This window comes from Neofelis nebulosa, chromosome 18 (assembly GCF_028018385.1).
Source record: "Neofelis nebulosa isolate mNeoNeb1 chromosome 18, mNeoNeb1.pri, whole genome shotgun sequence".
Classification (NCBI taxonomy): Eukaryota; Metazoa; Chordata; class Mammalia; order Carnivora; family Felidae; genus Neofelis; species Neofelis nebulosa.
The window spans coordinates 17,759,631-17,885,788 of record NC_080799.1 but is presented as its reverse complement, the minus strand read 5'-3'; the positions used below and the strand labels follow the sequence as shown (position 1 = coordinate 17,885,788).

At 48.7% G+C, this 126,158-nt stretch overlaps 5 protein-coding genes, 3 long non-coding RNA genes, 2 other non-coding genes and 1 pseudogene across 15 annotated transcripts; 4 read left to right on the top strand and 7 right to left on the bottom strand.

Moving 5' to 3' along the window:
- Positions 1-7,079: 7,079 nt before the first annotated feature.
- Positions 7,080-9,351, bottom strand: SEPHS2 (selenophosphate synthetase 2). The gene has a single exon (XM_058710458.1). It carries the CDS (start codon positions 9,175-9,177, stop codon positions 7,831-7,833), a length of 1,347 nt encoding a protein of 448 aa, XP_058566441.1. The 5' UTR covers positions 9,178-9,351; the 3' UTR covers positions 7,080-7,830.
- Positions 9,352-21,432: 12,081 nt separating this feature from the next.
- LOC131501544 (uncharacterized) lies at positions 21,433-28,193 on the bottom strand. Its single transcript, XR_009256826.1, has 3 exons — positions 27,885-28,193; positions 27,490-27,550; positions 21,433-21,892 (listed from the first exon to the last, which is right to left on the bottom strand). It is a non-coding gene; the product is annotated as an uncharacterized LOC131501544 (long non-coding RNA).
- Positions 26,969-70,429, top strand: ITGAL (integrin subunit alpha L). Of its 4 annotated transcripts, none has more exons than XM_058711856.1 (31): positions 26,969-27,159; positions 28,208-28,310; positions 29,006-29,100; positions 29,212-29,279; positions 30,682-30,799; positions 30,925-31,055; positions 32,176-32,321; positions 38,532-38,667; positions 38,822-38,972; positions 43,043-43,116; positions 43,197-43,329; positions 47,253-47,407; positions 47,729-47,866; positions 48,326-48,523; positions 48,670-48,800; positions 50,318-50,478; positions 50,584-50,735; positions 52,294-52,383; positions 55,644-55,697; positions 55,791-55,864; positions 56,204-56,345; positions 58,674-58,784; positions 59,106-59,185; positions 59,303-59,389; positions 60,927-61,002; positions 65,462-65,602; positions 65,822-65,878; positions 65,975-66,073; positions 66,488-66,583; positions 67,310-67,420; positions 69,055-70,429. In XM_058711856.1, exons 1-31 carry the CDS (start codon positions 27,105-27,107, stop codon positions 69,226-69,228), a joined length of 3,537 nt encoding a protein of 1,178 aa, XP_058567839.1. In that variant the 5' UTR covers positions 26,969-27,104; the 3' UTR covers positions 69,229-70,429. The 4 variants fall into 4 exon arrangements, with proteins under 4 accessions (XP_058567839.1, XP_058567838.1, XP_058567840.1 ...); XM_058711855.1 differs by having other exon boundaries at positions 55,641-55,697; XM_058711857.1 differs by lacking the exons at positions 26,969-27,159; positions 28,208-28,310; positions 29,006-29,100; positions 29,212-29,279 and adding an exon at positions 30,289-30,415 and having other exon boundaries at positions 55,641-55,697.
- On the top strand, positions 36,550-36,634 carry TRNAQ-UUG (transfer RNA glutamine (anticodon UUG)). The gene has a single exon. It is a non-coding gene; the product is annotated as a tRNA-Gln (tRNA).
- Positions 40,830-41,098, bottom strand: LOC131501543 (small ribosomal subunit protein eS27-like; annotated as a pseudogene).
- LOC131501545 (uncharacterized) lies at positions 61,009-64,570 on the top strand. Its single transcript, XR_009256827.1, has 2 exons — positions 61,009-62,902; positions 63,645-64,570. It is a non-coding gene; the product is annotated as an uncharacterized LOC131501545 (long non-coding RNA).
- A 5,491-nt stretch (positions 70,430-75,920) lies between the features above and the next one.
- ZNF768 (zinc finger protein 768) lies at positions 75,921-79,136 on the bottom strand. The gene is made up of 2 exons (XM_058710059.1): positions 78,262-79,136; positions 75,921-77,970 (listed from the first exon to the last, which is right to left on the bottom strand). The coding sequence occupies exons 1-2, from the start codon at positions 78,347-78,349 to the stop codon at positions 76,436-76,438; spliced, it is 1,623 nt and encodes a 540-aa protein (XP_058566042.1). The 5' UTR covers positions 78,350-79,136; the 3' UTR covers positions 75,921-76,435.
- A 3,541-nt stretch (positions 79,137-82,677) lies between these two features.
- Positions 82,678-87,494, bottom strand: LOC131500709 (zinc finger protein 764-like). Its single transcript, XM_058710061.1, has 3 exons — positions 86,832-87,494; positions 86,566-86,679; positions 82,678-85,830 (listed from the first exon to the last, which is right to left on the bottom strand). Exons 1-3 carry the CDS (start codon positions 87,025-87,027, stop codon positions 84,917-84,919), a joined length of 1,224 nt encoding a protein of 407 aa, XP_058566044.1. The 5' UTR covers positions 87,028-87,494; the 3' UTR covers positions 82,678-84,916.
- Positions 87,495-97,849: 10,355 nt separating this feature from the next.
- LOC131501722 (zinc finger protein 688-like) lies at positions 97,850-101,286 on the bottom strand. Of its 2 annotated transcripts, XM_058712147.1 has the most exons (3): positions 100,177-101,284; positions 99,751-99,864; positions 97,850-98,992 (listed from the first exon to the last, which is right to left on the bottom strand). In XM_058712147.1, exons 1-3 carry the CDS (start codon positions 100,370-100,372, stop codon positions 98,472-98,474), a joined length of 831 nt encoding a protein of 276 aa, XP_058568130.1. In that variant the 5' UTR covers positions 100,373-101,284; the 3' UTR covers positions 97,850-98,471. The 2 variants fall into 2 exon arrangements, with proteins under 2 accessions (XP_058568130.1, XP_058568131.1); XM_058712148.1 differs by lacking the exon at positions 99,751-99,864 and having other exon boundaries at positions 100,177-101,286.
- A 5,927-nt stretch (positions 101,287-107,213) lies between these two features.
- Positions 107,214-110,665, bottom strand: LOC131501723 (uncharacterized). 2 transcript variants are annotated; one of them, XR_009256866.1, is made up of 5 exons: positions 110,364-110,665; positions 110,096-110,209; positions 108,722-109,068; positions 107,489-107,663; positions 107,214-107,272 (listed from the first exon to the last, which is right to left on the bottom strand). It is a non-coding gene; the product is annotated as an uncharacterized LOC131501723 (long non-coding RNA). The 2 variants fall into 2 exon arrangements; XR_009256865.1 differs by having other exon boundaries at positions 110,103-110,209; positions 110,364-110,664.
- An 8,862-nt stretch (positions 110,666-119,527) lies between these two features.
- LOC131501744 (U6 spliceosomal RNA) lies at positions 119,528-119,634 on the top strand. Its single transcript, XR_009256875.1, has one exon. It is a non-coding gene; the product is annotated as a U6 spliceosomal RNA (small nuclear RNA).
- The last annotated feature ends 6,524 nt before the right edge of the window (positions 119,635-126,158 follow it).

Genomic DNA, 126,158 nt, shown 5'->3' with positions numbered 1-126,158 from the left:
TCATGTCCCATTGCCCTGGCCTGATCAGTTTATGGGTGAGCATGTGGCCTAGATCTTGACAATGAGAAGTTAGAGCAAGTCTGCTGGAGACTCCTGGGAAAGATTCTCAGTTCTTTTGTTTAAAAAAGCACAAGATGTTTCTGCCTTTAGATGTTAGTATGTGAAGGAATCTTTGTGTGGAGAGCTAGCCCACAAACGGGGATTGGCAGATAGGAAGATAGAAAGGACTGGATCCTTGATAAAATTGTGGGGACACTTATTTTTACAAGTTCCAGAAAAGTCCTAATTCAGGATGCTGGTTATATAAGAAAATAAATCATTTTATTAATTAAACCACTTTTAGTTGGGTTTTCTGTTACTTGTCATTAAGAAAGTGACTTTTAATCTGAATAAAAATCAAGGGGAATAGAGTTCTAGATAGAGGGAACACCAATGCTTAAAGCAGAAAAATCTTTGCATGTTCTAAAGACAAAAAGAATTCCAGTGTAGCAGGAATGTGGTGAGCAAGGAAGAGTGGTTGGATATGGTATTAGGGAAGTGACAAGAGGCTAGATCAGATCAGCCAACCATGAATTTTATCCTATATTTGATTTGGAATTTTAAGTATTATGGAAACCCTTTGGAGGGTTTTGGCAGGGGGGTTATATGATGTTGACTCTGGGCCAGGTTGATGGTGAGTCAAGATGGAGAGAAGTGGATGTATTGGGGAGCTATTTTTGGAGGTAGATCTATAGTCTTTGCTGATTTTGAATTAAGAAGCATGGGAGAAAGGGTAGAGTCAAGTGTGGCTTACAGGTTTTGAGTGTTGAGCAACATGGTGGATGGGCGGTGACTCATACTGGGATGAGGAAGGTAAGGAACACATGTGGCATCAGGAGTTTGGTTTAAAGCAAAGCAAGGTGAAGCTACATATCAATTTGACAGGTGGATTTATGAGCCTAAGTTTTAGAGGAGAGATCAGGGCTCAGACTCAGATTTGGTAGTCTCAGTTATTAGATAGCACTTAAAGTCATGGGCCTGAAGAGGAATAATTAATACAAGAGTCTAGATAGACAAGACTGAGATTTGGGGTACTTCTACATTTAGCAGTTGAGCAAAAGAGAAAAAGCAGGTGAGACAGGAGGAAAATCAAGAGAGTGTGGTGTTAGGGAGGCGAAGAGAGGAGAGTGTTCCAGAATGAGTAAATATCTGATTTAGATGCTATTAAGCCACTGGATAAGATGAGAGCACAGAAGTTGCTGATGGATGAGGCAACACAGAAGTTGGATATGGGAGCTGGGAGGAAAGAGGAAGTTCTGGGTAACTCCTGGGTTTCTGGCTTGAGTAAATAGATGGTTAGTTTTGCCGTTTGCTGGAATGAGGACACAGAAGACCCAGGAGTTGGGGTGGAAAGGAAGATAATGAAATCAGTTTGGAGCATGTTCGGGTCAAGATGGCTCTAGAACATCGGGATGATGTCCAGTAGGCAGGTGGCCATACAGGTCTGAAGTTCAGAACATTGAGCTGCCTATGGACCTGGGAACTGAAAGTACCTTCCCTAGCACCTACCCTGATGTTCGCTAAGCTTCTCTGCACAAGAACCCAAAGTCTTTTACTGGAATATAAAACATAGCTTTCTTAGGAGTCCTCTGCATCTCAGATTTTTGAAGAATCAGGGACCAGAACCTCTAGAGCTCACAGGTCAGATGGTCCTTGGTGATTGACAGGAAGGAGGAGGTACTTTTTGTGGGAGGCACAGTGTTGGAGGGGTGGGGAAGGCCCTCACGCAGGAGAGGGAACAGGCGTGAACATATCATTGGTCCCCTGATCTGGACCCCTCATCCAAACTCTTTCTGCACCCTCACCCCCATGTTAATTCACCTTTCTCCATTCTCCTCCGACACATCTTAGCAACCCAACCTCCCTGCTTTCATCAGGGCCTCAGTGTGTGTGGTCGTGGCTTTTGGTTCATGTTTGTGATTAGCCTTTCATGAGCCTATCTCTCCAGGGACTGGGTGCCCTAGTCTTCAAACCAAAGGTGTTTTCTCAGTGTAGGCCAATAAATGTTTGATGACAGGATGGGCAGGCTGGGACAAGCAAGCATTCACATGCACACGCCGCCCTTCTGCTACTCAAGAGTTTGGCCGCCTTCCCCACTACAGCCAAGCCGGTGCAACTGGTCCCAGTAAGGCTTTTGAGAAACCCTGGAGTGGAGGAGATGACAGTGACTGGAGAACAAAATAGCAGAGACCCATGGTGGTGTTGGGGTGGGGGAACCTAGACTACTGAGGTCCCAGAGACAATAGAGTATCATGGCAAACCAAGAGTCAGGTGATTGGGAAGATTGTTTCTCTTCTCTGAGCTTCGATTTCTCTACCTATGTAATGGGGCTCTGGCCTAGGGGGCCTCCAAGGACCCTTCACGTGTGTGCTGGGAGGACAGGGACAATGTGTTTTTCTGTCTGTACCGCAGTGCTGTTCTTATTGGAAGTAGAGCCATAGACCTTGTTGGTTTTGAACTGGGGGGTGGCAGAAATGGTGCTGCTATAAGTATTTGCTCTTATTAAAATTTTCAGCGGGGAGTCATGACAGAGGCTTTGAGAAATCTGTAGACTAGCCCATTTAGGCCAAGGAATCCCCACCACCTTCAGAAGTCCTTCCTGGAGCATCTGGCTGGTTCAGTTGGTAGAGCATGTGACTCCTGCTCTAAGGGTAATGAGTTCAATTGATTTTGGGGTGATGGATGTCCCTGTTCTAGATCTCCTTTTAGACTGAATCTCCTGGAGAACAGAAGCATTGTCAGGCTTTTATTTCTCCAGGACCTGGTACTTGAATAGATCTAATAAACACTAATTCACAGGAGTACGTCTTATGGGATCCCCTCCATGACTTCCTCACTGTAGGTGGATATGGCTATGCCTATTTTACAGGTGAAGAGACTGAGGCCCGGAGACTTATCTGAGATCACCCAGGAAGGGGAAGGCTGAAATTCACCAGCACCACCCCACCCCAGCGCTTCTTAGCAGGTGAAGGTAGTCTCCCTACCCCCCTGCAAGGGAGTAAAAGAGGCAGCTCCATATGCTTGGTATGTGCTGAGGTCACCTTGCCTTTTCTTCTGCCCTTCTGTCCTATCTTTTTATCTTCTTTCTTTTCTTCTAGCTTCAACTTCCTCTCCTTTTTTTTTTTTTTTTTTTTTTGCTTTGGTTTCCTTTCTCTTTTCTTCTATACCTCTTTTCTTTTCTTCCTTACCTCTGTACCTGTGATTCCGTTATGATTTCTCTCCAAGGCCCTGTCCCCCACCCCACCTGCTGCCCAGCTCCTCCCCAAGGAGAAGTTGGATGCCTATCTTGCTCTCCACCCCTAACCCTTTCTAGGTTAACTAAGAGAACTCAGGCCAGGGAAGCACCCAATCAGTTTCCTCCTTTTGTACCGCCCACTCCAACCTGTTGGAAGAGCTGTGTATGAGAACAAACAGAACTAAGGTCTGAATTCATCCTCCAAAACCTGGTCTTAAGAGCTTGGTGGTACCAGCCTCCACCACTAGGAGACACCAAGAACAAGGAAAGTGTGGACATAGAGGGTGCTAGGGTCCCCAGTGTGTACCCCTCACTCACTCACTTACTCATTCATTTATTCAATATATTCTGAGCACTGACTACGGACCAGACAGTGATCTAGGTACTGGGGATACAGAACATCCCCTGCCATCGTGGAGCTCACATACTGGCAAAAAGGGACACTTATAAAGTAAACGAACACATTCTCAAGACAATTACACATAATTACACATTAGGTTGGGAGCTATGAAGCCAATAAACAAAGTGATGAGTTGGAGAGTAGCCAGGTGTTGGTTGACGTCAGAGAAAGCTTTTCTGAGGTTTTATTTTATTTATTTTATGAGGTAAGCCTGAGAGGTGAGGTTCCAGACAGAGGGAACTGCAAATAAAAAGGATCCTGATTTGTTTGGACCTACACAGAAAGGCTAATGGGCTAGAGTTTAGTGAGAGAGGGAGGGAGAGTGCCATGAGATGAAGTTGGAGATACATAGCAGGGATTTTATGGAAGCGATGTAAGAGCTTTGGGCAAGAGAAAAACTGATTGAATTTTTTAAATTGATTAATTGTTGTAGTTAGTAGGCTCTTATTTCTCCAGGGCCTGGTACTTGAGTAATCTAATAAATACTAATTCATAGGAGCATGTCTTATGGGATCCCCTCCATGACTTCCTCGCTGTAGGTGGATATGGCTATGCCTATTTTACAGGTGAAGAGACTGAGGCCCAGAGACTTATCTGAGATCACCCAGGAAGGTGAAGGCTGAAATTCACCAGCACCCCCCCCCCCCCCCGCCCAGTGTTCTTAGCAAGGTAGTGAAGTGAAGGTAGACTTCCTTCATACTATATACGATTACATTTCATTTATCACACAAGGTTCCATTCTTCATTGGCGTTGATAACTGTCTCCTTCTTTTATTTTCATTTGCTAATTTTCTATATAATTAGCATTGATCCATTTTACATCTTCCATTAACCTTCCAATTTTCCACAAAATTAAATGTATCAATACTCTTATCAGGTCCATGTTCCTTTTTCTGGGAGCCTTCAGGCTCCTGTTCCCGTGTGCTGTGTCTGTTCCAGACTGGTTGGTCTCTAGGCCTGCTGTAGACCCATTACCTTGAGACCTGCCTTCACCTTCTCTGTGCTGGCTTGGGTTTTTCTCTTTCCTGGTTTGCCCCCATGTTTTCCTGGAGCACATCTTCCAGTGGTTTCTTGAGAGAGTCCCTGGGATGAAACCACTTTGACACCTTGCATGTCTAAAAATATCTTTATTCTACTTGTTTGAAAAATGTGGCTAGGTATAGAATTATACAGTGAAAATCATTTACCCTCAGAATTTTGAAGGCATTACTTCATTGTCTTTTAGCTTCCAATTCCCTGTTGAGAAGTCTGATACCATTCTTATCCCCAGAACTTTTTTTTTTAAGTTGAATGTATTCATTTTTGAGAGAGAAAGAGAGAGAGAGAGTGAGCAAGCAGGGGAGAGGGAGAGAGAATCCCAAGCACGCTCCACACTGCCAGTCTGATGTGGGGCTCAAACCCATGAACCGTGGGATCATGACCTGAGTCAAAAGAGTCAGACGCTCAACTGACTGAGCCACCCAGACACCCATCCCCAGACCTTTCTATGTGTTCTTCCCCTCCCCAGAAGAATGGGCTCTGGAGTCACACTGCCTAGCAGATGGCTTGTGCAACCTTGGACAAATTTCTTAATGTCTCTGCACCTCAGCTTCCTTGTTTGCAAAATGGGATTGTTCGCAGTTCAAATGAATTACTATATATAAAACAGTTCTCTTTACCACTGGCATTTTAAAGTTTAATACAATTAGTGTACGTCATTTTTCACTCACTATGCTGGAAAGTCAAAAGATGTGTGATAGTTACAACCTTTTAAATTTTAGAAAACTTTTTTGTATTATTTTATATAATTTTCTTCCATTTGCTTTATTACCTCTTTTTGGAATTCCTTCTAGATGTTGAACCTCCTGACTTACCTCTAATCTCCATCACATTTTTTTCTTCTATCGTACATCTTTTTGTTATTCTACTTTCTGATAAACTTACTCAATTTTAAGTTAATATTGTTTTTTAATGTTTGAGAGAGACAGAATGCGAGCGAGGGAGTGGCAGAGAGAGGAAGATACAGAATCCAAAGCAGGCTTGAGGCTCTAAGCTGTCAACACACAGCCAGATACAGGGCTCGAACCCATGAATGGCGAGATCACGACCTGAGCCGAAGTCAGATGCTCAACCGACTGAGCCACTAAACTTCCCCAACTTTATTGAGTCTTCTACTGATTTTTTTAATTTTAGCAATATTTTATATTCTAAGTGCTTTGTTCTCATATCTTTTTATGGACACTTTATATTCTTTTACCTTTTTTTTTTTTCTTCTGCTCCCTGTATTGTCTCTTTATTTTTTTTCTTTTTGCTTTGACGTCTTTCACGTTAGAGGCTTGCCTCAAATGTCTGGTGATCCTTAACTGCTTATATTTAAGAATGAGGCATTGAAAAGAATGTGCTTGGGTGAAACTTTCCATATGAGAGTCTTCCTGATATAGGGATTTTCACCGGGGGCTCCCTAAATACTTATAGGGTTTTTTTCTGGGCACATTCTTTTTCTCCAGAGGAGCAAAAAGTGGTATAAGCTTCCTGGACGGTGTTTTTAGTAGCTAGGGGAGGGGGCTGGGACAGTCTCATTTTTGTCTTTATTCTTGTTTTTGGTAAGGCCTCTGTTCTCTACTGCGGTGTCTCTGACTATGCAGTATTTTTAAAACTCATTCCTCAGAAAGTAAACCTCCCTTTACCTACAGAGGTGAGAGGCAGTCATCTGGCTATGTGACATGGGGGAAAGGTTTGAGAACTTCAAAGATCTCATTGTAATTATGCTGTATATAAACTTTCAAAAAGTATCTGTCTTCATCCCTCCCCTTAACCCCTTAGTACCCTCAGAGCCTAGCTCCTTGCTTCCTATTAGTATTCCCCAACTCTGAAAGCATTTACTTTGGCTTCCCCTATCCTGCTAAGTCAGTTGTTACCCTTCTCCCGCCTACTTCCAATGTTTAAAGAATTGTTGATACCTTTCTTTTGCGATTTCCTTTCCCACCCTCTAGTCCTTGGGCTTTCTGCCTTTTGAGTCCTTTGCTATCAACTGAGGGGGAGGGCGCAAAACTAAATCTAGGTGTTAAATGCTCTGGTCCAGGATCAGGGAAAACATTTTCACTCTCAACTTGCCAGATTCTAAATGTATCATTTGGCTCATTTTTTTTTTTCAACATTTTTTATTTATTTTTGGGACAGAGAGAGACAGAGCATGAACGGGGGAGGGGCAGAGAGAGAGGGAGACACAGAATCGGAAACAGGCTCCAGGCTCCGAGCCATCGGCCCAGAGCCTGACGCGTGGCTCGAACTCACGCACCGCGAGATCGTGACCTGGCTGAAGTCGGACGCTTAACCGACTGCGCCACCCAGGCGCCCCTCATTTGGCTCATTTTATAACACTGTAAAAGATTCAGAACTCCCAAGAATCCAAATAGTAGTCAGAAGAATTTTTCAACAAAGTCCCTTTTATTTATTTCACTAGAAATTACTTTATTGATTAAATCGCCAGAAATTTTCAGTGCAAGATTTAACATCTCAATGACCATCAAGGCTTGGGCTCTGGGGCTTGCTCTGCCTCCCCCAGTCCTTAAAGGGGTTTAGAGGGAGAGACGTCATTAACAGAGACCAAATCAGATGGTCGCAGGTCCTCCTTTCCCAGTCATTGGACAAGCTGCTCAATTCTTGCCCAGAGCAGGAAAGAGCCAGTGTTTCTGAAAACAAATCTAATAAAGAATTTGACATTGCAATGTAAGATCTCTCTTAACAATTTAGTTCTATCAACAGTATTGGTCCAAACTTATTTGCTTCTGATCTAAATCATTTTGCAATTTACCTTTTTTGGTATGTATGTAATTTCAATAATCTCACCCCCTGTGCAGACATGAATCAACCCAATGCTAAGAAAAATCCCTCAAACCAGAAGAGCCTCATCTTGTTCTTGGAAAGAAGTAACAGAGGTTTTTCTGCTTCTCTCCCATGTAAGAGATGAGCAAACCCCACCTTGAAGTCCAAAATGTTACTTCGGGCCTTGGAATGTGCAGCTTGTGATGAGCCGATTCAAATCACTGAGAAAGGGCAGCCGGAACTACTATGCAGGCAGCCTTCTTTGGAAATTTCTTCTTAAAATAAAGTTTTGAGAATCGTCCATGATTGTGTACAAAGACTCTAAGGTCCACACAACTTCTGCTATTCCGTCTCAGGAGCCAGGTTCAGAGGCAGCATTGGAATTGTCAGGAACGAGAGCAGTAGCAGTGGCCCCGCGAGGTAGGACCTCAATAACTCGAGGCTTGTCAATGATCCGAGCTGTCCGGTTTCCCTTTTCTACAATACCGACGATCCATGCTTGGTGACCCTCTCCATACTTGGAAGATTTGATTTCAGAACAAAAGCGAGCTGCCTGTTCTCTCGGCAGACAAATCAGTAATCCCCCAGAAGTTTCTGCTGAGGTTCCTTGAAGGAGCCCAAAGCGCCCACTGGCCTTGCTGATGGCAGCCATCTTGGCAATGATTGGCAGATTATGAATGACAAATGACACCTCATTTCTTTGTTGTTTTGCAAGGTTCTGAGAGTGTCCTAGGATGCCAAAGCCTGTGATATCTGTGGCTGCGTGTGCATTAAACGTGTGCATTAGTCCAGCAGCAGTTCTGTTTAGGGTAGCCATATTGAACATGGCTTCCTGATAAGCTAGCTCTACTTCTTCTCTGGAGACCACCATATTTATTTTATTCCATCTTTCAGGATTATCCAGCCATTGGTGGGCATTGACAGCAACTTGGGTTCCTAAGGGTTTGGTTAACACGAGCACATCCCCAACAACTGCACTGTCCGGCATGATGAATTCATTTGGCTGACATACCACAGTGGCAACCCCTCCGACGATAATCCAAGGGTTTACTACTGTCTGTCCACCAGTCACTGCAGTCCCTCCTTCCTCAGCAGCGTCGCGAAAGCCTTTGATCATGAGCGGTGTTATCTTTTCTCGTTCCTCCTCAGTCATACTCTGGCTGACGCTGAGTAACATCAACATGTTGTCACATTCAGTAATACCCATGGCGTAGAGGTCACTCAGCACGTTGGCACACGCTATGCGCCCCATCATGTAGGGATCTTCCACTAGGGGGTAAAAGAAGTCCGTGGTCTGCACCAGTGACAGGCCCCCGTGCCTCAGGGGTATGACGCAGGAGTCCATCCCAATGCCCAGGGCTGGAAAGGTTGGGTTGGGTTCCGCCCCGGCCGGGAGGCCGCCTTCCTGGGCCGCCTCTTCATGGCTTCCGACCAGGCCCAGACCCGACGGGGGCCGAACGTCTGGCCGCGTCAGTCCCGCCAGGAGTTTGAGCAGCGTCTCCTGGGGGACTTTGCAGCCTCAGCCCTTCATGCCGGAGAAGCCCGTCAGCCGCCAGCTCGGGCTGAGGCCCAGCGCCTGGGGCTCGAAGGGCCGGTAGCTCGAGAAGCCGCGGCCCAGAGACAAGCCGGCGGAGCCCGAGCCTTCCGCCGCCGCCACCGCCGCCTCTCCGCCGGCGCCCGTCGCCGCCGCTTCCGCCATCGTGCCTGCCCGGCAGGGAGGGGAAAAGAGGAGAGGAGCGCTCCCTTTTATTTTCTACTCCAGTTAATATGGATTAACAGATATTACCGCAGAGAGTCTCCTCCGCACGACTCACGCAGCCCGACTCACGCCACACCGCGCGCTCCTGGCCTTCCTGAGGGAGGAGCCGCCGGCCTCCCGTACTTATAGCCCCGATGATTGACAGCCGTGCCATCCAATGACGACTTCGCAACCGAGGGCGGGCTTCCTTTCATCTAAGAGATGAATTACAAATCAACCAGCAGTTTGCGAAACTGGTGTGGACTAGGTTACCCGTTTGCTATTTGGTTCGCTCCGCTAGTTGTAATTTAAACGATCTCTTGGGAGAGGCTGGTGCGACTTTGCTCCCTAGAGGCAGTTGACCAAGTGCTGCATTTTCGGAGATGAGGAATTTGGGGGTCACTTGGTAGATCTATTACAGGTCAGAAAGGTCCAAGGGTCACATGACAGCGCACGTGACCAATCCAGGTTAGGAAAATAGCCCAGGGAAAAATTCGGAACGAATAATGAAAAATTAGATATTAAGTTACTACCATTAGGCAAGCAAACTGTAGCATCAAAATAATGAAATGTTAAAATGAACTCCAAAAACCTGTAAGATTCAGGGGCGCCTGGCGGGCTCAGACGGAAGAGCATGCGACTTTTGCTCTCCCCGTCATGAGTTCAAGCCCCGCATTGGGAGTAAAGATTACATTAAAAAAATAAACAATAAAAATAAAATAAAAATCTTTTAAGGCTCTTAAGGGCAGACACCTGCTTGGGTTCTGGTGCTGTTTCCACCACTAACTGCCTGTGTGAGTCACTTTCCCTCTCTGGAATCAGTGATGTATCTATCTGGACAACAAAGTAGCTTACCTTCTTTTGTCCTCAGGTTTCTGTATGTCTTTAAGTTAGTATATATGAGAATCTGTGATGTAACCCTGAAGAGCAATTTGCCAATATCCATTAAGGTTATAAATGCATATAATACCTTTGGCCCAGCAGTTCCAATTCTAGGACTTTATTCTACAGATGTACTCATGAGCTGTGAGTGGGAAATGGTAGGGATGTTTTGTTTTCTGTGCTGTTTGTAATATCAACATACTGGAAACAATCTAAATGTTTATCAATTATGATTAAAATAAATTGTGGTACGTTTATATAATAGACTATCCATCCAAGCAACTGTAAAACAGAACGAGAGAACATTGATGTAATTCTATTGATAATGGTTACAGTTCTAATAGGCACAGTCCTAAGTACTTTATGTATATTAACTTAGTCCTCATAAAACTCTTTGAGTTACGATTCTTTCCACATTTTACAGAAAAGGAATATAATGCACAGAGAGATTAAATGCCCTATAAAAGGTCATAGCCAGTTTAGAATGGAGCTGGATATGAATCCAAGCAATCTGTTCCAAAGACTACCAGGCTATACTGCGGATGATGTTTGTGAAGAGAAACAAGCAAGCTTCAGAGCAGTATTTATACAATACTACTATTTGTTGTAAAAGGGGGAAATTTATGCAATAGCATATTTCTGGGAGTATAATCGCCAGAAACTGGTAAATTGATTGCCTCTGGGGAGAGAATGAGGTGGTTGGGGATGGGAGATTCTTCGACAAAAAACTGGAAACAACCCATGCATCTGTTAACAGGGAATGCATAAACAAATTGTGGTATAATCACACGTGGAATATTATTTATCTGTGAAAATGAATGATAGGTATAGGGATCATCAATATGGATAATCTCAAAAACAAAATGTTGGGAATAAAAAGCAAGTTGCAGAAGTGTATGTAAACTAAGATGCCATTCATATAATAAAATTCAACACCAGGCAATGCAATAATATATTGATAAGATATCCAAAATGGTAAACACTTTTTTAAAAGGTAAGAGAGTGGATGATTAACAAAATTTAGCATAGGGATTACTCCTGGGGTAGGGTGCATAAGGGCCCCCTGGGCTCCGTTTCCTTCTGTTTCTTGGGCTGGGTTATAGTTACATAATGTTCTTGAAACTGCACACATCTATTTTCCCACACTCTTTGTAAGTTATATTTCAACATTAAAAAAAGAGAAAGTGTGCTATATTTCAGAATTAAAAATACAAGAAGAAAAACAAAATAGTCAAAAAGCAATAGATGTGGAAGCAACAGACATCTGGATTTTGTCTCACCTTTGGACTTGTCAATGAGCTGTCTAGCCTTGAAGAACTGATATAAACTGTCTATGCCTTAGTTTCCACTTTTGTAAAATGAAGGTTATAATCTCTGCTTAGGATCTGGCATAAGGATCATATGAAAATCTCAACTATGAAGATTTCTTTGCAAAGTATTCAGTACATTGTACATGTGAAGGATCTTCCTATCACTAAGGGAAAAATGAAAACATCCCAGTACATCTGTAGTCACCTCATCTGGGTTAAAAAGTGACTAGATCAGGTGCCCCTGGTTATACGCTCTCTTTGTTCTTTGGACTTTTTCCTCTAGGCATTTAGAACAATTTGTAATTCTTTATTCATTTGATAATCATGTGATTATGCCATGACTATCCGCCCCACTAGGCTGTAAGCTCCACAGGCAGGGGCTGCCCTGTTTCGTCCACCCTGACTTCCGTAGCACCTTACATGGCAATGACATTTGATGAATGAATATATCATCTTATGAAATACAGTTTGCTGGGCTCATGTGATGACCGGTGCTGAGCATCTTGTACTCATTCATCTCTTTTATTTTTTTAAAAAAGTTTATTTATTTATTTTGAGAGGGAGATAGAGAGAACAGGGGAGGGACAGAGGGGTGGGGGGAGATAGACAATCCCAAGCAGGCTCTGCGCTGCCAGTGTGACAGTGCAGAGCCCGACTCGGGGCTCGAACTCATGAACCAAGAGATCATGACCTGAGCAGAAAACAAGAGTTGGATGCTTAACCAACTGAGCCACCCAGGCGCCCCCTTCTCCTCTTTTAATCCTCATAGCAGCCCCAGGAAATCAGCAGTATTATCCACTTTAGGGATGAGGAAACTGAGGTCCCCGATAAGTCAGGAGTGGTGCACAGGGTCACCAGCTGGAATCAACCTAGGGAGAATGCAAATTTAGGTCTGTTTTGACCTGAAGGCTGGTGTTCTATCCCTCATCCTGGGGCTCCCCCTTGAGAATACTAACAATCCCCAACATGCCTCCAGAAAAAGCAGGACTCTGAAGGGAAGGTTTCATTCCTATAGTTCCCTGTTGCTTCTGTTTGGACAAAATGTTCGCTCAGGTCAAAAAAGTCATGAATTTGCCTTGGTCGGTGACCAACCCACTAGGCTTAGAACAAGTTCATGTGCCTTTGTGCAGGTGATCCACATGAGTCACAAGGGTGATCCTTATGATTGTATCATGAGCATTTGAAAGCATCCTTTTTATCTTTTTCTTGTTTCTCACTGAAAGATCCATTGAATCACATTTACCACTTGGGTGAAAGCATATGGGTCAAAGATTGCAAGAGTAAAAACCTAGAAGTGGGGTTGGAAAAGCAGGCAAAGGAGAAGAGGTGGTTTTTGTTTATTTGTATGTTTTTTAAATTTTTTTAATGTTTATTTTTGAGAGAGAGAGAGAGAGCAGGAAGGGACAGAGAGAGAGGGAGACACAGAATTGGAAGCAGGCTCCAGGCTCTGAGCTGTCAGGACAAAGCCAGACATGGGGCTCAAACTCACAGACCGCGAAATCATGACCTGAGCTGTTGTCACAGACCTCGCGATCATGACCTGAGCTGTTGTCACAGACCTCGCGATCATGACCTGAGCTGTTGTCACAGACCTCGCGATCATGACCTGAGCTGTTGTCACAGACCTCGAGGTCATGACCTGAGCTGTTGTCACAGACCTCGAGGTCATGACCTGAGCTGTTGTCGGCCGCCCAACTGACTGAGCCACCCAGGCGCCCCATGTTTGTGTTTTAAGTAGGCTTCAAAACCTACCATGGGGTTTGAACTCGTGACTCTGAGATCAAGACCAAAGCTGGGGCACCTGGGTGGCTCAGTGGGTTGAGTGTCCAACTTCAGCTCAGATGATGGTTTCTCCGTTGGTGACTTCAGGCCTCACATCGGGCTCTGTGCTGACAGCTCAGAGCCTGGAGCCTGCTTCGGATTCTTTGTGTGTGTGTGTCTCTCTCTGCCCTTCCCCTGCTCATTCTCTCTCTCCCTCTCTCTCTCTCATTCTCAAAAATAAGTAAACATGAAGAAGAAGAAGAAGAAGAAGAAGAAGAAGAAGAAGACCTGAATACCAGCCCCTCATTTGCTTTTCACATACAACAAAAGCACTGAGGCTGGCGCTAGTTTTTCACATTATGATAATTTAGAGTTATAACACTACACTTAAAGGTTTAGGACACTTTATTTTTTAATTTAAAAAAAATTTTAAGATTTTATTTTATTTTAAAGTTTATTTATTTTTGAGACAGAGAGAGACAGAGCATGAATGGGGGAGGGTCAGAAAGAGAGGGAGACACAGAATCTGAAACAGGCTCCAGGCTCTGAGCTGTCAGCACAGAGCCCGATGAGGGGCTCGAACCCACGAACCGCGAGATCATGACCTGAGCCGAAGTCGGACGCCCAACCGACTGAGCCACCCAGGCGTCCCTAAGATTTGATTTTAAGTAATCTCCAACACCCAACATGGGGCTCACACCCATAACCCCAAGATCAAGAGTTGCAGTTCCACCGACAGAGCCAGCCAGGGGCCCCAGGTTCAGCACATTTTAAAGAAGTCTTTTTAATTGTGGTAAATATACACTCAGTATATTTCTAGTATACTGAGAATATTTCAGTAAGTTTAGCACCCTTTTAAAAAAAGTTTTTTTAGGGTTTCTTTTTGAGAGAGACAGAGCACGAGCAGGGGGGAAGCAGAGAGAAAAAGGCACACAGAATCGGAAGCAGGCTCCAGGCTCCCAGCTGTCAGCACAGAGCCTGACACGGGGCTCGAACTCACGAACTGCAAGATCATGACCTGAGCAAAGTCGGAAGGTTAACCGACTGAGCCACCCAGGTGCCCTTAATACGTTTGTTGTTTTTTTTTTTTAAGATTTTATTTTGGGGCACCTGGGTGGCTCAGTCGGTTAAGCATCCGACCTTGGCTCAGGTCATGAACTCGCGGTTCATGAGTTCAAGCCCCACATCGGGCTCTGTGCCGACAGCTTGGAGCCTGAAGCCTACTTCAGATTCTGTCTCTCTCTCTCTGCCCCTGCTCATGCTCTGTCTTCTCTCTCTCTCTCTCTCTCTCTCAAAAATAAATAAACATTAAAAATAAATAAAGATTTTATTTTTAAGTAATCTCTACACCCAATGTGGGGCTTGAGCTCACAACCCCCAGGTCAAGAGTTGCATGCTCTACTGACTGAGCCAGTAAACTCATTACAAAATTATTCTGTTGTCCCTGGAGGAAAATCACAAAATGCAGCTTAGTGAAAATGAAGAAAGTTAAAAGAACTTGAAATCCCTCTTCCCAGAGAGAAGTACTAGTCATAGCTTCACAGAGTGAATTTTAGACAATTTGCTCTACGTGTAAGGAGGGCCATCACCTCACACTGAACTCCAGGCGGCGCCCTGTCACTTCCTCCAGGCCACATGGACCAGTGTGCTGTGTGCTCTGTGTACTTGCATATATTTTTAATTTTTTAAAACAAAAAAGGGATCATTCCGAGTGTTTCTAGTAAGAAATAACATAATGGATGGAAATAATCCAGCATGTGATAGGCGCTCAGCACTCCTGCTGGGTTCCTTCATCAATATTTGTCGAAAACTTTTGTGCACTGGATACTAAAGCTATGGCAATGAATGCCAGACAAAAATCCCTGTCCTCGTGGAACTGACATACTAATGGGAAGAGATAGTGATAGGTAAGATCAATCATTTGTTAATTAGGGATAGATGTTGAGGAGGGAGGAATGAAGTCTAGAGAGAGGGAGGATAGGAAGTCTGATATGTGTTTTACATAACTGTCGCCAGGGAAGGCCTCGCTGAAAAGGTGACTTTGAAGTAAAAGCCTGAATAAAGAGAAGAATAGTGTGCAGATATCTGGAAAAGAGTGTTTCAGGGAGGGAATGGCCCAAGTGCAAAGGCTCTGCGGCAGGAATGTACCTGGGGTGTTCTAGGAGCAAAAGACAGCCACGATGACTGGTACGTAGTGAGTGGAAAGACCCATAAGAAATGAGGTCAGACAGATGCGTCACAGTGTTGGTGAAGACGACACAGGACTTAGGGCATCACAGGACTGATGTAATCTGACTTGGCTATAGCTTTGAATCTGCATTCAAACCCCACAGGTCCAAAACATTCCCCATTGGTCTGAGCCCCCCCACTCTGGCCCCAACATCCAGGTCAGCATCCCCATTGCTGGTCCCTGAACCTGAGCCTGACCCAGGCAAGACACAGCCTCTCCCGGGTTTGCCCCCTGGGCTTCCAGCAATAGGCTCTAGAAACAAGACCTATGTCCATAGCCCCTCACACTCTTAACCACCTAACAGCAGCCTGTGTGGCGGGAAGTTTCATCTTTGTATCTGAGGTAAATGTGAGAAGCCCTAATGAGTCATCGCTTGCCAGAAGAATGAGAAAGAGAGACACAGCACAGAAAGAGAGACTCAGAGTGATGGCAGAACTCAGAATGGAGGGTCAGGAGACAGAGATAAAGAGTGAGAAGGTGGCTTAGGAGGTGCTGAGGGAGGGAGTCACAGGATAACTTGGGGGAACAGCATTCCGGCAAACACTCGTGGCAAAGGGCCCGAAACGAGCAAGCTCCATGTGTTGGAGGCACAGTAAGGCGGCCATTGTGGCTGGTGACAAGTGGGTGAGGGAGGGAGCAGGAGGAAGTGATGCCAGAGAGGCAAGGAAGGGCCAGATGTGCGGGATTAATGGGCTTTGGGCTTTGGCACGGCCTTTGGATTTGGCTCTGGGTAAGATGGGGGCCATGGGACAGTTTAGACCAGAGGAGTGACGTGGTCACTCTGGCTGAAGTGAGGGTAGACAGGGTTGGGAAAGTGGATGCAGAGAGACAGTGCGAAGACTCTGGCAAAAACCCAGGGGAGAGACGATGGTGACTTGGTTACACTGGAGATGGTGACAGGTGGTCGCAGTCTGGATATTTTTTGAAGGTGGAGCCAACAGACTTCCTGATGGATTCGATACAAGATCTGATGGGCCATGTGAAAGAATCTTGGACTTTTTGTCCTCAGAGAAAAAGGAAGTCACAGGATTGGTTTTAAGCAGGGACATGACATGGCTGCATTTGTGATTTTGACAGATCACTCTGTGGGGAGTGAAAGAACACACTGGAGGGGAAGGATGCAGCATAGGACCACTACTGTCTTCAAGACTTCAGGAAGTTCCTCCCCTGTGATCCCATGACCCCAGAACTTCCTTGTTCTAACAGTTACCATCTAGATTTTCTCTGACTTCTGCGAGCTCCTTACAGCTTGGACCACACCTCACTGGGTTCCATCTGCTCAGGGCCCAGCATGAGCTCTGACACAGAGAAGCCCTTAGAGAGAGCATTTGTTGAATGAATAAATGCAAAGAATGTGAATGAGGTAAGAGATCAGCACCCTGCTATTTGGGGCTCACTAAAGCATTTTTAAAATCCCTTATTATTGTTGATTTCTGGTTAAAACAGTTATCTGTGCCTTTTATTAAGAAGCCAAACATGACATAATAATAAAAAGATCTCTAAAACCTCATCCTCTATACTCTAGAAATAACTCAGGACATCTCTAGAATCTAGAAATAACTATGTAGAGTTCATTAAATATCCTCCCCCCAATTTTCTAAAAAGTTTATTTACTTAAGTAATCTCTACACCCAACGCGGGCCTTGAACTCCCAACCTGGAGATTCAGAGTCACATGCTCTTCTGACTGAGCCAGGCAGGCACCCTCCTCCCCCCAATTTTTTAAATGTCTACACCAAACAATGAAGTGTTTAAGAGGTAGAGATGTGGGAGAGAGACAGGATGAGAAAGGCAGACCTCCTTCCTAGCAGGCAAGTAAGGTGTAACACACACTATTTTGTAATTTGCTTTTCTTCTACTTAGATCATCATGACAATCTTTCTATGCTAGTACTTGTAAATCTACCATATTTTGTTAAAGACTGAATACTATTGCATAAAATGGATTTATGTAATTTGTATAACCAACTTCCTATTATTGTTAGATATTCCCCCACGCCCCCCCTTTTTTTTTTAATTAAAGGATTTCCTTGAAGATCCTTGTTGCGTTTATTTCTTGGGGCACCAGAATTTTAGGAGGATAGTTGAAACAGGTGTTCGTCCTGGGGCAGTCGGAGGACTTGAGACTTTGCCTCATGGGGACTATTAGGTATAACTGAGGGTGTTCAGCCTGGAAGAGAGACATGTAAGCCTTGTCTGTATTTCTGAAGGGGCTTCCAGATGGGATAGAGAACAGATTTGTCCCCAGACATTTCTGCGGGACAGAACCAGGTCTAAGTTATGGATGTCACAAAGAGGCAAACTTGCGTGTCGTAATACAAGAAAGCATTTTCTGGGGCACCTGTGTGGCTCAGTCGGTTAAGTGTCCAGCTCTTCATCTCAGCTCAGGGCGTGATCTCACAGTTGGTGGGATCGAGCCCCACGTGGAGCCCCATGTCTGGCTCTGTGCTGTCAGAGCCTGCTTGAGATTCCCTCTCTCCCTCTCTCTCTCTCTGCCCCTCCCCTGTGTGCTCTCTCTCTCTCAATAAATAAATAAACTTAAAAAAAAAAAAAGAATTTTCCTACAAGCAGAGCTGCTGGAGACGTAGCGGATCTCCTTGGGACACAGTCATGAGCATCCTGTCTCTGTAGGTGTGTAAGGAGAATTTGATTGAAGATTTAATAGGAGGTATTATATAAGGGACTTTTGTGCAGCAGGCCAAAGTTGAATTAGGTGACATTCAAGAGTTCTTTCAGATCTGAAACTTTATTACTACACTTCTAATCGAAGGTGTCATGAAGGATGACACAAAGAGGTTGGCAGTTTCAAATTCTCCTTCCTAAGAGTGTGGGAATTCAGAGTATGTGTGAAGTGGAGCTGCGGTTGGCCCTGGAGGACAGCCTTCTCCAAACTTCGTTGAAGAAGTGGGGAAAGGTGGCTTACAGAGAGAAGGATAGGGAGCATGTGATGCCCTCTTCCAGCTGCCTGCAAGACCTGATCGTATTTGGGTTCTTCTAAGGGTTTTGTGATATCCTTGAGACAAATATATTTGTTTGCATTCAGTAAGCCCACATGGGTGCCCGTGACTTGCCACAGTATGACATCTGGCCCGGACCCTCTAAATTAATGGGGACTCATCCATAGCCCCTGAACGAGCTTCAGGAACATTCAGCTGGAGGAATGGCGGAAAGGGTTAAAAAGGTGGTGAGACAAGGGAGGAAGCCTTCCTAATCATTTAGATAATCAAGAGAGCTTCTGCTTCCCCCAAACCCTCCACCTTGTTGTACAGAGCAAACACATCATAAAATGACAAGTCCTCCAGGTTCTGTTTGACTTGTTTTGTAGATGGACTCAAGAGACCTGGTCAGAAGACAGGAAATGTTTTCCTGTTTCCCACTGGGGTAGAGAGATGGCAGGGAGTTTGCTTTCCTTGATGTAACAAAGAAGACAGCTTGAGGTTACCAAGATCCCCATTGTAGGCCAAATGTGGGTTTTGGTCATTTTGGAAGTTCAAGAACAAGTGAGCCGTGTCTGGAATAGGAATGTGGTTCCTATTCAAGAGGGAGCGTAGGAGTGCCCTGAGTGGGAAGGCTCAGACCAGAATGAACTTGACCCAGGAATGAACGTTTAGCCATTAGATGGGAGTAGTGATCCTTCCTGTACATAGTAGCTATTATGCAAGTATAAGTCTGGCTCAGACCCTTGAACATAAATCCCGTGTTTGAGTGAGACAGAGAGAGAGAGAGAGAGAGACATAAGTAAAACTTGAAAGAGCTGCCTTACTAGCCTGCACACCCTGGACCCCAAACAGCTGGAGCTTGGTGTCACTCAAAGCAGGGAGAGAAGTTCTTCCCGACTCTACCCCAGTCTTGGTATTTCAAGGGCTTGGGCTAATCGCCAAGAAATGTTCTAGCTCCAGTTTTGGTTATAGAACGACAGCCAAAATGTGAAGCCTTGAGCAGCTCACATACCAGGGAGTAGAGCACAGGTGAAATACCTCTAAAGACTTTCTGAAATAGCAGAGACTCTGCAGGAAGCTGGAGACCTTGTACTAGCAAGTGGGGGTAATACGGCAACAACATGGAGGTGGTAACATTAATATGATCTTGTTTGGACTCATAGACTGGTGAGTCCTGCAGAAGCCTGGGATCTGGGTATGGAGGAAGCAACAAAGGCCCAGAGAGGTGAAGAGGGTCATTGGCACAACACAGCAAGACAGTACTGCTCGGAGCTGGTTCCCAGGTTTCTGGCCCTGAATGATGGGCTCTTTCGGCTACAATCAACCATATGCTGAGGGCCTGGAAACAGAGGCCCTGGAGTGAGGTCACCCAGTGACATCAGGGCACGTGAATACTCAAGAGTGCCATCTGTAGGAAATCCCTACCTGTGGTATGTTCAGCTCAGCCCTCCCTCAGAAAATCCAGGTAGAGTTTCTAGAACTTTAGAATGCTCTGGTGTGCCTAGCCATGAGATCATAAGGGTCTTGCAATAGGGTGGGGGCCTCTGAGCCCCTCTGGGCCTCCATATCCTCCCCTCCCCTGAGGCCCCCTTCCGGGGGTAGGGGAGTTTCTCCCTCTCCTGGCAGGTGGGAAGAAGGGGAAGGAGCCCTGTGGTGACCCAGATATTTCTGTCAGAACCATCCTGACCAAAGGGGCCCATGTCACTGTACCCAGGAGGAAGTGGTGGGTGGGGAGCCTGGGCTGGGAGGTAGCAGCTGGGCAAGCACACCATTTGCACCAGCAAATCTTCTGTGTGAATCAGAAAAGAGAACTTTGCCCTGATTCGTCCTGGGTTTGTAGGCAGTCAGGCCTGGTGGATTGGGGGGTAAGGGGGAGAGAGAGGCACCAGCCTGCTTTTCCAGCTGCCCTCTACATCAGCCAGGCATGCCCCGAGGCTCCCTGCTGCCACACCCTTGCTTATTCAACATGTTATTCATTTAAGCACAGGAGAAAGGGTTCAGTGTGGCCCTACTGTGACTGGAACGAGAGAGGGCATCGGGAATGGAGGTAGCCTTTCAGTTGTCACCGTTCCCTGTTTGTAGACCTCATGAATTCTCTCTCATGACATCTATTTCTCTGCATTTCTGCCCTGTTCTCCCCTCACTTATGACTGTCCCCTCTGTGTCCTCCAAGTTTCTGTTCTGGAGGGACCCAACTTCTTTCTAACCTGCCACCAGTGTATCATTTAATTTTATATATTAAATTTTTTTAATGTTTATTTATTTTTGAGAGAGACAGAGACAGAATGTGAGTGGGTTGGGCACAGAGAGAGAGGGAGGCACAGAATCCAAAGCAGGCTCCAGGCTCTGAGCTGTCAGCCCAGAGCCTGACGCGGGGCTCAAACTCACAGACTCTGAGATCATGACCTGATCCGAAGTCAGACGCCCAACCGACTGAGCCACCCAGGCGCCCCTATATTAAATAAATTCCTGACTCTGGGAATTCAGGCCTCTTCTTTCAACTCCTTCAACCTCTTCTTTTCGGACAACACAGCTTTTTGGTCCTAAGAGTCTAGACCCTAGAAAGCTTAATTATCCTTAGGGACAAGGGAAGCCCCAAGCATTCACTCCTCGGTGAATATTTGCTGACTAAATATTTACCTGCTATGCTCCAGGCACTGTTTCAGGTACTGGGGATACAGTAGTGAATGGCAACAAGAAACAGTATTTCTGCCCTGGTGGAGTTCATATTCTAACAGGTGGACAGTAAACCAGATGGATAAGTAAATTAAATACTATAAGCTGAAGCCCTATAACTGCTAAGGAGAAAAGTTCAGAGGAGATGATCCAGGAATGAGCCATGAGGCTTTCTTGGGAAACCCAAGCAAGAGAAGAGCAGGTGCAAAGGCCCTGGGGCAAAGGTGTGTTAGACTGAACGAAGAGCCAGGACAGCAGTGTAGTTGAAAAGGAGTGAGCAAGATGGGGACTAAATATCAGAAAGATAGTGAGATGTATCTGACAACTTAAGTCCCTCTAGGCCACAATGAGAACTTTGGCTAGTATTTTGAGTGAAATGGAGAACCACCGAAGGGTTTTGAGCAAGAAAGCAGCATGATCTGACATATATTTTTATTTTATTTTTTTAATGTTTATTTATTTATCTTGAGAGAGAGAAAGAAAGAGCAGGGGAGGGGCAGAGAGAGGAGAGAATCCCAAGCAGGCTCCTTGCTGTCAGCACAGAGCCCCACATGGGGCTCCATCCCATGAACCATGAGATCATGGCCTGAGATGAAACCAGGAGTCAGACGCTTAACCGACGGAGCCATCCAGGCTCAGCCCCATGGCTTGTATGTTTAAAGGATCCTCCTGGCTGCTGTATGGAGAACAGACTATAGCAGGGGCAAGACTGGAAGTAGGGGACCAGTTAGGGGACTGCCACAAAATCCTGGCCCTAGGTGATGGTGGCTTGGGCCAGGGAATAAGCAGTGATGAAGATGAGAAATGGCTGCACACAAAATCTTGTTTACTCTCATGCGCGGAGCAAGAGAAGATTCTCTCTCATCGTTTACAGATGGACCTATAGAAAAATAAGACATATTTGAAATCATTTTACCTTACAATGGACACAGAAGAGCTGAGGCATCCAGGCCGCTGGCTTCATCTTAGATGCACAGATCCTGGGTACCCCAGAACTTCCCAGCGTAGGGTCTCATTTGTCACTCCTCTGTGACATGATATGCTTGAGTCCATTTTCATGGAACAGTTGGTAAGTGGAGCAACTAAGCCATCCTGAAGAAAGCTGGCATCTTTTGGGTTCAGTCTATCTGAGGCTACCTTGCCGTTGGTTAGCTGTCTCCCTGCCAGCACGATCAGTTTCCTTCTTTTCTTTTCTCTTCTCTTCTCTTCTCTTCTCTTCTCTTTTCTCTTTTTCTTTCTCCTTCTTTCTTCTCCTCTTCCTCTTCCTCCTTTTTTTTTTAATTTTTTTTAATGTTTATTTATTATTGAGAGACAGAGAGACACAGAGAGTGAGTAGGCGAGGGGCAGAGAGAGGGGAAGACACAGAATCCGAAACAGGCTCCAGGCTCTGAGCTGTCAGCACAGAGCCCAACGTGGGGCTCGAACCCACAAACTGTGAGATCATGACCTGAGCCAAAGTCAGTCACCTAACCATCTGAGCCACCCAGGCACCCCTCCTCCTTCTTCCTTAGAGAGAGAAGGTGCAAGTGGGTGAGGAGCAGATTGAGAGAGAGAGAGACAGAGACAGAGAGAAGTGGGGCTCACCCTAAGCAGGGCTCATATTCACGGAAGCAGGCCTTGAGCTCATCTGATGCGTGCTTGATGCGGGGCTCAAGCTCCCGAACCCTGAGATCGTGACCTAGCCAAAGTCAGATGCTTAACCGACTGAGCCACCCAGGCGTCCCTCTTTCTTATTCTTTTTTAAGATTTTATTTTTAAGTAATCTCTACAGCCAACATGGGGCTTACGCTCACAACCCTGAGATCAAGAGTCACATGCTCCCCTGACTGAGCCAGCCAGGCGCCCCTGGCCTGTCAGTTTCATACTGCTCATTTGATGCAGCCAAGATAACATCAAGCAGAAGGCACCTACTGCAGCTGCTTTCCTCAGAAGTGGGTGACAGTAAGGCCAATGCTTTGAGTTTCATAAAGTCCTCTCTAGATGCTTCATCTGTTTGAACACCGATGAGTCATTTGCTAAATTGGAGCACAGAGTCTAGAGAGGCAACAAGGCCCTTGCAAGCCATGCCAACAAGCTTGGAGATGATCGTGTGTATGCAAAAGGAGAATCATCAGAGGTTTTAAAGCCTAAGAGAGACAAGCTCAGGTTTCTCAAGGTTAATATGGACCTTCCCCAGGAGGTGGAACCTTCTCTAGAGGCAGGAGAGTGAAGAAAGGAAGAGCTACAGTGGCAGTAAATTGTTCCCGTGAGAATTGATGGGCGTTTGGGCAAATGGAATGGAACTGAGAGACCCAACTGAGCCCTCAGAGAACAGACTATTTGAGATATGATGAAGGCCTGTGACTAAGGAAGAAGTGTGTGTGTGTGTGTGTGTGTGTGTGCGCGCGCGCCCACAAGTGTGCAAGGAACATCCTGTCTCAGGACTTCCCCACGTGGTCCCAACCTCAGATGTCTGCAACCCAACTCTTCAGGGAGTCATCTGCTCTCTCCAACATGGAACGTCTGATTCCCTAGAATCCTTGGGGCTTTCTTGTACTTTTGAGGCTTCCTCAGATTTATAGCCCTCAAACAGAAGGGGGAAAAATGTTCTTTTGCTCTTTTAAACTGAAAACCAGGGGCACCTGGGTGTCTCAGTTGGTTGAGTATCCGATTCTTGATTTTGGCTCCGATCATGGTCCCAGGGTTGTGGAATCGAGTCCTGCATCAGGCTGCATGCTAAGATTCTCTCTCTCTCTCTCTCCCTGCCCCTCTCCCCCCACTCATTCTTGCTGTCTTTTAATAAATAAATTAAATGAATTAACAAACTGAAAAACAAAATCTGATAAATATGTAAATGAGTATACTTACCTGCTGAAGCATACACATAGACTATAATCCAAGCAGTAGAGACTTTGAGATCATTTGCTGAATTCCTTCTATCCCTGGGGTTGTTACAGATACACTTGAAGTTTCTATAAACATAAGCCCTGATTCAAGAATCTAAATTTTGAAGATGGCCTAGAAGAAAACCTTTACTCTGGAGAGGGCTGATTTGACAATTAATTCTGGGTTAGATGTTCTGTGGGAAGAGAATTAGTTTTTCCAAACACGTCCAACCTGTACGGTTAATAATTAGAACTAACATTTTTTTTTGCCACAAACAATGTATGGCTCTAAATTATTACCAGTGGTTATTTTTGAGATTTAGGAGTTGGGGTGGATGTTAAAAAAGAGTTTTCTTCCTTTTACTTTACATGCTTCTGTAATGTTTGAATTTTTTTTAATTTTATACTTTTAAAAAATGTTTATTTTTGAGGGGGGGAGGGGCAGAGAGAGAGGGAGACACAGAATCTGAAGTAGGCTCCAGGTTCTCAGCTGTCAGCACAGAGCCCAACGTGGGGCTCCAACTCACAAACCGTGAGATCATGACCTGAGCTGAAGTGGGACGCTTCACCGACTGAGCCACCCAGGCGCCCCTGTAATGTTTGAATTTTTAAGTGTATGTTCTTTTTTGTCATCTCAGAACAATAGAAAAGAATTTGGTCAGATGTAAATCATAACTGCTGCAGAGAGGACCAAAGGAATCAGTCTGAATAATCTGATTTTAACTGAATTTGAAAAAGACTACCTGATATTATCTAAGTACCAGGAGGCAACTTGTCACATTGTAGCTGCCTAGCAGCAGATTATAGATAATATGTCTGCAAAAGCCTTCCCCAGGGACAGCTACTGAAAGTGGCTTTGCAAGCTGAACAGGATTTCTTCACAACAGAGGGAGAATCTGAAGGTCCTTCCCACTTTCCCATAAGTGAAGACAAGTTCCTCAATTCTGTTGTGCTTTTAACTATTTGTATTTTTTTAAGTTACATAACTTATACATCCTCATTGTAAAAAAAGATCTGACAATACAGAAATGTGTCAATGTTATTCTTCAGAGGTAACTACTGTTTGGGAGTTTGGTTGCGTGTCTTTTCAGATTTTTTATACACACACACGCAAACAATTTCAACTTCTATTTTTTTATTTTTCAATCTGATTTCTTTCATGACACAGTGATTCACTTTTATGGGTGCTCTCTATAAATTGCCAAATATTATAGATTGAATTCAGCTTTCCTTTTTTTAAAATTTTATTTTTAATTTTTTTTAAATTTATATCCAAATTAGTTAGCATAGAGTGCAACAATGATTTCAGGAGTAGATTCCTTACCGCCCCTTACCCATTTAGCCCATCTCCCCTCCCACAACCCCTCCAGTAACCCTCAGTTTGTTCTCCATATTTATGAGTCTCTTCTGTTTTGTCCTCCTCCCTGTTTTTATATTGTTTCCCTTCCCTTATGTTCATCTGTTTTGTCTCTTTAAGTCCTCATATGAGTGAAGTCATATGATTTTTGTCTTTCTCTGACTAATTTCACTTAGCATAATGCCCTCCAGTGCCATCCACGTAGTTGCAAATGGCAAGATTTCATTCTTTTTGATTGCCGAGTAATACTCCATTGTATATATCTACCACATCTTCTTATCCATTCATCCATCAATGGACATTTGGGCTCTTTCCATACTTTGGCTATTGTTGATGGTGCTGCTATAAACATGGGGGTGCATGTGTCCCTTCGAAACAGCACACCTGTATCCCTTGGATAGATGCCTAGTAGTACCATTGCTGGGTCTAGGGTTGTTCTATTTTTAGTTTTTTGAGGAACCTCCGTGTTGTTTCCCAGAGTGGCTGCACCAGCTTGCGTTCCCATATTTTTCATTTTTTAAAGATGGAATTCACATACTGTGAACCTCACCATTTTATTATTTATTTATTTATTTATTTATTTATTTTCTTAATGTTTATTTATTATTTTTTTTTATTTTTTTTCAACGTTTTTTATTTATTTTTGGGACAGAGAGAGACAGAGCATGAACGGGGGAGGGGCAGAGAGAGAGGGAGACACAGAATCAGAAACAGGCTCCAGGCTCCGAGCCATCAGCCCAGAGCCTGACGTGGGGCTCGAACTCACGGACCGCGAGATCGTGACCTGGCTGAAGTCGGACGCTTAACCGACTGCGCCACCCAGGCGCCCCTAAATGTTTATTTATTTTTGAGAGAGAGAGAGAGACAGAGGGTGAGCAGGGAGGGGCAGAGAGAGAGGGAGACACAGAATCTGAAGCAGGCTCCAGGATCTGAGCTGTCAGCTGTCAACCTGATGCGGAACTCGAACTCAGGAATCGTCCGATCATGACCTGAGCCAAAGCCGGACGCTTACCAAGGAAGCCACCCAGGTGCCCCTTATTTTGGTTTTGATTTGCATTTCCCTAACGACTGATGATACTGAGCATCTTTTCTATGTTAGTGGCTATTTACATGTCATCTTCAGAGAAATGTTTATTTAAACTCTCGGCCCATTTGAAAAGCTGGGTTATTTGTCTTTTTACTGTTGAGTTACAAGAGTTCTTTGTATATTCTGGATACAAGTCCTGTGTTATATATGTGATTTGCAAATATTTTCTCCCTTTCTGTGGATTTTTTTTTTTGCTTTTTTGTTTTTTAGAAGAAAAATAAGTCACTAACTATACTGTCTGTAACTTGCTCTTTTTCTTCAACAGTGTATTATGGACATTCTTCAATGTGAAGAGAAAGCTATCTCATTCTTTTTCTTTTTCCTACCTTATTTCTTTCCTTACTCTTTTTTTTTTTTTTTTTTTTTTTTTTTTGGTGGCATCCCATTATGTTTGTACCACAGTTTATTTGACCAGTCCTTTACTGACCTTTACAGAGTCTTCCGTTTGTGTTGGTGAAAGACAATGGATCAGCAGGCCTTGGGCAGAAGAGGTGGTCATCTACCTACCGTGTTGTCTGCTCCTGGATGATGTGAAAATGCAAGCAGGCACAGGAAATGTCTCTAACCTGGTTACACTTCCTCTCAACTCATGCGGTTTCACAACCTCTACAGGCTCACCCCCACCCAGTGTCACCAGGCTGGCGCCTCTGTGAGAAAGTCCCACTGCAAGAGGCCCTGGGGCATTGTCATTTTCCTCTTTCACCCTGTGTGGGTTGTCAGCGAATCCCCAGGGCTCTCTGAACCTGGAGCCTTCCTTGGTCAGGTCCCTGCAGCCGCTGGAAGGATGAATTCCTGTACCATCGTAGTGAGGCTGCTGCTGTCTGGGCCTCTTTTCTTTGGTAGGCAAGGGAACAGGGGAGGGTCGGGGAGGGGACATGTGTCTGTGGCCAGGGGAAGGGCAGGGCCTTGTGGAACTGGAGTACTGAGCAGCGGCTTTAAGGGTGGGAATGGCCTTAGCTGATGTGAGGATCAGGAATCTTGGAGGGAGAAGGGGGAAAGGAAAGAAAGAGTCCGAAGTAGAGGCAAGGTATGGAGGGAAAGACAGAGAAGGGAGACACAGGTGGCAGTAGAGATGTGGAGTGAGGTCTTAGAAAAAGGCAGATGGCTAATGGGTACCTGGAGCTGGGCTGGGGTCTGGGCCTGCCCTCTCTGGGGGTCAGTCCATTCACCTGAACAAATGGCGGGCAGCATCTCTGCCATCCTAGGATGCTGTGGAAATAAGCCTGGTGCCTGGAAGGAAAGCAGGGCCAGAATGGACAGTTAGGGGCTTGCAGAGGATGCCCAGGCTGCTTGGGGGGTGGGGGGTGGGGGGGTGGCATGGGGGAATCTGAGAGCTAAGGAAGAGACTGGTGCATGGTGGCGTAGGCAGTAAGGGAGCATGAGATGAGAGGCAGCTTCACAGAAATCAGGGGATCCTGAAACTCTGAGTCTGTGGAAGGAGGCCGGAGGCTAATTATCTTGGGGCCCGGCCCAAGGGAGAAGTGGGTGTGTAGGGAGATGCACCCTGCTATGGGGCAACCGCACCGCCTGGGGGGCGCCTTCCATCTGCCACTATCTCACGGACCTCCGCCTTCTCATCCTTCCTTCTTTGCAGGGAGGCCAAATGGGCTCTGGGTAGTAGGGAGTCGCTCCTTCCAAATTTCCCCGGGGTCAAGGCAGTCAAAGGGGAAGCCCAAGGGGAAAGGTCCGGCTCCTTCTGGGGCGTAGGCAGCTGGCTGCGGAGGCGGCGGAGGACAGCGCCTGGGTTTTGTGGGTGGACCCACCCACTTAGGGCACGTGGGCGCCGGCCAATCGGCGCCCGTGGCTCTGGGGGCGCGTGCGGGGTCGCTGGCCAGCGGAAGTGACTGACCGCACCTTCCTCCCCTCCACCCCCCCTCCGCCCCTCAGCCCAGGTCTCCAGCTACAACCTGGAAGTCCGCCACGTGCAAAACTTCTCGTTCCCACACGCCGGGAGGCATTTTGGGTACCGCGTTCTGCAGGTTGGAGACTGGTGAGCTGCCTCCCGGGCCCTCCCTGCCCTGCGGAGTCAGGACAGGCGGCCAGGACCCCAGCCCCGGGTGGGCCAGATGGGGAACCAGCGGGTCCCCAGGGTCTTGCCGTCTCACGGAGTCGGGATGGGATTTCTCGGAAACAGAAGCGAGGCCGTCAGATAGGACGAGGACAGCCCATCTTTAAAGCTCCACATAAGTGTCTGATGGAAGAGTAAATATCACAGCCCCTAAAAGGCTTTGCAACGCTTCCTAGATTTCCCACTGGCGCTCCGACTAGGCAGTGAGCTCCCTGACGGCAGGGATTTCGCTCCTCTTTCCCCCACCTCATCCCTAGCGTATACCCCAGCCTAGCACATCGTAGATATGCTACTGAATTGATGCTACTGATGAACTGAATTGAATTTGAATTGATGACTGATTGAACGAACTCATAATGTGACATTGTCCCACATCATTCTCTGGACCTCAGTTTTTCTAGACTATAAATGGAAAAAGATCCTTAACTTTCTAGAATTTTGACGTATTGGCTTATCTTATCTGGGATTCCACAGGGAAGGGGTGGGAGCTGAGGAGCCTCCCTGAAAGAGAGTGGCTGCATTGCTTTGAGATTCTTGTGGATCTGAACCCTCAGTGGGTGGGAGTGGGTGGGTAAAAAACGAGACAACTCAATCTCACAGGCGAGATTTCTCATCAGGGTTGTCGTAGGAGCTCCAGGTGAGGGGAACAGCACAGGAAACCTCTATCAGTGCCAGGCAGGCACTGGCCACTGCATCCCAGTCAGCCTGCATGGTGAGTAACTGGTCAGAAAACTGGGAGGAATGGTGTCCCAGGGAAATTGAGGCTGGCCCACCACACCTGGGTTGCCTAAATTCCTCCAGCCCAATCTCCTGGTGTCTACAGGTTCCAACTATACCTCCAAGTACTTGGGAATGACCCTGGCAACAGACTCCACAAAGGGAAGCCTTTTGGTAAGAATTTTGTATAGTGTGATATGAGAGCCAGTGAAGCTTGATGCTAAGGAGAGATTGAGAAGAAGAAAGGAAGATGGAATAAAGATCCTGTAGAAGATTAAAAGCATCAAAGAGATTCTGATTCAATCAGTGTTTATTAAGAATTGAATATGAGCCAGTTATTTTTGAGACCCAATATCAGTTTTTTCCAAATATGAAATATCTGCGACCACTGATGTACAGAGATGATTTTTGGTGGTATGCAAGCGTTTAATGTTTTATAGTTACATTTTTATTTAATGGTTTTTTTTAGGAAAAATATACAACACATCAAACTCATGATTTCTTGGATTGAATTGCTTGGGATGAGGCTAAAGTTTTAAGAAAGTAAATTTAAAGTAAATAAAATATCAAATAAATAATAATATGCCTGAGACACCCACATGGCAGAAATTGTCCCATGGTACACAAATGCCTGACGTTTGGGAATCACTGCTTTATCTCTTTTAACCCTTGAGACACTTGGGTAGATAAGGATCAGTATACACATTTTATACATGAGGAAGCAAAACCAAAGGGGTTAAGAGACTTGGCCAAGGTCACATGGTTTTATTTTATTTTATTTTTTATCAAGTTTATTTATCGAGAGAGAGAGAGAGAGAGAGAGAGAGAGAGAGGCAGGGAGAGAGGGAGAATCCCAAGCAGACTCCACACTGTCAACACAGAGCCCGACGTGGGGTTCGAACTCACAAACCACGAGATCATGACCTGAGCCGAAATCAAGAGTCAGATGCTCAACCAACTGAGCCACCCAGGTGCCCCAAGGTCACATGGTTTTAAAGAGGTAGAGCCAGGATTGGAGTCAAATTCCCATTTGATTGTAAGCCCATTGGTCTTTACAGTTCATCCCAGCAGCATCTTCTGACACAGGTATGTGAGAGATAGAAGGCTAGCTGAGTGAAATATTTACCCAGTATTTAATTTGAGCTTGTTTACTTAGCTGTTATTAACATGCCAGCCGATGTGCTGGGTTCTGATGGGGTCAGAGGAGTGAGATACAAAGATGACATGAGCTCTGACTTTCAAGAAAAATTGCAGCTTGGCAGGAGAGATAGTCATAAATGAAAGAAACAACACTGTATATTCCGGGAATAGTGAGTGATTTGGCTTAAACACAGAATGTGTGATTGAGAATGAGAGAAGAAGGGCCTGGAAATGTGGGGTAGTGCTCAACTGTAAACGATATGAATGCCAAACTCAAGAGTATAGACTCTGTCCTCTAGGCATAACCAGTTGGATGTGGGGAGTGAGGATAGGGGATGATGACTCTGACGGTTCTTGTTCTTGACTGATGATGCCCAAAAGACACACAGGAAAAGGAAGCCCTAACCCTTCTTTTTTTAACCTTTGCTTCCTTCAGGCCTGTGACCCTGGACTGTCTCGGACATGTGACCAGAATGTTTATCTGAGTGGCCTGTGTTACCTTTTCGACCAGAATCTGAAGGGTCCTGTGCTGCAAAGTCATCCTGGTTATCAGGGTAAGGATCTGGGGATCTAATGGGTAAAAATCTCTCCCAAGTGGTTGCTCATACGAGGGAACCAGCATGGGCAGGCCAACCCATGGAGACACTTCATTAAGTCCCTTTGTGTCTGGCCTCTGTAGAATGTATAAAGGGCAACGTAGACTTGGTATTTCTGTTTGATGGTTCAATGAGCCTGCAGCAAGATGAATTTCAGAAAATTCTGGACTTCATGAAGGATGTGATGAGGAAACTCAGCAACTCTTCCTACCAGGTAAATATATTAATTAGCTTTTCTGTTTGTAGGCAATACATGCCTACTTGAGCTAGCTTAAGGCATAAAAAAAATTTAGCATGAGGTGTCTCCAGAATCTAAAGCCACGGTGTAACTGGACCTCTGGAAGAGTCAAGAACCAGGAAGTAAAAAGCTTGTAGGATTTTCCTTAGTTCTCATTTCTGTTTCTTTTTGGCTTTTGCTTCCCTCTTCTCTCTTGCAGACTAGCTCCCTCAGCTTCTTTGGATCACATGAGACTGTGGAAAGCTCCCAAGTTCACATGTGAAGGTTTCAGGAGGATGGTTTTTGTTGTGTTTTTTTTTTTTTTTTTTTTGGCCTCTCAACCAACCCCTCCCTCTGCAAGTTCCAAATTCCCGGAGAATAGATTCTGACTGGCCTAGCCTCAGTCAAGTGGCTCTCTCTCCGTGGCCCAACCAGCTGTAGTCAGTTTAGCAGGGTCATTCAGCACAAATATGGTTACTAGAAGCCATCCCCACTGGTGAGGCAGGCTGACCCAGAGGATAGGAGTTCAGCAGACAGCACGACGTAAGGGATCAGAGGCTTATTTAATTTTATTTCTGTGTTTGTGTATATATTACCTCATTTTCAAAAGAATGCTTTGAGGCAGGGATGTGGAGTTGGGTTCCCCAGGTCTCAGATAAGAAATAGATTGGAGTATTCCTTGGCAATCAAAAAGAATGAAATCTTGCCATTTGCAACGATGTGGATGGAACTAGAGGGTATTATGCTAAGCGAAATTAGAGAAAGACCAATATCATATGACTTCACTCACATGAGGAATTTAAGGTACAAAACAGATGAGCATAAGGGAAGGGAAGCAAAAATAATATAAAAACAGGGAGGGGGACAAAACTTAAGAGACTCTTAAATATGGAGAACAAACTGACGGTTGCTGGAGGGGTTGTGGGAGGGGGGGATGGGCTAAATGGGTAAGCGGCACTAAGGAATCTACTCCTGAAATCATTGTTGCACTATATGCTAACTAACTTGGATGTAAATTAAAATTAATTAATTAGTTAATTAATTAAATAAAAGAAATAGATTGGAACAGACAAGTGGGAAGGGATATGTAATGCCATTTCATTTCTTCTTTTTCTAGTTTGCTGCTGTTCAGTTTTCCACGGAATGCAAAACAGAATTTGATTTCTTGGATTATGTTAGGGTGAAGAACCCTGCTGCTCTGCTGGGCAAAGTAAAACATATGCGGCTGTTGACCAATACCTTTCATGCCATCAACTATGTCACGTGAGTCCCCTTGTTCAGGAGAGAGCCCACTCTTCGTTGGCTTCTTCAGGTTTCAGGGTGTAGGAACTCAACAGGTGGGCTCAGCAAGGGGCGGGTTATTGGAAGAATTCAAGTGAAGCTATTTTACTACAGTTTCTTCTAATTGTAAGTAACAGAAACCTACTTTATACTAACTAAATCCCCCAGGGCAGTTCTTGGGAGGATGCAGGGATAGCTCATAAACCTTTGGGGCAGGGAGTATGGCCAGACCTCATGAGGGACTAGAATTAAGACTTGGAAAGTGATTGTGAACATGGGAGCCATGGTAGAGTCCCATCATAGATGGTGATCGGCTTCTGGAGTCAGTGTGTGAACAAAAATCTCTGATAGTCAAAATTGTCCTTGAAGAATTCCTTGAACTGTTCTAAAATTCGACATATTCAAGTCCACGTTGGAAACTAGCATATCCTGATTTCCTAAATCTACTATAGAAGTTTTTTTCCCCCAGAGTTGGACCAGATGGCTTTATTGTTATTGTTGTTGTTGTTGTTGTTTTCGGTGCAAAAAAAGGTGGTTTTATTAAAGCACAGGGACAGGACGCGTGGACAGAAAGAGATGCCAGATGGCTGTGTTTAAAGTGAGGCCTAGATGAATGTAGCTGGGGTGTGTTGAAGGGCCATATTATATATTTTATTTATTTTGTTGTTACTGTTAAGGGTAATAAACAAGACATTTACTTTTCATACTCATTTGGGGGAAAGGAGAAAAATCAGTTTGCCCTACCCCATGATGGTCTTTCTGAAGGAGTCACCGTTCATCCCATAGAATTGGATAAGTTGCTTGATCTGAGGGTTTTTGTACTTTTAATTCATGAAGAGAACTTCCTTTGACGAGAGTGATCAAAGGGTGAGTCTTTGTGGACGGCTTTGCTGGTGCACAGCCAGACTCCCTCTCTGAGTGAAGCTTTTCCCACACTGGCCACACAGATAGAGTATCTCTCCTGTGTGTGTTTTGCCTTGCAAGATATGATTCCTTCTGGTGTAGAAACTCTTCCTGCACTGTATGCAGCATAGGGTTTCAGGCCAGTGTGGACTCTGATGTGAACAATTCAGCTTCCTTTCTGACTGAAGGCTTTTCTACACTGATCACATCTGTAGGGGTTTTCACTGCTGTGAACTCTTCTTTGAACAGCAAGGTTACTTTGATTCCTGAAGTTTCTCTGACAAATAGCACACTCATAGGGTTTCGGTCCAGTGTGGAGTTTTTCATGAACCACCAGACTACCTCGTTGACTAAAGTTTGTCCCACATTCCTTGCACTGATAGGCTTCTCTCCTGTGTGTTTTTGCTGATATGTGACAAGATTGCCTTTGCCCCTGAAGCTTTATCCACAGTGGGTCCACTCAAAGGGCTTTTGACCAGTGTGGATTCTCTCACGCAAGGTTAGACTGCCTTTTTGCCTGAAGGATTTTCCACAGCCCTGACACTCACAGACCCTCTGCCTCACTCCAGGTGAATCTTCCTGTAGTGTCTTTGACTCTGGGGATTTTTGTTCCAGCTTCTCTCTTCTGAAAGGGTTCTGGAAATCCCTTTCAGAATCCTGCGGCCTCGGAGTGAACATGTTTGTGTTGGGCTTCTGTCCTCACGTGCACTGAAAAATGCTACATTTGGGGCATATCTGCCACGGCAATCCAGCAGGGTAGCTGTTGGAAATCCAAACATGTCCACGCCTGTTGTATGACCTTCATCACCACCTCTTCAAATGATTCTTCCATGGGCTGTTCTTGAACACCACAGTGGCGCTTGCCCACAGACAAACAGAGGCTAGCACGAGCCAATAGCAGTGCCAGCACAAGCGGACCAAACTACAACTCCCAGGAGCCCGTTTGTTTGTTTATTTTATGTATTTATTCATTCATTCATTCATTCATTCGTTCATTCATTCACTTCATTTATTTATTTTTTTTTTTTAAGTAGGCTCCAGACTTGAACTAGCAACCCTGAGAATTCAATTGAAAGTTGCATGCTCTTTGGGGCGCCTGGGTGGCGCAGTCGGTTAAGCGTCCGACTTCAGCCAGGTCACGATCTCGCGGTCTGTGAGTTCGAGCCCCGCGTCAGGCTCTGGGCTGATGGCTCGGAGCCTGGAGCCTGTTTCCAATTCTGTGTGTCTCCCTCTCTCTCTGCCCCTTCCCTGTTCATGCTCTGTCTCTCTCTGTCCCAAAAAATAAATAAAAAACGTTGAAAAAAAAAAATTAAAAAAAAAAAAAAAAAAAGAAAGTTGCATGCTCTACTAACTGAGCCAGCCACGCTCCCCCATATTGTATATTTAAAAAAATACTTATCTTGGGGGTGCCTGGGTGGCTCAGCCAGTTAAGCGTCTGACTTCGGCTCAGGTCATGAGCTCATGGTTCGTGGGTTTGAGTCCCGTATCGGGCTTCTGTGCTGACACTCAGAGCCTGGAGCCTGCTTCGCATTCTGTGATTTCCTTTCTTTCTGCCCCTCCCCTGCTCATGCTCTGTCTCTCTCTCTCTCAGAAATAATAAACATTAAAAAAAAAAATACCTTTCCTGGGGCACCTGGGTGGCTCAGTCAGTTAAACGTCCCACTTTGGCTCAGGTCATGATCTTGCGGATTGTGAGTTCATGCCCCGCATCTGGCTCTGTGCTGATAGCTCGGAGCCTGGAATCTGCTTCGGATTTTGTGTCCCCCTCTCTCTCCCTCTACCCACTCTCACGTTCTGTCTCTCTCTCAAAAATGAAGAAACATTGGGGCGCCTGGGTGGCGCAGTCGGTTAAGTGTCCGACTTCAGCCAGGTCACGATCTCGCGGTCCATGAGTTCGAGCCCCGCGTCAAGCTCTGGGCTGATGGCTCGGAGCCTGGAGCCTGTTTCCGATTCTGTGTCTCCCTCTCTCTCTGCCCCTCCCCCGTTCATGCTCTGTCTCTCTCTGTCCCAAAAATAAATAAAAAAGCGTTGAAAAAAAAATTAAAAAAAAAAAATGAAGAAACATTAAAATTTTTAAGACCTATAGTTATTTATTTTGAGAGAAAGAGATGGCAAGAATGGGGGAGGGGCAGAGAGAGGAAGAGATAGAATCCCAAACATGCTCCACACTGCCAGCACAGAACCCGACACGGGGCTCAAACCCACGAAACCATGAGATCACGACCTGAGCCAAAACCAAGAGTCCGACGCTTAACCGACTGAGCCAGCAATGCTCATCTTTCAACATTAAAGTGGCTATGAAAACTGGAAACGTGGAAACATGGAAGCAATTTGGGGAATAAGAGAATTATATCTTCCATCTCATGCTCCCCTGGGCACACACTGAAATCCATTGAAAGAGCAGCATGGGCCTCCTGTGCTATGATGCTTGTTTTTCACATTTTCATTCCTTTGCTGGGCAGGTATAGTTGAATTTGCATTAGTTACACATGCAAGTGATGCATGTCCTTAAGACTCTACAGATGTGTTTCCACCTCTTTTCTTCTGGGGCTCACTTGACCTGTCCTGTCTGCTTCATTCTTCCCTGTCTATGGACAGCTTTGGTGGGTCCGTGGCAAGCCATGTCCATGGAAAAAATAGCAGCCTCAGCTCCTTAGTTCGGATGAGCAACCCGAATTCCAGCTTCCAGGAGAGAAAAGCTGATTGACCGAGCCTGGGTTAGGTGTCCGCGGGTCCATCCAGCTCTGCTCTGTGGCATAAAGTCACATAGCACAGATGTGGATTCTGGGGTCCCACCTCTGTGGGAAGGGAGCAGTTTCTTAGAGAAAGAGGTCATGATAGGATGGAAAGGTACCCCAAAAGGTGTCAGCTGTAGAAGCAAAAAGGAGCAGCCATAGAAATATATTTTATAAATATTTCTTGACTACCTGACTGTGTGCCAGGCAGTATTCAAGGCCAGGACTTGGCTAATTTTTTCTGAAAAGAGTTGGATAGTATATTTTAGGCTTTCTGGCCACATCTAGTATCTCTTGCATATTCTTCTTTGTTTGTTTTTGTAACTCTTTTAAAAAATATATAAAAGCCATTTTTTACACATGGACCATACAGAAACAAGCTGTGGGCTGGTTTGGGCCATGTGTGCCGAGTTCTAGGTTCTGGGAATAGAGCAGTAATTGAAACAAAAATCTCTACCCTCTTGAGGTTCAACATTGTATTAGGGGAGAGAAATGCAACAGATAGGATAACGAAGTCAATTTGATAATATAGTAGAAGATGTAAGTTTTATAAAGAAAAATAAAGCAGGGGCGCCTGGGTGGCTCAGTCGGTTAAGCGTCTGACTTTGGCTCAGGTCATGATCTCGCGGTTCGTGGGTTCGAGCCCCGCGTCAGGCTCTGTGCTAACAGCTCGGAGCCTGGAGCCTGCTTTGGATTCTGCGTCTCCCTCTCTCTCTGTTCCCTCCCCTGCTCTCACGCTGTCTCTCTCTCTTTCTGTCAAAAATAAATAAAGATGAAAAAAGAAAAAGCAAGCAATATTCAGTAGGAAGATGAGGGAAGGTTACCTGTGAGCAAAGACTCGTTGAAGGTGAGGAAACTGTCCCAGGCAGAGGGAATAGCAAAGGCCATGAGATGAGAATGTGCTTGGGAGGCTCCAAGAACGACCAGGACACCAGTGTGGCTGGAGAGAAGTAAACAGGGGTGGAAGTAGTAGGAGGTGAGGTCAGAGAGAACCTGGGAATCCAAGTACTTAGGGACTTGGAGGCCATAGTGAGGACTTTGGCTTTCCCTCAAAGTGAGAAGACAAGTCCATTGGAGTTTTTGAGCAGAGGGGTGATCATCTGATTTATGTTTTTAAAAGGATCCCTCTGGCTGCTACTAGCCTGTGGAGGGGGCAAGGATGGGAGCAGGGAGGCCAGGTAGGAGGCTACCGAAAAATCCAGATGAGAGGTGATGGTGGTTTAAACCAGGGTGGAAATCAGGGCACCTGGGTGGCCCAGTCAGTTAAGTGTCTGACCTCGGCTTAGGTCATGATCTCATGGTTCGTGAGTTTGAGCCCCACGTCGGGCTCTATGCTGACACCTTAGAGCCTGGAGCCTGCTTTGGATTTTGTGTCTCCCTCTCTCTCTTCCCCTCCCCTGCTCACTTACTCACACGTGTGCTTGCTTGCTCGCTCTCTCAAAAATAAACAAACATTTAAAAAAATTTGAAACTTGGGTGGAAATCCATGAACAGCCATGAGAGGCCATGTCTGTGTGGACAGAGTTTGGGGAAACAGTTTGCATCTAAGATAGAACAGGGGTCTCAGCCCTGCCTGTCAGAGCTCCTCCATTCTAAAGCTTCCAGGGGGCTTTCCTGCCCTTCTCTCTGCGTCTCTCCTCCACCTGCCACCGCAGCCCCTCTGTGTGACTTTGAGCTTCTGCTCCCAAAGCAGGTCATGTCATAAGTCAGGGGTTGTAGACCTGCTACTCTTGGGTTAATCGTCCATCTCTGTTGGCTGTGGGGTGGGGAGGGAAGGATCAGATGGTACACACAGAGCTGCTGTCCCAACAGAAGCCATGGGCACCCTATCTTGCTTCAGAAGGAGGCTGTGGACAGGTGGGACTTTGGCGCCTTGGCCTGTCCGACATTCAGTACTCCCGTCCTCCTTTTATGTCACATGCACTGAGTGCCTACTCTGTCAGGAGCCAGGGATACAGCAGCAAATCAGACGTGGTCCTTCCTTGAGGAACTCACGGTTTGGGGAAAACTGACATGGAAACAAAAACAAGTCACTTCAGTCCCCTGGGAGACTTGCTGTAGCAGAGGTCTACAGGTGGCCTGGTGATGGTGGGGGAGGCAGGGTGGATAGGGAGTGCTAGATTAGCTTGCTCTGGAAAAGTGACTTCCCAGTTTTCTCCAGCCGTGGAGCCCGTTTTCCACACTGAAATCTCACCTGGATCCCCAGCATGTCTAACTGGTGAAAGAGTAGTTGCATGTGGTTGAACTGGAGAGTAGGAAGCCCAGATAGCTCCTCAGAAAGCCTCCCTGTCGCTGCCCATGGGCTCTGGGGACAGCCCCCTGGCCACCCAGAATTCTGTGGAAGAGCAGGGTAGGGAGGAGAGGTGTGGCAGCCAGGGCGAGGTAGGGTTAGGTAGGCGGTTCAGAAGAGAACTTTGAAGGCTGGGAATACCTGCCTGGGGAATGGGAGAAGGGCTTTTGCATAATCAGCAGGACAGTGACTTAATGAGCTGGATGAGTCGGGGAGACCATGGTCTGGAGGAGTCTTTCACATCGCCCGCCTTCCTGGACACAGGGAAAATGTGTTCCGGCAAGACCGGGGGGCCCGGCCAGATGCCACCAAAGTGCTTATCATCATCACTGACGGGGAAGCCACTGACTCAGATCAGAACATTGACTCAGCCAAAGACATCATCCGCTACATCATTGGGGTACGGACCCTGGCCCCTGGCTTGTCCCCTCTTTCCTCTCCTGTTCCTGAACCCCCACTCCCCTTTCTCCTTGGGGCCAGGGCTTTGTGAAAATATTAGAAAATTGGTCTGTGATTCTGGGAATGCCAGCTCTCCACTCTTTACTCCCTCACAGATCGGAAAGCATTTTGAAACCAAGGAAAGTCAGGAAACGCTCCACAAGTTTGCCTCAAAACCTGCAAAGGAGTTTGTAAAGATTCTGGCCACGTTCGAGAAGCTTAAAGATCTGTTCACTGAGCTGCAAAAGAAGATCTATGCCATTGAGGGTGAGTGGCAGACCCGGGGAGAGAGAGTCTGGGAAGTTGTTTACAGAAACACTTCTGGGACATCAGACTAGAGACACAGTAATAATAATGAGCGCTTATGGAGTATCTAACGCTGTGTCAAGAGCTCTCCTGGAATAGGACCTCAGGAGGAAATTTAGGAGAGGATGCTTTAAGGACCAGCCTCTGTTTCCCTCTGAAATGCCATCTTCTTTGGAAAGCTCAGCTTGGTCTGGGGTGGAGCGAGAATAGACCCCTATTTTGCTGGTGTCAACCGAGGGCTCTGGAAAGACTATAATTCCGCCCCCTCCTCTGCCAGCTCCCTCATTTTTACTTATCTTCAAATTACTTAAGACAGGCAAGTGGACAGCGGCTGAGCGCAGGGAGCCCATGGGCCCTCTTGGCCCAGAATAAAAGGTTATGACTGTAGCCTCTGGATAGAACACTTGCCTTGGAAGGGTAATTCCCCAGGAATCCTAGTCTGCTGAAAGGTACATGATTCTTTCTGGGAAGGCCCCTTTGCTAGGACACAGGCTCGGTGTTCAGTTCAGTTGAAGAAGCAATGTATATACGATTTTTAAAATATTTATTTATTTTTGAGAGACAGAGTGAGACAGAGCACGAGCAGGGGAGGGGCAGAGAGAGAAGGAGACACAGAATCTGAAGCAGCCTCCAGGCTCTGAGTAAGGCGTCAGCCCAGAGCCTGACGCGAGGCTTGAACCCACGAACCGTGAGATCATGACCTGAGCCGAAGTCAGACGCTCAGCCGACTGAGCCACCCAGGCTCCCCGAAGCTATGTATATATAACGGGATTGAGTAGACCACTCAAGAATCCACTCTGTTGGGGGGCCTGGGTGGCTCAGTTAGTTAAGTGTCTGACTCTGGATTTTGACTCAGGTCACGATCGTGAGTTTGAGCCCCTCATCAGGCTCCAGGCTAACAGTGTGGAGCCTGCTTCGGATTCTCTCTCTTCCCCTCTCTCTCTCTCTCTCTGCCCCTCCCTACTCTTTCTCTCCCTCTCTCAAAATAAATAAATAAACTTAAAAAAAAAAAAAAAAAAAAAGAATCCGTTCTGCCTATGCTGTGTGACCTCAGCCAGGTCAGTTTCTCTCCCTGAGGCTCTTTCTCTGCTGAATGGGGATAATACCAATCTCACAGCACTGGAAGGTTTAACTGTTGTTTTAGTTTCCTAGGGCTGCTGTAACAGAGTACCAAAAACTGAGTGGCTTAAAGCAACAGAAATTTACCATCTTGCAGTTCTGGAGGCCAGAAGTCAGAAATGAAGTGTTCGGCAGGGGCGTGCTCTTTCTGATGGTTCTAGGAGAGAGTGCTTCCTTGCCTCTCCTAACTTCCAGTGTTCGCCCACAGTCCCTAGCATCCCTTGGCTTGTAGCTGCATCCCTCCTGCCACCTGGCCATCTTCTCTCTGTGTGTGTCTGTCTCTCTGTGTCCAAATTTCCCTTTTTTATAAGGACACCAGTCATATTGGATCAAAGCCTACCCCGATGACTTCATTTTAGTTTAATTACACTGCAAAGACCTTATTTCCAGACAAGGCCACATTCTGAAGTACTAGGGGTTAGAACGTGAAAATATCTTTTTTTACAGAACACAGTTCAGGCCCTAACCACTGCTTAGCAAAGTGCTTGGTACCTCGTAGGCTGTGTACAAATCGAGCTCTGATCCCCTATCCTGGCCTGCCTTTCCTCATGCTCCAGATCATATTTTATTTTATTTTATTTTATTTTATTTTATTTTATTCTATTCTATTCTATTCTATCTTATTTTATTTTATTATTATTTTTTTTAATCCTAAAGCTGTTTGTTGGGATAGTTCCCCACTCATGTTGACTCGGGGCTTTTAGTGCTGCTTCCATCTGAAGGAGCATCCTTCCGTGAGCCTTGCTTGTCCTTCTGTCGGCTGGCACAGGACGGCGGAGCAGCCCCCAGACAGCACCACGGTCTGCACGTGGCTGAACATGGTCGTGATTTTTTGTAGCGTGCTGGGCACTTCACGCCCGTGAAGCAGGAGTTGGGGCTCTGCGCCAGGCGCTGCTTCTTGGGCTTCCTCTCCTCCTCTTCCGGGGACGGGGGCAGGAGGTCCTTCGCGAGAGGCATGTTCTCTTGGGCAGGTCAGCACTGCCAGAAAGTCTCCAGATCGTATTTCAGACGTCACTGCCTCTGACAAGCTCTCACTGAACTCGAGTCTAGGTTGGGTGTCGCGGTAACGGCTGTGTGTTCCCTATCCTGGCCCCCGAGACTTCCGTTGTATTGAATCATCAGCTCCGTGTCTGCCTCCCACGCCACACTGTGAGGTCTGTCATGGCAAGCATTGTGTCTGCCTTTTGACCGTTGTATCCGTGGCACCAAATATTTAGTTGTTCTAAACATTTATTAAGAGTGAATGAACAAATCTTCACAGTAATCAGTGCGTTTCTTGAAAGCTTACAGGTAATAGACAGTTTATCTGTATCATTTAATTCATCGCTCTCAGGAGCCTTGCAAGGCTGGTGGGATGATTTTCATTGTATTAATTCATGCTTGCACCAACCAGGTACCGGGGGCCGTGAGCAAGGCACTCAGGGGTAGTGTCAACATGGAGCTCATATTCGGGTTGGATAAACAAAAACCAAACAGGATAATTAGAGATGATGATAAGTGTTATAAAGAAAATGAATAAGTTGGATAGAAAGGTTTATGGGGGAGTGGGGGGAGCCACTATAGATAGGCTTTTCAAGGAAGGCCTTTCTAGATGCCTTTTTGTTTTCTTTAATGGAGGTGAAATTCACTCTGAGATGACATTTGAGCCAAGACACGAAAGATGAGAATCAAACAGCCATGTGAGGAATGTGGGCAAAGAGCCTTATCATCAGTTCAGGGGCCTGGAGGTGGGGGATGGGCAGGCAAGCTGGAGGAACAGAAAAAGGTCACGGTGATAGCAGTGTGGTGAGTAAATGAGAGAAAGTTGGAGAGAGAGGCAAGGGGCTTCCATTTCTTCATCAGTAGCTTGGGTTTTAATCTAAAGAGTGACGGCAGGGGTGCCTGGGTGGCTCAGTCGGTTAAGCATCCAACTCTTGATTTCAGCTCAGGTCATGATCTCATGGTTTGTGGGTTTGAGCCCTGAGTTGGGCTCTGTGCTGAGCGTGCAGAGCCTGCTTGAAATTCTTTCTCTCTCCTTCTGTCTCTCTGCCCCTCTCCCTCCTCTCTCTCTCTCAAAAATAAATAAACATTTAAAAATATGTTTTTTAAATAAACAACAAAGAGCAATGGCAAGTAATGAAGAGCTTTTTAAGAAAGGGAAATGTGTGGTCTGATAGACATTTTTAAAAAAGATTACGCCAGGGGAGCCTGGGTGGCTTGGTGGGTTAAGCGTCTAACTCTTGGTTTCCACTCGGGTCATGATCTCACAGTTCGTGAGTTCAAGCCCCACCTCGGGCTCCTTGCTGTCAGTGCAGAGCCCGCTTGGGATTCTCTCTCCCTCTCTCCCTGGCCCTCCCCCTCTTGTTCTCTCTCTCTCTCTCTCTCTCTCTATCTCAAAATAACTAAATAAATAAACGTTAAAAATTAAAAAAAAAGAAAGATTACTCCAGCTTGCTCTGTGGAAAATAGACATGACAAGAAGAAAGAAGTCAGAGACCAAGTAAGTAGGCTGCTGCAGTAGCCAGGCAAGGGAGGAGAGTGGCTTGGACGCTCGTGGCGGCAATACTGACCCTTCAGAGAAGGGGGCAGATGCATTGAAGGTAGAACCATCTTGACTTGGTGATGTGTTGGAGGAACAACAGGAAGGGGAGAATCAGTCTGGTTCGCCAGGAGGGGTGGGAGCTCCAGCCCTTGCGGCGGAGAAGCCTGAGTGGGAACAGAACTCCAGGGCTCCATCTTGGCCGTGCCGAGTCTGGGGCTCGTGCACTTTCACATCAGACTCTGCCTAAGTCACTGCCCAGTCTGACTGTGATGTGGGCTCTTCCTTCTGTGTCCGAAGGTCGGTCCCATGCTTCTTTCTCAGTCCTTTCTCCAGTATCACTGTCCCTGCTGCTCCCTGGGGGTCCACCCATGCTCTTTACCTTGTCCCCCAGGCACGAGCAAACAGGACCTGACATCCTTCAACATGGAGCTGTCCTCCAGTGGGATCAGCGCTGACCTCAGCCAGGTGAGTGGCGGGCCTGAAGCAGGGGGCTGGCGGACGTTATGGGAATGTGGCTGAGCCCGCTCGTCTCCTTCCCTGGGCAGGGTCATGGTGTCGTGGGGGCAGTCGGAGCCAAGGATTGGGCTGGGGGCTTTCTAGACATGGATGCCAAACTGCAGGATGATAGATTTGTTGGGAATGAACCGCTGACACCAGAAGCAAGAGCAGGATATTTAGGTAAGTACTTTTCTTTTCTGCTGGGTTCTTTTGATCTTAGGGGCCAGAGTCACTGAGACCAACTTTCAAAATAATAATGAAAGCAATTAAGCAAGCAGCATGAGCAAACTCAGAGTTTAAATATAGCCGTAACATTCTTAATTTTTCCCCTAGTAGCCCCTCTGCTGTGTAGTAATCATGTTTTTAGTTTCTGTATTTTATGATGGTTAGACAGCGGGTTTTTAAAAAATTTTTTTAATGTTTATTTATTTTTGCAAGAGAGAGTGAGAGTGAGAGTGTGCAAAAGGGGGAGGGGGAGAGAGAGACGCAGAATCCAAAGCAGGCTCCAGGCTCTGAGCTGTCAGCACAGAGCCAGACGCAGGGCTCGAGCTCAGAAACCGTGAGATCTGAGCCAAAGTCAGACGCTTAGCTGACTGAGCTACCCAGGTAACCCTGACGCTTGGACATCTTGAGGCCTTATGAATCCTGGAGAGACTGCCCCTGCCAGGGCTAGCTAGTTCCCACAGAGAGTAAACAAGTGACCTGTGAGCAGGCCTTCCACATGCCAACCAGCCAGCCCTGAGCCTGTATTCCCAACCACCTCCTTTACCATAACTTTCACACACCAAGCCCATATTCTCCCTGACCTAAATCTCTAGTCAGCCAAGGACCAGCTCTATAGACCAGAGCCGGCCAACATTGTTCAAACCATGCCATCCTAAGCTTGCTCAAGCTGGCCTCTGCTACCTCACATTCCTTCCTACCAAAAGCACAATAAGGGCTCTGGGCCATTTTCTCCTCTCTCCTTCTGCTTCCTCACTGACCCTGGTGCTTCTGCCACGTGGCCCTGCATGGCCTGTCGTGCCCATGCCTCTTGCTATGGAGAGCTGTGCAGAATAAACTTCTTTCAATGGCAGCGAACCTCTCTGTGTCATCTTTGCATCTTACCCATAAATTAAATCCCGGGTACATTTTTTTTTTTTTTAACATTTACTTATTATTGAGAGATAGAGACAGACAGAGCATGAGCATTGGAGGGGCAGAGAGAGGGGGAGACACAGAATCCGAAGCAGGCTCAAGGCTCTGAGTTGTCAGCACAGAGTCCGATGCGCGGCTCGAACCCACAAACCATAATATCATGGCCTGAGCTGGAGTCAGACGCTTAACCGCCTGAGCCACCCAGGTGCCCCTTTCATCTACCCTTCTGAGGGAGACTGCTCTCCACAATTTTTTCTTTTTTCTTTCGATATTCTTTACTGAGTATTATGTGTCAGGCACTGTTTTCTTGTTGTTTCCTTTTTTTATTTTAGAGAGAGCGAGCGAGCGAGTGAGCATGTGAGTCGGGGAGAGGGACAGAGGGAGAGAAAGAGAATCTTAAGCAGGTTCCATGCTCAGTGCGGCACCTGATGCAGGGCTCGATCCCCCGACCCTGGGATCGTGATCTGAGCCAAAATCAAGAGTTGGGCGCTTGGGGCACCTGGGTGGCTCACTCGGTTAAGCATCCAACTTCTGCTCAGGTCATGATCTCATCGTTCATGAGTTCGAGCCCCACGTCAGACCCTGTGCTAACAGCTCAGAGCCTGGAGCCTGCTTTGGATTCTATGTCTCCCTCTCTTTCAGTCCCTCCCCTGCTCACACTCTGTTGGTCTCTCTCTCTCAAAAATAAATAAACCGTAAAAAAAAATTTTTTTTTAAGTTGGACACTCAACCAACCGAGCCATTTGCATCAGGGGCATCAGGCATCACACAGGTGCCCCTGCCAGGGACTGTTCTAAGTGCATGGGATGTATTGACATATTTTATCTTAGTTTATCTCATTTTATTCTTATAACAACACTGCGAGTATTTTTATTACCTTTATTTTATAGATGAAGGAGCTGAGCCCAGGAGAGTTTAAATAACTTGCCCAGGGTCACAAAACTAGTAGGTGGAACCCAGGTAGTGTAGCCCCAAAGTCTGTGCTGGTAACCACCACACTTACCCTATAGCTTCTACCCTAGTGCCTTCAGGGTGCTTTTGTGTCCCCCAGTATACTGCAAGCTAGCTGGCAGTTTCACTCACTGAAGAAGAAATAACCCGAAGTTTAATCTCTAGTTAAGCACCTGTCACACTAGACACACACACACACACACACACACTCACACTGCATATATATATATATATAGTCTCCCTTACCATATATATATATATGGAGAGAGAGGGAGGGAGGGACAGAGGGATGTGATTATAGATGTATATATACATATATATATACGTATATATATGTATATTTTATATGTATATATAGGTATATGATTGTGTATGTATAACTTTGTGCCAACTATACTTCAAAAAGAAAAAAAGAAAACTTTCAACTCCTGCTAAAAAAATAAAAATAAAAAATAAATATAATCTTGGGTGCCTGTGATGCCACTATCCTTCAGATCTTAGTTTAGATATCACTAGCATAGCACAGCATTTTATATCCGTGGTCTTCTTTAATCCTCAAAACCACCTTATGAGGTTCTTATTATCCCATTATTTAGATGAGAAAACTGAGTCTATGGCTATACCACCCTGAACGCGCCCGATCTCGTCTGATCTCGGAAGCTAAGCAGGGTCGGGCCTGGTTAGTACTTGGATGGGAGACGAGAAAACTGAGCCTCAGTGGCAAGGCATAATCGATTCAAGATCACACAGCTAGGAAGTATCAGCACAAGGAATAATAACCTCGTCTCTGATTTCAAAGGACAAGTTCCTAACCCCTGTGCTTCAGGAATGTTCACGAATGAATGGGAAAGTGGTTCAGCCTCTTCGCCCTTCCTGTCTGTGCCATATCATCTCGGTTGTCTTTGTTTTCTCACTCACTTGCAACTACTCTAAGCAGAGAAGATGAAATTGAGTCAGTCATCTCTTGAATCAGAGCATTCCTACTAGGTGGATCTTGGCTCGAGCCCAATCCCTGGTCCGGTTTCCTGCAGCATTTCCTCAGACATTCCAGCAACGAGAAAAACCTTGCCGCACACACTAGCAATGAAGTAGGAAGATAGCCTGGAGTGATAACTTCAAACAAATTTTTTCCGGTCTCCTGCTCTATTTTTATAAAAATTTTTTTTTTCAACATTTTTTATTTATTTTTGGGACAGAGAGAGACAGAGCATGAACGGGGGAGGGGCAGAGAGAGAGGGAGACACAGAATCGGAAACAGGCTCCAGGCTCCGAGCCATCAGCCCAGAGCCTGACGCGGGGCTCGAACTCACGGACCGCAAGATCGTGACCTGGCTGAAGTCGGACGCTTAACCGACTGCGCCACCCAGGCGCCCCTCCTGCTCTATTTTTAATGTCTGCGCAGATTTTGCACTCTTCTTGCTAATATATCTCATTGTGTTTTTTGATTTTTAAGAAGTGTAGGGGTGCCTGGATGGCTCAGTTAGTTAAGCTTCTGACTCTTGATCTCGGCGCAGGTCATGATCTCACAGTTCATGAGATGGAGCCCTGTGTCGGGCTCTGCACTGGTCGAGATTCTCTCTCTTTCTCTCTCTCTCTCTCCCTCTGCCCCTCCTCTGCTCCCGATCTCTCTCTCTCTCTCTCAAAACAATAAAGTAAAAACAACAACAACAAGTCAAATGTGTAGTCTCCCTTACCAACCTTCAGGTCAGCTGAGCCTCGGGAAGATGCGCCATGGTTACCCTGTTCTGCATGGCTGCTCTTTCCTTGCATGTTGTCCACAGTTTGACAAATGCAACCTTCGACCAGGATGGCGGGATTTGTGCCACGAGAAGCATGTGGCTGCTCTTCTCAGGAGAAGGTTCTCTGACTGTTTCAATGTAGCTTTGCTACTAACCCAGTTTTCCAGTCTCTGCCCTGTTTGCCCCTGGGTTTTACCTTTTTGCAGCAGCCATTGTGTTCCTAATTCCAAGCACCAGCCCCCTCCCATTCTCTCATTCTTTCCCCCCATCCCACAGGTTACACTGTGACCTGGCTGCCCTCCGACAAAACGCTCACATCGCTGCTGGCGGTTGGAGCCCCCAGATACCAGCATGTGGGGCGGGTGCTGCTGTTCCAGGAGCTGAAGGGCAGAGGACACTGGAGCCAGGTCCAGAAAATAGACGGGATCCAGGTGAGCATGGCCCTAGGGGATCAGGGACGCATGGGGCACTGGTCATGCTCCCTGCCGTCTGCTAGCAGGCCCTATGCCAAGCACTGTTAGGTTCGGTCCTCACAAAGCCCTCTGAGGTAAGCTTTGTCACCTCTACTTCCCAGTTGAAGAAACTGAACCTCAGAGAACCCACCTTGTCCTAATTCATACAGGTGCTAGGTGGGGGAGTCCAGGACTTCAACCTTCATTTGAGGGATTGGAGTAAGACAAACATGGTCCAGCTGAGGGGAGGCAGGTATCCAGCTCGCAGGTGCTTCCTCGAATGTCTTCCTCTCCCTGCAGATTGGCTCTTATTTCGGTGGCGAGCTGTGTGGCGTTGACATGGACCAAGATGGGGAGACAGAGTTGCTGCTGATTGGAGCCCCCCTGTTCTATGGGGAGCAGAGGGGAGGCAGGGTGTTTGTCTACCAGAGAAAACAGGTGGGGACCAGGACCCTGACCTGAAGGGGTGGGAGAAACAGATCCCCTGGCCGATCCAGGTCCCAGCTATTCTGAAAGGCTTTCTCTGTCTGATCATGGTGAATCAGATCTTTAGAACAACCGACAGATAATCGCTGATCCTTGGGTGGGCGGGCTGTGTGCAAGTGTCAAACCTTCTATTTACACGAGACCTCATTTGGTCCTCCAAGTCACCTTTTGAGTAGCTCTGAGCTTTCTTTCATAAACGGGAGCCTTGCTGGGTCACTTTCCAAAGCCCCAAGGTCACACAGACAGCAAGGGGTGGAGCTGGGCCCTGAACCCGGGTGAGTCTGCCAGCACCATACCGATTCTTTGAGGGACCACGTCTGACCTTTCTTCAGCGTTCTTCCTGTTCACGGTGCCCCACCCTGTGAATGCTTGCAGAGTGACTGAGTGACCTGTCACTTTGCTCCTTCCCAGCTGGGGTTCGAAGTGGTCTCAGAACTGCAGGGGGATCCTGGCTACCCTCTTGGGCGATTTGGAGCAGCGATCACGGCCCTGACCGACATCAATGGGGATGAGCTGGCGGACGTGGCTGTGGGGGCCCCTCTGGAGGGGCAGGGGGCTGTGTACATCTTCAACGGGCAGCGTGGTGGGCTGAGCCCCCAGCCAAGCCAGGTGAGAGGCGCCCTGCCCGCCAACCAAAACCTCTTCCCAGGCACCCAGAAGCCTCCAAGCCCAGACCCCACTCCCCAGCCCGACTCTTCCTCCCACTCCAGCCTGTCCTCTCCCTAGCTTAGCATGAATTTTTCTCTTGGTCTCAGCGGATAGAAGGGGCCCAGGTGTTCTCAGGAATTCGGTGGTTTGGACGCTCCATTCATGGGGTGAAAGACCTTGGAGGAGATGGCTTGACAGATGTGGCTGTGGGAGCCGAAGGGCAGGTGATCATACTCAGGTAAGACGGGACTGCTAATCATCCTTGGAGCAGTTACTACGTAGCAGGACTCTTTTGGTCTTCCCCCAACCCTGTCACATAAGTACCCTTCCTATGCAGGCTTCAGGTCTTGCTCCAGTTTATTTATTTTTTTTTAATGTTTATTTTTGAGAGAGAGACACACAGAGCACAAGCTAGGAGGGGCAGAGAGAGAGGGAGACACAGAATCCGAAGCAGGACCCAGGCTCCGAGCTGTCGGCACAGAGCCCGACGTGGGGCTCAAACTCACAAACCGTGAGATCACGACGTGAGCCGAAGTCAGACACTTAGCCCACTGAGCCACCCAGGCGCCCCTGTCTTACTCCAGTTTAAACAGCTACAATTCAGTGACAGACTGGGATTTGAACCCAGGCCTGTCTGACATTAAAGATCCTGTGATGGCTTTAGAACCTGGTCACCTGGATTCAGGCTGAAGCTCTGCCATTTACTTCTTGGATGATCGCACCCCAGTCACTTAGCTTCTCAGGACCTCAGTTTCCTCATCTTTGAACTGGTGAAGACATTTCCTGTCTTGACCATATCTTCGAGTTACTGGAAGCATCATGTAACATCATATAGTGAATAGACATTTACTGAGCACCTGCTATGGAGGGCCGGGAGAGCGCAAGCGGGAGAGGGGCAGAGAGAGGGGGACAGAGATCCAAAGTGGGCTCTGTGCTGACAGGCTGACAGCAACGAGCCTGATGTGGGGCCCTAACCCACTAACCACAAGATCATGAGCTGAGCTGAGGTCGGACACTCAACCGACTGAGCCGCCTAGGCACCCTAGCACCTACTGTGTCTTAATACTGAACCAGCCATTGGGTACAGACTGTGTAGGTGGGGAAATATATAATACAAGATTAAACACACAAGTAGGTGATTGAAAATTGTGGTAAGTGCCATGGGGGAAGTGAACAGCGTTCTGTGAGACAGAAGACTAGGGGAGACTTATTCTAGATCGGGTGGCCAAGAAAGGCTTCTCTGAGGAGGTGATATTTGAGCTGGGACTTGAAAGATGAGAAGGATCCAGCCTTGCAGAAATCTGGGATGAGAGCTTTCTAGGTAGAAAGCTCAGGATGTGCTGAAGCCATAAGGCAGGCAAACGTTTAACTTGGCGGGAACGTCAACCAAGGGAGAGGGTGGGAGGAAATAAGAGTGGAGAGGCAGCCAGTGTGGCATGGATAGCAACAAGTTTGGATTTTATTCTGAATATCATGTAGCATCAGTGAAGGGTTATAAGCGTGGAAGTAGCTGCCTATGTTTTCTCTTTCTGAAAGTTCATCCTTCCGTATGGAAAGCGGATCAGAAGGTTGCTAGAAGAAACCGGGAAGCCCTAGTGAATTATAATTATTATTACCATTTCAAGGAGACAGGGACGTTGAGGTCTGCTGTCAGGAAGGAGAGTCCTCTGGACTCTGGTGGCTGGAGTCCCAGGTCTGACTGGGGACTGAAGTTGAGGCCGAGAGTGAGAGAGCTGGTGGTTTTCTGCCCTGCAGCTCCCGGCCTGTAGTAGATGTCCTCACTCTGATGTCCTTCTCCCCGGCTGAGATCCCAGTGCATGAAGTGGAATGCTCCTATTCAGCCAGTAACAAGAAGAAAGAAGGAGTTAACATCACAGTCTGTTTCCAGGTTAAGCCTATTACCCCCCAATTTCAAGGTCAGTGCCATTCTCCTGCTCCCCAGAGCAGCTGCCCACCCCAGATGCAGGCTTATGGCCCCAGGATCTGCCACCATCCAACTCCTGCCTTTTCACCCTGCCCAGGGCACCTGGTTGCCGCCCTCACTTACACTCTGCAGCTGGATGGCCATCGGACCAGAAGCCGGGGGCTGTTCCCAGGAGGTAGACGTGAACTCAGCAGGAACACAGAGGTCACCCAAGACGAGTCCTGCATCAAGTTCTGGTTCCACTTCCCGGTAAGGGAGCCATAGAGCTGCTGTGGGAAGTGAGAGGGCGGCAGAACTGACTGCAGTGACAGGAGACGCTGGGTGCAAGGCACAGCTCGGTCACGTCCCATGGGGTCACAGGTCTCTTGGATCTCTCTATACTATCATTTCCTCTACTGTGTAATAGTGGTAATAATACCGTCGCATATTTTCTCTAGTCCTTAATCTATGTACATTGGTGTTTTCAACATAATTACCATTGTAAAATACTTCCCATTTTTTCCCCTTTTTCCACCCATCATATATCAATGCTGCTACCCGGCTTTTCATGATTATTTTAATAGCTGCAGAATATTCAGTCACGTGTGCATCCTTATTTCCCGGGTACATGGTCATTGCTAAATAAATCACAGAAAAAGGTTTTATCACAGAAAAAGGTTTTTTTTTTTTAATATCATTTGAACAACTGCCATAGTACCCAAATTCTGTTTGCTTCTAACAGTCCTGTGTGAAGTAGGGATGGTGGTAAATTCTTCCAGTCTTTTAAATATTTCATAAGAGACTGAATGTGGGATTGGTGTATAAGATTTTGAAATTTGTTTTCAAATTTTTTTTTAACGTTTATTTATTTTTGAGACAGAGAGAGACAGAGCATGAACGGGGGGAGGGTCAGAGAGAGATGGAGACACAGAATCTGAAACAGGCTCCAGGCTCTGAGTGGTCAGCACAGAGCCCGACGCGGGGCCCGAACTCACAGACCGCGAGATCATGACCTGAGCCGAAGTCGGACGCCTAACCGACTGAGCCACCCAGGCGCCCCATGTTTTCAATTTTTTGTTGTGGGAAGTTTCAAATCTATAAAAGCAGGAAAAAAATAGCTTAATGAACCCCCAAATACCCATCGCCCAGTGTCAACAATTCTGAGCTCACTTTCTCAGCTCGTTCATAGCTCCACTCAGTTCTCTTCTGCTTCCTTGCACCCCCCACCCACCCAAAGATTTGGAAATTTTCAACACAAATCTTCCAAAGAAGAAGCAGTATGTTATGATAGGAAGACCTTAGGCTTGGGAATTGGACGGACTTGGGCTCACTTCCTAGTGCTAGTCCTTAGGAAACTTGGGTCATCTCTTTTGAACTCATTCTCCTCATCTCTAATGTGGGAATAATAATGCCTACATCTTCGGGTTGGTAGGAATTCAGGTGAAGATGATTTGAGTGCCTACAAAGTGCCACTGTGAGGGACCAGTAATAACATAAAAGGCCAATCCCCAGCTCTGTTCTTGAGGAACTAGGATATTCTAGTTATTCTAGAATATTCTTTTCTTGTGCAAACTTCGATAATGGCTGCCTAGAGCGGCCTGGCAGAGATTCAGGGGCTTTGATCAGGACTCAGTGGGGAAAGTGGGGTGGTTGATTAGTGATGTCTGCCATGGGAATTGGGGCTGAGAGTGACACTCGTGCTGAGAAGTGACCCCAGACATTATAAACACCAGATACGAGAATCTCATCATTTGTAAAGTATGGGCAAGGTGAGCATTTAACTGGAAGGTTAAACTCACAACACAGGTGGTATTCTCATCACCCTCAGGTGTGCATTCAAGACCTCATCTCTCCCATCAACGTCTCCCTAAATTTCTCTCTCCGGGAAGAAGAAGGGACACCAAGGGACCAATGGCTGGTAAGAAGAGATCACCTAGGGGAATTGATAGGAAACTGGGGAGAGGAGAATTTCAGTTTAGCAAGACTGTATCATAGAGGAGTCTTTGGTTTTGAGTAATAGAAACCAAATACAGCTGACTTCAGCAGGAAGGGAACCTATGGGAGCTTGTATTTGGCCATTCAAGACTGGGAAGAAAGGGAGCCAGGGTGGAGGCGCCAGGGGGTCTTGAGGGGAAGGGATAATGGATGGACTCTTCAGGGCACGGCCCCTTCGGTGAATCTGCTCCAGGTCCCTGCCAAGCGTCAGCTTTACACCTCACCAGGCCCCTAGCGCTGCTCAAAGTGTACACTCGAGGGGGGACACGGCACCCTGCCTAGCCTTACTCGTGGGAAGACAGGGCGCCCTGATCCGCCTTCCCACCGAGCATATCCAGTTGAGAGCAGGTAGTTCCCTCAAAGCCAAATTGGGGTGTCGTCATGGTGTCAAAGAAGAGGAAAACAGTATCTACCCTCATCTGTCGGACCGCATACTCCCTACCCCGGGGCCAAAGCCAGATCCCATCTCCTTAAATCCTTGACACTCAGTGGTTTAGCTTCTGTCTGAAGGCAGCAGGGTCTGGTGGAAAGAGCCTGGGCCCCCCAGCCTGAGGATGTGGATTGGTTTTTCCTGGCATGAGCATATATGAGCAGGTTCCATCCCTCTCTGGGACTGTGTCCCCATCTGTAAAAGAAGTCCCGACCTTATGAGGCCTCTTCAGAGCTGGAGCGCAGTGGCTGCTAAGTGCACTCTTTCTCGTGGCTTTTGGCAGCATGCACCGAGCGCTCCCCCACGCGCGCTCACTCTCCTGAGATCTGATGAGGACGGTGACGTGCTCACCAAAATTAAAGCCCCCGCCCACCAGACGCTCATCATGCACTTAAGGGAAGTTGCTTGAACACCTGCCTGTGCTAAGCCCTATTCGGGGCACTAGCTCCACTGGAGTAGACAAAACATGGTCCCTCCCCGGAAGGGGTTCGCAATCTGCTCTGGAGGCCAGACGAGTCAACAGACAGTTACAACATGCTGTGATAAGACTGTGGTAAAGTTAGATACAGGGTGGCGGTACAATCTCACGCCACGTGTTTGGGGGATAAGGAAAGTCTTCCCACAAGACGGGATCCTTAACGTCCCCAGCTAGAGAAGGGGGGTGGGCATTCAGCAAGATGGCGTAGTGTGAGCACAGGCAGTAAAGATGCCTGAGCTTGTGGGTGTTGGGAGCACGGCTCACTAGAAAGGGTAGAAGAGCACACCCCTTCCCTTTAAGTCTAGTTCCTGAGGGGCGCCTGGGTGGCTCAGTCGGTTAAGTGTCTGACTTCAACTCAGGTCATAACCTCGTGGTTCGTGGGTTCGAGCCCCACATCAGGCTCTGTGCTGACAGCTCGGAGCCTGGAGCCTATTTCAGATTCTTTGTCTCCCTCTCTCTCTCTGTTCCTCCCCCACTCATGCTCTCTCTCGCGCGCTCTCTCTCTCTCTCTCTCTCAAAAATAAATAAACAAAAAAAGACTAGTTCCTGGAAATCCACATGATGCTTTCATTTACATCTCATTGGTCAGAAATTAGTCATATGGCCACACCTAACTGCAAGGGAGACGGAGAAACAGAGTCTCCTGTCCAGGTGGCCATAGGACCAGATAAAAAGTGGAGGCTCTATTTGAAGGGCAGATAGTGAGGAAGGATGTCTGGAGACAGCCAGCAGTCTCTGCCGTTGACACTAATTTTTTTTAAGTTATTTATTTTGAGAGAGCAAGCGAGAGAACTCGAGCACAAGCAGAGAGAAGGAGAGACAGAATGCCGAGCAGATTTCACACCATCAGCCCAGAGTTGATGCGGGGCTTGAACTCATGAACTATGAGATCATGACCCGAGCCGAGATCAAGAGCCTGACGCTTAACCAACTGCACCACCCAGGCGCCCCAATTTTTTTTTTTTTAAGCCAAGCTGTGTAGAGTAGGAACTCAGGGTAAAAAAGAGACCTGAGCCCAGAGTTGACAAGTAAGGCTTCCTGGGGGGAGCGTCATTGTTTCTGGATCTTTCAGAATGAGTAGCCTTTTGGGTAGGTGGATTGAGGAGAGGCAAAGGGAACAGCATAAGGAAAGGTACAGTGGTACGTTCAAGGGAAATGCGGAGGTGGGCTTAGCTTCTGGTAGAAGGACAACTGAGCAAGACAGAGACCCAGAATGCCCATTTGGGGACTGGCTGCAGTCTAATGGGTAGCAGGAATCTGTGTTGAGCGTGGGTGGGAGCAGTCAGCAGAGGCTGCCGGGACTCAGGAGTCTGGTGGTTATTTGGCGGGTGGCCTGCAAGTGGAGGCTGGAGTCTTTCTAAAGCATTCAGCTTATAACTCATAAACACTTCTATGACCCCATTACCCTCAGGATAAAGTCCCAACTTTCGATCGTGGCTTGCAAGGCCCAGGGGAACCTAGACCCTGCTTCCATCTCCTGCCCCCGACACAGAGCACAGCGGCTCGTCTGAGCATCTTCTTGTCACGTGCGCAGGCTCAACCTCCCGCCTTGTGCCTTTGTGTGGGGCCGTCCGTTCTTGCTCCTCTCCATTCTCTTCGTCTGGCTCTCTCCTGCCCATCCTTTAGATTTCAGTTGAGATCTGTTTCTTCAGGAAGCTTCCCCGATCCCCATGCCGGGGGTAGGATTCGCTTCTACATGCTCTGAATATACCTGTATCTGTCCCATCAAACACTTGAAGATGCCACGTCATTTCTCCCGCCAGACTGGGGGCACAGCAGTGCAGTGTGTCTGTTTTGTCCTCTGGTGTATACCCGGTGCCCATAACAGGGCCTGGCCCAGAGCAGAGGCCCTGGAAACGTTGGGGAAAACTGGCCTTGATCTGAGAAGAGATGGAACTTTCCAGCGGGGAGATGGGGTTCGCAGAGGAGAAGCACAGTAAGAGCTAGTCATAGGCAGGCGAGCCCAGGGAAGGAGATGGGCTGGGAGGAGCTTTGGAGCTGCTGTGTCAAGGCCAAGATCTGTTCAGGAGAACGGACACCCTGAGCCTCGGCTTTCCTCGAGGAGCTGCTGCCCGAGGGCTGCACAGGGTGGCCTTGAGCCGAGTCAGAAGGGTGAGGTCCCCCTGGGGCAGGCGTTGGCTCCTAAGAGGGGCCAGCCAAGCCAACCCAGCTGAGCCCCAAGCCCTGAGCCCTGCTTCCAGCCCTCCTCCAAGAGTTCTGCTGCCTCAACTAACCTGCCTTGTCTCCCGGCCCTCCCACCACTCATGCTCAGCAGGGCCGAGACATTCAGCCCATCCTGAGACCCTTACCGCATGCAGAGACCAAGGAGGTAAGCAGGGACAAGGGGCAGCCGGAGAGGCCGGGGTCCCTCCCCACTGGGTCTGGGGCCTGAGCCTCCTAGTGTTTCTTCTTGGCCTTTCAGATCCCTTTTGAGAAGAACTGTGGGGAGGACAAGGAGTGTGAGGCGAACCTGAAGCTGTCCTTCTCCCCTGCAAGGTGAGGCTTCCAACCCCCCGGACCCTCCTGTTCCACCTGGTGTTTTCCTGAGGCAGCTCATGTGCCAGAAAGGACAGGGGGCTCCGAGTCAGAAGACCCCCATCTGTACTCACTAGATCTGTCCTCTGGGGCTTAGCCCCCTCTCTGAGAAATTCACATGCCTTGTGCACTCCTGGCAGGATTAGACAAGGTCACACCACTTAAAGCCTGTGCACAAGAGCTGGTTTTTGTGTATTCGTTTTTTCTAGCCTAGAAGATCCCTGCGTTCTGAAAGCCCCTGCCTGTGACCCTGCTTCCTTCACCTTGGCCCCTGTAACTTTTCTCTGGTCTTGCCCCCAGATCCAGAGTCCTACGTCTGACGCCCTCTGCCAGCCTCTCCGTAGAGTTGACGCTGAGTAACTTGAGAGAAGATGCCTACTGGGTCCAGCTCAACCTGAGCTTCCCCCAGGGACTCTCCTTCCGCAAAGTAGAGATACTCGAGGTGAGCGCCCACACTGGTCCCTGCAGCTTCTGCTCCCCTCAAGGAGCCTCGAGCGGGCAGACAAGACAGCCTAAAGAGAGGCCAAAGCTGGCCTGCAGAAAGTTTAGGGACACATCCAACTTTTCAGCCTGACGACCACCCTCCAGCTGTGTGCCTGTGACACAAGGTTCACCCTCTGTGGGCCTCAGATTACACCATCAGTGAGGCTGGGGACACCCGCAGGGTTAGTGAGGGGGTCACATGGAATGGAGACTGTGACACAGGCTCGTGGATCTGGTGACCAAGAAGGTGTGCATAGATACAGTAAACTCAAAGTCCCTCCCTCCTAAAGGTGACCAAAGTGTTTTTGCAGGATGGCCTGGATCGTTTTATTTTTATTTTATTTTATTTTATTTTATTTTAATGTTTATGTATTTATTTTAAGAGAGAGAATACAGCGGGGGAGTGGCAGAGAGAGGGAGAGAGGGAATCCCAAGCAGGTTCCACACTGTCAGCACAGAGCCTGACGCGGGGCTCGATCTTATGAACCATAATGTCATGACCTCATCTGCAACCAAGAGTCAGGAACTTAACCGACTGAGCCACCCAGGCACCTCTTGGCCTGTATTTAAAAGTTGTTTTAGGGGCATCTGGGTGGCTCAGTGGTTAAGCACCTGACTCTTGGTTTTGGCTCAGGGCATGACCTCACAGGTTCGTGAGTTCAAACCCCGTGACGCACTCTGTGCTGGCAGCTTGGAGCCTGCTTGGGATTCTCTCTCTCCCTTTTTCTCTGCCCTTCCCCCACTCGCACTGTCTCTGTCTGTCTCAAAATAAATAAATAAACTTAAATTTTTTTTTAACTTGTTTTAAGCACAATTTTATTTTTTAAATTATTATCATAGAAATAATACATGATCACCACAGAAGGTTGGAAACCACACAGCAGTTTAGAGAAAATAATCACCTATTCTCCTATAACTCAGCACTTACTACTTTTAATATTTCGATGTTTATTCTTCTGTGTATCTATACACGTACATACAAATTACATTGTATATTTATTCACTCTATATTTGTTTTAACTAATTGGCATTTTGTTTTCCATATGGTTATTTTTCCTCCATGTTTAAAAAAAATTACTGTGGTAAAATATATGTAATAGAAACTGTACCATCTTAAGCCTTTTTAAGCATACGAGTCAGTGGCATTAGGTACATTCACAATGTTGTGCAACCATCATCTATTTGCAGAACTTTTTTATCATCTCAAACAGAAGCTGTAGACCTGTTAAGCAATAATTCCCCCTTCCCACTCCCTGTCCCTGGTAACCTTTAATCTACTTTCCATTTCTATGAATTTGCCTGTTCTCATTTTTCACGGAAGTGGAATCATATGGTGTTGTCCTTTTGTGTCTGTCTTCTTCGCTTAGCATAGTGCTTGTGAGTTTCATCCATGTGAAAACATGGGTGAATTTCCTTTCTTTTTAAGACTGAACAATATTCCATTGTATGAATAGACCATATTTTGTTTATCCGGTCATCTGTTGGACATTTGAATTATTCTTTATACAGACACATTAAATGCTTCCGGAAGGGTCATCTAGTAGAGTGATTAAGAACTTGAGATCTGGAGTCAAACAGACCTGTGTTCAGATTTCTTCTAGATTTCTGCCCTGTGGTGGGACTTGGGGAAGTCACTGAACTTCCCCAAGTCTCTATTTCCCTGTCTAATTCCATTTCCTATCTGAGGCTGAAATCTGTCCTCACAGATGATGAAGATGACTGGTTTTATACTGCTTAGCCCAGGAGCAAGCTCATTTTTAAAAAGGTTGCCGACGGGGCACCTGGGGGGCTCAGTTGGTTAAGTGTCTGACTCTCGATTTCCGCTCGGGTCGTGATCCCACGGTTCGTGAGTTGGAGCCCCGTGTCAGACTCTGTGCTGCCAATGTGGAGATTCTCTCTGCCTCTCTCTCTGCCCCTTCCTCGCTCTCTCCCTCTCTCTCTCTCTCTCTCTCTCTCTCTCAAAATAAATAAACATTTAAAAAATAAATAAAAATGGTTGCTGACTGTGTGGATGTAGTAGCGTTTTAACAATCTCACTGTATCCTCTCCTGTGATTGTGCAACACACAGAACCATTCCTATCTCTTTGAACTATTTGATCGCTTCTAGTTTTTCACGATTATAAATACTGGTGCAGTGAACATCTTTGAACTAAACTTTGGCCCCACCTCTCTGAGAATGTGCCCTGGTAGGGACACCGCTGGGGACCGTGGCCCCAGAGTGTTGGTGGCCCACTAAGGGTTGGTGGCCTGGCCCACTCAGTTTGTTCTTTCTTTTCTCACATGCAGCCCCACAGCCAGATACCTGTGAGCTGCGAGGAGCTTCCTCAAGAATCCAAGCTTCTGACCAGGACCCTCTCTTGCAACGTGAGCTCTCCGATCTTTAAAGCGGGCACCTTGGTGAGTGCTTCAGGCCCCCAAGAACCAAGCCACCAAAGGGCTGTGAGCTCATGTGGGGAGGGAAGGGTGCAGGTGATGGTAAAGACGGACTCACCCCAGGTCCGACCCCAACGGAACAACAGCCTGGACTTTGGAATCAGACAAACCTGGGGTTGGGTTACGAATGACCTTACACACGTGACTTAACCGTTTGGAACTTTGTATCCTCATCTGTGCAATGGGGATGAAGCACCATTTTCAGGGGTAACAGTGGTCTCTTTTATTACAGCAGTTGGGCGTGGGGGCCATGAGGTGCTTCATTCCCCTCTCCTCCCCTGCCAGGTTGCCATCCAGGTGATGTTCCACAAGCTGCTGAACAGCTCCTGGGGGGACTTTGTCGAGCTGCACGCCAGTGTGAACTGGTGAGCAGGCCCCCGCCGGACCCCCGCCAGCGTACCTGCCCCGCTCGCTCTCAGACTGCCGCCTGGCCCTGGCCAAGCCCTTTTCCTAACACTGCCCTCTGCCTTGCCCCAACACAGTGACAATGAGGACTCATACCTCTTGGAGGACAACTCTGCCACCACCAGCATCCCAATCCTGTACCCCATCAACATCCTCACCAAGGAGTAAGTCCTGAGCAGCCGGCCAGCGCTGTCCTCCCCGCCTCAGCCTCCCAGGGCCTCCCTCAAAGCCCCCTCCTTCTCTAGGGCCCCAGGAGTAATTAGAACTGATTCCAGCCACAACCCTGACGGTTTTCAACACCCACAAGAGTGGAGGCCCTTTAAGAGTTCTGAGTCAGATCAGCGGTTTACTGATGGGAGAAAAGGCACAGCGAGTGCTGACCTTATGTCAGATGCTGTGCCGGCTGCACTGTGCAGCTGGGGCTCCCTCCACCGCCCCCCCCCCAAGCTTTCAACACTTTCAACGTGTCATGAGGCAGCCACGCCTCTCTCCACTTTACTGATGAACAAACAGGATCATCAGAGAAGGGAGGAGCTCATCCAGAGGCGTACAGCTAGGAAGCACTGATGAACCCTCTGAACTTGGGTCTGTCCAACTCCAAAACCCTGTGCTGGATGCCCCCTGGGGGGTCAGACATGCTGGAAGAGATTAGGACAAGGTGTTCACAGTGGCTCTTGCCCACAGAGAACTCCTAGTCTGGTAGGAGAGGCCAAGCTCATACGCACACAGAATCAGTGAGTCTCAGGAGGTTATATATAACAGGAGTGACCCATGGGGATCACTAGTTGGATTTTCTCATTTACGGAAAAGAGGACGAAGCCAGAAAAGCAGAGGAACTTTCTCAGGTTGGCTCAGTGAGAAGGACAGGGACAGTGACCGAGCCAACGTCTCTGGTGCTTTGAACATAAATGCCAAACACAATGATATTGTCTGAAGTGTCGTGTGAAATTAGAGCCAGGAAAGATGATGTGGATTGAGGAGAGATGGAAGGGTTCGTGGAGGAGGTAGGGGCTTGAACTGGAGTCTGGAGAATGAGGGGATCAGATAAGGGCCAAGGAGGAGGAAGGATGGTCCAGCAGGAAGAAGAGCCCAGGCAAAGGAAGCAGCAAGCAGTGGGGTGGATTTGAGGAGTAGGGAGTGTGCAGGCTCAGGGGATGGCAGGTATGCGTGGGGCCTGGTGAGCAGGCAGGCTGGGAAGTGGGCAGGCCTGGACATGGGAGGCTTTGGACCCGACCCTCGTGGGCAGCAGGGAGCCAGTGGCAGATTCTGAGTAGGTGGGTGGCAGGATCAGACAGTGACGTAAGAAGGTCCCTGGAAGGATGGGGTGGAGAGGAAGCCAGAGGCTGTGCTGTTATGCAGGAGATGAAGAACCCAGAGGACAGTGGAGACCCTCAAGGGGGGCGGGGAACCCCGTGGAGCAGGGAGAATGCAGCTCCAAAGGCACATCCACCTGGGTTCCGGCCCCGTCCGCTGCCGCAGGACGTGGGGCAACAGACTGACCCCTCCCACCAGCCTTACCTTCCCAAGGGAAACAGCAGAACGCTGGAAGGGTCACGGGGGGGGGGGGGGGGGTCATGCCTATGAGAGCGCTATCCCAAGGCCTGGCAGCGCAGAGGCTTCCCCTGGCCCGGGGCCCCTGCTCTTCTGGAAACGGGGCTGTCGACATCTCCACTTTCTACTTCTGCTCTTCTCTCTCCACAGCCAGGAAAACTCCACACTGTATGTCAACTTCACCCCCAAGGGTCCCAAGATCCGCCATGCCAAACACATCTACGAGGTAGGAGCCCCCATGTGAAAAGGCCCTTCTGGGCCACACATTTGTCAGCCCCGTCCTAGGGACCGAGGCTGCAGAGACCAGCGGGACACGGCCCCATCCTCAGCAAACCCAGCGCCCTCCACCTCATCCCGTGATCCTTCCGGTAGAGCCTCACACGCTTCCGGTAGTGACACACTCAGCAGCTCCTTTCCGCCACCACCCGGACGGATGGTCTGTGGGATCACAGCGCTTGGGAGAAGCGCTCTGAGAGAGAACCTAGTTTTTCATTCCCCCGTTTAATGAGCCACTGTTCTAGTTTAGATACTTTGCTAGGTGCTGGGGCAGCCATAAGTAAATCAGAGCCCCTGACCGCTCACCCAACCCAAGTTCTGGGCCTGGTGCTTTATATGTGTGACCCCCCTGTGATCTTCCACCAACCCGTGAGGTAGAGGCGTTGCCACTCGCATTTTACAGATGAGAAATCCACAGCACAGAGAGGTCCAGTAACTTGCCAGGTTACACAGCTCATAAGGAGGAAAGGTCAGATTCAAGCACATGTTTGAATACCCAAATCCACGTGTTTAACCTCTAAGTTAACGATGTGTCGCTTCTCACGCCATATGCTTGGGGCCGTGATAACATCTTTGTTGTGGTAACAAAGAAGAGGGAGGCCAGCCGCTGAGTCTAAAGCTCAAGGACTCTAAGGAGGAGTAGGCATTGACCAAGCCAAGAGCATTCTTGTTTTTCTGGGGAGGAAACTGAGGCCCCAAAGAGAAACTGTCTCACCCAAGGCCGCACTGGTATCAGGGCAGGCTGGAGCAGGAACCCAGCAGGAAAGGGACCCCAGGCAGGTAGCCCCCTTAGAACAGAGGCTGCAGTCATGTCACCTGGATATGACAACGGAGGAGAGTGGCCCTCAGGGAGGTCAGATGCCCATTTGCATTGAGAATGGCCAGTTGAGTTGGTTTCTAGTGCTGCTCAGCGGGATGGCTCTGGGTTCCCTACGGAGGTTGGCAGACCAGTCCTTTTACCACCAGAATAGTGGGAAAGACTTGGACAGGCTTCTATCCAAACCCCAACTCTACCACTCGAGCTCTGTGTGACCTTGGGCCAAGGGCTTGACTACCCATGCCTCTGTTCACCGCCGTGACAAATGGCGTTTGGAACGAGAACTTCCAGGTGTCGTGAGGTTTAAGTGGGTTGCTTACTCCTCATGGAGTGCTTGGCGTGATGCCCAGGAAGTGGAGGTTGTTAATAGCTGAGGCAGGTGTTGGGCTGTGGCCTTGACATTCCCAAGCTACTGTGGAAGCCTGCTTCCATTCTTGTGCCATTGCTCAGGGAGCCATCTCAAACCCTTTGAGCTCCCCTCACACATACACACACCCCGTTCATCTCTCCGTCGGGGCTACATGCCTCTGTCCACCTCGCCACCATCAGTGTCTTAAACTCTGCATTTGGCTCCCTGCCGCCGGACCCACCACGCAGCCCCTCTTGGCACTCTTGCCAAAGCCCCTAACGATCTCTGTTTTAACTACAACCCAACATGGCCTGGGACGTTGGTGATCACTCCCTCTTTGTTTCTTACTGTTTGTTTATTTTTGAGAGAGGAGAGAGTGCGGGAGAGGGGCGGAGAGAGAGAGAATCCCAGGCAGACTGCACTGACAGCCGAGAGCCGGATGTGGGCTCAAACTCACAAACTGTGAGATCGTGACCTGAGCCAAAGTCAGAGGCTTAATCGTCTGAACCACCCAGGCACCCCGGGGATCATTCTCTCTTGCCTGAAGCTGTCCCATTAGGCCCTTTTTGCCACCAGGAGGTCAGCTCAGGTTTATAGTAAACTGGACAGGCATGGTAATCCAGTGAGAGCTTGACAGCTGGGCCACGGGGTCTTCTTCCTCATGGTCTCCCTCTCGCCTGGCTGGTTAGGAGCATAGGCCTCAGCCAGACCTGAAGTCTTTCTGAAGCTCTGCCATGTAAAGCTGTGTGGCCTTGGGCAGTTCACTTAACCTCTCTGAGTGTCAGGTTTTCAATCTGTAAAATGGGGACGCTGATAGCATCTACTGTATGGGGTTGTTATAAGGAGCAAATAAGAAAAGGCTTGTTAAGTGTCCTGCGTAGCCCTTGACCCACGAGGGACCAGTCAACCAGTCAACGGTGGTTGCTGTCGGCATTGTCGTCATCGCCGTCATCCAAGGAAGGCGATAGAGCGCGCCAGTTCCAGCCTCTGGAGTCCCAGCCTAGGCTAAAATGCCAGCTCTACTACTTAACAGCACAGTATAATTTTAGAAGATTTTCCTTTTTCCAGAAAGATGCCCTGTACCCATTTGCAGTCACTCTTCCCCCACGCTCCCCCAGCTCCCGGCAACCACAACTTTAGTCTCTGTCCATAGACTGGCCTGTTCTGGGTATTATGTGGAGGAGGAATCATACAGTATGTGGTCTTTTTTTCTTTTTTTTCTTTTCTTAACATTTGTTTATTTTTGAGAGACAGAGCACGAGCAGGGGAGGGACAGAGAGAGAGGGAGACACAGAATCCGAAGCCCGCTCCAGGCTCTGAGCTGTCAGCACAGAGCCCGACACGGGGCTCGAACCCACGAACCGTGAGATCATGACCTGAGCCGAAGTCAGTTGCTTAACCGACTGAGCCACCCAGGCGCCCCCAGTATGTGGTCTTTGGTGACTGGCTTCTTTCAGTTAGCAGAGTGTTTTCGAGGTTCATCCACATTGGAGCGTGTGTCAGTATTTCATTCATTTTTATTGCCAGATAATATTCCATGGCAAGGTAGGCCGCGTTTGATTTATCCACGCATCAACTGGTGGATATCTGGGTGGCTTCCACTTTTTGGCTATTACAGACAACGCTGCTCGAACGTTCCTGTACAAGTTTTGATGCAGACGTGTTTTATAAACTCTTGGATATACACCTAGGAGAGCAGTGGTTCCTCTTGATGCTTTGTCTTAACATGCTCTAAACCAAATGTATCATTTTCTCCTAAGCCAGCATCACCTCCGGTTTGCTGAGAATCCCTCGAAGGCACCCTTTTCCTCAAGCAAAACTTCCAAGCCTGGGGGAGTTTCTCCCTCCTCTGTGCCTGGGGCCCCTGCCTCTTCAGCTTCCGTTCTGTATTCTCTTCTCTCTTTTGCCCCCGCTACTGGTTGGACTCGGATCCTCGTCTTCTTGCAACTGGACTGTCGGCACGGGCTCCCAGCGCGGACCTCAACCTGCCTTTCCCACTCCTTTCCATTCTGAGCTGCAGTGAGTGAGTCTCCCTGGAGCCACCCGCCCCCCCTCAGCTGCCTGCCATGACTCCCCATTGCCTAGCCGAGGGTCCCCTGATCTCTCGCCCTTAGGCCTTCCGGGCACACTGTCTCATCCCGAGTCTCCTTTCCAGACGTACCTCCTATCTCTGTCCCCAGGTGCCGCACCTCCAGCCGCATCATACTCCCCTGGTGCTGCCCTAACTGCTACATTTTCTCTCTTTGGATGCCCTTCTCTGTCTTTATCCGTTTGACTCCTCTCTACCTTTCACAGTTAAATTCAAACGCTGCCTCTGACATTAGGCCTTTTCAATTTAATTTGACTGATATTTTTCAAGTGTCCACAAATGTTTGTCGAGTGAATAAATGATAGAACCTCTCAAACTGGACATCTGATTCCCTGCTTGACCTCCCTGGGACGTTCACTGGTGCTATTTCTGTGTCACTTTCTTGTCCATATCTGGGTCTTCCAGCCTTAGCACAGATAGCTCTTTCTTTTTTTTTTCTTAAGTTTGTCTATTGATTTTGAGAGAGAGAGAGAGAGCACGAGTTGGGGAGGGGCAAAGAGAGAGGGGAGAGAATCCCAAGCAGAGTCTGTACTGTGCAGTGGAGCCTGACGTGGGGCTCGATCCCGTGAGCCACAGAATCACGACCTGAGCCAAAACCAAGAGTCAGACGCTTAACCGCCTGAGCCACCCAGGCACCCCGGCTCTTTCATATAAAAGGTACTCAGGAAATGTTTCTTAAACCAAGGCCCTTGCCAAAAGGAGGCTTTCCCAACCTGCATCGTGCAAATAATTTTTGCATCTATCCTTGTTAAATGTCATTCATTCAAAAAATGACTTTCTGGGAGGCCTGCTGTGCTAGGTAGGGTGTCAAGCAGCAAGGAATTGCAAGCGAAATAAGCCACAGCTGCTGCCCTCAGGAAGCACGCAGTCTAGTGGAGATGCACACGGGGGGAGCCGCCCTGCCGCTGAGGGGATCAGCCAGACCTTCAAAAATGATATTGGAGCAGTACGTTGCTGGATGTGCAAGGGTCTGCCCCGTGGGAGAAAGCACGGAGGCACCCGTAGCCCACGCTGTAAGGCTTTGAGGACAGGGGCCGGGTGAAGCCCGACAGAGCATGGCTTCTCAGGCCTCAGCCCGTGAGAATGGCATCTGGAGTGGCAGTTGGGGGACGGCTGGCATTTAGGGCTCTGCAGCCCCTCGTCCTCTGTCCTAGGTGACGATTCAGCCTTCTGCCTATGACCACAACGTGCCCCCCCTGGAGGCCTTGGTTGGGGTACCAGAGTCACACAGCAAGGGGCCCATCAAACACGATTGGACTGTGCAGATCCTGCCCAGAGGAGGGCAACGCACCCAGGTCTGTGGCGGGGAGCTCCTAAAGGGGGACGGGTGTGTAGGGTGTGAGGGTGCACGAATCCCATTGGGCTCAGTGAGTTCTGAATCCGCCAGGAGCCAGTGGGACTGAACTGTGGGAGATGCCACACCCCAGGAGGCCGGGGGAGGTGGGGGAGGAAGCCAGGTTCTTAAGGGGCCGGCGTCCTCTCTCTGCTCTGGACTAACTGAAGACCATTCCTAGGATCCTTCTGTGACCTGCCACCGTGAGGATCCGGAGACGCTGCCCACTGTGGCTGAGGTACAGGGGCACGGGCTCAGAGGTCGGGGTCGGGGCCGGCAGAGTGTAGGTGGGAAGACGGGCCTCTCTGACCGCTGCTCTCTCTATTCCTGGCAGCCTTGTTTGCCCAGAGCCAAGTTCCGCTGCCCACTTACGTTCAAGCAGGAGATCCTCGTCCAAGTGATCGGGACAATGGAGCTGGTGGAGGAGATCAAGGTAGCAGCCGCTGGCCGCAGACGCCATGGTCCAGGGGGTGTGGGGGGACCTCGACGGCTCGAGGGTGGGCTTCCCCACCACCTGGTCTTCCTGCCTTTTTCTTTACTACCTTGATGAAAAGCCCTGATATTTACATAGTGGCGGATGAAAGAGAACCATGATTTGTTTGAAACTCGCCGGGCTGTGTTCACGGGCCTGCGGATGGTTCTTCTGGGTTCTCCGTAGGAAAACTTTCCTTCCAGCCGCGGGGAGTGGTCCGTGAGGACGCTACGGTAGAGAGCACGGTGGCCGTGGCGCACCCCACTGGGTCCCGTGCTCCTCAGCTTCTCTACGCTGAGTCGAGGTGGGATGCGGACGTTGGTGGGTCCCGGCCCTTGTTCTCCCTGGCCTGACCCCTCCCCCACCCTCCCACAGGCCTCCTCCATGCTCAGCCTCTGTAGCTCTCTCTCCATCTCCTTCAACAGCAGCAAGCACTTCCACCTGTATGACGGCAGTGCCTCCCTGGCCCAGGTATGTCTCTGCCTCCTCAGAAGCCCCGGCAGCAGAGGTCAGCAGGGGCATCTGAGGAGCCCCAGGGTCGAGCTAGAAGAGCTAGAGCCAGAAGGGGGACAGCCACGTGGGAGGTCCAGGCTCGGCACAGGGAAGAGCTTCCCGGCCATCAGAGCCGTCAGCCTTGGCGAGGGCCTTGGTGGATGCCCGGGGCTCCCCACCACCACTGGTGGCCAAGCAGCCCCCAAGGTCACCTGTCTGAGATGTGTCGGGCGGAGGTCAACTTGCGGGCAGCTCAGCCAGGGTACCCACCCCATACCCACTCTGCGCATGATGGGAAAGCGCTCCGAGCAGCGTGGGTCGTGAGCGCGGGGCCCAGGCCACCCAGGTGAGCGGGTGGGCGAGGCAGGTTGAAGAGCAGGAAGCTCAGAGCAGCAGAAGGGACGCTGCGCCTAACAAGGTGAGCGTAAGCCGGATTCTGGAGGCTTTGCACGCTGAGCTGAGATTCTGGCATTTTATCCTGGGACGAAGGGAAGCCATTTAAGGGCTGAAGGTGGGTCATGTGCAAGTTCGCCAGTTCACTCCGGTGGCCGCACGGGGGTGCACGCTGGAGGGAAGTGTCTGGGCCAGAGCCTGGTAGTGTCGGGAAGCAACCCCGACCAGAAGTTGCTAAGGCCTAGGCGTTCACAAGAATATTAAAGGTGGAAAAACCTTCTTCCTACGGTCCCCTTTCCCCCCCTCCTCCAGGTCATCATGAAGGTGGACATCGTATATGAGAAGGACATGCTCTACGTCTACGTGCTGAGCAGCACTGGGGGACTATTGTTGTTCCTGGTGATTCTCGGGGTACTCTACAAGGTGGGAGCTTCTGGAAGTAATGGGCCTGGCTGGGACAGCCAGGCTAGGGAAAGGGCAGAAAATGCCAAGATCAGGGAGCATTAAAGCTAAAAGCGTCCTCAGCCTACTCCCTCCTTCTGTAGTTAGGACTCCTGAGGCCCAAAGAGCAAGTGAGACTTTCCCCCAGCCTCCACTAAGCACCGGCAGAGCCAGGACTGGGTACCTAGGGAAGGAGGGTTTTCCCACGTATCACGGGCCAGGCAGTGGGACACAGGGGCACGTACCACAGACATTGCCTTCGGGGAGCTCACAGTCTAACGGGGGAGGCAGACAGGAACACACCTGCTAAGGGCCCCACTCAGGGGCCTGGGTGCTGGAGCCTCACTTAGGCTGGGGGAGTCCGGGAAGCCCTCCCAGGAGAGGAGGCATTTGAGTTGGGATTTGAAGAAGGAGCAGGCAGGTGAATAGTGCCGGAGGGCAGCTGTTCCACATGAAAACCTCAAATACTCCAGAAAACAACACAGAAAATCGATTTCTCCCTGTTGCACCCCGCAGAGGGCTGTCATTAGCAACCATTTTGTTTCTATTCCTCCAGGGTCTAATTTTGTTGTTTAAACATATGTATGTGTGTGAGCATGAAAGAGAAAAAGAGAGAAGTCAGTGTCTATGTATATGTGTAGAAAACACAAATGTAATAATTCCATATATACTGCTTGGGAGCTTATATTTCCCACTGGATACTATATCCTGATGTCTCTGTGTGTGTTGTACAATCAGATCTGCCTCTTGCTTTTTCACTTGGCTGGTTTGCTGCTGTCTGGATGCCCCACCTTTTTTTTTTAATTTTTTTAATGTTTATTATTATTTTTTTAAATTTTTTTAAACGTTTATTTATTTTTGAGAGTGAGAGAGACAGAGCATGAGCGGGGGAGGGGCAGAGAGAGAGAGACACACACACACACACACACACACACAGAATCCGAAGCAGGCTCCAGACTCCGAGCTGTCAGCACGGAGCCCGACGCGGGGCTCAAACTCACAAGCCGTGAGATCATGACCTGAGCCGAAGTCAGCCGCTTAACCGACTGAGCCACCCGGGCGCCCCAAATGTCTGACTCTTGATTTCGGCTCAGGTCGTGATCTCATGGTTCATATGTTGGAGCCCCGCGTCGGGCTTTGCACTGATGGCACAGAGCCTGCTTGGGATTCTCTCTCTCTCCCCTCTCTCTGCTCCTCCCCCACCCCACTCATGCTTTCTCTCTCTCTCTCTGTCTCAAAATAAACAAACATTAAAAAAAAAAAAATTAATTCCTGGAGCTGGAATGGCTGAGCCAAAGAACACATATGTTTTGACCTTTCAACAGAGAGCAGGCTCTCGCTAACAGTATCACTGGATATGGTCAAATCGCCCACCTAAAATATTGCTCTGTGACATTTTGATGAGCCTAAAGAACGCACTATTAAACGTACAGCTTTTTAACATATTGCCAGGAGCTGGGTGTGGCAGAGACCCTCGTCCTGTCCCTGGGGCAGATACCACGCGTCTGTGGCATGTGTGACTCATTAACATTCAGGGTGCTTTCATGTTTTGCCGAGGCTGACTCGTCCAGAGTGTTCCGGGGACCGTGGCTCACTCAATTTTTGTCTTCCTACAGCTCGGCTTCTTCAAACGGAACCTGAAGGAGAAGATGGAGGCTACCGTAGAAGCTTCGAATGGAATCCCTAGAGAAGACTCTGGACAACCAGAGCCCAAGGAAGAGGGTGGGGATCCGGGCTGCCTGGAGCCCCTCCAGGAGGAGGAGACCCAAGATGGAAATGACAAAGACTGAGGCCCAGGCCCAATGCAGAGGGCCCAGGACTGGACTCGGGAGGCCTGGTACCACTCTGCCTCTACCTGTGTTTCACTGCGTGTCTTCGGGCAAGTCACTGCCCCCACCTAGGCCCCAGTTTCGCTGTCTTGCATGTGGAGCTCATTCCTGCCGGCCTGCTTTGCAGGTTCATGGTGAGGGATGGGCCAGGAAGGCTACGGAGGCGAGGCCTTGTAATTCTCGGCTGGTCCTGGCTTCCCCCAGCCCTTCTTAGTATCCTCCCCTGGAAGAGACTGATCTAAATTTGGAAAAACTGTCATCTCAGGACCTAGTGACCCTCCCGGCCCTCACGCCCACCTGCCCTTGGACGTCCCCAGAGGCCTCAGACTCCCAGAACCTCGTCCTTCACTCTCCCCTGCCTGGAGCCCAGTCAGCTTTCCAGTCTGCCGCCAGAGAGCAAATCCGATCTGTGTCACTACATGGCCGCCGCAAACCCCCTGCTCTTTGGCTACAGACCAAGTTCCTTAATACGCCTTCCACAATCTGCGAAATAGCCTTAACATGCCCGTGCAGAATTGGGCCCCTGTTGCCTTCCTGGCCTCCTCCAGAGACTCCCCGCCTCCCTTTCTAAGCTCCGATTACACCAGCCTTTCTCCCTAGCCAGGCTCCTTCCTGTCTCACCGCCTTCACCCAGACTGCTCCCTCTGCCTGGAACATTCCTCCGCAGCCCTTTTCCTGGCTGACTCTCTCAGCCTTCAGATCTCAGCTCGCGTATAACTGCCTCAGGGCCACCCCCAACCCCAACCCAGGTGGGTTCCCATGTTACATTTGCCCCGCACAGTACAGATCACACTGTTACTTAATATTTGTCTCTCAAATTAAACATCGAACTCCGAGAGGGTAGGGACCATAGGTAGGTCATGTTCACCTTGGGATCCCTTGGTGACATCACAGAGCCAGACCCAGTAGGCGCTTGACACGATTTCACTGAACCTAGGGCCTGTGAAAAGATCGAGAAAGCGTTTCGGATGGGCCCCTGGCGTCTCCACCCTTCAAGGTCTTCCCCAGGCTCCTGCCTCCTTGCTCCCAGCCCCCACCAGGACTCCATCCCACCCCGCTGCGGCCCCCACTGGGAGGCTGTGAGCTCAAGGGAGCAGGCCACTGTCCACCTGGCTCACGGTGCCTGCATATGTGTACCCAATAAATGTGAAAATCTGTCCAATTGTGCGATGTTTTCATGCCAGTGCACATTCTGACCCTGACAATTCATTTAGGTGTGAGAATAGGCCCTCCCTGGTTTGGTTTGGTTTTTTTTAAGCAACGATTGGTAGAACCTGACCCCAGGCCCGCAGCATTAGGAAGGATGGGGGCTCATCACTGCTGCCCTCTTGTGTCAGTAGGATGGGGGCGCGGGGGTGGGGTAGGGCAGAATACGGAGTAATTCTGAAGCCAGCTCTGGGTCCAACAATGGGAGCTGAGAAGCAACATTTGACCTTCCAAGCGGTGACCTTTGATGGCTCCCTTCTGCCTGCAGGAGAGTAAGCGAACATTCTTGAGCCCACAAGGCCCGGAGCGGTCTTTCAAAGCCTGCCTGCCTCTTCAGCTTCGGCAGCACCCTTCTGGTCCAGCCCCATGGTTCCTCATAGGGAAGACCTGAGAAAGGAAGAAGTGAGGCCCGTGTCCCAGGGAAGGCAAAACTGCTAAAAAGACATGAGATTATCTCTAGGTCTCGAGAAGCCCACCGGCTTCCACTGATTCTTGAGAGCTTTGTGTCAGGCCCTGTTCTGTGCCGAGGGCCTGGTGATGAAAACCAGAGAGAAGTCCCTGCCCTCAGGAAGCGTCGCCCCGCTGGGAAAACAGTTATAAGGTAGAAATGTGGGGCGCCTGGGTGGCTCAGTCGGTTGGGCGTCCGACCTCAGGTCATGATCTCACGGTTTGTGGGTTCAAGCCCTGCGTCGGGCTCTCAGCTGACAGCTCGGAGCCTGGGGCCTGCTTTGGATTCTGTGTCTCCCTCTCTCTCTCTGCCCCTCCCCCACTTGTGCTCTGTCTCTCTGTGTCTATCAAAAATAAATAAACGTAAAAAATTAAAGTAGAAACGTGATTCCAGATGGTGAGGGTGTTGTGAAGAAAAGCAGTATAGCAGGTTAGAGAGTGATGGAGAGGATCCTCTCACCTCAGTGATACTCTGTGACACACAAACAACAGGTAAATATTTTCACTAAGGTTGGAAACAAGAAGATCTGGGAGGTTCATTTCAGGAACAGACCTGCCCTCGTCATGCCCAGGAATCTATATCCCAACTTGCTTAACAGCTCCTGTCCTCAAATACCTATGTGTCCTTCCCTGCCTCTGTGCCTTTGCACATGCTGTTCCCCTTGCCCAGTCCCACCTCTTCTCTATTCTTTAAAATCCTACTGAGCCTGACTGGCTCAGTCGGTAGAGCATGCAACTCTTGATTTTGGTGTTGTATGTTCGAGCCCCATGTTGGGTGTAGAGATTACTTAAAAGTAAAATATTTTTAGAGGCGCCTGGGTGGCTCGGTCAGTTGAGCGTCCGACTTCAGCTCACGTCGTGATCTCACGGTCCGTGGGTTCGGTTCGAGCCCCGCGTTGGGCTCTGTGCTGTCAGTTCGGAGCCTGGAGCCCGCTTCTGACTCTGTGTCTCCCTCTCTCTCTTCCCCTCCCCCACTCGTGCTCTGTCTCTCTCATCAAAAAATGAATAAATGTTTAAAAAATTAAAAATAAAATAAATAAAATGTTTTTAAAAAGTAAAAAATAAAACAAAATCTTCCTACTTCGAAGCACTTCACAGCTTTTTTCATCCCCTCAGCTCCTGGACAAAATGACCCATTTAATCACTTTACATACCTCACTGGAACACATAACGCTGATTGTGTGGGCTCCTCTCTCAAGACTAGGAGGTTCTAAAAGGCAGGATTCAGTCTTCACTCACATGTGTGACCAACACTGACCCCTCACCAAGGCTGGCACAAGTAAGCGTTTGATTCAGTGGCCCTCACGTGTTTTGGTCTCAGAACCCTTTTATACTCTTAAAAATTAAAGATCCCCAAAGAGCTTTTGTTTATATGGGTAATATCTATCGGTGTTTATCCGATTAGAAATTAAAATGGAGGGGCGCCTGGGTGGCGCAGTCGGTTAAGCGTCCGACTTCAGCCAGGTCACGATCTCGCGGTCCGTGAGTTCGAGCCCCGCGTCAGGCTCTGGGCCGATGGCTCGGAGCCTGGAGCCTGTTTCCGATTCTGTGTCTCCCTCTCTCTCTGCCCCTCCCCCGTTCATGCTCTGTCTCTCTCTGTCCCAAAAATAAATAAAAAATGTTGAAAAAAAAAATTAAAAAAAAAAAAAAAAGAAATTAAAATGGAGAGGGGCGCCTGGGTGGCTTAGTCGGTTAAGCGTCCGACTTCAGCTCAGGTCATGATCTCACAGTCTGTGAGTTCGAGCCCCGCGTCGGGCTCTGTGCTGACAGCTCAGAGCCTGAAGCCTGCTTTGGACTCTGTGTCTCCCTCTCTCTCTGCCCCTCCCCCCTCTGTCTCTCTCTCTCATGCTCTGTCTCTCTCTCTCCCTCTCTCTCTCTCAAAAATAAATAAATGTTAAAAAAAATTTTTTTAAAGAAATTAAAAGGGAGAAAAATGTAAAAACATCAGGACACCCCAGCCCACGTTCCCCGCAAGCTGTCAGAATGATGACACATGTTATCACATGTCATGCCGCCTCTAGAAAACACTATACTCATGGCACAAAGTGAGAAAGTAGCATCTTGGTCTCCTTGGGAAAAGAGTCAAAACCTAGTCAGACCTAGGTTGGAGTCCAGGCGCTGCTGCTTTGTAACTAAGCCGCACAGGGCAAGTACGTAACCTCTCTGGGACTCATTTCTTCATCTGTAAAATGGGAATCATAGCTGCATAGACCTCAGAGCTGTTGTGAACGCGAAATAATACTGGCAAGCTGTTGCTAGCACCTAAGTGCTTGATAAAGGTGGTAGATACGAATGGTTTCATTGCGGGGCGCCTGGCTGGCTCCGTTGGTGGGGCACGCGGCTCTTGATCTTGAAGTTGTGAGTTCAAGCTCCATACTGGACATAGAGATTACTTTTTAATTTTTTTTTTAACGTTTGTTTATTTGTGAGACAGAGAGAGACAGAGCATGAACGGGGGAGGGTCAGAGAGGAAGGGAGACACAGAATCTGAAGCAGGCTCCAGGCTCTGAGCTGTCAGCACAGAGCCCGACACGGGGCTCGAACTCACGGAGTGTGAGATCATGACCTGAGCCGAAGTCGGCCGCTTAACCGACTGAGCCACCCAGGTGCCCCGAGATTACTTTTTAAAACATGGTTTAGGGGCGCCTGGCTGGCTCAGTCGGTTAAGCATCCGACTCTTGATTGCAGCTCCAGGTCACGATCTCACCATTCAGTTCATTGGATCAAGCCCCGCTTTGGGCTCTGCCCTGACAGTGCTGAGCCTGCTTGGGATTCTCTCTCTCTCCCTCTCTCTATGCTCCTCCCCTGCTCATGCATTCTCTCTCTCTCTCTCTCTCTCAAAATAAATAAACATTAAAATATAGTTTAGTTGTACAGGATGATGTGGTAAAAGCGGCTCACTGGACTGCAGGTCAAGCGACCTGGTATTGGAGTCCTAGTTCTCCACCGTGACCTTGGGAACCATGCGTGCCCTTTCTGGGCTTGGCCTGCCCCACCTGGGATCTGAAGGTACCTCAGGAGCTCTCACGGGGAAGAGAGGGGCAGGGGCGGAGCAGCTGAGTCTCCCCCTGTCATTTGATCTGCTTTAATATATTAAAGTTCTGGAAATAGCATATAGGCTACTTTATCAATGAACCGTGCCCGGGGCCTCCCAGCTTTCAGTGGCCCACAAACACGTTTGGGAGTTGAAAAAGAAAATCAACTCCAAAATATGAAAATTAAATTGTATAACTGGAATAAATGTTAAAACAAATGTCTAGGGGCGCCTGGGTGGCGCAGTCGGTTAAGCGTCCGACTTCAGCCAGGTCACGATCTCGCGGTCCGTGAGTTCAAGCCCTGCGTCAGGCTCTGGGCTGATGGCTTGGAGCCTGGAGCCTGTTTCCGATTCTGTGTCTCCCTCTCTCTGCCCCTCCCCCGTTCATGCTCTGTCTCTCTCTGTCCCAAAAATTAAAAAAAAAAAAAAAAAAAAAAAACCAAATGTCTATAAATGTAATATGTCAGGTGGTCAAATGCAGTTCTATTTAACACATATAGGTACATATATGAAGTCTATCAAATGGGGGAGGTGGAATATTTAATATTTGAAGTTCTGTGTGGTAGGATGTCTGTACAAGAATGGGCATAAAGTTTACAAAGGTCTTTAAAAGACCAAGAGATGTTACTTGAAAAATAATGTCCCACTTCCAAAACTAAAATTAAAAAAAAAAAAAACATTAAACACACCAAACTGCATTGAACCGCATAATCTCTAAGTCTCCTTCTAAACCTTGGAGAACATGAGACACTGAACTGAAATGTGCTTAGAGAAGTTATTTGCTTCTGACAAGTTATAAGGCCCTATAGACGGGCGTGGGGCTGGGGGTAAGGTGAGGATTCTGAGGCCCGAGAGCCCTCATAGAGCGAGGATTCCTCACCTGCCTACGTGGCCGAGCCACCGGGGGCCGATGGAGCCAGGCAGACGTGGTCTGAATGTCTCACTGCCTCTTGTCCATGCAGTGACTTTGAGCAGTTCTGCAAACTCATTTTTCCTCATCCGTGAAAAAAGAATGAAAAAAGAATGAGTCCTACTCAACTAAGGTAAAGGCAGGCTACGCCCCAGGAGCTCCCAGGCTCACCCACAGCACCAACTCCTCATCCTTTCCTAAGAGCCAAGTGTTAGGAGGGCTGAGGCTTACGAAAGAAAAGTAGGCTAAAGGTGGGGTGGGAGCGAGGTGATCCCAATAGGTCTAGGGGTTTCCCCCAAACAGGCAGAGCTGTAGCAAATCAGGCACAGCTTGGGGAGTGGGTTTTTTTTTTTTTTTTCCAGTTTATTTATTTTGAGAGAGAGAGGGCAGGGGAGTGGCAGAGTGAGAAAGAGGGAGAGAATTGCAAGCAGGCTCCACACTGTCAGCTCAGAGCCCGACACTCTATCTCACAAACCGCGAGATCACGAACTGAGCCAAATCAAGAGTCAGACACTTAACTGACTGAGCCAGCCAGGTGCCCCAGGTGGGTGGGTTTTAAAGGCTAGACTTGTCCAATCCTCACGCTTGGTCCCACACGTGCCCCCTACAGGTGGGGTCGGAACTGCACACACTCCCTGCAGTTCTGGTGACTCAGGGTCCGCCCAAAGTGAGGGTTAGAGGTTCCCGCTGGGGAGAGGAGAGAGCGATGGAGATGGAACCCAGGCTCTAGGCCTGGATACGAGAACAGGGTCTGTTCTCTGGTCCAAGGACAGACCAGACCCTCTGTTTGGTAAGACAGATATCCCACAAAGTTGAAGGCTTTCTCGCACCTCCCACACTGAGCCCCCTCCGTGTGCAGGACTCAAAGCATGAGACATGAACCTGGGAAGATATGGGAAGGTCATGTCTCCGGAGCATCGGATTATAAGATTCTCGTGACACGTGGAACATAAAAGCACTTCCCAAACAAGGCCCTATGGCTTTCACTGTATAGTTGCCACCGAGTGTCTCCCACTGCCCAGGCCACTGTCCATACACACATTTTAAGGACAAGTCTCTTTTACCACATAAAGGTTTTTATTGAACTCAAATTCAGGGGCTCCAAAGCCTGAGGAAGACAAGGGAGGCTGGGGTTTGCACCGAGGCCCAGGCCCCACCCCAGGGTCCCACTCCCCACCCACTTACCCTCACCCCTTCCTGACTCAACGAGGGTCTCAGTAGCTACCAATCTAAGCTACCCCGCTCTAAGTAACCCTCCCCCCTCCCCCCTCCCTGCCTAGCACTTCGCCAAGCCAGGCACCCACCAAGGGGCATGCTGCTGCCGAGGCCAGATCTCTGCTGACCTCTTTTCTGGGTCTCTCCCAGAGCCTCCCACCGCCTGCTTGGCCTCTCTCCAACCCCTCTCCATAGCCCGTTTCCCATAAGTCTCCAGGGCTCGTGACTTCCTCCACCCTGGCCCTCCACTCCTCCAACCTCCTCCAGCTTTTCCACTATTCCTTCTAAAGGTTTCTTTAGCCTCCTGTCCCCTTCTCTTCAGCCCACTGCCTCCCCACCCCCGGAGGGGTCCCAGGTCAGCGGCGGCCAGCTGCGTGGGTCCGCTGGTGGCGGATGAGGTCGGAGCTCTGCGAGAAGGCCTTTCCACAGTCATCGCACTTGTAGGGCCGCTCCCCGCTGTGGACCCGGTGATGCTGCAGCAGCGTGGAAGAGCGGCAGAAGCCCTTGCCGCACACGGCGCACCTGTAGGGCCGCTCGCCCGTGTGGGAGCGCTGGTGTTGAATCAGCGTGGAGGAGCGGTTGAAGGTCTTGCCGCAGTCGGGGCAGCTGTAGGTGCGGCCTGGAAGGTGGGTGCGGGCATGGATGGCCAGCACAGAGCTCTGGCCGAAGCGCTTGCCGCACTCAGGGCACTTGAAGGGCTTCTCACGAGCGTGGCTGCGGGCGTGGGGGATAAGTGCCGAGCGCTGCGAGAAGCTCTTGCCACAGATGCCACAGCTGAAGGGCCTTTGCCCAGTGTGCACCCTCTGGTGACTGCGCAGGGAAGAGTTCTGGCTGTAGCACTTGCCACACTCGGGGCAGCTGTAGGGCCGCTCGTGGCTGTGGGTGCGCTGGTGCCGCAGGAGGTAGGAGCTGTCACCGAAGGCCTTGCCACAGTGCGGGCACTTGTAGGGCTTCTGACCAGAGTGGGTGCGCTGGTGGCGAAGCAGGTAAGAGCTGTCAGCGAAGGCCTTGCCGCAACGGGGACACTTGTAGGGCCGCTCGCCCGTGTGGGTGCGCTGGTGTTTGATGAGGTCAGAGCTCTGGGAGAAGGCCTTGCTACAGACCTCACATTTATAGGGCTTCTCACCCGTATGGATGCGCTGGTGCTGGATCAGGGTGGAGCCCCGCCCAAAGCTCTTCCCACAGATACCACAGATGTTAGGCCGAGGGCCCTGCCCACCCCTGGCCCGGCCACCCCGCCGGCCTGGCCCCCGAAGGGTCCCGGTTAGGGCCAGCGGATTCTGGAGCATCTCAAACTGGGGTGTAGCCAGTAGGGCCCCTGTGGGCATCTCAAAAGGTGGCCCTAGGGGCAGGGCCCCTGTGGGCTGCTCCCCAAACCCCTGGGTGAAGGAGTCCAAGGGATGGACTCCCAAGGGGATGCTCAAGGGATTCTTTTCCTCCGGATTCAGAAGCATCTCTGCACCTTCCTGAAATTTGGAACTTTGAGCTTCAAATTCAGGGCTTTGGGTTTTGAACTCAGGATTCTGGGGCTCATATCCTGGGCTCTGGGGTGCATATCCAGGGCTCCGGGGTTCATATCCAGGGCTCTTGGGTTCATACCCAGGGCTTTGGGGCTCATACCTAGGGCTTTGGGGCTCAAACTCAGGGCTCTGAGAATCTGATTCAGGGCTTCTGGGTGCAAATTCAGGGCTTGGGGGCACACACCCAGGGCTTTGGGACTCAAAACCTGGGCTTTCAGGCTCAAACCTGGGGCTTTGGGGCTCAAACTCGGGGCTCTGTGGCTCAAACCCAGGGCTCTGGGGCTCAAGCCCAAAGGGTATCTCTTCGACCTCATAGTCCCCAGTGCCTTCTTGTTGAGACATTTCTTCTTCCTCATTCTCACTCACGTTGCCTGCAGGATCAGAGAATTACAGAAAACCCATATTGCGTGGGGCCTGGAAGGTCATTTGGTCCCAACACTAGTTGTCACAAACCTCTCCCTCCTCCTCCAGCAGGGTCGCTGGCCCTTGAGCAAGTGCTGAAATTCCCACCTCCCCCTTAGCCGACCCAGGACATCCAGTCCCCGCCCCCGCCTCTTCCAAGTCCCAAGTGTCCAAGCCCACGGCTCTCTACCCCTCCCACGGCCCACAGCCCCCTCTCCCGCTCCCAGGCACGCTCCCCGGAGAGGCGTTCCCTCCCTCACCTTTGAGGGACCCTTCAGGGCTCCCCAGTTCATCAGGACTTTGCACATCCCCGGGCTCGAGGCCCCACGGCGACGCCTCCCGTTCCATCCCCGCCGGCTCCCAGTGCTGCGGCGATGGCGGACGATCCTGCGACCAGGCCTGAGTGCCCTGAGACCCGGGCCCTCGCCGCCCGCCTGTTCAGCGCCGCCCAGGGGACCCGGCTGCCCAGCCCGGGCCCCTGAGGCCGGACGTCTTGACCCTGGGCCTCTCCGGCCGGCCGGGCCCCTCCCCTACCCGCGGCCCCGCCCCCACCCACAAGGTCTCGCCTTGCCCTGGGGCCCTCAAAGGCCCCCGTGCGTCGTGGCCTCGGAGATGAGGGTCTTCACGACTCGCCCTGCCGCCCCCGAACGTCGCTCCCCGCCCGCGACCCCGCCGTCTGGCCCCCCAGCCCCGGCTGGGCTGCGGCTGTCCGACCCCCTCCCCCTCCCGCACAGGAAGTGTCCGTCCGCGGCCAGTTTCCCCCGCTGGCTAGCGCCACGGCCTCTCTAGGAGCGGCTGGAGGTGGAAACTCGTTGGCATTAACCCTGGGCTGGATGGCCCCGTGGTTGAGGTGGGGGATGACGGGGCGCCCTGGAGCCGGCGGGAAAGGCTGGAGCACTTTGTGTGCTGTCCCCTAGGTCTCCGTCCATCCAGGAGCCTATCTATCCGTCTCCAGAGCCCTGCGTCCGTCAGTGCCTGTGGCCAAGGGCGAGGCGACAAGCGAGACCAAGGTCAGCGAGAAGGAGCGACGCTTCCCGGCGCCAGCGGGGGCGGTGTCTAGCTCCCCTCCCCTCTCGGGCCTTAGGGTCAGCTCCGGCCGCGCCTCGGGAACCTGGACGGACTCCCCGTCTTGTGCTCCTGAGTCTGGGACCTCCCTCCCACCCCCAAACCCGAACTCTACTTCTCCACATCGGCGCGCCCACCCCGACTCCTCCCGGCCCCCTCCCCTCTCGGTTCCTCCTAATCTCCACCCTACCCCCTCCGGGAGGGCTAGGATCGTTGCCAGGGAAACAGCCCCGCCTCCGGTTTCCAGAGACACGGCCTCTACCTCCCAGGGACTACAGCGATTGGCCGGTAGAGCTCGATCGTCCCGCCTCCTCCCTCTACACCAACTGCTAGGCACTAATGGTCGCCAGGGAACGCGAGGCACCTTTCTGATTGGGTGGAGGGGGCGCAGGCTGGCTCCACCTACCCCCGCGGCCAGAAGCGCCAGCGGGCTGAGTGGGAGGCGCTTGGCATCTGCCTTAGAGTCGGGCGTATGCTTTCAGAACTTTTCCCGCCCCTATTTACCTTTCATTCCGTCTCGCCTTTTTGAAGAAAGCCAGGGACCTGGAGACACACAACCTTCCTACCCCGGTCTCCCGCATACTTCCTTTCCCAGCACTTTCCTTTCTCCCACACGTTTCTGGTGCTGAAAGGGCCAGTTGGCGGATCCTCCCGCAGAAAGGAGGCGGCTTGCTTTTCTATCACCTGCTTCTCCCTTCCACCTTCCCTGAAGTGGGATCCTTAGTCCCTAGTTCCTGGATTTTCTCACAGGGAGACAGGGATCCTATGGGAGTTACTTCCACGTGACGGTGATGGAGTTCAGGAGAAGGAGAGAACCATCTGGCCTTTAAGGGAGCTAAGAACTCTCCAGTCCTGTCTGACTTGGGATAGAAGCTTGTAGAGGAAGGGAACCTGAGGAACACTGCCCTACGTGCAGCTCTGAATCAAGGAAAAAGTGACTCTGGAAAGACAACTTCATAGGATCCAATGCTTGTCCCTTTTTTTTTTTCTCTCTCACCCTTGCTGCTGAAACTATTTTGGTAGTGTTCTTGACAGTTGATGAGCCAAATTCTCCCTGTATGCATGATCAGGAGCCATGATTGTGTTTTCTTGTTGCCTTCTCAGACAAATGAAGGGAAGAAAGTGGTTAGGAGGAAAGATGGCATCTTCTATTCTCCTGAAAGAGATGAGAACAAGAATCTGGAGAATTCCAAGCGGTAAAAGCCTAGAGAAAGCAGGCTTACAAGCAGAATCACAATTATCTTCCTAGAAATAAAGCAGGAGTAGTTTCCCCTCCAGAGGAACAGCTTCCACCTCCACACCTATCCTAAAGCCTTTGGCAAGGATGGCTCACACCGCCCAGCACTAGATGGTCCACGTGGGCAGAATACAGTACTCACGCACTCACACAAATGAGAACAAGTCTCCTTCATTAGACGCTTTTTCTCTGACCGCCAAGCTGCTTACCCACCAGAAAATTTACACAGGAGAGCAGCTGTTCCCTGCAAAGTGTGTGGCGAGGCCTCCAGCCACAGCTCTGAAGTGGTCCCATCGCCTATACTCTCCACAAGCCCCACGTGTAGCAGGAGTCAGGCCAGGGCTTCAGGTTCCTCTGGCACCATAGCATTTCCCCATGGAAATTCAGTCTTACTAGTGCCTAGAGTGAAAGAGTGGCTGACTTCCTGGTAGGCTCCTCCAGTACCAGTCCTATCCACGCAATGAACCTTTGAGAAGCAACCAGCCATAGCAGTGAGAGGCTCTAAGCACAGGGAATCCTCTGATGCAGGTTCCAACTTGACCCAGCACCAACTAATCCAAGGCAGGAGTCCACTGACCTTATTCTATCACTGTGCCCTGGTGAGGAAGAGCTGTGTGTGTGTCCTGAATTGGGGGGGGGGGGGGGGGGACACCTTGTCCACAGCATCATCCCTGGTGTGCAGCAGCACTGGGGCAGAACTATTGACTGTGCGGCCAAGGCTTATGGTCCAGCCAACTTAGCCAACACCCGAGCAAAGTTTCTCAGTGTGAGGGGGCTTCTGCGTGAACTGTCATTTCCCTGCATGCAACAGACAAGCCCTCTAAGAGGCCTTCTGTCAGATGCTACAAGAGATGCCCCTGTATTTTCAAGATTTCAGGTCCCCAGGAAAAGCTCAGCCATGGCACAGGCCCCTTTGGGACAAACAAAGAAAATGGGAGTCTTTGTGTATGGCTAGGTCATCCTCTGACCTGACACATTTTGCAAAATTAAGAGCAGCTAGAAAGTAATGTTTTGCTCAGCGCATCATTACCAGGCATAAGATTCCATCGCAGGAGATTCTGATTCAATAGGCCAGAGACAGAACCCAGGAAGCTAGCTACATTTTAAAGTTACTGCATGGGATTCTGTGGCAGAAAGGCCTTATTTTGTTTTTTTTTTTTTTTTAAATATTTTTATTTATTTTTGAAGGAGAGAGAGACCGAGTGTGAGCAGGGGAGGAGCAGAGAGAGAGGGAGACATAGAATTTGAAGCAGGCTCCAGGCTCCAAGCCATCATCCCAGAGCCGGACACGGGGCTCGAACTCACGAACTGGGAGATCATGACCTGAGCCTAAGTCGGACTCTTAGCCAACTGAGCCACCCAGGCGCCCCAGAAAGGCCTTATTTTGAAAAAATTCTGGCATAGAGGCGCCTGGATGGCTAAGTTAAGCGTCCAACTTTGGCTCAGGTCATGATCTCACAGTTCACAAATTCAAGCCCTGTGTTAGACTGTGTGCTGATAGCTCAGAGCCTGGAGCCTGCTTTGGATTCTGTCTCCTCACCTCTTTACCCTCCCCCACTTGCACTCCCATCTCTCTCAAAAAATAAATAAACATTAAAAAAAAAAAAAAAAAAAACTGCCCTAGAGCAGGTTTTTGCTTCTTTGGCTTATAAACATCTTTGCACATCCTGTTCCTAGAAAGATGCACATAAACATTCAAAACTGTTTAGGGGTCTTTAAAAGTTCAAGTCAATACTTGTCCTTATTTTACATGCCTTGGACAAGCTAGGAATGGGTCACGTGGTCATGACCTCAACCTTTCACTCTAGCTACGTGGATGGGGCTCATTTTGTCCAGTGCAGACAAGCATCTCTCCTGATGCACCAGGAAGCCCTAGGACAACTGTCTTCCTGGCTTAAATTGTTCAGGCTCTGAGCCTCAAAGACCTGTGGTAGCAGAGAGAAAAGGGAGCTCCATCCCTGGTGGCGGTATCCATGCCAAGAAATGAGGAGCTGAGAACAGAGTGAGGCTGAGCCATAAGTTATTTCATTACACTGAAAAATTGATTAGAAGCGCCTGGGTGGCTCAGTTGGTTAGACAGCTGACTTCAGCTCAGGTCATGATCTCGCGGTCCGTGAGTTCGAGCCCCGCGTCAGGCTCTGTGCTGACAGCTCCGAGCCTGGAGCCTGCTTTAAATTCTGTGTCTCCCTCTCTCTCTGCTCCTCCCCTGCTTGTGCTGTCTCTGTCTCTCAAAAATAAATAAATGTTTTTAAAAAAATTTTTTAAATTAGATTAAATGGTGGAACGTTGGGTCACAAAGGCAGGAAGCAGAGGAGCTGGGTCTGATTTTGGGCCCCTAAGCAAGCCTTGCAAACTTCAAAGCACTCAGAGAAAGTAGTAATTATGGTACCTTTAATTGGTAAGCTGCGGGCAGGGTCCAGATCTGGCTTTGAAGCTGAGCTGACAACTGGTGTTGCAGGCTGGGCTTTTCCCAGGCAGTGCTGAGGGTTTAGGCAAGGGAAGGGTTGTACACTGGCTTCTCTAGGGAATTAAAAGCTGATACAAATGTAGCTCCTGTTGCCAAGGTGCTCTTTTCACTTCACGTCCCCCTTGTGACAAGGTGGCGCATGAGCCAATCCTCCCAGTAAAATTTAGGGTAAGTCAGGTCTTGGTAGGGTCCGATTTGAAGATTAAGTTGGAATCAAGTCGGTTGATTACTTCACCTGAACAGTGTCTTTTCACCAAATTTTCTACCTCTTCCTTTACAACAAATCTGGTTTCTTCCTAACGTAGGCCAGACACGACTGGGGCTGAGTTGGGTGAAGAAAGCAAGTGCATACAGGCTAGCAGAAGACACAAGACCCTGGTATTACTCCTTGAGGTGAAGGTGAAGGGTCATCCTGGCCAGAGGCAGGAACGGGTCCGCTCCTGGCTGGCTGCTTCATCACCTGGGCAAGGCTGGACTTGACCACAGAGGAACTGGTAGTAGGTGGATAATGGAGTCACAGGTGATACAGTTTGGGAATAAAGATGAGCACGGGTCCCTTGGCTGCTAATCCCACATGTTCCTGGCCTGACCCCTTTGTTTGTGATGGGCAGTACTTAAAAAGGAGAAGAGGCAAGCTTTGCTTCTGTTTGCCCTGGAACTCTCATCTTGGGCTGGTTTCTCTCTTGCCTTGCTCTGCTATGTGTGTTTTGTCAGTCATCTTGTGCCTGGGCTTCACCGATACTGGGTTCCTCTGTCCCTAGTCCAGGTCATTGCTTGGGAGCCATTATAGGGAGTGAGCAGATGCCTCCAGAACCTTGGCTGAGACACTGGCAAGGAACTCAGGAGTGCTGTGGTCAAGACAGCTGTAGACCAAGAACCCTGGAATATCACTCTGTATGTGACCTTGGACAGGTTGTTTGGCCTCCCCCAGTCCCAGAGTCCCCAGATGAAAAAAGGATGGAAAAGCCAAGATCCCTTCCAGTTCAAAAAGATGACGAGGCCCTCCTCGCTGGCTCGAGGGTGGCTTAAAGCCTGAGCAAAAGGGCTCTCCCAGGGTGGCCCGAGAAAGACTGGAGGGCACATTCAGAGCCTTCCTCTTCAAACACAGGAACTGCCGGTCAGCTGAGAGTCATACCGTGGCCTGACAGAGATACCACTCGGTCTGGGGCAAAATATACAATCCTGACAGCCTCTTCCTGACTGGACTGTCCTTTCCAAGCAAGATGGTTCCTTCCTCAGGTGGTTATGAGGACAAAATGAGTTGATGGACAAGACAGTACTTTGTAAATCAGAGAATGTGATACAGCAAACATCTGAAATAAAGCCTGCTTTTACTTCTCTCCTGCCACCCTTTCACATACATGCTACCTGAATCCCTGATTCGGGAGAACATGAATGCTGTGGACCGGTTTGCAAACTCAAATGACTAGAAGAAACCAAGAGGTCATGTAAAATGAGGGGGAAATGCCAGATAAAGAGGGCCTGCTTTACCCAGGGGCAGGGACAAGTAATGACAAGTGCCAGCTGATGCTAGTCAGGAGGTGACATGGAGTGGTGGGCGTGCTGGACAGCTGCTCCTAGGCTCTTCCAATTGAGGTTTCGTGGGAGCGCAGGTCAAGTTGCCAAATCTTTGGATTTTTCAAAAGAGCCCAGAAACCTGAATTTTTGCACGCAATATCCTTTTAAATCTTAACCAAGAATTTGGGACATTTGAAAATGCTGGTTGGGCCAAAAGTAATGTTTTAAATGTTGCTGCGAGCCAGATTCAGTACACGGCCATCAGTTTTTAAGCCCTGCAGTAAAAAGACAACGGGTAGAATAAAGTTCTCTTCTACCTCAATCCTCTTGACACGTCTAGGCTGAGAAACGGGTCTTTTCTTCCCCCACAGTGGATGTCTTGTGGAAGTGCTTACCTCAGCCCTAACTCAGCAAAGGGGGCTTCTAGAATCTGGGAGCAAGGTATCAACAGATCAAGCTTGTGAAGGCCTAAGATAAGATGGTCCTCGTCCCCCAGGTCCACCTCTTGTCCAGAATTCTGTGACCTCCCTGGAGCTGCCACAGAGGTTCAAGCCCCTGAGCTAAGCCTGGGCCTCAGGCAATGCCTAGACCTTCACCCTTTGCCTTGCCATCTTACAGACCATCACCATCACCCACACTCCTGGAATATTTCCGGGTAGTGCTGGAAGCCCACAGGTGGGTCCAGCTCCCCTTGGCCAGGGGCCAAGGGCACAGGCAACCCGCTGGCACTCCGGCCCCTGTGCCCTCCAGCACCAGGCCTATGGACCCACTGGTGCTTGGCCATGGCTGACTTCTGGCCAAAGCACCTGCCACACTGAGGACAGGGGTAGGGGCGTTCACCACTGTGGGTACGCCGATGGGCTGCCATTTCGGAGCTCTGTCGGAAGCAGCGCCCACAGTCTGGGCATGGGTAGGGCTTCTCGCCCGTATGGGTGCGCACGTGGCGCCGAAGGTCTGACGCGTGGGCAAAGGCACGGCCACAGTCCGCGCAGGGGAAGGGAGTCTCGCCACTGTGGACCCGCTGGTGCTGGTAGAGGGCAGAGCTCTGGCTAAAGCAGCGGCCGCAGTCGGCACAGCGGTAGGGCTTCTCGCCTGTGTGGACCCGAAGGTGAGTGGTGAGGGCAGAGCGCTGGGTGAAGGCCCGGCCACAGTCCAGGCAGCGGTGGGGCCGCTCCCCACGGTGGATGGCCCGGTGCTTGCTCAGAGAGGAGGCCTGGCTAAAACCCTTGCCACAGTCAGGGCAGCAGAAGGGCTTCTCACCCGTGTGGGTGTACAGGTGCTCCACCAGGGTAGAGCGCCAGGCAAAACTCTTCCCACACATGTAGCAGCCATGACGCTGGTCTGCCCTCGGGACAGGGGGATGGGCACAGAGTGGGGGGCGACCCCGGCGAGGTGCCTTGGATGGCTGCTCCAAGCCATAAGGGAGCCCAGCAGAAGGGTGTTTCAGAGTCGTCAGCCCAGCAGGCCGAGCTTCCGCAGAGAGGATCTTCTCTAGTGCCTCAGTCCCTTCTCTTTGTCCTTTCTCTTCCTTGTTTCTGGAATCTGCCGGGAGGTAAGGGGAGAGAGAGCTCAGACTCTGGCTTGTCCTGGTCCTTAAAGCCAAACCCCAAATGGTGAAAGAGAAGCCTCTTAGATACAGAGCCACCTTCTGGACCCACCGCTGCTGCCTCTGGGACTCGGCTCAGTACAGACGGGGAAGCTCAGAGTGACACCTTTTCCTGAGCTGCAGAGGACAGAAAAGACGCAGAGACAAAAAAGGAAGGAACAGGGAACCGTACATTCTACCTCAGAGTTAGGGAAATGGGGGAGGGGAGGACATTTTTGCTGGATCACGGAGGAGGAGTGGATGTTTAAGGATGCTGTCCAGGCAGCAGGAACAGTACAAGAGAGGGATGAATGTGGCTGGCATTGACAAGTACACAGGGACAGGATACGGTGCAAGGATGAACTGCAGAAAGAAAACAGTGGAAGCCAAGAGAATGGAGATGCCACAAAAATATAACCAAAAGAAAGAAAACTGAAACACAAGGCGGCAGAGAAGCTGGAGGGTAGGAAAATGGCAGGAGGGATGATGTGAAGCTCAAAAGAGCTTAGGGACCAACAAGTGGTGAGGGGCACAGATTCGCTGGAGAGGCCTAGGCAGAGGCCGGCATGGTAACCTCAGCTGGGAAAGCAATTCAGGGAAGAAAATGAGGAGCAGGGTAGGTGTTGGCACAGGGGAGCAGGATGCGTCAGGCCCAGAGGAGGTCCCAGGAGACGCAGAACCCAATACTTCACCTGTGTCTGCTGCCGTCAGACACTCTCCCACCTCCGGATCCCGGGCATCCGGGCTCCACAGGTCGGCCTCTGCCTCCACCCAGGAGATGAGGGCTGGCTTGGTGCCTCGGAACCCTAGGGGAGGAGAATGCAAACCCCACGCTGCCGGGAGGCCCTCCCCCTGCGGTCCCGACTTCCCGGACCTAGGGCCTCCCACTGCCCGAGCCGGCCCGGAGGCCGGGCGGGGTGGGCGGGGAGGTGGCCCAGGCGAGCAGGCGGGGCCTCACCGAGCGCGCCCAGGTGGCCGTAGGTCTCCCGCATCACGTCCCGGTACAGGGCCCGCTGCGCGGGCCGCAGACACCCCCACTCCTCCGGGGAGAAGTACACGGCCACGTCCGCGAAGCACACGGCGCCCGGCCTCCTCCGCTCGCGCCCGGCCGCGTCCGGTTCCCCCACGGGGAGCGGGGCCGGAGGCGGCGCCATGGAAAGTGCCGGGCCGGGGCCCGGGGAGCCTCCCGCGCCAGAAGCAGCCTCCGGGCCGGGGTGCGGGCCGGAAGGCCGGGAGCGCGGCAGCCGGCCCCTCGAGGGCCCACCCCGCTGGCCAACGACCAAGAGCTGCCAGCCGAAGGGACACAGACCATCAGAAAGAAATGGCGGCAACGCGCCGCGCGAACGTTGCTCCTACGCAACCGTGCCCAGATGACGCCTCCCCCGGGGTCTCCAGGTGGCTTTGTCCTCGAGCCCTCAGCCAAAATGGCCGCGACGGCTACAAATGCCGGTAAGGGCGGCCCGCTCCGCCCGGCCCACGGAGGGGCGGCGGGCCACCACTGCCCCGCATCGGTTCCCGCACCCGTCACGCCGGGAGGCGCAGTCTCAGCCCCGCCAGGGTTTGCAGAAGGCACGGGCGCGGCGGGAGGTCCGGCCTGACCCCGTCCGCTCTGCCTTTGTGAATTCCACGTTCCTAAATGGGTTTCCACCCGTCACTGGATGACAGCAGCCTTTTCCGAATGTTGAAAGGAGAAAAATGTAGTGGGGCAAAAGAGAACCTTCTCTACTGGACGCTTGTTCGAGCCTGATGTTCTGGGAGCTCCTATTTCAGGAGATGGTGGGGGCAGCTGGGGGAGAGTAGGGTAGGGTCTGTAAAAGGTCAGAAGGACCCACTTTCTTTTTTTTTTTTTTTTTTTTTATTAAATTTTTTTTTTCCAACGTTTTTTATTTATTTTTTTGGGACAGAGAGAGAGAGACAGAGCATGAACGGGGAGGGGCAGAGAGAGAGGGAGACACAGAAGCGGAAACAGGCTCCAGGCTCTGAGCCATCAGCCCAGAGCCCGACGCGGGGCTCGAACTCACGGACCGCGAGATCGTGACCTGGCTGAAGTCGGACGCTTAACCGACTGCGCCACCCAGGCGCCCCAGAAGGACCCACTTTCTGCAAGCTTACTCTCCCCCACTTGCCCTGCAGGAGGCCTCTCGAACGTCTGTTTACCTCTAGCTCGAGCCTGGCTCATAAACTCCTGATCACAGAGCCTCCTGCCGCCCTTGCCCTGCGTGAATGTCCCACTAACTAGCACCTTGGACTAGTCACGGCTGCAACTGAACTCATCCCTTTGGTCCTCCAGCCTGCTCCTCTTGGGGCAAACGGCACCAACTCTCTCCATCACTTGAACCCCCCTCCCTCCACACATTTAATTGACAGCTTACTCTGTGTGCCTACTTGCCTTCATAAAGACCCTTCCCTAAGAAGACTTGATCATTTTCCTTTGGTCAGCTAAATCACAGCATTTCACACACCTCATGGGAATGCACTTCCCTTCAGCAGGTCTGGGGTCTAGTCTGGAGCTTTTCTCTGCTTGCCTCCTTCCAGAGGCCTCCCTGAGCCTTGCGCCCAACACCTTGTATCTGGTGGACACGTCTCCTCACATCGGAATAGCTGGGCAAGTAGAGTTGATAACAGCAGAAAAGGGGAAAAGGAAAAGACGAAAAGCCTGGAAAAGGTAAGCATGCAGATTTGCCCAGGGACTCAACTGAGCCGTAGTTCCTCCTAGCCTCTCACACCACTGAAGGACATAAGAAAAAAAAAAAAAAAAAACAGATTTCCATAAGACTAATGGGGTTTTCTCATCTGTCAGTGCCCACTCCTCATGGTGGTGCCTCTCACACGCAGGCCTAGAAGAGCTCTGGGAGTGCTGAAAACCCACAGAGGGGTCTGGATGCTCCTGAGGAAGAACCCAGGGCAGGATTCACACCCATGTCAGCCCCTGAGGTCCATGGCACCAGGCCGGGGTCTCCTGGTGGTTCTCTGACTAAAGTACCTCCCACACTGGAGACAGGAATAAAACAGCTTGCCTGTGTGAGTCAGCAGGGAGCATGAAAGGTACTAGCTATGGCAGAAGGAGTGGCCACACTAGCTGCAGGCACAGAGTCCCTCTCCAGGTGAAAGGTCATGCCATATCATGCCTGCACTTGGTGTAGGGTGCTGTGTGAGTAGCAGACACTGAGGCTGAGTGTAGAGTTGGGGCTTGGGAAAGGCCTGGCTACATACAGGCACCCTTGGCCACAGGCTCGACGCCAAGCTAGTGTCTCTCACCCCAGGGGCTCATGACATCTCCCAAATAGACTCCTTCTGCTGACCCCTTCCAAATGTATAATTTTTCTGAGTGGCTGTTGTGAAACACAGTAGATTCAAACTCTACTCAACCTTCACAACTGCAGATGGGTACCTAGTCCCTGGAAGCACCCACCTAGACTGTGTTGGTCACAATCGAGGGGGTCACAAGTCAGGGCCATTTCTACTTTGAAACCAACCCGAAGAGATACCCTCATCCAGAGGAGCAGCTGTTACAAGGTACAGGCACCTGGGGACAAAAAGGTGAACGGCCTCCATTCTAAGCTTTAATTCAGACACTGCCACTGTCAGAGTTTGGATGATTCATACTGTGACCTGGCCATGGGACCACTGGATGCCACAGTCAGTTGAGAAAGAGAAGGTCAAGACTCCAGTCTCCAGTGGGTAATCATAAATTCAGGTCAGCAAAAAGTAGTAAGGAACATGTAGATGGTGTTTCTTGTTCAACAAAACATGTTCCCTTCCAGCTGGAACTGAGACATTACCCCCACCTCTCATCCTTCTTTCTCTCTGGCATCCTCTTGGGGATCCTGAGCATCTAAACCCCACAGCTGGGCCTCCTGCTCCCCCCAGGAGATGAGGACTGGTTTGGAGTCTGGGAGTCCTGGGGAAGAACCCAAAGCACTCAAGAAACAACTCATTATTTAAAGAAAACATATTGGGCATCTCTTGTGTGGCAGGCATTGTTCTAGATGTTCTGGGTGTTGGAGACGTTGGTGAACCAAGATAAGATTCCTGCTCTAAGTTTACACTAAGCTCTAAATTTAAACTAAGGGAGAGCGATGTCACCTATTAGCTATGGGGGCGCAGTAGGGAGACCTTCAGGCAGAGCTACAGAGCTAAAAAGCTGCAGTTGAGTCTTCCTACATGAGACAGAAGAGCTCACAAAAGATGTTGCATTAGGGTCATCTAGTTAGATGTCTGTCCTCCAAAACAGATTTCATGTAGCTGGAACCCATGGGATCATTCGCCTGTAGGGAGAGATTGGGTTTGAATTGGAAGAGGAGATTAGCATGCCACGGGCCTTCACGCTATGGTACACAGGTTCTGAACTTTTTGCGTAAGTCCTGGGGAGCCACTGGAGGTGTCGGGTAGAAGAGGATCAGTTATAAGTTTCAGGCCGATCTGGCGGGGATCACGGGAAACGAACCCAACCTAGGGGAGAAGTGGGGACGAGTCTGGCACCCAGACTTACGCACCTCACCCGCCCCCTTCCCTTGAGATGCGGGATGACCAGACCTCACGGAGCGCACCCAAGTAGGTGTAGGTCTCCCGCATCACGTTCCGGCACACGGCCGTCGGCATGGGCCAGAGATATCCCCATTCCTCGGGGAAGAAATACGCGGCCACCTTCACGAAGTTCGCAACCCTCGGCCTTTTCTCCCCTCCTCCTTCCTGACCGGCCTTAGCGGGCACCTCAGCAGGGCGCCGGGAACTGGGCCAAGGACGGAGTCGGGGGTCCCCACCCCCACCCCCACCCCCACCCCCACCCACCAAGGAGAGACGCCCGGGATTCCGCCTCCGGGGAGCTGGGCTCTTCCGGGCCTAGGCGGCCGGAAGTAGCCTCGGCGGGGCCGCTCTAGGACGGCGAGAAACGGTCCGTTACGCGAACTTGGTGGTCCCAGGTCCGAGAAAATAAAGGCGCCCTCAGAAAAGATGGTGGCACTCCAGCGTCTTCCAATTTTAGAGCGAAGCATTTAATAGCGTCATTATGGGTCTGGTGGTAATAACCTGGTGTATTCCGCCCTCGAGTTGTCTTCTGCTGTTCCGCCAGCTCTCTTGGGAGGCCCTCTTGCCCATAGTTAAGATGGCCGTGGCCGCTTCGGCGTCTGTGCTCCCGCTTGGCGAGGCAAAGGGGAAGAGGCTCCGGTGCGTGAGCGCCGGCGGCGGCCCGGGGTCCTACGGAGGGAAAGGGGGCCAGGACTAGGGGCTGCCGGCCTGGTGACCTTCTCTCAATCCGGGTCAGAGGGCCCATTCCGGTCTTACAAGAAAGATTATGTTTAGCAAGTTAGTTCATTGCTCAAAAATATTTTTTTTCATTTGCAAGGTACAGCATGATATTCTGTGACGCCTCCTCACCGTTTCTTAAATGCCTCCAGACATAGCCTGTCTGTGGTATTTCCATACATTTGCTAGGTCTTTTTTTTTTTTTTTTTAAAGCTTTTTTTTAATGTTTTAATTTATTTTTGAGAGAGAGCGCGAGCAAGCAGGGGAGGGGGCAGAGAGAGAGAGGGAGACACAGAACCCGAAGCAGGCTCCCGGCTCGGAGCTGTCAGCACAGAGCCCAACACGGGGCTGGAACCCATGAAACGTGGGATCATTACCTGAGCCGAAGTCGGTCGCTTAACCGACTGAACCACCCAGGCGCCCCCATTTGCTGTGTCTTTAACGGAGGACACTGGGCCAGATGCCTCTGGATGCCTTAGAATTCAGCTATTTGACTGAAGAGGAAACAAACCTAGTTGTTCCCAAGGTCAGGCAACCCGTTAGTGACTCCAGGTCTTGAGACTCCTACTAAATTCGAGCCTCTTCCACCATCTCGCCCTGCTTCCTCCAGGCCTGTTCCAGAAAAGCAGCTGAAGACTTTGAATGTACTGACCCCTGCTGACCTACTGAAAATGAACAGCATTCTCCATTTAAGTGATGACTGTATAAAAAGTAGATGAGTTACTGAAAGACATGGCTCAACTGTTGTTTTTTAAATTTTTAAATATTTTTATTTATTTTTGAGACAGAGACAGAGCATGAGCAGGGGAGGGGCAGAGAGAGAGAGAGAGAGGGAGACACAGAATCTGAAGCAGGCTCCAGGCTCTAGGTTCTGGGCTGTCAGCACAGAGCCTGATGGGGGGCTCGAACTCCCATGGACTGTGAGATCATGACCTGAGCTGAAGTCCACCCCCCAGGCGCCCCTCAACTGTTTTGATACTCCAGTTGAAGGTGCTCCCGGATTTCCCAAGCCCAGGATCCTCTAAGAGAACAATGGCAGCCTGTACAGGGGCTGCAGTGGGTTCTGTGATAACGACTAAGACATCAATAATGTTACTTTGATCATTCACTGTATGCCAGACTGTTCTAAGTGCTTCCTCCGGTTAACTCATTTAACCCTTACAATCCCTCAAAGATAAGTGCCCTTCTGGATCAGGAAGCTGAGGCCCGAGGGGTGACCTTGCCCCAGGCCACACAGCTAGTAAGTGGTGAAGCCAGGATTCAAACCCAGGCAGCCTAACTCCAGAACTCATGTTGTAATGCCTCAAACAATTGAACGTACAACCTCAGCAACCAGAGAGAGGTAGGGTTTCAAGCCAGGTGACCAAGATGCAGTTGTAATGCGAGGTGGTTAGGAGGGCAGAAGAGCTGTTTCTGGTCGAGTGTACAATTCCATACTGTCAAATAAATGTAAAGAGAAAAAAATGACAGGTTCTGGTAAGTATTGAAAGTAAGTAAAAGGGTTGTATTTAAGGGTCATGTCAGGGCAAAAAATATATATGTGTGTCATTCAGGTGTTTAGGAGGTATGTGAAATTGCTCTGGAGGAAGGGTGACAGGCTTCCCAAAAGGCACTCTGTTGCAGCTGTCACCAGTGGGCTCCTCTTGCTTAGGCCCTTGATGGTTTGGGCCTGGGTCACCTGGCTGGTCTCTGGGCTTCCAGCTTTTGCCTGTCCCATCCATCTGACACTGCAGCCTGGTGTAGTGAAAAGAGCAGGCTCACCCACTGAGAAATCGAGAGGTTTGGGTTCCAAGCCTACCTCTGCCCCTAATTCAACTGTGTGATCTTAAATAAGGTCTTTAAGACCGGGCCTCAGCCTTTCTCAGAGCGTATTCTGTGGAACAGTATTTACAGGAGAGCTTCTGGAAAGAACAAGCATTCTTCCCCACACCCCTCCTCAGCAAAGAAACCTGTTCCACCCACAGCTTCCTAAACCCTGCTTAAACCTTTGGAACCAGCTCCCAAGCGCTCCCTTCCAGCTCTAAAATGCTGCAGTCTACCCTGTCGTCGCCCCCACCCCCCACCCCAGGGCCCCCCCAGGAACTGGCTCCTCCATCCACCTCCTCACTCAGCCAAAACCTTATCATCATTCCAGGCTCCTCTGATGCCTCAGCCCCCACATCCAGCCCACAGACAGGTCCTGTCCTTTTAATTCTCAGTGGTTACCTCTGGTCCTTCTGCTACTCTCCATTTCCACTCTGCTTGTCCCACTGCAGCCCATTCTTAGGGCAGCCAGAATGGGTTTGCAAATCACATCACCTTGACACTCTACTTAAAACCTCCCAGTTGGGGCGCCTGGGTGGCGCAGTCGGTTAAGCGTCCGACTTCAGCCAGGTCACGATCTCGCGGTCCGTGAGTTCGAGCCCCGTGTCAGGCTCTGGGCTGATGGCTCGGAGCCTGGAGCCTGTTTCCGATTCTGTGTCTCCCTCTCTCTCTCTGCCCCTCCCCCGTTCATGCTCTGTCTCTCTCTGTCCCAAAAATAAATAAAAAACGTTGAAAAAAAAAAAAATTTAAAAAAAAAAAAAAAAACCTCCCAGTGGTGGGGCGCCTGGGCGGCTCAGTCGGTTAAGTGTCTGACTTCAGCTCAGGCCATGATCTACCGCTCATGGGTTCCAGGCCCACGTAGGGCTCTGGGCTGACAGCTCAGAGCCTGGAGCCTGCTTCGGATTCTGTGTCTCCCTTTCTCTCTGCCCCTCCCCCCATCCTTCAAAAATAAACATTAAAAAAAAAAAAAAAAAACCTCCCAGTGGTTTCTATGAGGTCCCTAGAGCAGTCAAATTCATAGAGGAGGTGGAATGGTGGTTGCAGGAGCCTGGGGAAAGGAGTCGGGAGTCAGTGTTTAATGGGTACCGAGTTTCAGCTGGGGAAGATGGAAAAGTTCTAGAGAGGGATGGGATGGTGGTGATGGATGCACAAAATGTAAATGTACTTAATGCCAGTAAACTGTACACTTAAAAATGTTTAAAATGGTAAAATGTGTTGTGTATATTTTATCACAAGGCAAAAAAAAAAAAAAAAAGAAAGAAAAAAAAATCATAACCCAGTGGCTTCCCAATATATTTAGAATCAATCCAGACTTGGCACCGTGGCCAGCCAGAGTCCTGTGACCCACTCCCTTCCCCCTCCTCCAAGCTCACCTGTAATTCTTCTCCACTCAGTTCCTCCATCCAGCCACTAGTGTCCTTTCTGCACCTCACCCAAACTCATCCTTACCTCAGAGCATGGCGTCCGCTATTCCGTCTGTCTGGGAACCCCTGCCTGCCCCCGACTCCCAGCCTCTGAAACCCTGCGCTCCCCCACTCCCACATCCTGCCACTTGACCCCTTTCCCCTTGGTTCTTTCTCATCGTTTGGAACTCCGTTCAGAGGTCTCCTCTGTACCAAGACCCGGCCTAAGTACCCATCTGCAACAGGCACTTTGAGCACATCCCTGTCTTAGTACCTTTGTAGTACTTATTATTTAGTTACAATACCTTGTCTTACTTAGGTACTAGCTTATCACTTGTCTCTCCCCACGCTTCTCAAAAGTAAGTTCCAAAATGGTTCCTATGTCTGTTTTCCCTGCAGTATCTTGCACACAGAATAGTGCCTAGTTCATGGCAAATGCTTACTATTTGTTACTTGTTAAATGGATACATGAGAAAGAAAGCAGACAGCACTCCCTCTGTGCCTTAAGCTGGCCTGGGCAACTCTGTGTTTGATACACTGTGCCTGGTTCTGCTCCTCCCTCCCTGGTGGGGCCTCTTCTCTCCAGCTTCCCTTTCTCTTTGACTCATCCCTCTCTAGGACTGGTCATCTCTTGGCCTCTACGCCTTCCCACTTGCTGGCTCCCTTGCTCCAGTTCTCCATGCTTGAACCCTCTGGGGCTTACTTGTTCATAGCTCATATTGTCAGTCACCGAGCCATGCAGATTCTATGGCAGAAGCCTCTCCTGAGTATCTTTCTCCCCAATTCAAAAGTCAGCAAACCAGAGCAGCTGCAAGAAACAGTCTTGCTGGGGGCACCTGGGTGGCTCAGTCAGTTAAGCTTCTGACTCTTGAGTTTCTACTCCAGTCAAGACCTCACAGTTAGTGGGATTGAGCACTGTGTCAGGCTCCGTGCTATATGGAGCCTGCTTGGGATTCTCTCTCACCCTCTCTGCCTCTCCCCTACTTGAAGTCTCTCTCTCTCAAAAATAAACCAACCTTAAAAAAAAAAAAAAAAAGGAAAAGAAAAAGTCTTTAGCCTGATCGCAGCTCTCGCTCACCTTTACCTGGGAGCAAATGCCAAACGGATTCCTAGTCCGGTCTCCTTACTCACGCTCCACACTGTTTTACAAAGACATCTTCAGACAGCACTAGTCAAATAGCCCTGCTCCTATTCAAGACCTTTCTATGGCTCCTGAGTGCCTACAGGGTAAACCCCAAGCCCTCCCGCTGGGATCTGTGACCTTCCCAGGTTACTGCAGGTGTCTTCTATGACTCTGTACCTGGTTCTTTACCTTTCACTCAGGTGGAGCCCCTGACCACTCCCTATACATGCCTCGTCTGGTTGGTATCTTTCCTTTCCTTCAAGGCCAGTTTGAACCACCTCCTCCAGGAAACCTTCCTTGAATCAGAAGACCTGTCCAGGTCTCCTCCTTGCCCTCTTCACATACTATTTTGTATTGTTTTGGAATAACAATAACCACTGTTTATTAAACTCTAACGTGCCAGGTTCTCTTCTGTATTATCTCATTTAAAAATTTCTTTTCTTAATGTTTATTTCTTTTTGAGGGAGAGAGAGACAGAGCGTGAGCAGGGAAGGGGCAGAGAGAGGGGGAGACGCAGAATCCGAAGCAGGCTCCAGGCTCCGAGCTGTCAGCACAGAGCCTGAAGCAGGGCCCTTACTCACATGCTGTGAGATCATGACCTGAGCCAAAGTCAGACTCTTAACCGACTGAGCCACCCAGGGGCCCCTGTACCCTCTCATTTAATCCTTACACCACTCTTATGAGGTACGTGCTTTTATTATCCAGGTTTCATGGATGAAGAAACTAAGGCACATGACAGGCGGGGCAAGAAGTGACTTGCTAGAGACTGCACTGCTATAAAGCAAGTGAGTCAGGGGGCGCCTGGGTGGCTCAGTCGGTTAAGCTGCCAACTTCGGCTCAGGTCATGATCTCACAGTCTGTGAATTCGAGACCCGTGCCGGGCTCTGTGCTGACAGCTCAGAGCCTGGAGCCTATTTCAGATTCTGTGTCTCCCTCTCTCTAACCCTCCCCCATTCATGCTCTGTCTCTCTCTGTCTCAAAAATAAATAAATGTTAAAAAAAAAAAAAATTAGGGGCGCCTGGGTGGCGCAGTCGGTTAAGCGTCCGACTTCAGCCAGGTCACGATCTCGCGGTCCGTGAGTTCGAGCCCCGCATCAGGCTCTGGGCTGATGGCTCGGAGCCTGGAGCCTGTTTCCGATTCTGTGTCTCCCTCTCTCTCTCTGCCCCTCCCCCGTTCATGCTCTGTCTCTCTCTGTCCCAAAAATAAATAAAAAAAAAAAAAAAAAAAACAAACATTGGAAAAAAAAAAAAAATTAAAAAAAAAAAGCAAGTGAGTCAGGGTCCGAACCTAGACAGTCTGACTCCAGAGACCATGCTCTTAACCTCTACTCCACGCCGTGCCGATTTTTATCCTTTATGAAACAAGGCTCCCTTTGCCTGAAAATCTCCCTCCCACACACATCAATTCCTACTCTGCTCTATTTCTACTCTAATTCCTACTCATGTCATGGGAAGCACAACCATCTCCTCCAAGCTGCATTTCCTGGTGTATCACCAGCCAGGATGGGTTAGGTGGTGCCTCTGGGCTTCCTCCATCATAGCCCCAATCACTATCTTCCCACATGGAACTTGGGACCTGAATCCGAGTGAGTCTGAGTGTCCCTGGAGCCCAGCACAAAAACCCACAGAGGCCTTATAGGGTGTTTGCTGAATGAATGAATGAATGGGATCAGCCTACTTTATCCCAGAATTCCCTTACCACCTAGCAGTCTCCCACAGAAGCCACTCAACATATGGCCACTGAATGTTGATGGCACTTTCTAAGTGCAAGGTCACCGGCCTTGATGGGACTCTGTTTCCTGCTGAGACTCCCCCAGGAAGGCAGGGCTACACCTCCGCCCAGGCCTCCTTTCTCACCTCAGCCACACCTGAGCCCCTGATCTGTTTTCTGTCCAGATAGGACTGCCCATTGAAAGTGGTAGACAGAAGCGCCCGAGTGGCTCAGTTGGTAAAGCGTCCGACTCTTGATTTTAGCTCAGGTCATGATCTCACAGTTTGTGGGATCGAGCCTGGTGTCAGGCTCTGTGCTGACAGCATGGAGCCTGCTTGGGATTCTCTCTCTCTCTCTCTCTCTCTCTCTCTCTCTCTCTCTCTCTCTCCCTCTCTCCCTCTCTCCCTCTCTCCCTTTCTCTCTCTCTGCCCCTTTCCCGCTCGCTTGCTCACGCTTGCTCTCTCTCAAAATAAATAAATAAGTTTTAAAAAGAAAAATAAAGTGGCAGATTTCTAGGCACTGTGTCAGTTGCCAGCTTTGCTGCCTTATAGCAGTGACGCTTTGAGAAAATCACTTTTTCTCTCAGAGCCTCAGTTTACTCATCTGCAAAATGTGGCTGCTGATATCCATGCCCTGCCTCTTTAGCAGGCTTCTTTACATTTTCCTTAAAATGCATAAAATATCAACAATAATTTGTTCTTCCCACAAATGTTTATTGCACAATTACTATGTTGTACATACTACCTTGTTAAAATTTCAGCCTTCACAGTAACCCTCTGAGGTAGATATTATGAATCTCTATTTTACAGGTGAGGGAGCTGAGGCTCAGGGATGGCATGTGACTTACCAGCTGTACCTGGGGACAAGTTGCAGAGACTAGATCCGTGCATCTGTGTTCTTTCCACCCACTTCACTTCCCAGACTCCCTGCTGCTGTCAATTAGCCAGGGCTTCGCCACCCCCTGGGGCCTCCCCAGGCCTTAGTCCCCTCAGCATTTGCTTCCGCTGTAGAGAAGCAGCAAGGGCTGGTTTCTGAGACCCCAGAAAGATCTCGGTGGCATGTGCTGCTGAGATGAACACTTTGAGAAAAGTCTACCCTCTTCAGTTTTTTAGAAAGCCTGAGAGGGGAGTAGCATCAAGTTTAATCTATTTGAATCTTTACAGGCACTTTTCTTTTTACAAGTTTGAAAACTTGAGGGATCCTCGAGGGAAGCCCAAGGGATGAATTTCTGGTTCCCAAATCCCTGACTCAGGAGCCTCCCTGGGGGGCCCAGGCAGTCCAAGGTCAGGCTCCACCCCAGCCTGCTGGAGCAGCTCACCCGCACTCCTCAAAGATGTCCGGGTAGTGTCGGAACAGCACCGGCGGGTCCCGGTCCCCCCGCACCGGAGCCCGAGGCACAGCCCGAATCCCAGGTCTCCGACCGCGCCGCCCCCCAGAGCAGGAGCGATGGATCCACTGGTGGGCTTCCACAGCAAACTTCCTCTTGAAGCGCATGCCACACTCGGGGCAGGGGAAGGGCCGCTCCCCTGAGTGCATGCGCCGGTGGCTGACCAGCAGCGAGGGGTAGGTGAAGCGGCGGCCACAGTCTGCACACACGTGACGCCGCTGGCTGCCCTGAGTGTCCACGCCAGGCACCGGGACCGAGGGCTGCACACCTGTGCTCTGGTTCCAGGCAGCGTTGGTGGGTTGCTGTGCTCTTGCCGAAACCTTTCTTACGGTCCAGTCAGGGTTGTGTTTGACCAGCTCTTTAGAAGGCTCCTTCCCAGGAGTCTTTCTGGGTCCCTTGGCTCCTGGCCCTTCCTCTGGTGCCTCTTCCTTCTTGTTTGGGGTGCCTCCTGGGAAACAGGAATTAAGATACATTTTAAAACACATTTGCTTCCACCGTCTCAGGTTATAGGATTTTTTTACTTAGGAAGTGTCAGAAAAGTACTGTCCAGCGATTAAAACACAAGCTTTGAAGAGTGACTTATCTGGGCCTTGGTGTCTCAATGTAGCAAATGGGATTCAAAGGTTTCTTTACTTCACATGGTCTCCGGGAGGATTAAATCAGTAGAAGCATGTTTGGCATTTAGTAAATGCTCAAGAAAACAGTAGCTATCACTGTTGTGTTTTCTCAATTTTTTTTTGTAGGGTAAGACTTTTACAGACGAGGAAACATTTGCACAAGAGCATTCAGCTAGGGGATGGTGATGGGGGGGGAACCAAGTTGTTGATTACTGGGCATTTTCTCTTGTACCACTTTGCCTTGCTTGAGGAATGTGAAAGGCAGACCTGAAGCCGCTTCCATTCCTAGGGGTTTTTAACTGTTCTTGAAAAGGGAAGAATGGCTGGTGTTTTCTCCAAGTGGGACCTAGAAACCAGTCTTGGACTTGGGCTCCTACTTCTCCTACTCTGGTCCTAACGTGACTACTGTCCCAAGTTCTGAAAACTTTGTACCAGGTCTGTCTTCTTTCCTCCTTAATATCCAACATTGGCAGTCTCTTTAATTCCTTTAGGGACGCTGGCAGTGGGGATTCAAAAGAAAATTCTGTGAAACAGGAAGTCCTGGAGCGCCAAAGGGGGGGGGGGGGGGGAACTTGGGACAATCCCTCACCTCTCAGAGCTCCTCCCAGGCTTTCCCCCTCCTCAGGATCCTGGGCGGCGGGACTCCAAGCCTCACTCTCCTGTTCCATCCAAGAGATGAGGGCTGGTTTGGGGCCTGGGAATCCTGGGAGAGAACAGGGATCACAGTGCTGGCCTGAGAGGCTGTCCTGGGAAGATGGCATCCCCCTGCCAGGGTAAGGGCACCTCCTCAGAACTTATGCTCAAGCTGGACAAGTTCTGCAACGCTCCTGCTTGAAGGAAGCGGATGCGGGATGGAAGCACTCCCTAACCTGAAGCCCTGGGAATGGAGGTGGCTGTGGTGCTGTTGGTGGAATAGTGCGGGATTAGAGCTCACAATCCTCTAGGTCCTCACGTCATCTCCCCTGTGAACCCCAGTGAAGGAGGAGGTGGGGGGGATTCTGACCCGGGGCCTCACCGAGCGCGCCCAGGTGGCCGTAGGTCTCCCGCATCACGTCCCGGTACAGGGCCCTCTGCGCGGGCCGCAGACACCCCCACTCCTCCGGGGAGAAGTACACGGCCACGTCCGCGAAGCTCACGGCCCCAGGCTTCTTACAACCAACCCCGGTCTCCCCCGGTCTCAGCGCCAGGAGCGGGGCTGGGGGCGGCGCCATGGGGCCTCCCGGCCCCGAGCAGCGGCCGCCCTGTCCCCCAGGCCACTGCCTCCCCGCGCGCGGCCTCAGCTTTCGTCGTCCACAGGAAGGGCTCCGGAGGCCGGGGCCCCGCCCAGCCTTAGCGTCCGGACGCAGTCGAGGGCACCGAGGTACAAGGGACTGGCTGCTAGGGATTCGGGGGGGTGTGATGGGGACAAACAAAACCCCTCGGTGTTTATTCACTTCATGGCAGCTTGGATTTAGATAGCCGGGTTAAGAGACCCGGAAGGTGTCTTCAGAAAATATGGCGACATCCTGGCTCCAGTTGTCTCTGGATTCTTTAAGGGCGCCATTCTTTGATCATACCAAACATGGCGCCTATCTGGCTTCTCTGGCCTCAGCGGCCACTTGCCCTCAACCACAATGGCCGCTGCAGGTGGGGTGGGAGAGGAGATAGGCGGGACGGGGCGGAATGGGAACTGGGTAGAGGTGGGCTGAGGGGCGGAGCCTTCCTGCCTTCAAGAAGGATGGACGGACCGTGGCTTCCAGCACCGCTCTTTGCCTGCACTGCCAGGCGGCCGGTGATTGGTTCCAAGAGCAGGAAGAGGCCGCACCGCCCGGCCGGCCGGGCGAGTGGAGCGTTGGAAAACGCCCCTCGTTCGGCTGGCTGTGGAACCTCTGGCTGCCCTGGGCCAGTGTGGAGCTGCGCATTGTGTCCTCGACGTTGTCCCTCCTCGCCTTCCCGCGGCAAGATCTGGAATCCGGTCCCCAGCCCCAGAGACGCAAATGCTCTGGCCAAGCCCTGGGGTACAGCCGAGGTAGAAACCAGGTACACGTTTACCGTTGGGACCACGGCTGTGGATCGCGCCCGACTCCTTGCATCGCGGGACGGCTGTCAGTCTCTGGACGGGAGCTTAGGGGGAGAACTTGGTTGGTGAGGTTGGAATCGGAATGGGGACATTTTTAATTACATTTTAATTTTTTCCAAATTAACTAATAGTCATGGTTTTTAAAAAGTAATGCAAAGGTTTTTAATGAAAAAGGCAGCTCCCCTACCCTTTTCACTCTGTTCCCTAAAGACCACTTTGAACTCTTTTGTTAATTTGAATTATATTGTACATAAAGTAAAACGCACAGCTCTTCAATGTAAAATTCGCTGAGTCTTGACAAATGCATACAACCGTGTTAACCATCACTCAAAACAAAATATACATCTTAGATGTCACCCCTGAATGTCTCCTTGTACACACTTTCCAGTCATTACACAATTTTTGATTGTGGTAAAATACACATAACAAAAACTAATTTTATACCTTAAAATTCAATAGCATTTAGTACATTAATAATATGCAAACATTATCACTACTTTCATCACCCTTAAAGGAAACCCCCAACCCTTTGAGCAGCCACTCCTCATTCTCCCCTTCCTCCATCCCATGGTAATCACGAATCTTTCTGTCTCTATGCATTTACTTTTTCTGGATATTTCACAGAAATGGAATCCTGCAATCTGTGGCCTTTACATGTCTGATTTCTGAAATTAGCAAAAAGTTTTCAAGATTCATCGATGTAGCATTTATCAGTGCTTCACTCCTTTTATGGTTGAATAATACTCTACTGTATGGATATAGGTTTTCCCTGCTATCTGATAGTAGAATGTTTCTATGAAACCTTTCTTTTAAAAAAAAGGTTTTTTTTACATTTATTTTTGAGAGACAGAGTGAGACAGAACACAAGCAGGGGAAAGGCAGACAGAGAAGGAGACACAGAATCTGAAGCAGGCTCCAGGCTCCAAGCAAGTGCTCAGCACAGAGCCCAGTGTGGGGCTCGAACCCACGAACCATGAGATCTTGACCTGAGCCGAAGTCGGTCACTTAACCAACTGAGCCACCCAGAAATGGTGTAAAGCCAAGAAACAATTACCATTAACTTATATGGAAAACTTTTTTAAACATTTCCAGACCCCAAAAATAACCTCTCTTAGGCTTTACTTATACCGTAGGACGCACAAAATAAATCTAGATCAAGAACAGATACTCACACAGTTCAAAGCTATAGTAGCTTGATGCCAAGGGGCTGAGTGTAGTTCCCTGGGAAGGAGCTTGGTGGGGCCACTCTTGCTGCTTGGGGTGCAAGCTGCCTCTGTAAAAGCAAAAATTCTTTTTGGCTTTCTTTCAGTTAGTGAAAACGGGTACTAATGTAGGTTTTTTTGTGGTTTTTTTAACAAATATATTATTTCAAATGGTTGTTTATTTTTGAGAGAGAGACAGAGCACGAGCAGGGAAGGGGCAGAGAGAGAGAGAGGGAGACACAGAATGTCAAGCAGGCTCCAGGCTCTGAGCTGTCAGCACAGAGCCCAACGCAGGGCTTGAACTCATGAACCGCAAGACCTGACCCGAAGTCGGACGCTTAACCAACTGAGCCACCTAGGCACCCCTTAACGTAGGTTTTTCTTAAAGTGAAGTGGCCTAATGGGAGCTTTTGAAAAGTGAGGGGACACATGTATACCACATTTTGTTTACCCATTCATCAGCTGATGGAAATTTGAGTTGTTTCCACCTTTTGTGTTGCTGTGAACGTTTGTATAAGGCATTTTGTTTAACAGCTTTGAGATTAAATTAGCTCAATAGATACCTCTTGCATTTAAATTGTACAGTTTAATGGGTTTTGTATGTTACATTATTTTTTTAATTGTAAAATACACAAGATATAAAGTTTGCCATTTGAACCGTTTTTAATTTTACAGTTCAGTGGTGTTAATTACATTCACAATGCTGTGCAACCATCACCACTATCTACTCCCAAAACATTTTCATCACTGCAGAAGGAAACCGGGAACCCACTAGGTGGTCATTCCCCATTCTCAACCCTGGCTCCTGGTTAATTTTAATCTGCCTTATGTGTCTATGCATTTGCCTATTCTAGGTACATCCTGTAAGTGGAACCATATAGCATGTGTCCTTTTGTGTCTGACTTATTTCACTGCCATCTTAACCATCCCCACCATCCTCTCTAGAACTTTCTCACCTTCCCAAACTGGATCGATACACCTTTTTTTTTTTTAAGTTTATTTATTTATTTTGAGAGAGAGCGAGAGTGGGATCAGGGGAGGAGCAGAAAGGAGGGGAGAGAGAGAGAGAGAGAGAGAGAGAGAGAGAGAGAGAGAGAGAGAGAGAGAGAATGAATCCCAAGCAGGTTCCACACCATCAGTGCAGAGCCCAACTCAGGGCTCGAACCCATGAACCACGGAGATCATGACCTGAGCCAGACACTCAACCGACTGAGCCACCAAGGTGCCCCTGGATCAATATACTTTTAACTCTTAGCCACTTCTTCTGGAGCTTTCATTTTAAAAAATATGCTTTTCTTGTTTCTTGATAGACTCATTTTAGAAATTGTTTGTGAGCATCCTGCAATGATACTTGCTTGGTTTCTAGCCCCATTTTGCTCACCTTTTTTCCAGACGTGAGGTAATAAATTTGTGAAATTTCCTATACATGCTGTGATTATGTTTCTTTTCTGGTCAGTGTTTGCTTTTTTTAAATTAAAACGTATTTGACATATAGCACTGTGTAAATGTAAGGTGTATAACGTGTTGATTTGGTACATTTACATATTGTAATATTGCCATTGTCATTGTTTGCTTTTAAAAACTTTTTTTTTTTCAATTTTTTAATGTTTATTTATTTTTGAGAGAGACGGAGAATAGCGGGGCAGGGGCAGAGAGAGGGAGACACAGAATCCAAAGCAGGCTCCAGCTCCGAGCTATCAGCGCAGGGCCCAATGCAGGGCTCAAGCCCACAAGCTGTGAGATCATGACCTGAGCCGAAGTCAGGCACTTAAACCGACTGAGCCACCCAGTCACCCGCTTTTAAAAACTTTCTAATTATGTTTCCTTTCTCCTTGCATCATCTGCCCTTTCTGCTTCTTTAAGTTGTTCTGAACTACCAGGGATAGCATCAAACCTCAAATTCCCATTCCCCCCCCTCCCCCCGCCCCGGGAAACCTCCCTCCTTGAGCCCTCAAACTGGACTGGGCCTTAGCTGTCGTCCAGGGTCTTACTTCCCCACTGTCCTGGATTGTATCCTCTGCCTCCTAGATTCAAAATCCTCCTAGTTTTTCAGTCGAGATGGATCAGCTTAATGGTTTGTGGCATTGGACTACAGATACTAGATAGCTTTATCCCATTGGGAATATTCCTGCAATCAGGCAGGTGCCATTTGGTCCTTGGATTAACAAAACCCTCCTCTCTGTTGACGGCAGTCCACTGGCTGGTCTTGGAACCACTCCTTGCTTGGCTGTCCTGCCTGCGCTAGCACCTGCTGTCCCCGCCCCTCCCCCTTGTGTTCACAAATTATTCATTGCTGCCCAAGCTAGTGCCTTTTTCCGTCTTTGTACTTTCTTGCCCCACCTTTGCTGGTTTTCACTGGAATACTTCTGGCTTTTGGTGTGCCTTCCACTGATATCACCTCAACAGTTACTTGCTTATTTTATAATTTTTTAAAACTTGAGTCCTGGAGGGGCGCTTAGGTGGCTCAGTCGGTTAAGTGTCCAACATTGGCTCAGGTCACAATCTCACAGTTCACGAGTTTGAGCCCCATGTCCGGCTCTGTGCTGACAGCTCAGAGCCTGGAGCCTGCTTCAGATTCTAGGTCTTCCTCTCTCTCTCTGCCCCTCCCCCACTCATGCTCTGTTTCTCTCTCTCTTAAAAATAAACATTAAAAAGAATTAAAAATTTTTTTTAACCTTTATTTATTTTTTTGACACAGACAACGGACAGGAGAGGGTCAGAGAGAGCAGCAGGCACAGAATCCGAAACCGGCTCTGAGCAATGGGCACGGAGCCCAACGTGGGGCTGGAACTCATGGACCGCGCGATCTCGACCTGAGCCGGAGTCAGACGCGCAACCGACTGAGCCATCCAGGTGCCCCAAGCTCAGTTGGTTCAGCGTCGACTTCGGCTCAGGTCGTGATCTCACGGCTCGTGAGTTCCAGCCCCGTATCAGGCTCTGTGCTGGATCCTGCTTCGGATTCTGTGTCTCCCTCTCTCTCTGCCCCTCCCCTGCTCACTCTGTCTCTCTCTCTCTTCCTCAAAAATAAACATTAAAAAAAAAAACACCAAACCTTGAGTCCTGGAGGGGCCTCACTGCACTCACAGTGACGAATAGTGTAGAAATAGAGTAAGGAAAAATGTGCCTCCAGATAGGAGTCTCCTTCCAAGCAGAGAATCAACTTTACCTAAAGAGAAACTACAAAGGATTTCACCTGGACCAAAAAATACTTTTGTGTACTCACATACAATGTTATAAACCACTTCTTTTTGCACGAGGGATAGAGAAAACTTAAGAAGGAGATAGAGCTAAACAATAAACTTGGGTGTTAACTAATCGGATTGAAACACACCTTCAAGACTAAAACTGTGCTTCATCATAAGTGGCTGAGGTCATGTTGTTTTTCCTGCCACACATAAAAATACAAAGATGCTCTCGCTTTCAAAATGTTTTGATTGCCCACTAACATGTTGTTCCAGAATCTCGATCACATAGGACTATGAGAATTCATAAAACATGCAGAAGATAGCTTTAGTTATAACGGAACGCCGAAGTTTCTTGTGTACAGCTCAGCCTTATGTTGAAGAGCTGAGGAATGATGGGTAATAAGGTCTGCAACTTACTGTGAAATAAAATACGACGCATAAACGAACGGACAGGGGCTAGAGAGATGGATTGACATGTGATAAAGCATAATTGTAGAATCTGGATTAATTGTGGGATCTAAATGATGGGCGCGAGTGTTTACCATAAAATTCTTACAACTCTTTTGAATGTTTGAAAAAATGTCATACGGTGACACGAGGGCACTCAGTCACTTCAGACTATGAAGACATGCTAGGTGCTTTCACGTTTTATCTCCAACAACCCTGTGAGGTTGACAAGTGAGACAACTGAGGCTTTAGAAAGGTTGAATGACATGCTTAAGGCCCCATAGCTACTTGGGACTGAGCCCAGCCTGGAATCCATGTCTACCAATTCAGGACAGGCTATGTGGCGAGGTAAAATAACACCCAGTTATAATCATTTGGGGGGGGGGGCAGCTCCTGGGTGGTTAAGCGTCGGTTAAGCATCCAACTCTTGATGTCGGCTCAGGTTGTGATATTGTTAGTCATGGTTCGAGCCCGTGTCAGGCTCCCTGCTGAGCGTGGAGCCTGCTTTGGATTCTCTCCCCGACCCCCCCCCCCCCGCCCCTCCCCTGCACATGCTTTCTCTCTCTCTCTCTCTCTCAAAATACATAAACATTTTAGAAAATAATCATTTTTGGAACCCAGGGGTTTTGAGAGCAGTCTTTTGTTCAAAGAGCTATTTGAATCCCCTGGCACCATGCCTGGCATGCAGACATGCTTAGTCCCATCCACTTCCTTGCTTATTCCTTCAAGAGTTTCCTAATCGAAAATAGGGCTAGCGGATCTAAGTGGGTCACAAAGACCCCTTTTAACTGTTGACACATAAAAACGTTACAGTAAAAATTAGACTGGAGATACTAGGCCTTGATTTCAACCCTTATCACCGGTAATTTACTCTTTCTTTTATTTTTATTTTTATTTTTTTTTAACATTTTTTTTTTTATTTACTTTTGGGACAGAGAGAGACAGAGCATGAACGGGGGAGCGGCAGAGAGAGAGGGAGACACAGAATCGGAAACAGGCTCCAGGCTCCGAGCCATCAGCCCAGAGCCTGACGCGGGGCTCGAACTCACGGACCGCGAGATCGTGACCTGGCTGAAGTCGGACGCTTAACCGACTGCGCCACCCAGGCGCCCCAACTCTTTCTTTTAAATAAAAGTCCCAGCATTTTGTTTCCGCCTGCTGTGGTCCAAGAACACATCTTTATTCAGAAGGTGTAAAATCCAGAGAACATGTGAATATCTGAGGGAAAAAAAAAAACAAAAACACAACATCGTAATCACTAATTCATAAAAGAGGGAAAAAAAACCTTTCAGCTAAGCGTGATACTTTAGTGCGCTATGTACAGAGTGAGCACAGGGCAGGGCAGTTTCCCAGCTGAAGCCACTGTTCTCCCTGTCGTCACCTTTAGGCCCTTATAACCAAAGAGTGCCAACAGTGGCTTGCCAAGTGTCTCACCTGCACTGGCTAAAAGAATCCTTGGATGAGCTTCCCCTACTGGGGATGGGCCCAAGGTGTGCCCTCTATTTCAGAGGGTCCTCGGAGAGGGTGCAGGCTCCTTCCATAGGCTCTTGCGTCCAGAGGATCTCATCTCTGAGGAACAGGAGAGCTACAGTCCAGAAAGCAGAATGCTCTAAGGGAGAGAACAACCCAGGGGGAAAAGCTAGTTAGGGAAATGATTGGCAGTGAAGAAACTCCACATGGGACTTGGGAGCAGAAGCCTCAGAAAATGGGTTCAGCCCTCAAGTGGCTTTTGATTCCTGCCTCCTTCCAAGGTATCAGCTTGCCCTCTGAACTCAGAGCTTTGTTTTCCTCAAATGCCTCCTTTCTTTCCACTCCTTATCCCGCAAATGCATAAACTTGGCCTTTTCCCTTCCAAAGAAAACTCTAATCATCACTTGTGAGCTCCATCACCCACTTTCTTTTTTTTTTTTTTTTTTTTTAATTTTTTTTTCAACGTTTTTTATTTATTTTTGGGACAGAGAGAGACAGAGCATGAACGGGGGAGGGGCAGAGAGAGAGGGAGACACAGAATCGGAAACAGGCTCCAGGCTCCGAGCCATCAGCCCAGAGCCTGATGCGGGGCTCGAACTCACGGACCGCGAGATCGTGACCTGGCTGAAGTCGGACGCTTAACCGACTGCGCCACCCAGGCGCCCCATCACCCACTTTCTTGAAATATACCTGGAAAGTACCGGAAATGAACTGGAGGCCTCCCAAAACAGGGATCGTCTCTGAAAGCCCTAACACAGGCCACTACTCCCTTAGGCTCTCGCCGGAGCGATGGATCCACTGATGGGCTTCCAAGGCATACCTGCGCTTAAAGCCTTTCCCACATTGTGGGCAGGAGAAGGGCGGGCTATCAGAGTGAATGTGCCGGTGACTGAGGAGGAGAAAGGTATAGGTAAAGCGGAGGCCACAGTCCACACAGTGTGTGCGCCTGTATGTGTGCACCTGAGGATGGCCAGCCAGCGGGGAGGTGTAGGCAAAACAGAGGCTGTAGCCGGGACAGCTGTCGGGGCTTCTCCCCTCTGTGCTTGCGCTGGTGGATGGCTAACAGGTAGGGGTAAGTGAAGCAACTTTTGCAGTCTGGGGGGGGCTTCTCCCAGGTGTGAACCCGCCTGTGGATGGCCAGGGAACCCCTCTGGTGGAAACGCTGCCCACAATCAGGGCAAGAGTGGGGCTTTTCACCTGTGTGGACGAGCTGATGCTGGAGCAGATGTTTGCACTGGGAGAGACGAGCCTGGCATTGGTCACACTGGCAGGGCCGCTCCCCAGGTTGGCCAGGAGGGAGGGGTAGCTGAAGTTGTGGCCACAGTTTGGGCAAGAGTAGGGTGATTTGTGGGTTGTAATGTCCTTGAACCAAGGCTAGATCGGGCTCTTCCCAGAGTCCAGTAGAGCTCTGGGCAGGTGGCTTTGTGACTGGGGCCAGGTGGCCTGCTGGATGGTAACCACTCCTCGAGAGACACTTCCTCATGCGCCGTCTCTTTGTTTTGGACTCTTGTTCAGTTCTTTTTCCTCACTGTCATTCCCGGATCCTGAGACAGGATAAAAGATAAAACTTCAAACTTAGTATATTCCATATGGTGGCCTGACCTGGGAAGCAGCATGAATGTCTGAATATACGGCAGTCTGCTGGACTGGGGCTCTTCGAGACTGGGGCCTCATCAAACCCAGAAAGCTAGCCTGGAGTAAAAGCAAATTTCATCATCTGGACGGTGTTAACACATGAAAGCTCTGAAAGCTGGAGATAAACAGAGGTGAACCCCTACTCTGTCAGGCACTGAGGGTGGTGATGGTCTCAGCCTTTGTGGAGCTTACAACCCTGAACCTATTTATGACCCCTTTGCAAAACAGCCACTAAATGACCTCCCTTGGGCCAACCCCAGTAAGGGGATGTCATCAAAAAGTCTACACTTGGACTGTACTCCAGGTTCCACAGGAAGACCTGGGAACGAGCATTTATTATGACGTGACAGCAGAGAAAACATGTTTGTTTGTTTAATGTTTATTTTTGAGAGACACAGAACATGAGTGAGAGAGGGGCAGAGAGAGAGGGAGATGCAGAATCTGAAGCAGACTTCAGGCTCTGAGCTCTCAGCACACAGCTGAACTCGAGGCTGGAACTCTGAACCAGGAGATCATGACCTAAGCCAAAGTCCCACACTTAACCGACTGAGCCACCCAAGAACCCCAACATGTTTTATTTTAGGATCTCTGATGAATGACATTATCCTTGCATTGTGGTCCACATATTAATACCTAAAAGGAACATTTATCTTCATTTTATTACACAAGAAAAATCAAATTAGGTGTGTGTTTCTCCTTTCCTTTTGCTGCCCTGACAACTCAAGCACTATTTGTACTAGACTAGGGTTTCCCGGTATGATTAAGTAGTGCTATTTAGCTGTTCTATGAGCCATTTTGCAGTGAGATTGGAACCTTCTGGAGAGGAGGTTTAGGGATACGCGATGGGGCTTTGGAGGGGACAGTGTGTGCTATGGATTCGAGTTAGGGGAGGGGCGTCTAAGAGGTGCCAATACTGGGTTTGAGTGAAGTACCCACCCGTTACCTTTCCCCCGTCTCTGATGACAGCTGCTGGGGTCTCACCCTCTGGATCCTGGGCCTCCACCTCTCCTTCCACCCAAGAAATAGAAGCGGGTTTGGGGCCTGAAAATCCTACGGAGGGGAAACATTGGGTTCGGCTGAGAACCCAAGAGGGAAGGATGAGGCTGCTTCCTCAGTGCCCCACACTTCCATCCCACTCGAATCTGGGGACATCAGTCCCCCCCCCCTTCCCGTCATTCCCCCTAGCTGGACCGCCGGGCCTCACAGAGCGCGCCCAGTCGGCCGTACGTCTCCCACATCACGTCCCGGTACAGGGCGCTCTGCGCTGGCCGCCGACACCCCCAGTCCCCCAGAAGAAGTACACGGCCACGTCCGCGAAGTTCACGACCCCAGGGCTGCTTTCTCACGCCCGGCCTCCCCGGGAGGCGTCATGGAAAAACCCTTCAGTGCTACGCCAAGAGAGGCTTCTGGAATATGTGAAAACGCTAGAGCTTTGCTAGCTTTCTTCTGAAAAAGTCCTAAACGGCCACGGCCCTGCCCTTAACCAACATGGCGCCTCTTCGGCCTCAACCTCCTTTACTTTTCCGGTCTGCCCTTCCTCACCGAGGGGAAAACCAGAAGGGAGGTTGGACCTGCAGGGCAGCAAGTCGTAGATGACGTACGTTGATTGGACGGCGCCGGCGATTAGGGGAAGAAGGAAGGCTGTGATTGGTCTCTCCAGAGCGGCCTATTTGAAAGGCTGAGGAGAAGGAGCGACCTGTCTGGAAGGTGGCGCGCGCTGAGAGGCAGTAGGCTCTTTCTCTTTCTTTCTCTCTTCTTAAGTAGGCTTTCTTTTGACCTGGCTTTTCCGGGACAGGATCTAAAAGAGTGTTTTTGACGGTTTGAGGTTACTGCCTTCTACTTACATGAGACCTGTTACGAGCAGGTGCAGATGTCCCGGGCTTGAAGGTGAGTAAAAGCCAAAGGCTGAAAACTGGAGATGATGGAAGTGAGGGCTGGCCTGCCCCGACCTGCTCTGGGTACCCTGGGCAGGGCTAGCCCGGGCGAGCTGCGGAAACGATTCCTACCCGGTATTTGATTTGGCCCATGCCCCGAGGTCACAGATGTCTTGCCTTTCACAGACGCAGCCGCTGAGGGACAGAAAGCAGGTTCAAAATCATCTGGCTCCCAGGTTCAGCCAAGTGCTTAGCTAAGCACTTACTGTACCCTGTCTCGATCAGAAATTTTGTGTTCGAATTACAGCTCATAAATGAGTAATCAAGCTGGGAAATGAATCAAATCACCTCTTAATCTGTTTTTCAAACTTTTCCAACCAAGTAGTATTCATGGGAGCAGAGAAGGAAAGTTCTGCGGATATAACAAAAAACTGTCCATCCGTACAGTGAAACCACTTTGAAGACATAATCTAGCTATACAATTCATGTGGATATGCATTCTATTTCATAATATAGTCAAATTCAATAGAGTGCATAGTCAAAAGTAAGTTTTGAACATGTTGAACGTTCTTATACTACAGGTGGAGTGTAAATTGGTACAACTTTGGAAAACTGTCCGTATCTACTAAAGCTAAAGATTTGCATGCCTATCTATGACCCAGCAATTCCACTCCTACTCACATAATCAGAAGAAGTGCATACATAGGTTTACTGAACGACACGTACTCAAATGTTCAAGCAACATTAGTTGCAGTAGCCAACAACCGGAAACTATTCACAACAGTAGAAGAATGAATAAATAAATCATTGGAATACTATTCATGGAATATTATTTAGAAATGAGAATGAATAATCTAGAACTACATGCATAATATGGATGAATCTTACAGACATACTGTTGAGCAAAAAAAGCCAGACACAAAAATAGTATGTAATATGTAATTCAATTTATATAAAATATAAAAACAGGCAAAACTAATCCAAGCTTTTTGTTTGTAAAGTGCTGATAATGGGGTGGCTGACTGGCTCAGTCAGTAGAGCCTTGCTCTCAGGGTCATAAATTTGAGCCCCACGTTGGGTGTAGAGATTACTTTAAAATAAATAAGTAGGGGTGCCTGGGTGGCTCAGTCAGTCAAGTGTCCATTCTTGATTTTGGCTCAGGTCATGATCTCATGGTTCATGAGTTCAAGCCCCATGTCCAGCTCTGTGCTGACAGTGTAGAGCCTGCGTGGGATCTTCTGTCTCCCTCTCTCTCTGCCCCTCCCCTGCTCGTGTGCCTTCTCTCTCACTCTCAAAAATAAATAAACATTGAAGTAAATAAATAAAGCAGGGCACCTGGGTGGCTCAGTTGGTTAAACATCCAACTCAGGTCATGATCTCACAGCTTGTGAGTTGGCACCCCTCGTCTGGCTCTGTGCTGACAGTGTGGAGCCTGGAGCCTGCTTCAGTTTCTGTGTCTCCCTCTTCCTCTGGCCCTCCCCCCCTCACGCTCTGTCTCTCAAAAGTTAATAAACATTTAAAAATAAAGTGCTGGTAATATTCTGTTTTTAATTTTTTTAAATGTTTTTATTATTTATTTTTGAGAGAGTGAGACAGAACATGAACAGGGGAGGGGCAGAGAGAGAGGGTGACACAGAATCTGAGGGCAGCTCCAGGCTCTGAGCTGTCAGTACAGAGCCTGATTCGGGGCTCGAACTCAGGAACCGCGAGATCATGACCTGAGCCGAAGCCAGACGCTTAACCAACTGAGCTGCCCAGGCGCCCCAGTGCTGGTAATATTGTTTCTTTCTTTCTTTTTTTTCTTTTTTTTCTTTTTGTTTAGAGAATGCCTGTGAGCAGGGGGGAGGGGCAGAAGGAGTGAGAGAGAATCCCAAGCAGGCTCCATGCCCAGCACAGAGCCTGACATGGGGCTCAATCCCACAACCCTGGGATCATGACCTGAGTCACAATCAAGAGTTGGACATTCAACCCACTGAGCCACCCAGGCACCCCAATATTCTGTTTCTTGATCTAGGCACTGGTTACGCAGATGTGTTCAGACTGTGAAAATTGACCTGTACGTACACTTACATATGTGCGTTATGCTTCAATTAAAACAAAAAAAAAGTCTCCTTCCTCTACTCCCCTCCCCTTCCCCCTTCCTAGAGACAACCTCTATTGCCAGTTTCTTGTGTCCTTCCTGAGATAATTTAGGTACATGAAAGGATACATTTTCTTCCTTTCATAAGTAGTATAATAAACACACTGTTCACTTTGCTTTCTTTTCTCACTTGATGCACCTTGCAGATTGTTCAATTTCAGTACATATAGATCTGCTTTTTTTAATGGCTGCGTACATAGTGTTCCACTATGGATGGAACAATTTGTCTAGTTCATTTTCTTTTTTGTAATTAAAAAAAATTATTAAAAATTTATTAAAAATTTTTTTTTAACATTTATTTTTGAGTGACAGAGACAGAGCGTGCGCAGGGGAGGGGCATAGAGGGGAGACACAGAATCCCCTGCAGGCTCCAGGGTTCTGAGCAAGCTATCAGCACAGCTGACCATGAGGTCATGACCTGAGCTGAAGTCAGATGCTCAACCGACTGAGCCCCCCAGGTGCCCCTATCTAGTTCTGTTGCATCCACACGACTCCTGAAACAGAATGCTACGGGCACCAGTGACAGTCACAACAAAGTTTATTACAATGAGAGGCAAGGCCAACCGATCCGGGACCAACACTCTTGATAAGAGTGCGGCCCCGAACAGCCGGGGGACAGAGTTTTTATAACCAATCACATCGTTTTATCATCACCTGGGAACAAAACGAAACAGGTTCCAGATGAGTTAACAGTTGCCTAATGAGGTGTTTACTTTAGACTTTCTGCCTCTAAGTTGCAACCAGTGGATCTCCTTGACCCTGCCTCTGATGCTCTTTTCTTTGAACTTTTGTTTCCTTAATTGGTGAAGCCTAATTTACAAGGGTATGAGGCGTAGTTTACCAGAGCAAAGCAAGGCTGTTATCTCTTAACCTTCAGTGTCAACACAAAGCTGTTATTTTTCAAGCTAAGCATTAGCCCTACACTACAATTTAACCCTTACAGTTCATTTTCAGTTAATGGTCAGTTAGTTTTTTTCCAGTCTTACTGCCATAAAATAATGTAATCACATCCTTAGATATGATTTTTTTTTTAAGTTTATTTATTTATTTTGAGAGAGAGGGGGGTTGGGGTTGGGGTGTGGGCAGAGAGAGAGAATCCCATGCAGGCTCTGCGCTGTCAGTGCAGAGTCTGACTCAGGGTTGGAACTCAGGAACCCTGACATCATGACCTGAGCTGAAATTAAGAGTCAGATGCTCAACCAACTGAGCCACACATGCACTGCCCCCCGCCTTAGATATACTTCTTTAGGCACATATATGAGCGTGTCTGTAGAATAAATCATAGAAGCAGAATTTCTGACTCAGAGGGGAAGTCTAGTGTTTTAAGCCATTTATTAAAGTTAGTAAAATTGTCTCCCAAATCCATAAGAAGCATATCCAGAATATGTACCATATTTCTTTTCTATCTTCAGGCTACCCGGTTTGAGAAGCATGGTTTTAAGGTCTTTTATTTATTCAGGTGACATGGCAGACAGAATAGTGGACCCCAGAATGTCCATGTTCTAACCCCTGAAACCTGTGAATATGTTACATCGGCAAACAGAACTTTGCAGTTGTGATTAAGCCAAGGATTTTGAGATGGGAAGACTATCATGGATTATCCCAGGGGGTCTAATGTAATCACAACGATCCTTATAAAAGGGAGGCAAGAGGGTCCTCTCTGGGCTCAGACCTAGTTTGCAGTGACATGGCTAAAATGCCCCAGGAAGGTCAGAATTGTCGGTAAATACAGGACCCATTTGCCTCCCTCAGGAAAATGGTGAAGAAAATTGAAATAAGCCCAGCACTCCAAGTACGTTTGCTCCTTGTGGCAAAACAAGGGTGAAGACGTGAACTGTGGGGATCTGGCATCGTAGTGCCTGCATGAAAAGAGTAGCCGGTGGTGTCTGGACCTACAAGACCACTTCCGTTGTCACAGTGAATTCTGAGGACTGGAGGAGTCTTTCTTCATTTGAAACACTGCTAGCCTGTAATAAATGAGTTATGTAAACAAAAAGGGAGGGAGGCGGCAGGAAGATCAGTGTCAAAGAAGATGTGCCAACAAAAACAGAGGTGGGAGTGACGCATTGCTGGAAAGGGAACACAAATCGAGGACTCGGGGCAGCCTCGAGAGGCTGGAAAGGGCAAGGAATGGATTCTTTAGAGTTCGGAGAATGCAACCTTGCTGACACCTTGACTTTAGTCCTGGAAGACCTATTTTCAGACTTCTGACCTGCAGAATTGTGAGATAATAAATTTGTGTTATTTTAAACCTCTTAGTTTGGTAATTTCTTACAGTAGCAGTGGGGAACTAATACAGGTAACACTACTGAATAGCAATTTCTGAGCTTTGTCAAGTACTGTGTTGGGGATGTGAGCACTCTCCTAGCTCTGAATTCAAGAATTGAAGATCTAAAAGAGAAGCAGTAAAGACATTTTGCTGCATGAAAGAAGCCTTAGACAAAAGAACACACACTGTAGGATTCCATTTATGTGATGTTTTATGACAGCGTAATTGAATCTGTAGTGGCGACATAATTAGAGCAGTAGTTGTCTCTGGCGGGAGGGGAATGGGTTTAACTAGGAAAGGCCATGAGGGAACTTTGTAGGGTGATAGTGATGTTCTATCTCTTGATGGAGGTTTGGGTGTATGCTTAGCAAATACTTAAAATTTATTTTCACTTTATTCTATGTAAGTTTAACCAAAAAAATATGTAAAGCAAATATTATTGCGCTCTAGCTAATAGTGTGCATGCTGAAATGTTCAGGGGTCATGTGTACTGATGTTGACAATTTCTTTGAAGTGCATCAAAAAAGGAAATGGACTGGTAGAGAGATGGATAGTTACATGATAAGGCAAGTACAAGTACGGTAAAATGTTAATGCTAGAATGAGGTGAGGTGGTAAATATATGGGTGGTCACTGTAAAATTCCTTCAACTTTACTGTGTGTTTGAAAACTTTCAAAATAAAATGTTGGGAGAAAAAGAAAAGAGAAGCATACTGCATATTGCCTAGACAAAGCATGATTAGCCATTAAAAAAACTTTTTTTAATGCTTTTTTTTTTTTTTTAGCAGGGTGAGGGGCGGGGTGGAGCAGAGAGAGAGGGAGACACAGAATCCGAAGCAGGCTCCAGGCTCTGAGCTGTCAGCACAGAGCTCGTCGTGGGGCTTGAACGTAGGAGCCGTGAGATCGTGATCTGAGCCAGAGGCAGGCACCTGTGATTAACCATTTTTAAAGTACAATTAAGTGGCATTTAGAGCATTCACAATGTTTTGCAACCACCACCTCTCTCAAAACGTCATCACCTTTAGGATTTTGATTTGATTACACTGAATCTGTAGATTTCTTTGGGTATTGCTGGCATCTTAACAATATTAGGTCTTCCAATCCATGAACACGGATATCTTTCTATTTATTTAGGTCTTTAATTTCTTTCAGCAGTATTTTGTAGTTTTGAATGTACAAGTCTTTTGCCTCCTTACTTGAATTTACTCCTAAGTATTTTATTCTTCTTCTTGCTATTATAAATGGAATTGTTTTCCTAATTACCTTTCTGGATTGTTCATTGCTAATGAGCCCAGCATGAGACTGGAACTCACAAACTGTGAGACCATGACCTGAGCAGAAGTCAGATGTGCAACCGACTGAGCCACCCGGGCGCCCCATAGAATTTTCTTTTTTTATAATGTCTTTGTCTAGCGTCAGTGTAAGAGTTTATGGATTCAAATCCCTTTCATTTGGGAATATTTTCTCCCATTCAGTAGATTGTCTTTTAATTCTCTCCAAGGTATCTTTTGAAACACAAGTTTTAATCTTGATTTAATTAGTGCATATCTTTTGTCATTTGTCCTTTTTGTGTCATATCTAAAACCATTGCCAGACCAGAGGCACCTGGGTGGCTCAGTCAGTTAAGCATCCAACTCTTGGTTTCAGCTCTGGTCATGATCTCGCAGTTTGTGAGTTCAAGCCCCGCATCAGGCTCTGTGCTGACAGTACAGAGCTTGCTTAGGATTCTCTCTCTCCCTCTCCCTCTGTCCCTACCCCTCTCATGCTCCCTCTCTCTCTAAATAAATAAATAAACTTGAAAAGAGCCCAAGATCCAGATTAACACCAAACCACCTGGCCCAAGATTGCAGATTGACACCAATGTTTTTTTCTAAGAGTGTTTATTTCCTTATTCATTCATTCATTCATTCATTCATTCATTCATTCACTTATAGGGAGAGAAGCCTAAGCAGCCACCTTGCTGTCAGCGCAGAGCCTGATATGGGGCTCCATTCCATGGTCCATGACCTAAGCCAAAACCAAGAATCAGACACTCAACTGACTGAGCCACCCAGGCACCGCCTTCTAAGAGTTTTAGTTTTTACAATTAGGTCTACGGTCCATATTGAGTTAATTTTTTTTTTAGATTTTTTTTTTTTTAAAGTAATCTCGGGGCGCCTGAGTGGCTCAGTCGGTTAAGTGTCAGACTTCAGCTCAGGTGATGATCTTGCGGTTTGTGAGTTCGAGCCCCACATCGGGCTCTGTGCTGGCAGCTTGGAGCCTGGAGCCTGCATTGGATTCTGTGTCTCCTTCTCTCTCTGCCCCTCCGCCACTTGTGCTCTGTCTCTCTCTCTGTCTATCAAAAATAAATAAATTAAGTAAGTAATGTCTATCCCCAGTGTGGGGCTTGAACCCATGACCCTGAGATTCAATAGCCACATGCTGTACCAGCTGAGCCAGCCAGGCGCTCCTTTGAGTTAAGTTTTGTTTGTGGTTGAAGATAGGGATCCAGCTTCATTCTTTTGTATGTGGATATCCAGTTGTTTCACCACCCTTTGTTGAAAAGACTATTCACTTTTTGGATTGTCTTCGCATTTTTGTTGAATATCAGTTGCTTATAGGGGCACCTGGCTGACACAGTCAGTAGAACATGCAACTCTTGATCTCCGGGTCATGAATTCAAGCCCCTTGTTGGGTGTGGAGCCAACTTCAAAAAGAAAGAAACAAAATCAATTGATCATAAATGTAAAGGTTTCTAGAAGGAAATTTTATTTTCTCTTATTTAATAAATTTCTCCCATTTAATCAGTTCCTCCCTCGGTGGCTGGGGAGTGGCCTGTGCTGTGACCTAAATGGGAGCATAATGACTTAATGTGAAAATGTTGTAAGGTCCTTCTATTGTGCCTATAGTATGGAGATTTGGGTTATTTTTTTCCTCCAAAAGATAAAAACCTTTTAAATGCATTAGCAAGTCCCTGTGAAAATACTGTGTACAATAAAAGTAAAAGGTGAGTACCTATATCAACCCTAAGAGGTTTGCTATTATTTCGTTTAGCATTATTCCTGTCTCTTGTTTGCCACCAAATGACAAAGCGTCCAGTTTCTGATAGATCAGTGATTCCTTTCTCCACTGCTGCCAACTGAAGTCATCATTGCTCCCAAAGGCCAAGAAAACTATAGTTCCAAAGGTGGCTGTGTTTCCTGCAAGAAAAAGTACAAAAGCTCCCCACCGAGTCAAGTGTGCTTTGGCAAATAGTCCAACAATGTCTGTTGTAAGAAATATGGCAAGTTCCTTCCTTACAAGCACTGTATCACTATCACCCATTAATCTTTTGCTATGCAGTGTGGAATAAGTGAAGGGAGGTGGAGGAAGAAAAAGCAACAGAACAGAGGGGCCCAGTATTGGCTAGAAAAGAAAAATGGGGGCACCTGGGTGGCTCAGTCGGTTAAGCAGCTGACTTTGGCTCAGGTTATGATCTCACGGTTCATGGGTTCAAGCCCCATGTCAGGCTCTGTGCTGACAGCTCAGAGCCTGGAGCCCCGCTTTGGATTCTGTGTCTCCCTCTCTGCCCCTCCCCTGCTCACTCACTCACGCGCTCTGTCTCCTTCTCTCTCTGTACCCCCCTTGCTCATGCTCTGTCTCTCTCTCAAAAATAAATAAACATTTTAAAAAAGAAAAATATAAATTTTGCTACTCACATCATGTTTCTTTTTTTCCACATCGTTTTCCTACATGATTTTTTTTTCTTTTAAGGACCAAAAGAATATTATGAAGTATAAAACATGATAGAGTAAGCAAGGTACAACCTGGACACTGAGGTGGGAAATTATATGTTGAGTTACAGTACCCCCAAATCAACTACAGCACAACTAACAAATGTTTTGTTTATAATATTAAAATCCAGGAAATTATAACAGTTGGAATCAAGGGCCAAAATTCAAAGCATTTTTCATTTTTTTCAGTTTTATTTGTTTATTTTTAGTAGTCTCTACACCCAGCATGAGGCTCGAACTCATGACCCAGAGATCAAGAGTCGCATGCTCTTCCAACTGAGCCAGCCAGGCACCCCAAAAGTATTTTTCATTTTAGATTAAAAATAGGCATACAGGGCTCACTTCAGCAGTACACATACTAAAATTGGAATGATACAGAGAAGATTAGCGTGACCCCTGCTCAAGGATGACAAGCAAATTTGTGAAGTATTCCATGTTTTGTGCGGTTCCCCAGCAAACTGCCACCCTTCCCAGATGAACTTGGAGGAAACAATATGAGTCAAAGCACAACGTGTGGCACTGAATAATGAAAACTAACATTTCACTAGAAAAATATTTACAATAGGGGCACCTGGGAGGCTCAGGCAGTTAAGCATCCAACTCTTGATCTCAGCTCAGGTCATGATCTCATGGTTCGTGGGGTTGAGCCCCAAGTGGGGCTCTGTACTGAGGGCTTGGAGTCTGCATGGGACTCTCTCTCTCTCTCTCTCTCTCTCTCTCTCTCTCTCTCTCTCTCTCCCCCCCCTCCTCCCCCCCCCACTCTCAAAATAAATAACCTTTTTTTTCAAATTTTAAATAATTTAAAAAAGGGGCACCTGGGTGGCTCAGTCAGTTAAACATCTGACTCTTGATTTTTATTCAGGTTGTGATCTCATGGTTTCTTGAGTTCAAGCCCCACATCCAGCTCTGCGCACTGACCATGCAGAGCCTGCTTGGGATTCTCTGTGTCTCTGCTCCTCCCCCACTCGCTCTTTCTCCCTGTCTTTCAAAATAAATAAACATTTAAAAATAAAATAATTTTAAAAAGAAGTCAATATACAATGACAAATTAAGAAAAATATTCGCAAATTATATCCCAAAGGACTAATTTCCTTATTTAAGAACTACAAATGCATTAACAACTCAGGCAACGACAGATGTTGGCAAGGATGCGGAGAAAGGATCTCTTTTGCAACGCTGGTGGGAATGCAAACTGGTGCAGCCACTCTGGAAAACAGTGTGGAGGTTCCTCAAAAAAATTAAAAGAACTACTCTATGACCCAGCCATTGCACTACTAGGTATTTATCCGAGGGATACAGGTAGGCTGTTTCGAAGGGACACATGCACCCCAATGTTTATAGCAGCACTATCAACAATAGCCAAAGTATGGAAAGAGCCCAAATGTCCATCGATGGATGAATGGATAAAGAAGATGTGGCATATATATACAATGGAGTATTACTCGGCAATCAAAAAGAATGAAATCTTGCCATTTGCAACTATGTGGATGCAACTGGAGAGTACTATGCTAAGTGAAATTAGTCAGAAAAAGACAAATATCATATGACTTCACTCATATGAGGACTTTAAGATACAAAACAGATGAACGTAAGGGAAGGGAAGCAAAAATAATATAAAAACAGGGAGGAGGACAAAAGAGACTCTTAAATATGGAGAACAAACAGGGTTACTGAAGGGGTTGTGGAGGGGGGATGGGCTAAATGGGTAAGGGGCATTAAGGAATCTACTCCTGAAATCACTGTTACACTATATGATAACTAACTTGACTGTAAATTTAAAAAAATTTTTTAAAAACTACAAATGCAGGGGCGCCTGGGTGGCGCAGTCGGTTAAGCGTCCGACTTCAGCCAGGTCACGATCTCGCAGTCCGTGAGTTCGAGCCCCACGTCAGGCTCTGGGCTGATGGCTCGGGGCCTGGAGCCTGTTTCCGCTTCTGTGCCTCCCTCTCTCTCTGCCTCTCTCTGTCCCAAAAAAAATAAATAAAAAACGTTGAAAAAAAAAAAAAAAACTACAAATGCAGAAGACAAAGACTAGCAACAAAAAAATAATATAAATGACAATTCATGTAAAAGAAAATACAGGGATCTCTTAAAGCATTTGAAAAATTAATCAGAGGCACCTAGGTGGCTAAGTTGGGTAAGTGTCTGACTCTTGATCTTGGCTCAGGTCATGATCTGAGGGTCTTGAGTTCAAGCCCTGCCTTGGGCTCCGCGCTGGGTGTGGAGCCTACTTTTTAAAAGTCACTCCTAATAGAGGAATGCAAACTAAAATTGAATGATAGTATTTTTCACCTATCAGATGAGTAAGGATCAAAAAAGTTTGCTGGGGGGCGCCTGAGTGGCTCAGTCAGTTAAGTGTCTGACTCTTTTTTTCTTTTTTATATTAAAAAAAAAAAACTTAAAAAAAATTTTTTTAATGTTTTTATGTATTTTTGAGACAGAAAGAGACAGAACATGAGCAGGAGAGGGGCAAAGAGAGAGGGAGACACAGAATCCGAAGCAGGCTCCAGGCGCTGACCTGTCAGCACAGAGCCCGACACGGGGCTCAAACTCATGGACTGTGAGATCATGACCTGAGCTGAAGTCGGACGATTAACCGACTGAGCCACCCAGGCGCCCCTTAAAAAACATTTTTTAACGTCTATTTATTTTTGAGAGAGGCAGTTCGAGCCGGAGAGGAGCAGAGAGAGAGAGAGAGAGAGAGAGAGACATGGCCCCTCCAACGTGGCCACAGCTACAGGTAACAGAATCCAAAACAGGCTCCAGGCTCCCAGCTGTCAGCACAGAGCTGGATTTGGGGCTTGAACTCACGAACCAGATCATGACCTGAGCTCAAGTCGGATGCTTCACCAACTGAGCCACCCAGGTGCTCCAGGTGTCTGATTCTTGATCTTGGCTCAGGTCATGATCTCACAGTTTTTTTGAGTTCGAGCCCCGAATCAGGCTCTGCACTGATGGGGCGAACTGCTTGGGATTCTCTCTCTCCCTCTCTCTCTGCCCCTACCCCACTCATTCTCTCTTCTCTCTCTCCCCCACCCCTCTCTCAAAATTAATTAATTAATTAAAAAAATAAGTTTGCTGGGGCAGCTGGCTGGCTCAGTCAGTGGAGTGTGCGGCGACTCTTGACCTCCGGGTTGTGGGTTTGAGCCCCATGTTGGGTGTAGCAATAACTTTAAAAAATATAAAATCTTTGGGGCGCCTGGGTGGCGCAGTCGGTTAAGCGTCCGACTTCAGCCAGGTCACGATCTCGCACTCCGTGAGTTCGAGCCCTGCGTCGGGCTCTGGGCTGATGGCTCGGAGCCTGGAGCCTGTTTCCGATTCTGTGTCTCCCTCTCTCTGCACCTCCCCCGTTCATGCTCTGTCTCTCTCTGTCCCAAAAATAAATAAAAAACGTTGGAAAAAAAAAATTAAAAAAAAAAAATAAAATCTTTAAAAAAAAGTTTGTTGACACTCCTGTCCCAAAATAATCCCCCTCATCACTTTCATCCCCTCATCCTGCACTGACCGCTTCCTGACATTATTTATTTTTTTCTTTAGCCTCGAATCTCCATGAGGGCAGACATTACATGGCCTGTGGCAGTTGCCCAAAATATCTGTTGAATGAAGCAATGAATGATGCACTGTGTTTTCACAGGTGGTAGAGACACTCCCACATATTGCTTGATGGGAGTGTAAATTCATACAACCTCCTTGGAAAGCAATTTGGTAATAACTATCAAAATTGCAAATGCAACATTCATGTATTTGTTTATTACTTCATGGGTACATAGTGTCTGTGGGATGATGAAGAAGTTCTGGAAATAGTGGCAGGTTATAAAACATTGTGAATGTACTTAATGCCACTGAATTGTATACTTAAAAATGGTTAAGATGGTAAATTTTATGTATATTTTACCACAACAGTCCACAGTTTTGTAGCTCTCACAGTACTTTAAGAGTATTTTGGGGGGCGCCTGGGTGGCTCAGTCGGTTAAGCGTCCGACTTCAGCTCAGGTCACGATCTCACGGTTTGTGGGTTCGAGCCCCACGTCAGGCTCTGTGGTGACAGCTCAGAGCCTGGAGCCTGTTTCGGATTCTGTGTCTCCGTCCCTCTCTGGCCCTCCCTCGTTCATGCTCTGCCTCTGTCTCAAAAATAAATAAATGTTAAAAAATTTTTTTTTAATTTATTTTTTTTTCTCAACTTTTTTTTTTTTTTTAATTTATTTATTTTTGGGACAGAGAGAGACAGAGCATGAACGGGGGAGGGGCAGAGAGAGAGGGAGACACAGAATCGGAAACAGGCTCCAGGCTCCGAGCCATCAGCCCAGAGCCTGACGCGGGGCTCGAACTCACGGACCGTGAGATCGTGACCTGGCTGAAGTCAGACGCTTAACCGACTGCGCCACCCAGGCGCCCCAAAATTTTTTTTAATTTAAAAAAAAAAAGTATTTTGGGGTGTCTGGGTAGCTCAGTCGGTTGAGCGTCTGACTTCCACTCAGGTCATGACCTCACAGTTCATGAGTTCGAGCCCCGCGTCAGGCTCTGTGCTGACAGCTCAGAGCCTGGAGCCTGCTTCAGATTCTGTGTCTCCCCCTCTGTCTGCTTCTCCCTCGCTTGCACTTTGTATCTCTCTCTCTCTCTCTCTCTCTCAAAAATAAAGATTTAAACAAAAATTTTTTTTAAAGAGACCAACTTATTTTGCTTCCAAAACTTATTTCTCTAACACCATTTATAGATTTGTGCAAAGTATCCTGTGAATATAACACTTTATTTGCAAGAATGACTCTTGATTAGCAGCAGACAGGACCAGGAACACAGGCTTCCAACGTGGCCACAGCTACAGGTAACATTACCTGATCCTGTTGTGATAGCTTTTATTTATTTATTTATTTTGAGAACGAGCGAGCATGAGAGGGAGAGGGGCAGAGAGAGAGAAAGAATCCCAAGCAGGGTTTACCCTGTCAGCGCCTGACACGGGGACTCAGGGCTCAAACTCAAGAAACCGTGAGACCATGACCTGAGCCAAAATCAAGAGTCAGATGCTTAACTGACTGAGCCATCCAGGCGCCCCTGTTGTGATATCTTTTATTCTAGTTGCTCCTGCCCCTTTCACAGGTGTGTTGACATTCACTTGCAACTCTGCACAGTCAGCATTTCCTGCTCTTGCTTTTAATGACCCCTTCCAAACCAGCACCTTCTTTCTGTCTGTTTATTGTCAAGCTTTAGCTCACAGGAGAATTATGATACATTTTTTGCACTTTCCCAGTTTCTTGACGGATTGTTCTTGGAATTTGGGAAAATGTGTACATTTCACAAGAAACACTGAGAAGGAATTCCTACGTGTACACACTAGAAGGAACCACAAGAAATGCCAGGAACACTAGAAGAATATGAGGCATGAAAGCTAAGTTACATGAGAGCTCTGGTAGGAAAACTAAGGTAAAAAAGATAAAAACTAAATCATTGATTTGCTGAGTCATCAAGGCGTCTTAAAGGACAGTTTCTGTGTTGTAATACCTTGTCTCGCAGCTAGGTTTGGAGTGAGACCTGGCTTGGAAATCATGGCCCTTAGATGTACCAGATATGTGATCCTGGACCAGTTCCTTAATATATCACTGAGCCTCCTCTATTAAAGGGAAATAATACCTATTGTCAGGTGTGCAAGTGAAGGTTACCCTACTTACAAAGTAAAAAAATTTGTTGTTTCATGGATGCTGGCAGAGGACAAGAGACTCCAATGTCAGAGACAAAAGACCTTATTCATGGCACACGTCACCTGAGCATCACATATACATTGGTTCTTTTGCCTCCTAAGCTCCACAGAGACGACACGGAGGGGCCCAGTGGATGCTAGACACACAGAGTTGCACTGTGGGGGAGGAACAATGAGCGGGGGGAACCTGGCGTTTCATGGCAAGTAGGAAGAAGCTGCTCTTTGTCCCATGTAGAGACACTATTTCTCCCTGACAGTTGCTTCATGCAAACACAACCCTAAGAAATGTCTGGGGAAAGAGTGAAAGAGTGGTCAGGGCCTTGCATTTCCCCCCCCCCCCCCTTTATTTCTATCCTCCAGTTGTAGCTAATTAAAGCAAAAAGACACATAAAAATCAGCAAGGCAAAGGGTGCATGGGGCAAAGCCCAGGAGAAACCAGGCACAAACTTGGAAATTTCCAGGTGTCCTTGTCCAGTAGAGTTGCAGAGATGCACTTTATCCCCCCAACAAGGATTTGTGACAATACATGTGAATCGTTGCCAACTAGAGAAACTCAGCCCTGGTGTCTAGGGTTTTCATTGGGGGCGGGGGGAGGGTCAGTCATACAGACATGGAGTATCTACATGACTGACCTCAGCTACTCAGACTCAGCCCCCCAGAGCAAAAACAGGCATTCATCATAAACCACGTTATTAGGATGAACTCATCTGCTCAGACTGGTAGAGTGTGACTCGAGGCCTCCAGCATACAAAACACCCTAATCAGGCCAAATATTACAAGGGCTCAGAATTTATCTCGCAGGAGTGAGCCAAGTGCCAGTCTTGAAGGTGAACTTTCTTTGAAATGTGCAGGGTTGAAGCAACATAGGCCTGCTGAGTCAACGCTTTTCTACACACGCCTGATCTCCATGAGTCCACTGTCTCCTGGTGAACTAACAGTCATGTTTTGGATCCCCGAGAATTAGAAAATGTCTAGATCCAGTGTCCAGTAATCGCTGAACACTCTTGTGACTTCCCCTTTTCCTGTGCCCTGCCACTCTGGGAAATGGCTGCAGGTCCATTTGGAAAAGGCTAGAAGATACACAGCATGTTTTTGCCAGTGTAACATAGTCCTTCATCAAGGGACCCAACCCCTCCTCATTCAGGAGGCTCTAGGTCTGAATCGGCTTGTCGGAGAATTTGCTGAAGGCAGGGCCTTGCATTTTTGGCATACTCAGCAGAATGCGGGGCAATGTTGGAGACACATTATGGAGCGTCTCCTAACATTTACTTGA

Bases quoted from the DNA above. Each gene is read 5' to 3' on its own strand.
- ITGAL (XM_058711855.1), top strand. From the start codon at position 27,105: ATGAATTCCTGTACCATCGTAGTGAGGCTGCTGCTGTCTGGGCCTCTT. The intron at 31,056-32,175 runs GTAAATATATTA...TTCTTTTTCTAG, and splicing joins TCAGCAACTCTTCCTACCAG to TTTGCTGCTGTTCAGTTTTC. The intron at 55,698-55,790 runs GTAAGCAGGGAC...TTGGCCTTTCAG, and splicing joins CGCATGCAGAGACCAAGGAG to ATCCCTTTTGAGAAGAACTG.
- ZNF768 (XM_058710059.1), bottom strand. From the start codon at position 78,349: ATGGAACGGGAGGCGTCGCCGTGGGGCCTCGAGCCCGGGGATGTGCAA. The intron at 77,971-78,261 runs GTGAGGGAGGGA...CTGATCCTGCAG, and splicing joins CCCTGAAGGGTCCCTCAAAG to GCAACGTGAGTGAGAATGAG.
- LOC131500709 (XM_058710061.1), bottom strand. From the start codon at position 87,027: ATGGCGCCGCCTCCGGCCCCGCTCCCCGTGGGGGAACCGGACGCGGCC. The intron at 86,680-86,831 runs GTGAGGCCCCGC...CTCCTCCCCTAG, and splicing joins CGGCCACCTGGGCGCGCTCG to GGTTCCGAGGCACCAAGCCA. The intron at 85,831-86,565 runs GTGAAGTATTGG...ACCTCCCGGCAG, and splicing joins TCTGACGGCAGCAGACACAG to ATTCCAGAAACAAGGAAGAG.
- LOC131501722 (XM_058712147.1), bottom strand. From the start codon at position 100,372: ATGGCGCCGCCCCCAGCCCCGCTCCTGGCGCTGAGACCGGGGGAGACC. The intron at 99,865-100,176 runs GTGAGGCCCCGG...GTTCTCTCCCAG, and splicing joins CGGCCACCTGGGCGCGCTCG to GATTCCCAGGCCCCAAACCA. The intron at 98,993-99,750 runs GTGAGGGATTGT...CCTGTTTCCCAG, and splicing joins CCTGGGAGGAGCTCTGAGAG to GAGGCACCCCAAACAAGAAG.